The sequence below is a fragment of the Homalodisca vitripennis genome, chromosome 2 (assembly GCF_021130785.1).
Source record: "Homalodisca vitripennis isolate AUS2020 chromosome 2, UT_GWSS_2.1, whole genome shotgun sequence".
Classification (NCBI taxonomy): Eukaryota; Metazoa; Arthropoda; class Insecta; order Hemiptera; family Cicadellidae; genus Homalodisca; species Homalodisca vitripennis.
Genome location: NC_060208.1, coordinates 42,076,174 through 42,220,352, shown reverse-complemented (window position 1 = coordinate 42,220,352; position 144,179 = coordinate 42,076,174). Strand labels below are relative to the sequence as shown.

At 31.9% G+C, this 144,179-nt stretch overlaps 2 protein-coding genes across 5 annotated transcripts; one reads left to right on the top strand and one right to left on the bottom strand.

Moving 5' to 3' along the window:
* Positions 1 to 60,993: 60,993 nt before the first annotated feature.
* Positions 60,994 to 71,735, bottom strand: LOC124353843. 3 transcript variants are annotated; one of them, XM_046803864.1, is made up of 5 exons: positions 71,606 to 71,735; positions 64,658 to 64,955; positions 64,053 to 64,450; positions 62,499 to 62,802; positions 60,994 to 61,496 (listed from the first exon to the last, which is right to left on the bottom strand). In XM_046803864.1, the coding sequence occupies exons 1-5, from the start codon at positions 71,687 to 71,689 to the stop codon at positions 61,069 to 61,071; spliced, it is 1,512 nt and encodes a 503-aa protein (XP_046659820.1). In that variant the 5' UTR covers positions 71,690 to 71,735; the 3' UTR covers positions 60,994 to 61,068. The 3 variants fall into 3 exon arrangements, with proteins under 3 accessions (XP_046659820.1, XP_046659822.1, XP_046659821.1); XM_046803866.1 differs by having other exon boundaries at positions 64,658 to 64,958; positions 71,606 to 71,656; XM_046803865.1 differs by lacking the exon at positions 71,606 to 71,735 and adding an exon at positions 69,097 to 69,221.
* Positions 71,736 to 83,044: 11,309 nt separating this feature from the next.
* LOC124356247 (retinol dehydrogenase 14-like) lies at positions 83,045 to 137,612 on the top strand. Of its 2 annotated transcripts, XM_046807432.1 has the most exons (9): positions 83,045 to 83,171; positions 117,576 to 117,706; positions 118,810 to 118,980; positions 119,793 to 119,885; positions 123,568 to 123,804; positions 130,540 to 130,725; positions 133,707 to 133,813; positions 136,206 to 136,295; positions 137,351 to 137,612. In XM_046807432.1, the coding sequence occupies exons 3-9, from the start codon at positions 118,824 to 118,826 to the stop codon at positions 137,453 to 137,455; spliced, it is 975 nt and encodes a 324-aa protein (XP_046663388.1). In that variant the 5' UTR covers positions 83,045 to 83,171; positions 117,576 to 117,706; positions 118,810 to 118,823; the 3' UTR covers positions 137,456 to 137,612. The 2 variants fall into 2 exon arrangements, with proteins under 2 accessions (XP_046663388.1, XP_046663387.1); XM_046807431.1 differs by lacking the exon at positions 83,045 to 83,171 and having other exon boundaries at positions 117,446 to 117,706.
* Positions 137,613 to 144,179: the final 6,567 nt, after the last annotated feature.

Genomic DNA, 144,179 nt, shown 5'->3' with positions numbered 1-144,179 from the left:
CTTTACTATCCTGGACTTGTATAGTTTACATCAATGAATGTTTTGTAGGTTTTAGTAGGGTGTAGTAAAAATTACGTAATTGAAACATTAAATTAATAGAGTGCTTTAAACACATTTGGAGGAAGCAGGAGTTTTCCTTCCATCTTACAAAAAACAACTTCAAACAAAGAATGAAATGTTTGTCTGATAAACTTATGAGGTATACTGTGCCTTTGACAATCCATGTCGACTAAATGTATAAGCGTTATTGAGGACAAGTAACAATATTTGGATCCTATCATGATGTGGCTGTAACACAAAGTGCTTCTACGTAACTAACCATCAATGTCAATATGCTCATCACTATCATCCCCCATAACTCATTAGTCCTGTAGTGAACTGTGACGCTGGATAATGCATAATATACGTTAGTGGTTGACGGTATATTTAATTTTGTGTAATATATGTTGATGAATATGGTATTTACGGTTATTAATCTTTTAAGATTGAAAGAAAGATTTATGCAAACCTGAAAACCTTTCTTTGTCGTAAATTGTGATTTTACGTACCTAATACGGGGAATTTAGCAATAACATTTGGAAAGTGACAAAATGTGTATGAACAGTCTAAGGTATTGTAAGGAATAAATACATTTTAAAGTTAATGCAAACTTTAATCGGCTTATGAAAAGCTTGAAAAGCTGAAAATGCAATAATAATAATGATTTGAACTAGATTCTGATTTCGTTTCTGTCTGTCAATAAATTTTCCCACTGGATATCTCGAAAACGAACAAACCTGCAGACTTAAAATTTTTCATTGAACGTCATTTATACACTAGAAGAAATAATAAGTTTGATGATGTTGTATGTCACTTAAGGGAATTCTGGAGTCATATTGGGCAAAAAAAAAACTACATTTCACTTTTTTATTATTTCTTTCCTGGAAATTTTTCTACAACAACAAAATTAATTTTCCATGCATTTGGCGTTTATTTCCCAAAGAAAATGAATATGTCAGAATACAAACTAAACAAGCCCAGTCTTAGGCTTTCATTGGCTAGAAAAAAAGGAAAACCGCCTACAGGAACAAATTGAGAAAGCTCAGGTGGAAGAAGAGGAGAAGCTGGAAGAAAAAGAAGGCCAGATGTATGAAGCTGGACAGTTTTGAGCATGTATGTTGTTTATTTTGTTCTAAAATGTTATTTTATGTTACATTATAACTATTAATAATTTGACTTAGGCCTGTATAAAGCAAATGGACATTGTAATTTATGTTTATGAGTAATTATTTTCAGTTTTTATAAAGCCTATGTTATAACCTTTTTATAATGATGGTAGCATTTTGTTTACTGAATAAAAATTGTGTATAGTTCAGGTTTAATTTGGAGTTTGTTTCTTTCAAAACCTAACAAATCTATAGATGCTGTTTTACACACTGAAATCACGTTTTACTCTAGTTTTCAAAGAATAAATGTTATTAACTCAGGTAATAGACAGCCTAGAAAGTTAAAACTTGTATCACATAGAAAGAAACTTTCGATGGATTTTAAAATAATTTTTTATAATATGTAGTTGAATATTTTTAAAAGCTATTTTTCATACATGTGTAGGAAAAAATATGTATGGTACGTGCAACAAATACCCAAAAATTAGCTACAACATGACACTAATTTTAAAGTGATTTCTTATATATTGATCAGTCAATATGAAAAAGAAGTAAGGTTTTTTAGCCTATATATCAATTTATAAAATGGTAAATGTGGTGTATATATTTTTCAGCCATATAAAATGTGGTTTTTAAATCCAATCAGTGTTTCTTTTATATATAATATTTCTTCAAATATATCCGCTTTATCGGATTTGGCTAAGCGTTAGTAATGTGGTTAACGACAATGGAAACTAGAAAATAACAAAATAAACTTCAGAACATCCTTAATACATTCAAACTGTGAGATATTAACACATAAATATGACGTAAATGATTTCGTATTTAGACTTTAAATTTGGAACTGAACTTCTTTTTTACACTAATTAGTATGCTGTGTCATTTTCCTGACAACTTCATTTATAGTGAGACGTCTACCTTGTTATAAAATATTAAAAAGAAATAGACTCGTAATAAAGCACAAACTAATAAAAGAATTTATAGAACTATTAGGTTAAACACAAAGAAATATACAATGGCCTTAGACAGAAGAGTAATTTGCAAAGGGTTTCAGTCAGTAACTATTACGTGGTAAAAGAATGAATAATATACATTTTTTAACTAGGTATGCCAAAATTGTCAAACCAAAATTAAATTTATAAATATCTTGGATTATATGTTTACGAAATATATTGCGTTATAAAATTACACCTTCAGCCTGATATAACACAACTGATTAGTTAAAATAATGATTGATAATAATATTGTATAAGCAGAATATTTTTACTGGCAAGACTTCTTTCCACATTATTAAAGGTTGCGTGAATCGTTACAATTGACGATTATATGCGGATGTCAGCAACCCAGAGAGGTGATTTAGTACGCCCTTTTTCCTACAAGGTAAAAGTAGAATCGAGTTGCTGATCCTTAAAAAACTGCAATATTCCAAGAGTTTTGTGGACCACGCTTATAAAGTATAGTCATGAAATAAATAAAGCAAAATTTGTCAGGCTTTTTAGTTTCCTGATGGTATGCCAGTAAATCCAATTTTTCTGATTTAATTTTCTAAAATATAAATCTTGGTGTTATGTTGCGCAGAAAATATCTAGTACCTGAAGCATTTGAGTATTTGCTCTTGAAATACTTTCAAAGGAAAGAATGTAATAAACCCAGCTATAGCAATTCTGGCTCTACCTCCTACATTGATTGATCGGACCTGGATGGATACTGGCTACAGATTTAATATTTGTCACCAATAGAAAGCTCAAATTGAAAATTGAAGAGAAATCTGAAATAAAGTCTAGTTGTCTACCATTTACGAGCCATAAACAAACTTTTTATTTTTGTATGTTCAACATTTTGAACACCATAACTTCAATCATTTGAAAAATTTAGAAACTTGTACTCCGCTATAAAGCATTAGTAAATAACAGACAAATGATAAAGCACGTATCAGTTAAAAAGTAAAGAATAAAGTTAACAAAGTAAAACAAGTTGTATATCGATTTGGTTATTTGTTATCTGATTTAATGTAGAATATTTTTTGTCCACATACAATGTAAAGTTATCCTCTGATTCTTTTTTTAAGAGGGGAAATAGTTTCTTAGCTTATAATAAATTAAAAACTAAAATTTTCGTGTGAGCATACAGTACATTCGTACATTATATTATCTTTGCTGTATAATGTAACCGATACGTGACATTTATTATTATTGACTGTTCAAATAGCACGTAAATTAAACATATCCAAATCATTAAATCAGGTATGGTTATTCCACAACCCGTGTAAACCAAGTGAGTCCCTTGATGAATATTCAAACTTTGCTAATAGCTACCATTGGAAGGTCACGCAGATTGGCTTATGTCGGCTAATTGCTAATCTACCCTAATTAGTAGTTGACTGACTTAACAGTAAACTTTGTACTATCTATTCCAATTTAATTTAGAACACATTACATTTTTTAACAGCACATGCTTTGTAACTATACCTAGAAAACGACGTGTCAGAATTTAAAAACCGTAAAATAAAGAATTTAATCTGTTTAGTTAGCTAGTTTAGCACCAAATATGTACAAACAAAGCCTTTTATCTTGTACCTTATAGTCTAACATGAATGTTCTATAAAAAAATAATATCAGTTTTAACTGGATTTATGCCCAAGGAGGTAAAGGTAAAAGATTAGTTTATGTAACTACTATAGCACTGCGGATAAATGTATTTGATCAACAATTATGTTATGTGAGCCTTTATTTTGACTGAAAAATGTATTTTTAGTTTTTCTTAAATATATACATTGATGTGAAGAGATGGGTTGTTCTAAACAGATAGTATACTATTATCCAAAAAAAGTATTACATAACAAAATTTTAAGTTTTATTACTATATTAAAAACATGAATTTATGTTGTTTCCCAATGAATATGTCGTATAATCCTTAAACAGATTAACCTACAACATTCCTTTAAATTTTAACGTTCTTTATTGTTTTTAGAAATGTTCTTAGAATAGATTCGTCTGTCTCCACAAAATAATGGTTGACTCCAGTGAACGCCCCTAGCTATACCTCATTTGTCTGTAAGTCCTTTATAGTCACGTTCTGCAGTAGAGGTTTTAAAAAATATGCTACAGCTAGAACTGTAAAATGTATTTTAGTTCATGGATCCCTCATGATTTCCGGGAGGATTCATCATCATGTCAATAAATAATACTATAGCAAAAGATTTAAATTTTTATTGCTTTAATACGACTTCATCAGAAAACTAAATTCTTCAACTTAGTTATTTGTCTTCTGGTGAACACAAATGTATAAGAGTGTCATCCAAACTTTCTTTAGGCATTTCTTTAGTACTCTGACTAGCTATTTGGGGGTACTATCACTTCAGAGGCATTATGAGACACATGTACATCGCCTCGGAACTGATAATCCAAATCACACTTGATAAAGACACATTTTAAAGAGCGGTTTTGATATTGAACGTGATAAAATTGATTTGAACATAGAAAACTATCTTCGAAAATTATATCGTTGAACTTTCCACTTTATATTTCTAGAAATAAATGTATTATGATTTGTTATTACATTGGTATTCATTCAACCTCTGGAATCTACTGATCATTGAAAGTCTTGGATTGACTCCTAAAACTAACAATTATGAATCATTTTCCTTTTGAATCAGGTAAGTCTAGCAACTCCTCAGAACACTAGTGTCTCCTATATATCTAGATATTATAGTTTTGAATTTTCTAATCATCTAGAATTTGGAATGTTGTCCTTCCTCCGATGACGTTTTTAGTTTATTGTATTTTCAACTCCATAAAGACAACCAAACTTAGAAAATATTAAGCGGCAGGAATATTCAGAATACAGCTTGTTTCAAATAAACTGACTCTGGTTGCTCCAACCGATTCCTGCAAGTGGACAAGAAACGTAGATCGTCGTATATTCTACGATTCATATAGGAATTACAAAGTCCAAGATCAGTATTTTAAGAGCTGTAATGTTCTGTTATCAAAACAAGAACCACAAAATCAAGAGGAAATGACTAGTGTACTGTATATATTAGTACAATATGTAGTTGACTGACATCAGGGAAATATTGTTTTTCCACGTCACCAATCACCTAAACCAAATAGGTATAGAATTATAAAGCAACTCCTATATTTCCTAAGACTAATATACCAAACATAACAATTGAGTTGAATACCAAGAAGGCTTCAACTCCTTGTTACCATTTTCTGTCCCGACGTGATCTTAAAATTCATATGCTGGTAATCCGAATTCACCAAGAATATTGTATTTAGTGTAAAAATACGCCTACATACCTTTGAATATTACATAGTAAATATTACTTCATAATATTCTTAACGTGACCACATATTCATTGTTTGAGGTTTGTTGTTGGTGATGGAAGTTTTGCAATGATAATAGGATTTCTAACATTTACCATCCTAATATATCACAAAATGTATAACACTACTAAAAAAGAAAAGACAGAAATTTTTACCATATCCGACAACTGCTTAAAGTCCAGACAGGATACAAATGAATGCAGGCGATGCCATTGTATTTACTCTCAATGAATTAATGCATTAATGGGAATGATAAATACAATGAGTACTAAGCAAAAAGTTTGCTTGGTGTATTTCTTCAAACGCAAACTTTACGAGGCTTCGTGCATATGATTAGGAGACCAACCGCTAAGTCAATATTCGGTGAAGGTTAGGCCACTTTGGGTACCTATGATAAAAAAATATTTAACTAGGAAGGGTAAAAAGATTTCAACAATGAAAAAATCTAACCAACTAAATATTCATGCACACGCCATGACATTAACTTGGAGGACCAAAACATAGGGCCAGAGTCGATTTCATTTACACTTACTACTCCTGATCATCATTTTTGCCTTTTATTCGTATTATTCCAAGGGAATCTTTCTTTAATTTAAAGAAAGAAGCCGTAGTGAAACATGTATTATCGTGATAGGTATGGAAATCAATATATTTAGAGTTATTTGTGTGATAATAGCTGGGCTTTTCCTCATTCCACTTTATTGAGAAAGGATGCTAGTGAAAATGTCAAGTATCTCATTCAAGGAGAACCAACCTCTTTCTGCGGAATTTGCCATATGTACCACACTCACAAGAACCTAATGGGCTTTTAAACCACAGATAACCTTAAAGGAAACTGTACTTTAATGATCTTGCTTGATTAGTGTGATTTCAATAAATAAGGTCCATATAAACATTTGTAATGTAAAGAAGAGTTGACACAATTCGGACAGGAGCGTTAAGTATATAAATTTATTAGTACTTACGTCCATATAAAATTGTTAATCACAAATATAATCGTGTTGGCATGTATACATGAGGTAAAGTTAAATTTGTCAAGTAAATAAGTATGATTTTAAAATCTTTTCATTTTTGATACTGAAATTAATTAGCTTAGTAATAATTAATAGCTTAAAAATGTAAGTCATTTTATTATTGACAATAATGCAGTATTTTCTGCTTTGTTCTTCTGCAAACTGAGGAAGAGGTATAGAGACATCCATGACAACACTGACAGAAGTGTTTGTTCAGAACTGATTGCGTGGGGCAGAGTGGAAAGTAGCAAGTTACGGGACCGAGGAGAGGTTTGTGCTGGGAAAGGAATTCCTTGAATGTCGAGCAAAAACATTTCTGCTGTCTATTTTCATTCCTTCTCATTTATCTTCAGTATAAAGTGTAAATTGGAATTCAAATAGTGGCGTACACCTTTTCACTCGTGGAATGAAATTAAATTATAAATATCATTACATATTATAAAGTAATAACGATACACGAACACCTTTAAAGATAGTAATAATGTAAACAGGAAGTACAGGAATTTAAAAGGATGTGTCAATGTGTCTGGTAGATTTAAATGAGATTGACTGAAGCAATCGAAAGAGATGAATTTTTTTTGAACCGCAAAAATGCATTCTATTCCGAAAATACCTTTGCTTCACATAATACGCACATAGCTATTGTGCGTAGGATTAATTTAATGTAAATGTTATATTTAGCTCCAGTTGACTTGCCTCCTAGTGCAGCGCCTGGAATCTTATGCTGTTACAGACTTGATTTCAGCGAGTCATTGTTGGCAGAGAGTACAGTTCGAGGGTTTTACCGGCGAGCGTAGCGTTAAGTGTATGGTGATATGTGGGAGGGGTAGCGGGGTAGCGTTATGCGCTACCGAAAACATTTCCTGTAATCCATCGACAACACCTTCCTATCTCGGAATCTTACTGACACAATAAACTCATCTCGCTTGCTAAAAATCAGGCTGTTTTGTGACGGTGCTGAGTGTGGGGGTTGGTGGAACTTTGTTTTTACTGATAATTTCTAATGAGTTAAAGTCGAAATTCAAATTTAGAATATAATTCCCGACATCGTGAGTAATTTTTATACATTTATGAAGGAAGAGACAGACCATCAAACCGTTAATATCCCGTTGTCGAAGGCTCGTCAAAGAACTGCTCCAACAACTGGTGTATCAGAGTGACTTTGGACTCAAATAAACGGTGACCGTAAAAATTGAAGGTTAGTAATTAGTGCTAAGGAAGTTTTACTACACAAGAAAGCCGACGACGGAGAACAGTTACTTATTTAGATAACTCGATAAGTGTGTAGTGAGAAGACTAGTGTAGAATTTCACATTCTAGAGCATCGGATACGAACTGCAAAACCTTTGAAGGAGGCGCTAAGGAAAAAAATAAACTTCCAGGGCTGTGAGAGAAGTTTGAGGTTGATATTAAAGGACCTGAGATTTATTTGGCGAAGGACAGCAAAGAAGAGGAAATTATTTATTGAAAAACCAGAAATCCGGAAGAAAAGAATAACACATTTCAGAGCATTAAAACATTACAGAAGCAAGGACGCCAAATATTTTGAGTTCTATATACCAACGTCTCACGTATTTAACCAAAATTGGTCTGATGGCTCAAATAGAGGGTTCAACGTTCTGATGTACAAGGAAAGACTGATGATTATTTATGTGGATGCAGGAAAAGGGTTCGTGCCTAATGATTTTACCTGTTGGAAGTAAGCAACCAAAGTGGGCACTATCACAACATCGTAAATAGGGAAATATTTGTGAAGTTGGTGAAGGAAAAAGTGTTGCCGAATTTAGAACCAAATTCACTACGAATCGTCGATACGATGCTTTACCACAAGAAACAAATTGATAGGGCTTCTACAAAAGTATGAAGCAATATATGAAGGCGTGGTTTTCAAAAAAGGGAATGCCATTCATTGACATGTTTTTACCTGAAATATACAAAATTGTGTAGTTATATAAACCAAGACATGTCCGTTACATCTTGGTCGAAACTGTTCCACGGGAGGGTCATGACAACTTACAACTTAGACGTAAGCACCCTACTAACTAGACCTTAATCCCATTGAAATAATTTGTGTCAAAGTCAAAGGTTATGTAGCTGAAAGGATTACATCATACCTTTGTCTCAAATTAAAGCTCTCTGAGAAGACAAGTACCAAGTATGGGCGCAGAAGGGATATTATTAATGTTATTTATTTAATGGTTAATGCACACTGATGATGGTTAAATACCTAAACACGTGTATGGCAATAAAATGTAAAACAGGGTTTTAGTAACATATTCATTACAATAATGTAAAGTTAACCCTGTAATGTGGAGTTAACTCATGTTCAATTGAATTGCTGTGTAAATTCAATAATGTTTAATTGTTGTAGCTTTGAGTTACAAACAAAAGATTGTATTGATTTTCAGCTCTGGTAGTGGAGAAACGCTAAAGCTACCAGCTATGATAGCGGTGTTTACTTTTGAGATATTTGTATGAAGTTATTTAATATTGAGAAACGGGGAGGTGGGTGTTTATACGCGGAGGAGGAAGAAGAACGTCAACAAAATCATACAAATATTGACTCTTTCATCATTGCCACATCAGTACTATATTCGTGAGCCACATTTAAGAACTAAATTGTTCTGTGTAAAATAACAATAAAGTCTTATAATGTCTCATAAATACATTTAAAAATTAGGAAAGGAATTCATGCAATGATAGACTATATATTTATATCTTTAAATTTTTTTAAAGTTTCAATGCAACTGATTAAAGAAGAAGTTTTACATGATTATAACGAACACTATACAAATCCATTTTTTAAATGCGTTTATTAAAAAATCAAGTAAAAAATTTAAATTTTCTGAATTGAATACTCTTTTGCAGGCGAATGCATTTCTTGCCATGTAAGGATGATACATTATTGTCGATTCAGTTATAGTGTTAATTCCATTGCTCTTTTTCTGTTCACGAGTTTTGAAACAGGTCTATTTTGTTCACAGCCATATCAAATACTTCAATTCCAAGTTGTGAAAAAGTATAACGAGTTGCAGTAATATGGAATTCAAGGATTTCTTGCTGTATGTACGCAGTTGGGCTGAGGAAATCCCATAGGAGAAGCCTAGTGATGAATGGAACTTATCACAAGAGCCCTGCATGTAACCATGAGTTAACGGACAATAAAGCGCGGGAGTCAGTTTATAGCAAGGTTACCTAGCAACGAGACGGCCTGTCTCACAGACAACTCCGTTGCTATAGGTGAGCGAATTAATGGACAGATATAATGTCAAAGTCACGATATTATAGAATAATTATATCACTGTAGACAACACTTAGGCATATACATTTCACGACTTAATTTTGAAATTCTCTTATCTCACTTTCTCATAACAGTAAATACGGATACTCTGTCAGCTCAGCATGATATTTTCTCTCACTTATTCGTTAGTTGAGTATAGCTTCCATTTTTAAGTTGTCAAAGCGTATTAAATGACTTACTTTTTAGACACTCTGCAGATTGATTGTTAAAGAGCAGTTAAAGAGCACACGAAGAACATATTTCGTTAGAACAACAATTCTCAGAAGTATTTCACTATATAATATACGCATATCAAGTATATATGGCTGCACGGTTTTATGAAACAGTAAAATTTCATAAAAAGAACGCTTAAAAAATAATGTATACTATACAGAGTGGCGTATATGTCAGTTTTCCCTGAAGAAAAATTTAAATACGTTAGAGATTATTTGAATAAAACGCTTTTAGGCAAGAAAACAAATTCATTATAAGAAATTAATCAAAAAATTTCCATACAATGTTATAGCAGTTCGAAATTTCCACCTTGATTTTGAATACACTTCATACGACTGAAAACAGAATCATAAATTTTTAGCACTAAAAGTTAATCGTTATTAACAAGTTCAAATGCATTTATAATTAGGTTTCTGAGTTCCTCAAGATTTTGCATTTTTGAAGCGCACACAGTCTCCTCTATAATACTCTACAGTGAAAAATCACATGGGGTCAGGTCTGGCGAGCGCAGGCCAATCGATTGTACCACGATAACTAATCCATTCAATAAATTTTTTATTTAAAACATCTCGGACTTGGATACCGAGATGTGTTGGGGCACCATCTTGGTGCCAGAAAAGCGAAAGAATATTGAAAATAGGATTGTTTCTGAGCTCGAGAACTACTACTTCTTGCAGCAACCGTGAGTAACTTTCTAAGTTAAAATTGTATTGAAAAAAATAAGGACCAATCAGTGCAGTACTCGAAATGTTTCCCCATCCCATGACACCAGGCACATTGAGATCTGCTTGGATTACGTTATGAGGATTTACATCCGACCAGTACATACAGTTAATGCCTCCATTATTAAATGTGTGTAAACCATTTTATTGCGTGTAATCTTTTAGTCATCCCGTAGGTAAAGTAATGCCGCAATCTTCATTCTTGAAAAATTAAGTTTGAAAAATATTACAAAAAGAAAGAAGTAAGTTTTCAAAACGTAACTAAAAAGAAAAACTTGTTTTCCGGATATAAAACTAGCAAGAATCCTTTCAACTAAACCGTAATCTCTTCATTGAATCCAATAAACACTTTTGGGGTTACGATTAAGTGCTTCACTAAGATTTTAAAAAAATACCCTAACAAATTGTGTAATGAATATTTTGAGTTGCCATAGGAATTACATATATATTTATTTAAATATACATTTAAAGAGAAAATCAACATAGCAGTAAAACCCACACCCAGGACCTGCATACGGCACATACCACTGTTCATTAGGCACCGTAGTGAAAGTGTAAGCACTAAGCAAAGTAGATAAGCACGCCGTTATTTTATTACTTATATTTCCTTTATAAACAGCAGACTCTAAATTACACTAAAATTATCATCATAGACTTGTCAGATCTAATTAAAACATTACCTAGTATTATGTGCAGAGTCAAACGTTGAATTTTAATTTGATTTTCCAATGACGACGGCTTTTCATTATAATATAAAGTGATACAAAAGCGTGATTAATTATTAAGTATAATGAATACGTAGGAAGTGGATTGTTTTTAATTTATGAACGACATTATAAAATATGAAAACTGTTTTAATGAAAGAAATATGTTTTATATTATGTTTAAGAAAATGCTGAACATCTATTACTCCCTATGACTAGATCAGGGTAAAGTACATGCCAAGAGACAATAACATATTACTGTACTTTGCTTAGCCACAGTTTCTATAGTAACAGAGTCTTGCGAGACATTCTCCCCGCCACTCCGCCAATTAGCAGACATAGTAATCCGTGCAATAACGTATTATTGACGGTTTTTTGCATGTAATGAGACTAGCCAAGGTTCAATTAAATTTCTAATGTGTTTTAGGTGAGTATCTTTATATACTTTTTAAGAGACAACGCAAGGCTTCAATTTGTTTTTGTATAAAAAGATATCATCCATTACGGCTCAAGCAAACTACATATTAACGTATAAACTGAGATACGTGGATCTGGTTGAAGTTTATGATGACTTCCTTGAAACTTTCGTGAATTAAAGTCCATTCTTGATATAAAATCAAACTCAGAGACAATAACTTTTAGAGTTTTACAGTCTATTTACAAAGCTTCATCCCATAGCATACTATAACAAGTGGAAACATGTGGACACTTTATCGCTTGAGAACAATTCAAAACTCCTTCACGGGAAGACAAAACATTGCTAATTACCCACTTAGGGAGCTCCACTATTTTCAAAAATTATCTACACCTATCGATCTACAGGTACAACACACTCAAAAATCATAATATTTTTATTCACACACACAAAACAATAACATATACACTTCCATAATTTCAACGAATAATTCCCCATATAGACTATAGGGCTGTGTAAGGGGAAGAGTCCATCAATCAGTCTTTTCTTAATTTACATTTGTGTACCATAGTTTAACATAAAGATTTACAAAAGATTGGCTTAAGATTGTACAAAATACATTATTGTAAAAATTATATATATATATATATATATATATATATATCCATATACTTACATACATGATACGCATACACACACACACACACACACACACACACACACACACACACACACACACACACACACACACACACACAAAAACAAACAAACAAACACACAACAAACTGAACTCATTTAGAGCCGACTGCTAGAATAGAGTTTAATATATAACTGCTTGACACCCTGTTATAATTATTTAGTTTAAATATATTCAGTATTAATACTTGACAGCATGAAATAATTTAAAGCGAGCAGTCTAGTGATTTGTGTACATTACCAACTGCCCTCCCGCACGCTCTGTTAGGTGCATTGGGAGGATTATATCTGTAAAAAGATTGTATTGTTTTCTGAATAAAGTATTTTTGAACTTGAACTAGAACTTGAACTTGAACACACACACATACACACACCCATCTCTATACAGTTTAGGCACCGCTTAACCACCATATTACTATTAGATGGGTGAAAACAATCCAACAGCACCACCAAACCACATCCCACAATAATAATTCCTACTTACACAAAATTCCCAAATAATTTGCTATTAACATGCTTCTTCGTAATTTATTGGTAACTCGAACGAATCAGTGCCTCTGCAGCAGCATCACCCAGGCTGAGCAACCACCGACCCACCCTACGCTTGTACTCGGCTACACTTCCACCCTCTGCCTCCAATATGTGCTCTGGTAGATTTTTATAAAGCACATGAGCTATGTAAAAAGAGTTACATGTTTCTATGGAACAATTTTATCTTGGTATCTGATATCCAAACTATATTCTATTTCTGGTAGTATAGTTGTGGTAAAGCGCTATAAACATAAAATCTTTGTATTTTTGTATATGCAGTAAAAGAGATTTTATATATAATTGCCTTACACTTAAAACAAGACACTCATTATATAACAGATTAGAAGGATATCTGCGGCTTCTCCTCAAAATGATCCTTATTATACTTCTTTGTGTGACCGCAAGTGGTTCCAGTACAGCAGACGATACTCCTCCCCACGCGAGAATACCATACTGCAGAACCGACTGCACATAGGCAAAATAAACTGACCTAATGCGATCCCCACTCAATACTCCGCTGAGCTGATTAAATGTAAATAACAATTTTCTAACTTTTTTCTTCACGTACTGGATTTGAGGTACCCAATTCAATGTAGTGTCAAAAATTACTCCCAAATTGTTGTATTGGTCCACACGACCAATGATATTACAACCGCAAGACTCGGAGTAAGGATCACCACAGGAGTGCAGTCTGAGGCATCTCTGACCCGGATTAAAATCTATTCTAGAAACAAATGGTAAATATTTTGTTTTTGTTAAGTTAATAGTCAGAGTATTGTGATCACACCAATTTTTTATTTTTGACAGATCAAAGGAAGCTTGTTCAAATGCCTCCTCCCACGTACTGCCAGATGACACCACAGCCGTGTCATCAGCAAAGAGAAACAACTTACTATTTATGTCAATGTTCATTATATTATTTATATAGACTAAGAAAAACAATGGCCCAAGGGTACTTTCCTGCACCACACCGTAGTCCACATTTGTTTGGTTACTCTTCACTCCATTAATTGAAACAAATTGCTGACGATTATTAAAATAACTGACAAACCAATTGAGCGTAATGTTTTTTACTCCAGCACATTGTAATTTTGATAGTAGTTTCCGCTATCTAAAGAGTCAAAAGCTTTAGCAAGATCAAGAAAGGTGACTAGGACTCGCTTTTTAGAACCAATTTCTGACGATATGAGCATCATAGAGAGCATCTGATGTACTTTTACCACTCCTAAAGCCATATTTATTATTTGAAAGTAATAAATTCATCTCTAAATAATATATCAATTGGACTTTGATACATTTTTCTAGTAGCTTTGATACAACAGCAAGCAAAGAGATCGGCCAAAATTATTCATTGCTGATTTAACACCTGACTTATAAATGGGAACGACTTTGGCAACTTTAAACGCATTAGGGGAATTCTCCTGTTCTGATACTACAGTTAATGATATGATAAAGGGGTTCCGACAGTGCTTGAATATTATCTTTAATTAATTTTGTAGAAATGTTATCCCATCCTGGTGAAGAGCTTCCTCTTAGACCAGCCACTATATTAAAAATTTCCTGCCGAGTAAACGGGCGGAAATCAAACACAGCACTCGCGGCGTGGTCCGCGTCGTTCACCACCGCGGGATCGCTGGGGTGCAAAGCTCCCGCCAGCCTCGGTCCCACAGAGGCAAAAAAGTTATTAAATGAATCGCATTTTCCACAGATGGTGATGTATCAGAGCTTTCCGGATCACAGAATGCCTCAACAGGAAATCGCTCCTTATCAGATGTCCTACCAGCCACCTCATTAACCACGGACCAGAACTTTTTCATGTTATCTGCAGTTTCAGCAATTTTACTATCGTATTAAACAAATTTTGCTCGCTTTATGGTCGAGTGTAACGTGTTACGGTACCGAATAAATTTATTTCGCAGTTGAGTATTAAACGGCTCTTTTGTTAACGATTTACTGAGTTTATCCCTATATCGAATAGAATTTAACAAACCAATAGTTATCCATGGTTTTAATTTTTTATTTTTTGCCTTTACAGATATCTTTACTCTTCTAGTATTACAATTAATCACCGAGCGCAAAATATCAATAAATGTATCAACAGAAGCAATAACATAAGTGCTCTCTAAAACAGGTTCCCAATTCATGTCTAAAAGGTCTTTGCCAATATTTGCCCAGTCATACTTATTATAAAACGATTCAGGCATTGAGTAGTGTATGATTTTCTAAATAGAGCGGGGCCAATACTGGATAGTGATCAGTCACTGTAGTTTCTAGAATTATAGAATTAATTTGACTCAAATCACTTCACTTTCGTTATCGAGCCATGCTTCTGTTAAAACTATGCAGTTGATTTTAATTTTTAAACTATCCAAAAAAATTAAAAATTCACCTATATTTTTATTGTAACTTCGAATATTTTGGTGTAATATATTGAATGTGGTTCCTCAGTTACTAGTGGACCGCTTGAAATATGTCGAATTTTTAAAATTGTTGATATCCGAACAAGTTTCAATTTTAATTATCGGCTCGTCGAGGGGATCGTCTTCTAGAATCATTCTGCGATTTCGATGCCGCCGTCCGGTGTTAGGATTATATTAGATAATCATTTTGGCGATTAAAATATTAATCTCTAGTTAATTGTCAATTTATGTATCTAACAATGGTATATATAGACTGAAATCACATAAGGGTATTTAAATTTTTAAGTATATAGCATTTTTTGAACACGTCTATAAGAAAAAAGCTTGTATATAAATTGTAATTTTAATACAAAAATTACTCTTTGGATTTAGATTAGATCCTAGAATTTCGGTACCTACGTGGTTAAATGATGCCATTTAACAATTGTCTTTTTTGTACATCTAGTACATAACACTTTGTATAATTAATTATATAACTAGAAACATTCCAGTAAAGGGGGCAAATAGTACATATGAGAACTTAATGACAAAACATGTGGGAATTATCATGAGAAATACCATTCTATCTCAGTCCGTTTATCAAACGTATGATAAGCAACAGAAATATAATTAACAGGCTAATTTGGATCATTATCATTCTATGCCTACATACATACGATCGTGGGATATAATTTGAGAGCAACATAGATGATTAAAAACATGCATATCGGTAATCAATTTACTTTTAATTTAAAATGATAAGAAAATAACAGTACTTACCTCAGTTTATTATTCCTTATAAATAATGACTTTTAACTATTAAGACAAGCAAATTATTTAAAAAGGAAAGTATGACTTGCAGAACTTTACACAGAGGTTGGATTGTATACATGCATGCGCTCGCGTGGACACACACTCACACGCGCGCACACACGCACACACGCACGCACAATCACATACTCACACTCATTCACACTCGCGGGCGCTCGCACACATACGAACTGGCAATTAAAATATTAAAACTAATTAAGTTGATTAGTCCATAAAAACCAACTTTATATTTGAATTGTCTTGTAGAACATTAATGTTTACTACAATTCCTATCCAAATTAGAAAACTGGTTTCTCTAGATATCTGATCAATAAATACGAAATAGTTCCATAATGTTTCTTGTGTTTATCTCATACTATAATTATTTTACTATGCTTTTGTAGAAACAAAAATCTCTCACATGAGATATGAAAATAAAACTAAAAACCAACTGAACTTCTACAAATTTTACTTCTAGAATATTTTCACAACAATACATCCCAGATAACATAGACACAACCGCGCCTATTTCACAAAATAATTAAACATTCGATATAATAGATGTCTCTACATACTAACAAAATAAATACTTGACTTGTATTAAGCTTAAACAGAAACACATTTTTCTGACTTTGCAACTGTATCTACTTAAGCATACTTTTTGAGAGCTACTCCCTTCAATAATGTAAACAAAACGCAAATGTACGCTTTTATAGGCGTATTGTTAAATGCAACAGAAGAATATTACCTTATAAATAGAAGTTACTTATATTGTTACTTACTTCTAATAATCAAAAATCAAATATTAGCTCATACAGTTTTTATTGAAAGGATATATAGCAAAAGTTTATACTTCAGTTTAAAAGAAACTCATTGTATAATTTCAGTAAAAAAACAGATAAATAAAATTCTACTTATAGAAAATCACCCCAAATTAATGTAATTCCTATGGATTAATTAAGGTCTACAATTTTAACAAGTGTCACTTAGCATATAGTAGGTTAAGCTCGTCTTACATTAGACTGGTAGGGGGTTAGCGGGTTTCGGTACGGATTTGGCAGCTGCTGAGTAGGATGCTGCTCTCAATTCATCCAGATGTTGTTGATGTAGGATGCGAAAGGGTTTCCCCCCTTTATGTTTCTTCGCGAGAATTCGTCCGTCACTGGTCCACACTGATGACAACTTGCCTGATTTCATGAGTTCACGCGCCCCATTAAATATGGCTCTGGTGTGAGACGTTAGATGGTCGTTCATATATACCTGGTGGTCAGGAAACGATGGATGCAGGTCCCTGGCAGACAGTTTCTTCACTCTTCTTCTCGCCTCCAGCCACACAGCCTTGACAGCCCGTGACACGAAGCTGACCACTATGACAGGCGGTCTTGAGTCGCCTTCCCTTGAGGGTAGACGAAGCGCTACAGAGATATCTGGGATGCGGAACGGTATGTCCAGAGCTCGTGCCATAGAGTCCAAGATCGCCAAACAGTCCTCCCGAGGCGTCACCGGTACGCCCGTGATCAATATATTATTCTTGCGAGTATGCTGTTGGATATCGCACATTTGTAGGTTTAGGGCGGCTAATTGGTCTTTTAGTTCCTTGTTTTCGGTTTCCAGCTTATTTATTACTAAACACATTTGGTCTGTCTTTACAGTCGCTTCATCTAGTTGCGTTTTAAGCAAGGACACTTTAGCCTTTACCTCTTTCACATCAGTTTGGACCGTGGATAACTGCGACTAAACTCGGCTCCATTGTTCTTGTGTTTCCTTCCTGAAGGCGGCGATGGCACCCATTACTAAAGTCAAATTAAGCTCACGATCGTCACGCACCTGACTAGCGGTCGATGATGTGTCGGATAAACAACCGTCACATTTAGCATTTTTACGCGTAACCTTCTTTCCCGATTCTGCGTAGCCGGGATTTAGACATTTCAAGTGAAACATAATATTACAGTCTGGGCACTTCGAACCATCTTTGGTTTGTGATATTTCTAGATCGCACTTCCCGCACTTATCAGACATGTCTTTGACGTGAACCAGACAACAAATACGCTAATAGACAAATTTCACTAACAAGTTTTCCCAGAGTAATTTAACGTGAAAGCAGTAGTATAAGTTATAATTATTAATTATCTGATTAAATGTTAACACATACTTTCATGCACACCGGACGGCAAGCCACGACATGCACCGCACTATAGACTCTTGATAAGATAAGCCATCCGCACTAGTCGACTGATCGAGTGGAACTGGGCGGGCCACTGAGAGTGGAACTGGGAGTCGACTGATCTTGAAGTTAGTAATATGCCGCTCCTGGATAATCATAACGTTGGCCAGATTTAAGTGAAACTTAGATTTTTGCTATTACCAGTGTAGGTTCTACCGGAAGATATAAACCAACCAGAAGTGAATCCCCCCTCCCGAGAAATTAATGAATATTATAATAAATTATATTAACTTAATCGACATTATTTATCATTGGAAACTCCCTGATCTGTATTTTATCACTAAACTCCTAGTGTTCTCCTTTTTATTAGGTTTAAACTCAACATAATTTTATAATTTTTTTCAAAATTCAGTCTTACTGGATTTCCCAGTTTAAATTACGTCTAATTTATCAATTTATTCTCCTTTATAAGAAAGTATAAATAAACTTGCGTATAGCTATTGAATTAAGAATACAAAGATAGTATGGTATAATATGTGCTGTGTGTATTTTAATTTACAATAAGGCTGAACGACACTTACCACATATAGTTGAAAGCCCAATGATGATTGAAAGCCCAAACTAATACTGCTATTACCACATATGCACAAAACAAAAAATCAAATTATATTAACAAACGCCAAATAATATCCTGGAAAATATTCGTGGAAAAAAGAGAAATAAGCGTTTATTTTACGTCTGTGTAATTGAAAAATGGGTTTGTTAACGAGAGTTTAATTCCCAGGCAGGGTAAACAATGGTGGAGCAACAATAGCCTTTGTTACACTACAGAAAAGCTTACCGCCTGTGGTGTAATAATGTCACCGGTATTGTCACATTACAATATCAAAAGAATAGTAATACAAATTACATAAAAAATTATGTTGTGAAGAAGCTGGAAATGAGTAATCGATATCACATCCATAGCTCATAGTACTTTTGACAATATAAATATTTTCTCGTTATTAAAGTAAGTAGTTTTATTTGTTAGCAGACCATTTTCTGAAAAAAAAATCCTCTACGGTATAGAAATAAATCTATTATAAATGGGATATTCGTGAACAGTCAGTGAATTAAATATTGACAGTTTATTCTTTGTTACCATAGGAGAATCCCTAGGTTAGTTAATAAAGTAATTTTCTTTTCCTATACCTCCCAATTTGACCAAACTGATAAAAAACAACTATATTAATCTCTGAAAGATGCTCCGTACTGACCCAATTTTTAAAAACTCTTTAAATGTACATATGGCCCAAAGAGATACATATTTTAAGAGTGTGAATTTACCTATAATTTAGACAAAAATAAAAGTTAATTGTCTAAATCTGTTGTAAGTGAGTTCCAAATCTGTTTCAAAACGCATTTAAGGGAAATGGGTTGTGAAAAAGAATATTACATGGTTTTTTTAACAAACTTAAATAATTTGTATCGAGTATTTGAGGTTTGTGACAGCTGATTTATTTATAAAAGTAGAACAGTTATGAAGAGCTGGAGCATTGCGTAGTCAAATAGACTATAGGAAATCTCTGGAACGTTCCAGTTGTTAGAAGTAGCTCATAGAGAATACACTTTTCAAAAGCTATTTTATGGGCAAAAATCTAGAATATGAAAGCTCTTAAGACGGAAGCAGTAGAAAAACGGTCAGAAATCCAATATATCAAAAGAATTTTTTCAACTGACTGTAATTTTTCAAATGCCAGAAAATAAAAGAATAAGTACTTTTCGATCGTAGTGAACGAAAGATCCAGAAGTCAGAGTTCCGAAGCTCAGAAGAACTAGAATTTAAAAGTATTCCACAATGCTTTACTTTCCCACTATTCGATACTGCAAACGTCTGTATGAGCCACCATAAATCGGAATGTTTTAGAGAGTGAAGTTTCAGGAAATATTAATTGTCTGAGGTCAGCGATTCCTTAAGATAGTATCTTTAAGGTTGCTTCCACAGATAAAATTCTTCAAGAACCTTGAAAAGTTCAGAAACCAGGTGCCTATATATTTTACAGATTTCAAGTTATCGCATTTACTTGCACCCCAAAAACTTGAAAGGACCGAACATTGTGATAGAGTTACAGACTAAAAACTCTTATTGGGCTTATGGAAAGATCTACATACTTCCCTGGCCTAGTTTTATAAACACTGGGTTTAGGTGAATTCAAACACTAACAGTGATTTAGTCACCTATCTTTTTAATGCAAAGCAATAAAATGGCTGCAAAATACTCGAGCAGTTCGCACGATGGTGGTACATATGAATTCCACTATATAACCTGTGTAAAACACTGTTGCCAGTTCTACGACTATGGAAAATGTCTGATACGTCTCAACATATGTTGCAAACAAATATCATCAGCTGTTTCTACCAACAAATATACGTACATTTGATTTCAACTATCTACTTTGCAGACAGCATGTATCGCAAGCAAACAGTATATGCTTATTCCCACTTTATAGCGGGGACGGCAAGTGGTCAGCAACGATATGACAATACGGCATCGCGTCTATATCATTGGGCTATATTCATGCGGATTACATTAGTAACGTCAGTTCATGTAGGCAGCTGAATTTTAGAGGTTCGTTTGTTTTGAGACGTCTTAGACTGTACATTCAAGAATTATGTATATTTTCATGAGGTATTTGGTTCATTGCCTAGACGTTTTAAAATGACAGGTCCCTAACTACAGCGGAAATGTATTTTTATCTGGTCTTGTAAGCCAAAATAATATGTTTCTATAATGTATTGCCTTATTACATTCCTCATCAGTTTCTAGTAACTATTCATGTACCATGTAATATAAAAACTATTTAATACCAACTAGTTTACCTCTGTAAATATGTTTAATAATTTCAGAAAAATACATTCCGAGTCCAAGTATAAATCTCATAACGAAAGACAGGGATGTTTTATCTAGCCACATAACCGTCATGGTCGACAGAGATACACATTTTACGAATCATAACCATCGTATCATTACGTAGAGCAAGCAACTTTCTTGTTATATAGCGGATAAATAGAAAGGGTCTTAGAACTGTAGAGCAACAAAGATTGCTATTCGTGATTAAAATTCTTTTACGGAAAGCAGGTTATGCTGTAAACATCCATTAGAATTTAAGTCAGAATTTACTGTATTGGCTTCTAAAAATTGTATATAAACTATGGTTTTATAAAGTTAAAAGCTTAAAATAATTTTAGGAGTACACAGCTTTTACAAGCTACAAGTTAGTAATTTCTTTTCTTATACCTCCCAATTTGACCAAACGGATAAAGAACAACTATATTAATCTCTGAAAGATGCTCCGTACTTACCCAATTTTTAAAAACTCTTTAAATTTACATATGGCCAATGAGATACATATTTTAAGAGTGTTAATACACCTATAATTTGGACAAAAGTAAAAGTTACAAGCTTTTGTCATCAACTACGGCGTGTTTTAGTGACAGGGTAGAAGTAATCAATTTACTGCATTGAAAGTAAGTTATAGTAAAGAGGAACAGTTGTCTTTTAATGGATATTGGTTTGGGAGCAGTTATCGATTGCGAATGAATGAAGTAAATTGTTTGGGTTTCCTTGACAATATTGTTTATTGAGTTGAAGTTAACATCTTTTGACGAATGTAAAAGGTTACGGGCACTCTCGGAAGACCACAATTGATAATAACCTCAAATGAGTAACAATAACATACAGTGAAACCTTGCATGTAACTTCCAAGCTGAAGATCATGGGAGAGAAAAACAATATAATGATTGGTCGACTTTAACTCCCGACTTTCAGTTCTTCAAAGAAACTGAGAAAGCTAACTGAAAGTGTCAGATGATATATCTAACTCAGCAGGGAAAAGGGATTGTGAATACAACTATGATATACCACATCGTCACCGAGCTACTAAAACTTAGTTGTTTACATCTGATATCTACACTGAACAGTCCAGTTTCCTGGCAAAAGGCCATGTGAATTGTTTCGAAGAATTTGAAAATATTTGTTCAGAGATTAAACCATAGTTAACCTTTCTCAGATAACAACTACACAGAAGCCAGGTTGTGTACTCATTATCAGACACCCGTATATATACAATATAAACGCTAGCTGTAACTAATTAAAGCTAATTATCAGAATAAAGTTTCTAAGCTCTGTAAAAAGTTTAGAGTTTCGGGATTTAGTAAGAACATGTGAGTTATGAGCGTTATTGAACATTTCTCTGTAGGGAACATCCACGGTAAAAAAGCATATAAAAGCAGCTTACCATATATGTGAGTTCACCTATAAATTACCCCGGTCACTAGGCGTAACTGAAACGAGTAATGCAATTCTGATCAAAATTACATAAACCATAGTTTTACGAGTATCAAGGGACTTTTCGAGACCCTAAAAATCTAAATCTTTCGATTAAACAACACACTTTACCGAAATTAAGATTATTGCTAAATCGAAATCCTCAATAAGTGTATTAAAAAGTTCTAGAGGAACTGGTAATATTATAAAACATACAACAAAAGATAACGTGTAAATCCCTGATTATTGTTGAAAGATTAAACCTTTTATATTTTGCAATTTCAGAATAATGGTATTCAATCTCGTTGTTAAATCCCTTTACAGTCTTTAAAATTGCGTTTCGTGTTTTATTTCTGAGCTTATTCTATTCACCGACTTTACGCAGCTATAAAGTTTAACATAAAGCTTACACCTGTTACTGATGTTAGTTTTAATTAATGCATCATTTTCTTGTTTATGGATAAATATATAAAGTTGTATGATATGATACGTCTTGGTTATTGGTTATTGACATAAATAAAACATTTAGTATGTTTTAAATTAATGCAATATGTATTCAATGTTTGAAATACAATGAGAAACACGTGTACTTTTCTAACTTCAAGACAAAAGTATTTATGCATATGATTTTTCGGTTATGTAATAAACACATTGTTATATAAAAACTGACAGTCCATTAGTTTTACATATATCATTTATTCATTGTTGAAATCGTTGAGATCTTTTACAACATTTGTAATACGACTTGTTTAAACTAAGTGAGAAGATAGAGAAAATCTCTCCCATCCTTCAAAGTGATGCAATCTATTTTTGGTTAGCAAATATTTTTATTTTATATTTATAGTCCTTTTGGTTTGTCACAACTTTCATGAAGAGTAAACAACGTTTTTATAAACCATGAAGAATAAAACACATTTAACGTTAGAAATGTAGTCACATTTTTTATTAGGCCTGTATATAAATGCAGCTAGAGTTCTTGCAGTATATAGATAAACAATAAAACTGGTAAGATGTTTTGTAAAAAGGTTTATATCCTTTACTTGAATTGCTGTTCATAGGTGCTAAATGTAGAATGTCCCAAAGTTCTGCTTCAAATTTCTACTACTCCTCCTCATATAGTTGGTCTAATAACAGTCCTTTTTATTTTAATGCATACAGAAAAGGGACCTCAGACATTGTCTTTGAAAATAACAAAATCACCTTAACAGTCTAAGTGAGCACCCTAGAAAATAAGACAAAAACTATATAATATTTTTTGCATTGTCTATTACGGTTTGTACACTATTAATATTAGATATGTACGCTAATTAATACGAACAAAATACAATACTCTTTGAGGTCAGGTCACTACAATAAATTTGGCCATTCTCCGAGGTGTCTAGAATTATATTAAACTTCACAATCAGAATTAACTTTTAGAAACAAAAACTACAGATTTACTATCTTTATGGCCTTACATAGTATACTTTACTTTATTAGTATTCTTCACTTTACATAGTACTTTACATAATATACTTTAATTTATATATCATACTACTATGTTTATGACCTTAATAGTCCTAGTAAACTTCTAATCGGGTTTACTCCTCGTGGGATGGAGAACACAACCTATTGGTAAAAGGTACTCTGGAACAGTTTATTGGTGACTGAATAAACTAAACAACCGCACTACGAACCTGTGGTAACTTTATAACAGGATTGTATCAGATCCTGCACCTGCGCCACTGTCAAATGAGAGGAAGATATCGGCTCGCCTTGTTTAGCAAAGGGATTACCATATGATTACTGACAATTATATACTTTTATCGAGATATTTCAACCACAAATGCGTAGTATACAACCACCATTATATCAAGTAGAGCTTACATGTACACATAATGTATTCAGTGTTAAAACAATAAATCTTTATCGTTATGTTGTGTAGGATAAATTACAAAAGCTTTAAGTATAAGTATAAGTTAATTTATAAATTATCTTCATTTATTCAATAACAATGTACAAATAATATAAATCTCCAGTAAAGAATACTTATAGTAAATGAATCCCAATTCCCCTCTTGGATATATCTAAAATAAGAAAATATATGATAAAATATTATTATAATCTATGATTTCCTCATACGTATCTTCAGGTTGGGACTGAGATCCTTAATTAATGTATCATTTATTACAATATGAGCATTAGTGAAGCCTATCACACAAGTAATTGGAAAAAATTTCATTTATGTCTCTCAGTCCATGTGATACCTTGAGAATGGATCGGACCAGACGAATTTTTGCGTGAAGGTTCATATCTTCATACGGAACACCAACCAAAAAAGATGGTGAATGTCACTCTAAAAGACATTTAGCTGAGTGTTAGCCATAGGTCTTACGTGTAACCATCATGGCTGCGAGAAAGTCTTTTTTTTAAATGACATTTAATTAAGTTGGTAATAATTTTGTTTCATTTTATATTCTATGTATGATGGCTTTTAAGTCCAGTATATCTTTAGAATGAAATACGCTGAAGACTTAGTACGTAGTGTGACATACTCATAACTTGTATCAGTGAGTTTTATAGCGGATGGTGAACCAAAGAGAAATGTTTATTGCTATCAGTACCTCACAACACATTTCAAAGGAGGTTTGTTGCATTTCAACCTCAGCTATTAGAAAGATATTATTTATACACAATGTTATTAATCTAAATATTGGATTCCAAGAAAGTCGTAACGACATCAGAGCTCTCGGAAGAAATGTCTGCCAATACCTATAATTACATTGAGTACAGATGAAGTTTATTTTTAGAGACACTGATGATGATGATAAGCATTCAAAGATTTATATAAAAAGCGTTCAATTCCTTTTTGTGTTATTTGCGTACTTGATTTAAAATTTAGCTAAAACGTACGAAGTAAAAGGTTTTTGAAAGCTTTAACCTGTTTTTATTAGTCAAAAGATTAAAATCCTACATTCATTTAGTTTTATTTTACTCATTCGCACAGCACACTAAGTACACCCAATTTATAAAGATTATTTCATATACTCGCCAATACATTGAATATCTAACTAGTTTAAATATGGCTTAATAGGTTTAATGATCCAGTCCATTATGTAAAATCTTGTTTTAATTTTAATATTGTATATGAAGAATATGTTTTTTCTTTTTCACCTTGCAGATCTAAACAGGAAGCTTTGTTTCAAGGTGTAAAACAAATTGGTCATCATCTTAATTTAAGAGATTAAATGTTTGAAATTATGCTTGATAAATAATAAATGACAGATGTACAGTAGATTTATGGATTTAAAGAATTCTGGCATTATTGACTACAGCTAAATATTAATTAAGGACAACGTTGTACAAAATTACGTCTAAAATCTGGTTGCTTTACAGTGAACGTTGACTTTACCAAGGACCTAACGATGTTAAAGCTGCTTTGTACCTGACTGCCCTTTATACATAAAAATGATATAAGCTATTGCAATTAATGTAATAACCTAATCTGTGAAACTATAACTCATAAATGTCATATTTGAGGTCCAAAATAAGATTTTATAAGATTAAGATCAGTTTTTATAATATAAAACTATCATTTTTAAGTTTCGATTTGGACTTTACTTGATTTACATCTTACATTATACTTTAAAACGGTGTACACTTTCATTTATGCTTAAGTTATATTTTTTTTTCTTAACTCCTTGTAGACCATTCTCCATTGGATGTGAAAATTCACTAACTATCTTAAAAACTATTTTTTAAGTCCAGTATTCATTTTTATAAGTTTAACTTTCACAAATTGAGCCAACGCAAGAATATTAAACCATCTAGAACATGTCCTACATTGTAAATGTTTCAAACTTTAAACCAGCGAAACTTTTTAAAGAGTGAACATTTTTCGAGATCGGATATACGGCATTGTACTACTACTAATAAAGACTTATTTATTTTATGTACTACTCGACCTATGCTCTTATTTGAGATTTCCTTCTGACCCTTTCAGGTCACTCCCCTGATATGACAAATATAATAGGTACTTCAAAAAGTAGATTTATATGTGCAGTGATAGTGGCCCAACTTTTATCGCTTTGCCTGTAATCGTTCGGTAATTATCGTAATTATCAATTCCGTGCGGGACTTTAAAAAAAACCCCCTGTATATTGAAAACTAATGTGTACACTTTTTTTATTAAATTCACAATTTTGGGGTAAACTCCTTAAAATATAGTAGAAAGAAATCACATGTAACTTTATATTCACGATTTGTTTGCTTGGAAACCAACGATTCCTGCAAAACCCTACAAAAAGAAACGTTTTTGCAAAATCTTTACTTAGGTAGTTTTCCGTACTAAATATTAGTAGAGATAAAAAAAGTTATATTGTTAATTTCCATCACTCGTAGAAGCTAAATTCAAAGGTTTTAATTAAACCATGACGGAACTTGTTTCCATCATTAATTAAATAACTTGTAAAGTTAGAAAAATAATGAAATTTCTATCAAATAGAGTAAGAAATCACAGTATAATTACCTTAGACAGATATAATAATTGTTCTATATGGGATAAACAATTTTTTAAAGCTGTAGGAACTGCCTGGTATAATGAATCCACTGGTCCTACTGCATTATAAAATCTTTTACATCACACTTTTTCTTCCTATTACCATTACTTTCGCTTTTTTCACGCCATGTTATTTGGAAATCAAAGTAAATAAACAACCTTGTAAATTAGTGGACATCACCTGAAAATAATAAAATATTGAGATTAGTTGCCATGGCCATTCCTGAAATTGTGTTAGACAGCAAATATTTGCAATTACCACCAAACCCAATACTAGCAGTTTCAAGTTTTTTAAATCAGTCATATACTGCTTTTATTAATCCCCAAGTCCATTCCCTCACAAGGTCTCAAGTATTTTTTACGGCATTCAATCAATTATTGAAAGCGTAATTACTGCAGTAGTTTAAGTGGTGTGATATCATTTAGACTATGTAACCCGTTTAGAAGTACAAATTTTTTTTTATGTACAGTTCTTAATATCTCTGCCAAAAGGCAGGAAGCGTCAATAAAGTTAACTATGACATTGTCGTATTCGAGCCAAAGAAAGAGTAATTGTGCCAAGTTAACCGAGAAGTGTGATTATATTCAGCTTATGCTTGTACGATTTTCAGGGCTATTTGGATATATATTTAACTTTTGAGAACCTTCAGATTGTAAACACGTCATTATGTAAAACCTCATTCTAGCTCTACAACATTGCATATTGTTTCTGATGTATTTTATTCGTTAAGCTAAGCGAAGCCTATCACTCGATAGGCTGATAATATTACATTTCTGTTTGTCTAGCGGGCCTTTTACTTAATTAATAATGTTTTAAAACCACTGAGGGTTACCTGCTAGAAATAATAGTTCCCCTTTCATACCTAATAAATAATAATTAATTCCTAGGAGGTTGTTATTTATAACTTGATTTTAAATTATGTGAATACAGTTATATTGCTATAAGTGAAGTTAGAAAATTAATGATTTTAAACGTAAATAATGACAATAAAAGTTGCGAAGTGTCTGTAACAGATGCTTGCCACAACTTGGCACATTTACTTTTAATGGGTTGAGTGCTAGCTAAGCCAATCTCTCTATATTTAGACAAATTTTATTTCTGTCGGTTAGTGTACACGTTCGTCAGATATATCTAAAACGAAATTACTATAGACTGCCTCGAAAATTTTAAAGGAAATTTCATTCATATCACTAACACTTGAGGTTGATAATGGTTTATGTAAGTAAATATTATTAGAACAATGATTTAATTGTACTTAGAGGTAGGATTTTCTTCTCACTCTCAAATTCACGAATCCAGCGGATGTTTTGTTTTGAATAGTTTGAAATTTGAACATCTGCAAAGATATCCAAGAAATATTTTATACTTAGACTATAAAACTTTGCGTGCAACTTCATTTATACACAGACACGTTCTATAATGTCTAACCATGGGATGTTTCTGAGCTCATTTTTTGTAAAATAACTTTTCTGCATGATTGGTTTTCTGTCTATATTTCCACAGGACATCTCGATAACTAAATGAGCTTTTATTTGAAAATTTTGCAATAGAGACTTCATCGAAGCCTGCTACGCGACACTACGTTTTAGCGTATTTTCTACCTTGTATCCTCAACGAACTTTATTTTTTATGTTCGGGTACTTATCTAACAAATTACTTGATTTTATGCACTATACTAATAATCTAGTTTCTCCACAGGGCTTTTCTCATAGTTTGCTCTCTTTGTTACTATTATTTATGTTATTAATATTTGAACATATAAATTCATTATGGTTATCTACTCAATTAATATGTCGAACACTGTCCCTAGGCAATTTGCATGAGGTCTTCTTTTAGTTACTATACCTATATATTTAACACCATGTCTCAGAACTCATTTAAGAAAATATTATGTAACTTTACACAATTTTCTCGATTTTGAACTTGATTATGAAATCAAATGCAACGGAAAATTAATTTACATTGATTAATATGTGTTTAAAGGAAGAAATTTAATAAAAACAAAATATGAATCTGATATGTGTTTTATGTTTAAATAGCTATAAACGTTTAATTTTGGTCATATTAGCTGCTGGAATATGCACTTATTGCCCAGTGCAAAATAAATAGAACGTGAAGTGTCGTAAACAAGTGTGGTGTGGTTGTAGTCCATTATCATATATTTTTTTATAAGAGCTATCAACAAGTGTGCACCTGGTCACCGTATTTAGGAGTGAGTGGGGTAGAGGAGGTGTTCTTGGAAATCTCACCATCATTGCATGTGAGTCTATTTTATTTAGGATGTACATCAAAATGTCAATAATCATACGATCGTATGTTACTTTGCCTAATTATAAACTACAAGAGTCGACCACGGGCTGGTACTCCCTACCAGACTTTTTACAGAAATAAACGTGAACCTCATGACAATCATTCTACAAACTCACTAATCTTTCAGTTATTGATTGCTAAAAATGTCTTTGAGTTATCTTTGTAAGTAAATAAAAGAAAATACTTCCCTTAAATGCAGACCCTGATTTTGAGGAATAAATCATGTTTTGCTATCTTAAAACATATTATTATTGTGTAAGTATTATTCTGTATAAAACTTCTTAGTCCATATTTACTGAATAAATATTACATCGGTTTAATGGGACGCTTCACGTAACTTTCGGCCCTAAAAGAATTGTTTTATTTTTGTAACTCTTCATCATATGGGTATATATTCATTTCAGTAGCTGGTTAAAATTTTTAAAATTGGAAAAAATAACAAAACATGTCTACTAAAGCAGTTTAGTTTCTACTCGACAAATTCTAGTTTCAATTATTTCTGGAAGAATACTAAAAAACTTGGCTTCTAAAATGAGTTACAAGGTTTTAGATTTTACTAATTAATTATGTGCAGTTTTAAAGCCGTATATTTCAAAGCCGCATCAACCATTTTCTATTGTAAGCTCTTTTTGTTAAATCTAAAGTTTTAATCCTATATTTAGTGTTGCATGAAATACAGTGCAATGTTGTATATTTTATAGTGTCAAAATAACAAGTATTGAACGGTTTATGTCTCACAATTAATGTGTTTATTTAGAACGAAATATGAAGCAAATACATAAAATACCGTAGAACTCAAATAATTTTTTGTTTTGTGACAGTAGATTTATCTATAATATCTGTAATTTCTTGTGAATAATTTCTTTGTCTTAGATACAATTTTAGTTGTATATAGTGTTAATAATGTAATTTAAATAAGATTAATCACATCTTCATCAGACAAGGAAAACCCATTGCAAACTTTATGGAACATTATCGGATTACCGCTACCGTTCAGAATACTGTCTGTTCCGTTGGTAATATTCTTAATTTATACCTATTTCTAATTATTACTTAAATATTTATTAATTTAATACTTAAACAATTATATTAGACTTAGTATAAGCTTAGAGAGTAAATTTAAGTTTTGACCCAAATATATTAAAAAACTTTAAGTATTTTAAAATTTTACTTAGTTATTTTCAGATATTTTATAACACTTGTTATTTTGGAGAAGGAATGACTGTCTTTATCAAAATTTAGAGTTAGGGAAATGTCCCTCTTCCGAAGATAATCAAAATAATGCTGGGCACGTCCAATCTAAAGATCAGTGCTATTGATTTAAAATAATAATAATAATATTTAACTCAATATATTCTTATTCCAGTACGTATATAGATTTCATTATATTTGTAATAAATACACACCAAGTGATAATACTGAAAAACCCATGTCACTACGAAGTAAGACTGTACGAAATTAAGAGGAAACCAGATTAAACCCATCTTCATCAGGACCTTCCTCCCACATTGCAAACTTTGCCGTGGGTTCTCTATTGTTGTTGGAGAACAGTGAAACAACATGTATTCACAACTGTTGCTATAAGTAGAATATTTTACAAATAGCTCATAGAAACATCTTTAAACAGTGTTATATTCGTTAAAACAAGGTAACTTTAAAAATAAAACATATAAGTTGGTAGCATAAATGAATAAAATGACAGTACTGACATTTTTTGATTAAAATCCTATTTAAATAATTGAATATATCATCTTTAAGTATTTATGATACAGTTTAATACATTTTATGCATGTAAACAATCTATCTACCACAGTACATTATACACAAACATGATCAAAATTAGTTTCTTGTGCGCTATTCACAAAAAAGGAAAAAGTTTACTGTTACTGTGTAGTTTTAAACTACAAGTTTTATAAAATTGTCGTTCTAGCTCGTCTTTATTCCTATACCAACTATCAACCAGAATATCTTATATGAATTAGTTATCATCTATTATCTGTTTTATGCTGCATACTTACTCAACTGTATAGCAATTAACGAATATGATTCCCTTCAGGATCAGGAAAGCTACCAGGAGAACTACTACTATATAAACTTTATGATTTTTGAGTTGTGAAAGACGTTTCAAGTAATACATGATCAGTAATTCTTGTTTGTTTCTTGATGTACATCTTACATTACTCTTTAATAAGACGTACATCGTCAACTACACTAACGTTATATTTTTTTGATTAACTCCTTTTATACCATTCACCATTGGATGTAGATAGTGACTAACTACCTTAAAAGCTATTTCTTGAGTCCATTATTTATTTACTAAGTTTAAATTAAACAAATGGAGGCAAGGCAACAATATTAAACCATCTAGAACATGCCCTACATTGTAAATGTTTCAAACTGTAAACCAGCGAAACAATATTAAACCATCTAGAACATGCCCTAAATTGTAAATGTTTCAAACTGTAAACCAGCGAAACAATATTAAACCATCTAGAACATGCCCTACATTGTAAATGTTTCAAACTGTAAACCAGCGAAACAATATTAAACCATCTAGAACATGCCCTACATTGTAAATGTTTCAAACTGTAAACCAGCGAAACAATATTAAACCATCTAGAACATGCCCTACATTGTAAATGTTTCAAACTGTAAACCAGCAAAACAATATTAAACCATCTAGAACATGCCCTACATTGTAAATGTTTCAAACTGTAAACCAGCGAAACTTTTTAAAGAGTAAACCTTTTGAGGTCGGATAGTAATACATAGTCCTTTTCTTGTTTGTTTATGGGTTTCCTTGAAATATCTATATCTTGGTTATGGATGATGATATTAAGTTGCAACTTTGCACGAATTTGTGTACTGTTGTGAATTAGCGGCCCTTTATAGTATTTATGGAAAATTGTATTAGAAATTATCTAATAAAATAATTTAGAAGCCATATATTTTAGCTATCAAAGATAAGAACTTATATTACCTCGTTGTATCACATCAGATTGTAAATAACTAAGAATTATTTTAAGTAAACTAACTTAAAATAATGTATTACAAATAAATTTTATAACGACTACAACTACTACTACAACAATAAATTATGTTTCACTAACCCAACACTTACACTGAAATAATATTCTGTTACGGGTTACAGGGTTTAGATTTTTGTATTAACTGTTTCCATTTCAAATACTTTCCTAGCTTGTAACTTGAACATTTAAACTAACTCCTTGTGTAGCCTTATAATATATTTTTAATCTGGTAACAATCGAATATGGTAAATACTTTTTTTTCCTTAAAAAAAGGAGAAGCCGATCTCCTTTTATGCCTTATTCTGTCCGTCCTCATGGGCCACTGGCCTGTGCGAGGATCTTATCAAGCAGAAAAAGGGGGAGAGTCGATACAGTACAAGGTCGATGGTACTGATAAAAAGTGCAACGGTCACAGACAGGATTCGAACCTGCGCTATCTCTAACTCAGAGTCAAAGTCTAACGTCTTAGACCGCTCGGCCATCGGCACTCCCAATACTAGTGTAACTATGTTTTACAAGTTTAAGATACTGCTGGCTGCGTTTTAGTTACTAGAAGAAACGTCGTCATTTGGATACAATTATTTTCCATAATATGTAAAGAAATTGTTTTACTTATCATTTGTGGAAGAAAATAACGTCATAAATGCATGCGATTTTGTATGGAAAAAACTCATTTTGATGCGACATGCTCGTCACTGCTAACCACGCTCGGTTCTGATCCTCAAATGTACACAGCAAAATACGGAAATGTATTCGGATAAGCTGACTTGTTTACAGTCAAGCTCTCACAGTGATAAATCCTATCTGTGTGGGATGAATGTAGTGACTAATATTTAGTTAGGAATTTTTAAAATTCTTTAAAATTGTTTTATTTTTTTATTTTGGGTTATCTTCATGTTAAATATAAATATACATCCCTGGATGTTTTAAATGTTCGTCTAAGGCATTAAGAATCGAGAGGGCTATCTCAAAACATTGATAGTTGTGTGTTTAAAAGCCACATCCTTACTTGCAGACTGCACATGTAGGTCAACTGTCCGCAGAGTATCCGCTGATTGTTTGCCTACACAGTTTCCGATAAATGCACCCTACTTGTTTTGAGTCCGTACTAGACAGTCAGTGTTTATCAAAATGGTGACTTAAAAGGACGTGGCTTTAGCTTGCGCTTTAATTTTAAATCATGTAGTTAGCCTTGTGATAAAGAGGTGACGTGGACCCGATAATTTCTTGAAGTTGGCTCTCAATGGTTGAAATTTACTACCGGACTTCAGATTAAGATGGTTCAGGGGTATGCAATTTGACTAGTGTGACTCCTATACATTTCATTTGAGATTCTATTAGGTTTTGTTGGGTCAAAAAAATAAAGAAAATGTACACACTAAACTGCTTCTGTTTCAGCTACAATTTGACTTGTTGCGCCCTTGATGTGCCTGGTAATTGGTCTTAAAACAGTTTGCAATTCACCTTAAAAATATCCTAACAGATGATTTGATGGATTCAAAAAAAGTGTGTGAAAAAGGACGAAATAAAAAGGGTTGTTACTGTCTAGCATACTCTATGCTTTCAAACTGTGGTTATGCTAAACAAATTCAAGATAGTGGTTAAATTAATAGGACCATATGGTTGAGCTGTCAAAAAACAGTTTGTGTTCTTGTATGTTTACACCAACACTTGATTACATTAAACTGGCTCTTTCAATTCATGTTTCGAAAATGTATAGACTAAGGGATTTTCACTGCCTAAGTCATCAGTGAAACGTAGCCCAGAGGGATTTTCTAAATAAGAAGAGGCTTATATTCATCCTATGGATGCTAGGTATATCCATGAAAAATGTCAGTAAAATCTATCGAATATTTTACTCGTGAAAGGAAAAAACAAAACAAATGCACTCTCGCATTATTAATATTATTAAGATATGGGAATATTTTTACTGAAACCTTTGTTTAACAGTGTTTAAGAAAGTAAAGAAGCAGTTGTAAAACATAACATGTAGTTATGATTTTGTATTATTAATTTAAAATCACTCCAAATAATTAAATGAACACATTATAAAGAATAATAAATCGGAAAAGATTTCCCATTGGTAAGCTTTAAAGATAGTTAAGTAATTATTTAGAAAACAAACTAAGTCACTAAGTAAAATAAGTTATTTATTAAATCATGTTGACTGGTTTTCACAATTTTAGAAACTTCATGAGTAGGCCAACTACGGAATGAACTTGAATTTTAGAGGATGAATATTCGAATAAATAAACTGCCCGAACCTTTACACTGTAGCCTACAACCATTTTAGTTGATAACTTCGAGATGATTCGTTATAACTCATCTAGACCAATAATATATTTGTATTTTTTTGTTTTATTTTACTCAAATTACTATTTTTGCGTTTATGGCCCTTACTAATGCATCTGCAAAATATATTATCCGGATCAAAATAAATGCTTTTGTAGCTAATCAGCACTAAGGGAACAAGTGTAGGGTGGGAAGTAAGGAAGTGAAAAACTGTCAGCTGTAAAAAAACCTCATTTCGCTATTGTCAGCCTAGAGGGAAGTCAACTAGAAACAGATCTGCTCCGTGAAACTGCACAAAGGCGGCGATTTGCATACCTTGTGCAGCGCTTTGAAGGCTGCTTGTTTATTTATCATGTGTTACTTGCGTTATTATATTATTCATTATTTGATTAAAATAAAAAGTACAAAGCTCATCATATTTGACATTTATTCACTACACTGAGAACACACCAACCAATACAAATAACTTTTAATTTTTGTGAGGCCTTTCACAAGACTATCTTCATTACACACATAACAAAAGTAAATATAAAAAGTAAATTGCTGTTTAATATTAGTTAGACATGTGTGATTTTAATATTAATTTGTCCTGTGTGGAGTATAATGTAAAACAAAACAAAGATATTACTGAATTTTACTATATAAATTTTGATAGTTATTTTTGTAATCTTCGTGAAAGTAATATTAAATTTATGATTTCCTTGCATTTAAATATTTAGGTGTGTTAACGAGCTTTAATAATTTTAGATTTTATTGCATAGGCTGCAATAAAATGGAGGTGAACTGGAGTTAAACTCAAAATTCTATTGAATCAACCCTTCCTACCATAGCTACGTTATGTGTAGAAAACTCAGTTGCTCCACCGTTCTTAGAGATCATGACTATCACATCGTAGTGCACTTAATTGTGTACCTGATGAGACAATGAGACTACCACTTCACCTATTTATAGGCGTCTCTGATGTCGAAACTATGATGTAAATGTTTCGTTTTGAGCTTCTTCGTCGTCGTCTTTCTTTGGGTCTTTTCAGACGAACATGACTCTAGATTCCAGGAGTCAAGTCTGAGACAGTGACAGATACCAGGCACTGCAATAAAAAAAGGTGAACTGTAGCTAAGCTCAGATTCTATTAAAATTATAATAGTATTATTATTGTACATTATTGGGCTGCATTTACTGTAAGAATTATTATTTTAGGTCATTCGTAGACTACTGTAATAAATAACAGTGAATAAATCATCTAATGACATTAGATATGGCTATGTTTCGGATCAGTGGCTGTATAACAATAAAAGAAACGAGCATTTTCCATATTAAAAAAAACAGTTAGCCGTCATACATAACTCTGTCCATGTTTTAAAGACGATAAATATGCTTGATGCAATTAGAATATAATATAATATATTAAACTATATTTATATTATACACATATTACAAACCATTTACTTATTTTTTTACTGAAGAATATTCTCTACTATTTCATCGTTGTGTAAATATAAATAAATTAAGTAACGTTTTTAATACTTCTATTTTACACAGTTATAAATTATTAAAGTAGCTAGACAACTGTGCAGGTAAAAACTCTACTCAAAACTTTCATACGCGCAACACATGCCTCTGAGCTGTGATTTCGCAACAGATAATCCTCCAGAGCCAAAGTTAAAGCCGACTACTGTAACAAGTCCGTGTAATCCCCAGTTATTCGTGTGTATAACGACTTCCAGCCTCGCTGTTACGACCGTGTTATACCTTTCCAGTATGCAATATAACAAAGTTGTAAACAAAGGAAAGGCGACCTATACTGTAAGTGCCATGTTTTTATCACAGCACAAAATATATAAACATGCTAAATTTAAGAATAAGTGAACATTTTTAATAATTATTAAGCAATCCAATTGTGCCATTAAGTATAAAAATAGATAAGATCATTTAACTTCATATCATAAGGCGGACATTGAGCTGTAATACTTTGTCAAAACTAAGATGAGCTACGAGACAATCCTAGATTAAATAAACCTGTGAAAAAAGTAAAAATAGTAAGCAATGTTTGATTTCGTAAAACAAACCAAATATTCCTGGAGAAATAAAACCAGCATCTAAAGCGTTTAAAACGCTCTCGTTGAGTTGATAATACACAATTAAAGTATGTTCTAAGGAAGTGTTTTATCCATTCCAATCGCCTGGAATAGTGCGGTTAAATAAATAACACGAATTAAAAAGTAAAGTTTAATGTATAAACAGTTTTATTTAACAAGCGGAAAAGGAATGTATGTTTGTTTTACAAATGAAGTTTAACGAATATATGAAAAACATGTTGGTATTTAATCCAATGAAGGAAGTAACTACTTAATTGAGTTCTATAATAACGAGATTTTTAATTTTAATATTCACTATCTGTTCCCATTACGAATGCATATAGAAATTTGCTATTAAAACATTGAGTATGACGTAAATACAGTGATATTTGTAAACATCACAACCAATATACATTTTTATGTACATGTCCACAATGTATATTTAAACTATTTAAATAAAACTGTTTTAAAGTAAGTAAAGAGAAAGAAAAATTAACTTTCTGAGTGTTAGCAAAGCTTATCTTATTTTTTTTTTTACATTACAATTTAACATTGCTGTCGCGCTGTGGAACGAACTGACGTATAAACATAATATTTGAAACGAAGCTCCATTTGTATATAAACAAAATCTAGTTCAATGATAATGCATGTCACTCCATAGATTTGGCTGAGCGTTAGCGTTCATTAATACCTTGGTCTTATGTTTTAACTATAATGGCAAAGAAAACGCTAATAATATAAACCTGTATTTTAACACGTGATAGTAAGGTATATGGCTTAATAGAATGGTGACCTGTCTTCAACTTTACATTTTATGAACTATTTTAAAAATAATAACCTCTTTAAAAAATGAAGCAACTACATATTCAGTGTGTAAAAACTCAACTCTGTCTGTTAAAAAAAAAAAAAAAAAAAAACAGTATTAAAAGAAACATGTCAATGAAATTAAATTATTTACACATCTATACATTTTCCCTCTTTGACCACAAAGCCAACATTTTCAATCACGTGTTTTCTCTGGCTCTCTCCTTACGTTATTCACCGAAGTGTCCTTACTCAACTGCTAATGCACTAACTCAGCTTGATATACCTTTTCATCCACTTGACATATAACTAAATCTTCCTTATTTTGCATTTCCTCTGAGAGTGTGATATCCTGAATTCCTTGAATATTTTTGTCATGATCAGTTCTTTTTGTAAATGAACAAATTCTCAAGTTATGGATGTTCTCTGTAAATCATTTATGAGCTTTAATCAGTTCACGTTTTATTTTATTTATTGTGAAAAATCCTCACCGCTCATATAAAAAATTCATTTTCCTATAAAATGAATTTTAATGCATTTTATTACCATAGTTGAACCCTTCCGTATAGACCTTGTTAAAATATCTTCAGTTTCATCTCCAAGTGTGTAAAATTAGTGTGTTTACTTGATAACTTCAGGGTTTTTGCTTGACTAGGTGACCGTCCTGTACCTCTCCCTCCTCCTGTGCCAAAGTTCTCAAAAATACTGTTCTTTATTTGTATCTGACACCGTGGTCATCTCCTAGGCATTATATTAACTATCTTAAAAAGAATATTTTATTTTATAGATTAAAGTCACTATATATCCTGTATGTTAACATTCAACTGTTAGTCTAAAATAATCTGTTTAAAATAAATATGTGATTGAAATAAAACTATTTACTTATCTGTACTGCAATATACTTGAAACGTGGCAAGTAGTGTAACGTAACAAGCCATTTATGTAAAATGTTGTAACAGACGTAACGTTCGTAGTTAAATCGTTAAATAAAACGTTTCACGTTGTTTCAACGTTACAAAATTTGTTGATTTTTAATTATTTTTAAACAGTACATGGTACATGGGTTGCCGTCTTAAGTATTTTATATGCTAAATCTAAGCTGATTGGTTTTTTTGTTTTTGTTTTTAACAAGCATCTATGAATCCATATTTGGATCTTAAATAATATAAAAATATATACAAGACTATAAAAGAAATGTAGCTTTCTAAAGACGATTTAACTGCGAATCAAAAACATACTTATGTAAACAAAATTCCCAACACATTGAAAACCACCAGTACTATTGTTTTGAATTCCGAAATATCTACTAACAGAGCCAGTTAAGGGTTAACTCTTTTGCAGACCTACATTTTATCGTTTTGGAGATTAGTTTATGCGTATGAAGGTATACCTACAGGAATATTAACCACCAATCGCTGATTTTGTGAATAAAATAATAATCAGTCGGTTTTTATTTGTAAGAACTTTTATTTCACTCTACTAGAACCACTGATCTGGAAGATATTGAATCGCAGTGTTCACTACACTCAGTGACCAACTATCACGATCATCTATTTATAATATGACGAATTTATAATCATGCATATATTATAATGTATGAATTTTAGCTGAAATTGTGAAACACTTTTCCGAAAGTTAGAAGGTTACTACATAGCCTAAAAGCTTCTAAAAATGGAGACTTTCTGAATGCGGATGGGTACTCCTAGAGTGCACGAAATTCTAAATATCGAAACAATAGTGGAGAAATTGTTTCAAATGGCTCGAGTTTAAGAGTATATTGGCCAGGATCACAATGGTTAGGGAAAGTTGGAAGTTTCTAATGGCAGTTAACCTTTCAAGGTTAGGTGCTCTAAGGTCCGTCAACAATAGAGCCGTGAAGCTGCTAATTTTAGAGCTGGGAATATCTCAGACACTTGATCCTTTCAGAGGTACGAGGATCTCATAAGCTGGGAGCTTTCCTATACTGCAAGTTACAATTCAAGTAAATTTGTCTAAAACTACTCGGCACTGAGGGGTCTAATCTACACAATTACTTAACCACTGCCCCGACTCTAGGCTAACCCATTTAAAGGACAAGCACATTAAGTAATATGAACTACACTTCAGATTTAAATTTTTTACACAATGTTTTTTTTATAATTTTTAAAATACATATACTCAATTACTACTCCAATGTTGCAATTCGAATACATTAAATATAGAACTAACAAGCTATTGCATAATCATAAAAGCTATTGAAATAATTTAGTTAAAAAGAATGTTCTTAAGATAAGTTGTGGAATAAGAAGTATTTTTTCTCACTACATATTTGTGGAATACATTTCTGGCAAAATCTGAGTAATCTAAGAAAAGGACGAAACAAGGTCGGACACAGGACGCTAAAGAAAGGAACTGCACGACATCTTGCGTTTCTTGGTGGTTTCCCTTTTTTTGTTTCCTTTGTTACAAAATATCCTTGATGTCGGTAACGCAAAAGGGTACTTAGGTCTACCCCGCATTGTCATTTCTCACATTTTAATATATCCCCCCCCCCCCCGTAACTCGTTATGGTGTCCCGTAACTCTCTGCACAAAGGTATACGATGTTATTGCTTAGGTCAAAATAAACATACTTCACCATATGAACATGGGTCTTTGATGCTTAGTTTCTCATCTGTCTGTCTGTATGTGTTTTTAAGGAAAAAAAATATCTTAAAAACTAATAAGTGTAATTATACTAAATTTGGTTCAATATTTTTGATAACAAGGATAATTACGAAAATATTATCATGAAATTATATTCGGTATTTTAGAAATGGCGACCATTACAACTTTTAAACTTTGTATATCTTAAAAATCGGCAGTTTTCTCAATAATTACATGAATAACAGTTTTACACGATATTATCATAAATCTAATGACAACATTATTAAATCGAATAATAAATAACCGTTTTGCTATCTAATGTATTGTGACAAGACATGACCCTCATTGAGATTTTCAGAACGATACAAAACTGAATAAACAGCAGCTCTCAATGTGAGCCATATCTTGTCACAGTAAATTTGCTCTAAAAGTTTTAATGTTTTGAAAATACAAATGATAATTTCATGAAAAACTTTTCGCTAATTGGCATTGTCATCATAAAATTTGAATAACATTTGCTATAACTAAACTTGTTAGTTTTTAAGACATTAATATTTTTATAAAAAAACACGTACACTCAGACAGAGTTTTAAGATATTCAAATTTTAAAACTTCTTATCGCCACCATTTTGAAAATACTAACGATAATTTCATCATTCTTTCAGTAACTAGCCTTATTAACATAAATACATGAGCCAAACTTTTAATAATTTAATTTATTGGTTTTTGAGATATTAATTCTTTAACAAAAACGCATACAAACAAAAAGATGGGAAACTAAGCATTGTTCAAACGGTAAAATATGTTTGTCTTGACCTGAGCACTATAATAGTATATCTTTTTCAGAGAGTTACGGGACACTCTGTATAGCATGCAATAATCCAATAAACCATGCTTGAACGTGATTATTTGTGTACCAAACTAGGCATTAAATGACGTTTTGTTATTTCATACTTAATACAAAAATGTGATCCTGTACTTAATAATGTATGCAAGTAGATACCAAGTAGATCAAAGTAGATTGTTTTAGTATTCTTTATTCTTTAAAACTAACACTACTCCTCTATTTTAATTCAGTTTTCTAACACACGGCAATATATAACACGTAATTTTCGATCAACAAATCTCATAAATATAAGATACAGTATTAATACAATAACAATAGGAGTATTCACATAGTTAGGAATTTTTTATGTTTTAAAGATAGAGTAAATTCGGATATAAACAATGTGTAACTATTATACCAACAATAGTAAGACATTTCACAACAATATTTTCTGTTATATCATGTATGTTAATGAGACTATTTAGTAAAATGCAATTTTAAAATATATCTAAGTATTTCTCAACTAACTTATATTCTTAAACAATAACGATATTTTGTATACATATTAAACACTGAATGTCCAAATTGAAGAGAGTGTTGTTCTTTGTTTAAAGTTTTTACAGACAATGGAAGGTTTGATAGGATAGAAAGATCATATTTCACAATAGAATTTTAAAAGTGAGAATAAACATAAAATATGTTAATATCAGACATAAAGAGTGGAAGAACGTGTGTATCTATGATAAATGACCACCCGTCACCCCCTATCTGTACAACCAGGTATGGTGGCGCTACCTCACTAGCATTAGGTTGCTATAAACCTTCCCGAGCGTCTGTTGCTTCTTAAATAAATGATACCACGTCACCTCAGCCCTATCTGTACAACCAGGTATGGTGGCGCTACTCACTGGCATTAGGTCGTTGTAAACCTTCCCGAGCGTCTGTTGCTTCTTAAATAAATGATACCACGTCGCTGACACAGCCTTCTACAATCTGCAACATTTTATACCCATCAGGAAGTTAATACCAAGTGACCGCTGTAGTTCTTAAGAGGTAACAGTATATATTTTACACATACCAATTATGTAGCCAGAGCTGATGTTTTGGAACCCTTAAATTCTTATTATATCTGAATTTCTTATATTCACATTGTAACTATTAAACAAAATATATTGAATAAAAAACAACTATATGATAAAGTTGTAAGTCGACATTGATCATTCCAGTTAAAATAAGCCTAGTATAAAACTAATAAAGTCAATACCTAATTTAAAAGCTATAGTTACTAGTAAATCAGTGTGTAAAATTATTTTAGACATACAGTACTGTATTAAAAAAACTTAATTAAACTAGCACTGGCTAGTCTATGACATGATAATAGCATTAATATCTTACAATAACTTAAATTTTTTATGTAATCCGAATGCTCACATGTGTCTATAAAAATTCATTATGGGGAATAAAACGGAGTTTTGACTAGCCAACTATACATATTTAATTTAAAACTGTTAGGCTTCGTTTAATAAAAAATGTATCGTAGTAAATTTCAAAATACATCGGTTTTTTCCAATGGATGCTGAGGGATGACAAGCTAAGTTTTGTATCTTGTATTGTAACCGTTTATATAATTCCCAGTAATAAATTTTATTATGAATAATAAATTTAATATCATGTTTATACCAATTAGTTATTGGATTAGATTTATATGATTATTAGGTAATTGCCTAATATATACCTTGCTTTACGAAATAAATAATGTGCAGTTGAAATAATTTTTACACGATGTGAATTAAGATACGGTTTCGTGAGTAAAATATATGGATTTTTTTTTTTGTAACAGAGGGCCCGGTTTCCTAGGCCTGGTAGTTGCCTCTCAGCCATCCGGCTTATTGTGCACCCTCTCCCAGGTTTAAGCTGTATAAAATCCCAGGCCTTTACAAAACCATGAGATCTTCTGAAAAATGCTTTCCTGTTCCAACCCCTCTTCCGTATGCATAAGAAGACCTAGGGATCTTGAGCGTTTGCTCTGTAATGCCGGACATTCAAATATGACGTGCTTGGCTGTTTCGTCAGCCTCGCCACATTTCCTGTACAGTGTTTCCTGAACTGGAATACCTATTCTGTTCAGGTGACTTCGGATATCCGATAATATCAATGACCTGTAATAAAACCAGTCACCTTTCGGATCTCCGTTGAAATATATGGAATAGTAAAATATGAATTTCAATATTAAACTATTCATTTTATTTCTAAACATTATAATCTTTTCTCTTCATTACTTTAGGTACAATTGCCTTGGAATTGTAATTGAGACGTATTAAGATTGATTAATGAACCCTGATATATAATACTACGTTCCTAATATTAAATACAAGATTTTCTTAACTTAAATTTTTGTTTCCACTTGACACTATTACGCCTAAAAGATTTGTCCCCGCACACAAACACAAGCACTGGCACTCCCGAACTTGGCTTTTCGAATCAACTCCTCGACTTCTTACCTCTCCCCCGTTGTTTCTGATTTTTTTATGTTGCACCGGCAGCTATCTTGACCACGCCTATGCCAAATCTCTCCATCATAATTGTTGAGTACCAATTTTTCATATCAGCATGGCTGTCCCTTACATCGTCGCATGATTTTTAGAAATAAGCATTTCCGCAGCTTAAAGAAGCATTTCCTGTTTGTTCATCATCGGTGTCTGGGTGGATGTGCGTATCCACTTACATCCGGAGGATGTTTGTTTCGAATTGTAATACAAGACTTTAAGACCTTTTCAGGAACTATCTGTACATTGATTCTATGAATTTTGTTATACTAATAATTAGGTATGTCCTACAAGTGTTTAATCAAATTTCATTGTAAACTTTTATAAATCATACCAAGGGACATATCATAATTATCTTTGCAGTAGCGTAGGGGTTATACTTTGGCTCTCCAATCGAGAGGTCATGGGTTCGATTCACGGAAAAGATAATAACTTAGTTGAATGGAAGAATGGGTTTAAAACAGTCCCCCAGGATTTTACTACGTGACTTTAGCAAATATATCCCCTTTAGTGAGTATAATCACTTATATTAAATGTATTTATAGTAATGAATAATAATAATAATTTTATAACATCGTTGTTTTTAACGAGCATGGCTTGTTTTGGTATTATTATATAGTTGTTTTATTATAGTATATTAAGTTTTATAATCCTCTAATTAAAAAGGACACTACCACTTCACTTTAAGGGTAAAAAATTAGAGCATGTGCTTGTAATGTAAAATATGAAACTATTAGGTTTCCATAAGTGTGATTTTTATATTTTCATCTATGATGCAGACCATTTCCTGCATTGGTTTATAATTTACAATTTTCAAAAGAAAGACGTCGATATTTCTATAACGTAATGTTTATAACAGTATTTTCTTAGAAAATATCCGGTACCTGAAACACTTGAATATTTTCTCTTGAAACACTTTCAAAAGAAAGAATGAACCGAGCGATAACAACTGTGACTTTTACTTCCTATATTGATTGATCGGACCTGGATGAAGATAGACTACAGATTCAATGTTTGTCGTCAATAAGTTCATATCGAGAATTCGCGAACCATTTTCAATAAATTGCAGTTTTCTTCATTTTACAACCCATAAACAATTTCTTTGATTAGTAAAATCTTTTATCATCATATCAAACCCCGCAACAGCAATTAATTCTGAAAGACTTGGAGACCTTTACCCTCCTATAAAGTATAAGTAAACAACAAACAAATAATAAAATAAAGATTAGTAAAATGTCAAAATAAATATAAAGATTAAAACATAACAAACGTTTATTATAGATTTAGTTGTTTGTTTACTTTCTTTATTCTAGAAGACCTTTATTCTACATATAATGTAAAATAATCCTTTGGTTTTGGATACAAATAGGTTGTTTGCTTACATAAAATGAAAAAAAAAAAATATTTGTTTGTGCATACAGTACATACATACATCTTTGATATATATAATATTACCCTTACATTTCGGTTATTAACACTTATTTGTACGTTAAATTGACATTTTTTAATTATGAATACTATATAATCATTCAACAAGCATGTACATAAAATTTATGCAAACAAGGAAAGTAAATCAATGTATAGCTATTCAACAACCATTGTAAAGCATGTCATTCACTTGATGAATATTCAAACGTCCCTAATACCTACCGCTGGAAGGTCACGCAAATTAGCCTTTGTTGGCTAACTGCTAATCTATCATAATTAGTCGTTGGCTGACTTTGTACTAGTAAACCACTGTCTATCGCAATGTAATTTAGAAAAATAATATTTTTAAACAAAACATACTTTGTAACTACATCTAGAAAACAACGTATCAGAGATTTATAAACTAAACAACAAAATATAATATAATATAAGTAGTTTAGTTAGATAGATTTACTATCATGACAAATACTATCAAACTGACAAAAGGTGAAACTCACTAATATAGAGACCATGTTTTTGTAAATATCGTATCATACTCAATAACCACTCTTGTTTACTAAAGATGGAAATAAAATCATCATCGAATCTTTAAGTGTTTAAACACAAAGTTGAACGTTTACGTGCAAAATCAAATAGCATTGAAGCGACTAATACAAATATTAGTTTTCAAATATGCTTATTTTGTTCTACTTCTCAAACTGAGTAAATAGAAGGTATTTAAATAGTGATACTCTTTCTGCCACGAATTACACTAAAGAAAAAAGAGAGAAACTATAATTAATAAATATAAATTGTCTCTATTATGTTTCATACCAAAGAGGATTTAGGTTTATTCTGTTAAAAATGTGATCGAATAAATATTGTTATAATGTGCAAAAAATAATTACCTAAATCTTGCAAAACGTAAGGATATTACGATCACAATCCAAAAATATATTATTATAACGTATAACATAGCTGATAATAGTAGCTAAAATTAGCTGATTGTTGTGGTTATCAAAGAGTCTCATATCAAAGTTGATATTCGGCTTTTAAAAATAAAATGATGTCTCTTATTTCTTAAACCGGTTACCGGGACCGATAAATGATACCATTCTATTTTAATTTAATAGTCAAATGACAATGCAATGTCTGTGACTTATTGTAACATATGCCGTTTTTTTAGATATGGTTTTTAGTAAGGTGCCACTTAAAAAATAAAACTTGTAAACATTTGTTTTTGTAAACAGGGTATTAGGTTATAATATAAAGCTGTATACAAAATGTCAACTTACTACAACAAGCAGTTGTCGACTGCTGGTGGTGCAGGCATCCTGGGATCGTTTCGTCTTGAATAATATAATTCCGTACTGTAGAGAAAATTATTTGAATAGTGCAGTAAATAGAAACCAGTTGCATCATAATATATATATATATATATATATATATATATATCATTATATACGGCATATGTTACAATATATATATATATATATATATATATATATATATATATATATATATATATATATCTGCCTCCTGTATAATCATGATCGTAATATAAAGTGCTACAATCAAGCCTCTTTAGAATTTTCAGAAACAGAAACGTCCTAATGTTTCATAACATTTTTCACTCAGACATGTTTTATATTTCATGATCTGTTTTTATAGGTGATTGACTATGCTAGTGGCAATTCAAAATATAGAACATCCTGGTCATATGAGGATGCAACAAGCACTCATTAAACTTGAACTTGCCAAACTAAAAGTTATGTTTCATGTAAAATTTGAAATAAAAAGAATAATACGTTATTAAGATATCCCCTGAGTTATAGGCCAATTATTAATACACGACGTATAATTATTTACGTTGCTTCTAATCAAAGTAGAAATATTTATGTTCATAACATAAATGTGATAAGTTCAGAAGAATCCAAAGAACTCCACGTTTCTATTTGTTGTTAATAGATGTTTTATTTGTATAAAAACACAATGAATATGAAATTAAAGTACCATACAATTCAAACATAAAAATAACAAGAAGATGTTCTTATGAAATTTATTGTTGCTTGCAAAACAAAAGAAAAGTAGCATTAAAATAAAACTACAATAAATCGCCGGGATAGGAGTTATTTACAAAAGTAGTTAGAGTTTTGTAAAAAACAATATGCCCGTATATATATTAAAATTCATTAAACTCAAAGCATTTATAAATATATATTTTTCATTTACATATGTTATACTTCAATATACGAATCACTTTATTATATCTTGATGTAAAGTCTCTTTTTTACTGTTAAGAGAATTTATTTTGGATTTAGTGTGGCTATGGAGGCCTTATTGTTTTTACCTCACAGTCTGCTATGAGAGTTCTATAGAAATAAATTAACCGAGGTTAGCTGGATATGGAGCCAAGGAGATGATAACGACCAAGCCTAAATCGCATTATATGTAACTAATATAGACGACTATAACGAATAACGTATTTTATCCAAAATTTGCAAGAACGTTCTACATGATAAGTGTAAACCATGGATAGGTTTTAACTGCCCTCTAAGAGATTGGGACGAATCCTAGGACCAAAAGTATCATGTACAGTTACTCTAAACACCTAGGGGCTGCATATATTTTAGACAATGTTTGCATGAATAAATGACTTCATAACTATCTTTGGAGCCAAGAAGGTGGAGTTCCCAGTCCTAAACCCTTTTATACAAAATTACTATAGATACAGGAATTTACCAGAGGTCTGAATTCCTCTAGGAGCTCTATTAGGGTATAACTGCTATCAGTGGAAAGGACCTGCAAAGGCTGAAAAGCCCAAAGATCAAGAACTGCCAGAAGCAGAAGCTGCCTGAGATCTGGACGAGCCAAAGCCCGGGATCTGCTAGGGCCTAGGCTGTTCTAGAGGTAAAGAGCTCGCAGAAACCACAAACTATTAGTGGACGTTATCTCCAAGAGGGTGGGGTATCCCAAAGTCTCTAAAAACCGGGACTTTGGCCGGTAGCTAAATTTAGAGAGCTCCCAGAGGTCGCTAATTTGTGTGTAATTTGTGAATTAACTATATTTTTGACTTTTATAAGTATTTTAGAATCAAAAATATTTTAAATTGTTGGTAACGCTTCTTTAATAAAAACACAACCTCTGGTTCTGCTATCAAAGGAGATTAATTTAATAAAGCAGAAAAATTACGATGATTGCTCTTTTGCTGTTTCTCTATCTTTGGTTTTGTATTAATTGATCATTTTGTTTCAATTACTTTTCTCTAAATTCATTTAATTGTGTTTACAAACTTAAGTTAAAAGTAGCTTAACATATTCATTTTTAACATATTTATAAGTTTACGAAGGTTTGTTCACACACTATCTTGAAAGCAGTTTGACATACAGTACAGAGATTTAGCACCAATATATGCCTATTGAAAAATAAGACAAAAAGGAGTTAGTTTTTTCAGTTACTCCTCTTATGAGAAGGGGAATAAAAGCATAGAAGTATACACTTTTAAACTGCAGTGGACTTTTCAGTCCAAGGTATGTTCTATGTATGTACCCATACAGTTGGCCTAGAGATTATTTTCTTTATTTTAAGAATAATCATTGATTCAAATCGTTTACCTAAATTCTGAGAGACTAATGTCTGCACGGACAATTGAATACAACCTAAATTATTTCGGAATAACCACAGCAAAAACAGGTTTTTCCAATTAATTTAACTTAAATATAGTAAATTTAGACTGCCGTAATCGTAAATAAGCTAATTTTAAAACCTATTCCACACTTATTCCATTATATCCAGGAAGATGAGTAGAGTCACGAAATTCATAAAATAACCTATCTTGTCAAGGAGAATCAACCTCTTCCTGAGATATTTGCCATATCTATCACACTCACATGTGAACTTTTATGTTGCAAATAAGAAACCATACCTTAATGATCTTGTATGACGATATGTTCTTGCATGTGAGACCAATGTTCATATGACGATTTTGAAGGAAGAGTGGGAGTAATTCAGACAGCGAGTGATAAGTATATAAAAAAGGTTTTATTATTATTCAAGTTCATATAAATATTAATATAAGAATAATTGATCAATCACAAATTTAATCGTGTTGGCTCACATAAATTGGGAATAGGTCGATTTTAAAGTTGGTAAGTACAATTTTGAAAGCATTACATTTTGATACTGAAGAATAATTAGAGAATATTTTACAGTAGTTTGAAGATATAAATAGCATTTTTATTGGTCAATAATGCAGTATTGCCTATTTTTTCCAGCAAACTGGGAAAGTGCTTCAGACAGATCCACGATAGTATTGACAGAAATGTTTTGTTCAGAATTGTTTGCGTGTGACAGATTGAAAAGTATAAGGGGTGGAGGAGAGGTTAGTTTCCGGAAAAGGAATTCCTTGAGTGTCAAGTAAAAACATTACTGCCGACACTTTACATTCATCTTCAGTGTAAATTGGAAATCAAAAAGTGACGTTTACTTTTCCAATCATAGAGTGAAATTAAGTTGTAAGTCAATTACTAATTACAACTTTCAAAGTGATAACGAAACACGAGTACCTTTCAAGTTATATTTAATGTAAACAGAAAGACAACTGTTTTAAATTGCAAATCTTGTGTCAATATTTCGTGTGTATTTAAATGAGTTTGTCTGAAGCTTCTGACATGTCAAAAGAAATGGTTTAGAAACGCATTAAATGCACTCTCTTTATAAAATAGTCTGATGCTGGCACAGACTTGACTTCTGTGTATCGTTATTTGCGGAGGGAAGCCTATCACTATATGGTAAAAATTCATTTTAACTGTTTGTCTATAATATATCCTAAAAAGGAACATATTTAAAGAATTTAAAATTTGCACGAAGCTTCATGTATACATGAGTAACACTGACTTCGATTATGGTACGTGTCACTCCATGAGATTTAGCTAAAGCTTAGCAAATATTTTTACAAAACTTCAGTCTTATTGGTAGCCATGATGTTTCAAAATGTGAAATGTTTACTCATAGAGTAAATATAAAAAATAAAATATTGCAAAAATTTTATTTCAGCGCACTCTAACAATGTAGAACCGTCCCTAGCTAACCTATAACTTGTATTATTTAAACACTTATATGAAACCTAAGTTAACTAAACAATGAAAGTGTATCATTTGGCGAAATATATTGAAATAATTCATAAGGATAATACATTTTGCATGAAACTTCATTTCTAAATATACAAGAATGAGTTCTACAGTGGTGTGTGGTGTCTAAGCATATATTTTTGGCGAGTGTCAATAAATTATTTTACGTATGTTATATCTGTCCACAGAATGTTTCCTGAACGAAACGTGCTTTATATTTTTATTTTCTTCTGTTAATCCCAGCGATGTCTGTTTCGTGAGACGTGGTGTGGCGTAACCCCTCTTGTATTAGGAAACTAGTTATACAGCAAAGTACTATTTATTTAGAAACATGTCCGAGTGAGTTATATTTTCGACACCTATTTTGAGTTTGACTTCTTCACATGATCTAGGAAATATGTTATAAAGTGTATATTTATTTTAATTTACTACAGTCTTATTTGTTTTGTTCGAAAGCTGATTTTCCCTCTCTCCCGATCAAGAAAATATAAACATACACAGTTCTCAGAGGGCTACTCTTGTTAAAAAAAAAAACAACTTATATAAGTTTCATAACAATATTTAAATGTATAGTACAAGTTAGACTACATTTTCTCTTATATCTGCACTGCTAGCAGTTCCCCGCCACTTTGAAATTTAGTAGGCGTTGCACGTTTTTGACCACTGCTGGTTCGAGTGAATCGTATTTCCGACGCTAATGTTGTTTTCCTTGTCACAATCGATGCAATATGTAAAACAATATAATTATGGCCATTGTAACTTACTTTGTTATCAGTATGTATTGTTCCATAGTTGATTGAGTTTTGCTTCCCCATGAAGAAAATAGCTAATAAAACACCGATCACAGAAGCCTAATTCTGTCAAAATAAAACTAAGACGGGTTTTATATCAGTATTTAAATGTATTCTAAAAGTTTTTAAATATTTTAGAACATTTAGAACTGGAATTGGTACATTATTTCAAAAGAAGAGTCCAGAAAAGTTCCATTTATTATAATTCTTGTCAACTGCTTCAAAGTGAGTCTTCAGATTCAAATTCTGATTTCCGTACGTTTTAGGGCATTTTCTAAGGTAGATTAGTACCTTCCTAATCACTGAAATCTATATCGGTGTAAAACTTTTGGTTACTTCTTAGTAAATTTGTAAATGTAAAAAATATTAAAATAATAAACAATATATACACAGAACAGTTGATTACGTTTTACACTCTATTTCAATTAATATTACACAAATTTAAAGACCAAGATGGCATTTTCGTTACCTTAAAGATCAGTAGAGCGTTGGCCGGAGGGATTTTCGAAATAATAATACGCCTAAATTCATCCCAGGAACAGCAACAATGTCCATTTAAATTTCAGTACATTCGTTTGAGTATTTAACGCCTGAAAACAAAACAAAAAAGCCACTTTCACATGCATTATATTATTATTATATTGATTAAAAATATTGCGTACAAAATAAAAGTGATATATTACTTACTATCCGAATATTCTGTAAACGAGTAGGTCGGAAAAAACTACATTGAACGGAAATTGAGCTTAATCTTCCGGAAGTGATAGAGTTTTCTTCGTTTGTCGATCGGTAAACGATATCGTTAATAGTTAGGTACCCTTTCTTCCCCTGCTTCACACTTTTAGTATAAAGTCTCATACTGTTAGGTTTTTTTTTTCAATTTTAGTACATTTATTAGAATTTTGATTACAAACGAATAACAAAAAGTGTGACGAATTTAGCTTTTTACTAAACACGTATTCAAGTGTAGTACGAAATAAGAGCATATCCTAAAGTAACAAATCTAAATATCTTTCTTATAAATAACCTCCCTTTCGCCCACAAATAAAGTTTCTATAGGCTGAGGGTGTGTGTTAAAAAAACATGTGTGAAATTCTGCAAATATAATGTTAGTTAATTAATTCTCATTAATTATTTATCTATAAGGCAGGATTGAGTAAAATTAATTTAAATATGAGAAACTTTACGGGATATCTTACGGATACTTAGACTGCATGTGTTACTGTGTCATGCGTTGTATGGTTTAACTCATTTTATTATACAAATTTGATTGTCTTGCAATTTTCTCATTATCGTAATAGTTATCTATAAAAAAAATATTAAACTTTTCCAACCGCTCAGCTAAACTCTAGGATGTGATATGTGCAATAATTTAAACAAAATATGAAATGTAGGTTTGTGGGAAATTTTAAGTCTGCTCATCGTAGATTTATCATCCGGACAGTCAGAGAGACAAAAATGAAGTGTACCAACCTCGCTAACGCTCAGCCAATTACGTATATACTATGTAATTAAAATACCTCCGAAACTATGAATTAAAGTTTTATTTTCCTATTAATTGTCACGATAAACGTGATAATATAACATACGTAAGGAGTGTATTTGTATTGTGTATACATGTTTGTATACATTTATACTTTCATAATTGTGTTTATTCAATAGTAAAAAATATTACATATTCAGTTTTTCAATCGCTGTTAGTTTAATTTAAGGGTTTATATTTCAAGCAATTTGTCATTCAACATCTGCAAATAAAGAGGAATAATATGATTTCCAGGGTGTCACGTAAAAACCAATGCTTTTGATATAAATAATATTTAACAGAATTAATTCGTATATATATATATATATATATATATATATATATATATATATATATATATATATATATATATATACATATACGAGGGTCTTCCAGAAAGTAAAGAACGTTTTGTTATAAGTCAATAAAAACAAAAGATAAGAGCATGAAAATTTATTTATAAATACTTATAAACTTACTCTATTTTTCTACAAAATCGCCGGAACTGTCAAGGCACTTGTTGTAGCGTGGCACCAGTTTTTCTATACCGACGTTATACTGTTCTGCCGCCAAGGAATGAAGCCACGTTTTTTACTCCTTCTTTGAGGTCTTCGTCACCCAAAAAGTTTTTTCCGCCTAAAAACACTTTCAACTTTGGAAACAAGTGATAGTCACTCGGAGCCAGATCTGGACTATACGGAGGGTGTCCGAAGATTTGCCATTTGAAAGAATTGAGTTCTGACTTATGTATATATATATATATATATATGTGTGTGTGTGTGTGTGTGTGTGTGTGTGTGTGTGTGTGTGTGTGTGTGTGTACATAAGTCATACACAACACGTGCATATTATCCTAATGATTTTATTAATAAACTGAAATATATCATCCACTGGCTAAATAATGTAGGACGCCTAGCTGTCACTAAATGGAAATATATGGGACAATCCCTTTACTACGGTCTCCTAATTTATTGCTACTATACGGTCCTAAGATATATGGTTGCAGTGACTAGAAAAGGGATCTTTTATACACTTAGAGTGACACGTATTTCAACTATGTGTTTGTTGCAAGCAATAAAGTTTAGATATAAATATTTGTGATTGCAGCATTAAAGACTTTTTTGTATTGTACCATATTTCAAAGTGCATTCATTTATTCTGCTATTTCCTCATTTCCAGCTTATGTATCAGTAATCCTTTAATCTTTAAGTGAAGAAATCGTTGCAATTCGTCCTTTTGCCTTTTTAAATAAAAAAACCAAAAGAAGCGTATGTGCCAATTTTATAGTCTCTACGGCTACTCTAACCAAGAGTTACCGCACAAACGGACAGACGAACAAGGGCACTGTCCTTGAAGAATTTGTCACAATTTATTATGAGCTTTCCGGTTCAACAGAACGTAATAATGAGCTCCGTATTTTTTAATTTTTTTTGCCTGAAATAGGCTTTCATTACTGTACTTAGTGTATTGCATATAAACTAGAGGCATAGCCCTTTGAACCTTTCAGTGAAGACTGGTGTCCTTTAACCTTTTGACCCTATCATCAGTAGAGTTCTTCCTTGGACCAAAAGTAACCTAAGTATCAAGTTTCAAGTCTGTAACATCTTACTATCAAGTGTTATTACACGTATAGGCAAATGGACGAACAAAAATTCACGAACAAAATTTTAAGAGGAACCTGTAAAGAAAATATTTTCATTAATGATTGTTAAAATACCTGTGAAACACACCGATACACATATATTTATATTTATTTATTTATAACATGGTGGTATAAGCGTCAGTGTTCCAGCACTGACACACAAGTCGGAGGCTCTTTTATAGAAAACGAATTTACGGCACGTTGTTATTCTTCACAGTTATGAGAAGATATGCTTAGTACTCGTGAGGAAATATTCTGCACCTCCTCACTGTTTACTTTCTGAATTGAGGACTTTGATAATCTTTGTATGTGCTAAAATGCTTTATGGACGTAAGTTACGGAACTCGTTTTACGTTCAGTGTAATCTTTTCTGTAGCGCATTCAATAATAGGTTCTGCACGGCTCAATGCTAAAGGGTATGACTATAAAAGGTAGTCACCAGTATGACATCGTAAACATAATTTAAAACTATACTCCCTCGTAAAATATTATTATTAAGTGCATTTGGACATTGAAACACGGTCTATAAATTTAACATATTATTTTACATTTTATTGAGCTATTTTAAAATAATTTCAAGATTATTTTATATTTCTCGTTTTTATCGTAATAGTTATTTATTTCAATTATATATATATATAAATGGCAATTGCATTATTTAATTTCAATAAACATTGAATCGCAAAAAGTACTTGCTCCGCCGGGAGTCGAACCCGGATCTCTCACTTGCGATTCAATGTTTATTGAAATTAAATAAGGCAATTTCCATTTATACAATTTAATGTAAACTGTGGTGTAATGGTAGCACATTCACCCGGCAAGTGAGAGATCCGGGTTCGACTCTCGGCGGAGCAAGTACTTTTTGCGATTCAATGTTTATTGAAATTATATATATATATATATATATATAAGCTTATATTTCATAAAGTACTAAAATTTTTGTTTTCATTTATCCCCTATAAGTATTTATTATATTATAATTAAATAGTGTTATTACGTTTTAAAAAAGAACGTCTTAATAAATCTCTAAATTTTCATATTAATGCAGTGAACGATTATTTCACTTCTCATGTAAATCTTACTGGCCTTTAAATTTGATTTGTTATTTTACTAACAATGCACACATCTTAGCCAATAAATTTATTGCTAGTAATAGTAAGACTCACGCTATGACTTAATATTTGCAAATATCGTACATTCAGTTGAATTGCTGTGTGAATTCAATAATGTTTGATCGTTGTAGCTTTGAATCACAAACAGAAGTTGGGATTGATTTTCAGCTCTGGTGGTGGAGAAACGTTGAAGCCCCTAAGCTATGATAGCGGTGTTTGCTTTAGAGATATTTATATGGAGTTATTTAACATTGAAGGAAAGGGGATGTGGGTGTTTATACGCGGAGGAGGAGGAAGTTAACGTCAATAACATCACACAAATATTAACACGAGACTTTCATCATTCCCACGTAAATATTTCTTTAGAGAGCAAGATTTAACAAGTATGTTTTCCATGTACAACATCGGTATTGTCTTATAAGAAACTGCTGAAAAGAATTTATTTAACGATAGACTATATATTTAAACTATATATTATAAAACACTAAGGGTATTTTAGAAATTTTAATTCCGCTTACTAAATAAAGGATGGTCATGTTTTATAAAAACACCGTATAATTTATGTTGCTATAAGTCCATTATTCAACTGCGTTGCTGAACAGTTTGTAATACTAATGTTATTATGATTATAGATTTTTTTTTAAATATTTTATCATCTCCAATAATTTATATTACATTTATCCTACAACTATATGTAGTAGAAATATATTTTAATTTCAAAGATTCGTAAGGGTTTGTTAAAATATTTAACTTAAACAATAATGTTTACGTCCATGAATAAAATGGACATATACATAATTTGACAACAAATTAGTTTTATATTATATACCATTAATTTATCTTAATCATGTTTTATAAAAGCAGTGTTTACTCATAAAATGCCTATGTTTGTTATACTAAATAATTTAATTCCTAATTTGAAAGGTTACTTCTTTACTGAATAATTAATTATAAGTGAAGAATTATAATTTTACATAGCTTGTTTATAATGTTTTATTACGTATAAGTTAGGTTTAAATCAATTTAAATACATGAAAAGAATAAAAATTAATTCAGCAAAATACATTTTTGCCAACCTTTTGTAAGGAATTGAATAATTTAAAGAATTAAATTTAAATAGAATGAGAATTTGTTCTACAAATCTGGCACTACAAAATGTATATTATAAATAAAGTTATATATGTAATAACCTACGGTAGATACTGTTGTCTTAGATCTTTTATTTTCTTCTATTTCTAATATTTCCTTTTTACAGATACAATCATAACACCTTACCGCCATAACCATAAGCCTTAATATAATCATAACATATAAATCTAAACACAAGACCCTTTTGTAACATTCATGAACACTGAATCATATATACTCCAAAAGGTATAAAAAAAATTAACAACAGTAGTTATAGATATAGATTTTCACTCAATATGACTCAATTAAGAAGGTCATACTCGTATTTTCTCGTACTACAGACACGTTAACTATTGTTCTAAATTGCTGAATAAGTATACCAAGTAAGCGTACTGTGAAGTTCAAGGTTTTCATGTTATCTATAAACGGTTTGGCTAAGAGCACCTCATAGAAGAATCATAGTGATTGATATAATGCGTCATAAGAGCTTTGCTTATTACTGAGATTTAACAGACAATAAATCGCGGGATACAGTTTAAAACAATTTTGCCTACCAACAAGACGGTCATGTCTCCACTATAGACGCAACATCTACATCCGTTGTTCTAGGTAAGCAAATAAATTGACAGATATAAAGTCAATGTAATTATACCTAGTAAAATAATCATAACAGTGTAGACGACACTTAGGCATATACATTTCACGACGTAATTTTCTAAATTCTCTTATCTCACTTTCTCATTACAGGCAATACGGATACGCTGTCATCTGATCAAAATATTTTGACTCACTTATTTATTGGTTGAGTATAGCTTCCATTGTTAAGTTGTCAAACCGGATTGCACGACTTAACTTTTAGATACTCAACATATCTATTATGTACTCGTACTTAATAAACATACGAAGCGAACTAAAACATATTTCGTTTGAACAATCATCTTCAGAAAGTATTTTTCACTACACGATATAACTATATCTAAAATATTTTGATGCAATTTTTAGGAAACAATTGAATTTCGTAAAAAGAAAATTGAAAATCTTTATTACATCAATTGTATAATCACAGTTAATAATGTTTCATTTCTGACTTACATAGCTTATTTAGTATCACCCTGAGTTACCTTCTGGATAACCTTTATAGTCCAGGATATTACATTTTTGGAAAATCAGCAATTAAAGATTATTATATTGGGTTAAAAACAAAACATCAATTCGTAAATCAAATAGAAAAGAAGATTGTTTTATTTGTATTGAAAGTGTTCGATAGATACTTTTCATTTGTAATTAGTGGAAAATTAAACAACTTTTATTTAAAAATTTTACAACCCTAACAACCTCTAAAGAAAATCTTTGATTACAATGTTACTTATTTGATGGGGTATTCATAGCTTTTTAGTCGTGAATGCCTTAATCTTTATTATTTATCAAGGAAGATTAAAAATATTATAATAAGAAAGAAGTAAGTTTTCAACGCGTAACATAGACGTAAAACTTGTTTTCCGGGTATAAAACTCGTATTCACACTTCTAACGAAACCGTCATCACTTCATTGCATCCAATCAACACCTGTGGAATTACGATTAAGTGCTTCGCTTAAAATTGTTTAATTGTTTACTACTAATGGCCTTTTATAGTTTATTATGGCGCCATTTTAGTGAATATAATTTCGTTAACCCTTTACATAATGTTGTTACCGTCTGTGTTATATTATTATATAAATGTATAACATTTTCACATTAATAAGTTTTAAACCGTTAAGTCCCAAAATATTGTGTAATGAATATTTAGAGTTACTATAGAGACTAAATATGTATTTATTTAAAAATGAACTTTCATGATAAAATATCAATATAATAGTACAAATTGCACACTAGCCAATAGTACATACAGTTAATCATTAAGCGCCGCAGTGGAAGTGTACGTACTGAGCAGAGTTCACAAGAACACCGTTATTTTATTGCTTGATATTTTAGAATGACAGCAGATTCTAAAGTAAACTATAAAATGCTCTTTTTTAGACTCGACTGATTTAATTAAAACATTATACCTATATTTCATTTAAGGAGGAGGAGCTCTTCTTATTGGATATATACATTTCTATTATTTTATAAAAGAAAGTCACAATTCTCCAATAATTTCTATATTTTAACACGAAGCCTTTCGACATCGAAATAAATATAGAAGCCTCGTGTTAAAATACATAAATTATTGGTGAATTGTGACTTTCTTTTATAAAATAATAGAAAATTGTACCTATAGTATTATGTGCAGTATGAAACTTTGTATTTTTATTTTATTTCAAAATTTGCATCGGCTTTTCATTATAATATAAAGCGTTACTCTTTTGTGATTTATTAGCTCATAAATTAGGAATACCGTACAGATAAAGTGGGTGGTTTTTTATTTATGAAAGATATTTTAAAATATCCAAATTGCTTGAGTTAAAGAAATGTGTTTTACATGATGTTTAATAAAATGCTCAACAATGATCTATAATTCCCTACGGCTAGATCAGGGTAAACCACGTGCTAGGAGACAATGACAGATTGTTGTACTTTGTTTACACTCAGTTACTATGGTAACAGAGCCTTACGTAAACACTCCCCCTGCTTCCCGCCACTAAATCTGCAGACACAGCAATCCCTGCAATCACGTATTACGGACGGTTGTTTGCATGTAATCAGATTAGCCTAGGTTCCGTACCATTTCAGAGTTACAGTTACACAGACAACACAAGGCTCCAATCTGTTCGTTTATTAAAAAAGGTTAAAAATTATCAACCATTATGTTTTAAGCCAACTATATATTGAAGTTTAAATTGAGCTACTTAGATATCGTTTAAGTTTAGAATGTCTTTCTTGAAACCCTTGTAAAATAAAGTACAGTCGTTAATTGAAACCAAATTCAGAAGTAACATATTTAAGCGTTTTACAGTTTATTTATAAAATTACTTTCCATAACATAATATTCAAGAGGAAAACATGCAGACACTATACCGTTTGAGATCAATTCAAAACACCTTAATCTGCAGACAATAGATTATTTAGCCTGATATAAATATCTAGTAGAATCAAAATTATTTGGCAGTGAGACAAAATAGGGTTAGCTCAATTGATAAAAATCAAGAATTAACAAAATGTTTAAATTATTATATATATAAGGTTTTATATGCATTTAAAGTGCATCATTTTTTTAACTCCATGCTATTTATAAACAAAGTTAAATTAAATTAGACTTTGAAGCAAATAATTAGTTATTAACTTGTATTTTATATGCAAGGCTGAACAAAGAGAGACATAAAAATTAAGCTTGCTTGTAGAGCCGGAAGTTTGGAGTTTAAAATCAAAGGAAGCGGTGGATCCTCCTCTTTCAGTTGAAAAGTGTTCTACCAGTCGTCTATTTGTATGTTTTCAATTATGTTTCCATTACATTATTAAACATATTAAGCTAAACATTATTAAAACTGTAAGTACAGTACACTAGTACACATTGTTATTTTGGCTTTTCTAAAACTTATTTTGGAATTATGATTGGTTATGTTACTCTTACTATAACACGGTTTTCTGTTATTTGATAATATCCAGTGTAGAGCCTTAAAAGTGAGTCTTGAATTTGTAATTTTCAGTACTCATTCGACAAATTTTATGTACCTATTTCTTAAGAACTAACATTGATATACATTTGCAATATTCACCCTGCTATCTTGATGTGGTTTTGTAAAATGCGTACAACTTTTGTTATTTTTAGAATGAGACGCTGTATTATTTTCATATAATGTTTTTAATAATATAATTTTTCAATATACTGCTTATTACAGTATTTGTGTATAATTTTATTGAAATGGACATATATTTATACATCTATATTGTCTATGTGATGTATAACTTCAGCTCTTTATATTGCATACTTTCTGAGAAAAGGTTATATAATTACTTGTATTAACAAATCAAAGTTACTCGAAAAACGCTATAAATAAAATTACGTCACTTTATCTCACTAATACCTTCATTAATAGTGTTGTGGTGCATATAGTTCGATCTCAGGGTCTTCCTCCAACTCAAACAACAAGTTTCCTTTTGGCTTTAATTTTGAACACTTGCACTTGAGTGAATTTCTTGAACATACTTTTCTATGTGTTAACACACTCACTATGAATTTTTCAATAATCTACTACTATACTCGTATATAAATCGTCTATTACCAAACACTTTGTAACATTTTTTCGTTACATTTTGCCATAGCAGAGTATCGAGTTCCATTGTTTTTAAATGTAAAAATAAATAATTTTTTGTAACCTGTTGAATAATTCTGGATCAGCACGATCTCAGAGTACTGGTTCCAACCACAACAAAAAACCGTGAAAAACAGATATGCATTTATGAAAGCGTCAGCGAAATATCAACTTAACTTAAATCACGAAATTATGGGTTTCTAAAAGTTTACAATTCATATAATTATAAAACATACGAAGTAGAATAAGTGAAGTTTTTATTACATAAGTCTATTTAATTTAACACATATGTGTTGTCAACAATTGTTCCAGAAACTATGATGGCACTGGGGCCGGAGTAGTGACGGCGTATTTAGTACCAGAATCTTTATATAGACAGCGCTGCAGGTCGTACAGGACCTTCTCTGCTTCCGAGTAGGCTCTCCTGAGTACAGAGTCGCCGCAAGGAAGAGAATTGTTCCCGAAGAAGCTGCTCTCATACCCCAGAAGTGTCGCTACGTCCTTCACAACACTGTCGTACACGTCCTTGTAATTTACACTGAAATGTGAAGAGGCAACCTTGTAGCAGTTAAGGATGGTTTTCTCCGCGAAGATATATCCTTCACTGAAACAAGAGAGGATTGCCACATTTCCGGTTGCAGGCAAGAGACTGTTCACTGCGGCAAATTCGTTGTTAACTTTGGAGAGACGATATTTGGTGTCCTCGACGATATTCCGGTCGCACGCTAAGGCTGCTGATGAACCTGTAAAAATTGAAAGCTTTTATGAGGTTGCTTGTTCTATATTTTTTTGTCCAGAAAATATTTTTTTACAAGGATAATAATCCATATATAGTATAATAATTGGTGTGAATATCTCCATAATCAGGAAAATATAGAAAGAAAAATATATCGCGTATTGGTTGATCCGATTGCATATAGTAGATATATTTTATAAAACTATCGGATTTAGACAATTCACACCGACAGAACTTTTTATTAACACGCCAATACACAAATAGTATGTAAAACTTTATAAATGAGACTTTATAACGTGTATAAAATAAGTGGATTAAAACTTTTACTGTCAAATTCAAAGTATATACAAATATATGAATTACCTTATTAAAAAGTTTATTAAAAATTGAAATGCATGTGAGTTATGATGAAATATGTAACTACATTTATAGCGTATAGTTTTGTATTGCATAGTAGATTGCCATGTCATTAAACGTGTTTGACACATTATTGCATCATGCAATCAGTCAGTATTGCACTCTGCATTGAACTGCGATATTAAAAGGCCTTAAAATAATATTAAATGCTCTTTTAGAAGTAAACGTGATTTTTTAATACATTAAATTTTATATATTTAATATTATATTTATACACAGAAAAGATAAAAAATTATTTATAAAAAGAACTAATCATTTTTTTTTATTTGAGGTTGGAATGTAAAAATAGCGCCATTGTTTAAGTGAGGAAAAAAGCACTTTCCAAGCATGAGGAATAGAACCTAACCCGTTACTAACGTAGAACATTATTGTTTAATGACGTTTTCAGTAGATTCTATTAGTTATTTAATATTGGTTTATAAGACGTAAAATTAGAGTGAAAATTATAACTTATATTGAATATGGACCAGCATATATGAACATTTAACTGTAATACTATATACTGAATGCACTATTACCTATAACAAGTAACCGGATATGCGTGCATATAAATGTTTATTAAGGCTCTATGATATTAGGCCTTCAACATTACCAGTATTTGCAACGGCACTAAGAGCCGAGTAAGCTGAGGTGGAACAGTGAACCTCGCCCGGGTTGTCACTGGATGTGGCCGCGATGGTGGAGTAGTATCCGGAGAGATAACCGACAACTTGAGACAAGTAGTGGCCGGATCCTCTGGACTCTATGACGTAACTCTCCAGGGCTCTCTTCTGCAGATCGTAGTAGAACAACATCTTCTCTTCTATCTGGCTGACTTGTTGGCTGTTGAGGGCCTGAGCTAGCTGGACCTGAGAGGTGAGGTCGTTCTGGGTCAAGTAGTTGGAGTATCCTGTGGACTGGAAACGTGACCAAATGTCAAATAAAAATAAAAATATTTTAGGAAACTGAGCTTAACTGAATTTTACTGCTAATATTTGGAGTCCACCATAGATATTCAGGCAGTGAGATTAGACAGCAATATGCTCAATTAGACCATACTTCCTTCAATCGTTCTCAAACAACATTGGATTTTCACGAAAATGTGATACCTACGTTGGCAAAGAGGCATAATTTAGCTTCTGACATTATGAATTACTGAGTTTGGTATTGGTGATAATTTATTTCATCATTTATAAGAGTAGTCATGTGTAATAATTAAAAATATTGGTCAATGACACTTGTTTAATGGTCGGTTTTCTTTCCCTGCTATTGATACATATAATTGTAATTTTATTTCATTTCTTTCCTCAGTATAAAATGTTATTTAGTTACTCAGGAATAATAAAATCCAAACTTTATTCGTCCTAATATTTTATACAACACACATTATACATATCTTTCATTTCTAAAACCATGATAAAAAAATTATAATATAATTAGTTATATATCGAACAATTCATAACTGAAGCCACTCTTCTTTGTTTTAATATATTTATCATCAAAAAATCATACCTCAAACAATAAGCCTAAAATTACTCTAGTAAACTTTAACAATGTTTACTATTAATGATAATATAGAAGTACCCTACACCACGTGTCGTGTAACGGACTTAGCTGAGGTTCAATGCAAAATTGTATGTTCATAGATTCAATATTGACAGACAGAAAAGAAAACAACCATAAGAAAAGCAATTGTTGAGTCCCACAGCAAAAAAAAGAAAAATTAATTGTGCCAGCCTACTGAGAGATAAAATTCCATGAATCTCAGGCAAATTCTATAGTTGGACATTCACACCATTATAGACATAGATACATTCACATGTTTTCATTAAATTTGTGTTTAAATAGAAGTTTGCACAACACGTCACTATCAAATGATATTTTATGTGCTGGGATAATTTGCCTACATGTTTTAATATGCCACATGTTAAAATGCATTCTGACAAATTCATTTATTGTAATATTGTCTCGTGGTTTCCATCATTGTCATCCATAAGATCAAATATATACATACATACATACAAATATACATACAAATATATATATATATGTGTGTGTGTGTGTGAATGTATGTATCATGAAACATTTGCATTCTATAGTTCATTTTATACAATTATTTCATTCCCTGTAGTGATAATCCAAACCTAGTCCGCTGCAGATAACTTACCACCTGTTCCTCATACGCCTGCGCGTCTATATTTTCGCTCAGCTTCGCACAGTGCACTAGCTTCTGCAAGAACTCCCATCCCTTGGCGACCACATTTTTTGCAGCAGTTTGAGCGCACTCTGCTGCTGTAGTGAAGGTCGTCATGGCCGGACTGACGAAGGCGTTGTAGCTCCTGGTATTGTTTGCCACAGTGAAGTAGTTCTTGTTCCACGCTTCCACACAAGTCTTCAGCCTACTAAGAGAGTCCTTGTTGGGGTAGGTCCTGACGCAGCTGTCGATGCCTGTTAGAGCCCTGTGGTAAGCGTTCTGGTAGTTGGTAGTTATCCTTGTTAGATTGGCGGCTGCACGACGCAGTCTGGGTATAACGTCAGCCGCACAATCCTGGTAGGAGGATACCTCTGTGTAAACAGAAATACTGAGCAAAATATTCGTAAATACAATTAATAATTAAACTATGGCTTTACTAAAGTTTGAATCGTACTTTAATAACAGGTCTTGACGTTGACTTTTGTCATAGGCACTCTTGTTATATAGAGAGTTTGAAAAATAAAATACCATTAGAAGACTTATAAAACTTCAAACTATAAAAATCTATTGTAAAATACCATTATCTATAGCTTTAGTCATGAAAGTAGAGATGCCTTCGACACAGCCCTGTGCGCTTGTCCCCTCCATCATCAACTGCGCAGTCGACAGCTCCTGCGCCTGGTACCATGCGACTCTGCGCAGACTCTCCTCCAGACCCTGCTCCACGCTCTGTGCAGCATTTACTGCGCCGATATTAGTCAAGTTCTCTTCCTGCAGCGCACGACTAGGGAAATATTGGTGCCAGGCCGTTATGTCTGCTTTCTTCCAAGAGACATAGTCACTCACTTTGATGTCCGCAACGGCCAAGGACAATATCTGCTTAAAATAGTTATAAGCGTTATGAAAAAAACACTATCACACTAGACCAATACAAAATTATATTTTGATGGATTTTTTAATCATGAGTAAAGTAAAAGTCTGATTTACGTGAGTTGTTGAAGTCCAACTTCCCTTAAACAAAAAGTTCAAAACATTCCACACACTTTGACATTCTCATTGATCAAATTAACTTACTATTTCGATATAGGCTATGTCTCCAGGGTGTGATGCAGTGTAAATAGTTCTAGGTTAAACTCTTGCTTATCAAGCAAGGTGAAATCGAGCTAGATTATCGTATTTCATATGAAAATAGGCCAAAACACTTTTTTACAATTTATTTACAGGGAGATTTTCTCCAAAATATTTTTAGTATTTTACAGTCCCCATCTGAGGAATAAATGATGCTTCTCCATTTAATATTGTCTCAATCATCGATAGTCCATTCTCCTGTGTCCATGATTTAAACGAGCTAAGTACATTTGTATATATTTACTTAGGTTGAAATTATATAGTCATTATATTCAATACTCGTAATACAGTTTCAACGCCGATTATCAGTCTTATTAACTCGTTCTCTGGCTTTGTTACTAATTACGCGTCTAACGAATTGCAGAGCTCATCATGTAAAAACAATATTTTTTGTTTTATATGTTAGAGATTGGAAGTTTTAATAAATACATTTCATAATGTGTAATGTTAATTTTTTGTTTCTAAAATGTTTATATTAACAGAAGTGAAGTGTTTCACTAAATATTAAAGTCATTTCTAATTTCATATGTCACTTAAAATAAAGATAAATTAAGTACTTAAGAGATCAAATTAATGTTCTAACCTAAAACGTAAGATACTGGCTGGTAATGTTTCTCTTGCTGTGTTTTCCCTAATATTTCCATATACTACTGAATCATCCAACACTGCCAAATTTTCAAAGTTGCTTACTCAATATATACACATCAGATGCACTAGATATACAATAAGTCTGCTGAAACTATACGAATATATTCTATTATGTGTACAAGCTATTGTTAGAGTCAGGATTCTGAAGCTAGAGGTATGTGATAATATTCTACTTATAATCTAGTGTTGAAAAATATTCAGATCCTTCTAACTGCCCTATATATCATCTGCAGATGAAAGAATAAGTCTCTCAGGTTATATATATATTTACTTATGTTTTTGTAATCTGCACAAATCCTTACTTCCCCGTTTAACTTTGAAACAATCGCCAAACCCGCAAATCTATATATTTTTCTACTTTGGATATTACAAATTTTTTTTTCAAATTATTTATTTCTTTTTCTGTGTTATACCTCATCCAAAATAATACTCGCCTTGGTTCACCAATAGCATATGGATACATTTCGTCTCTAATTTCAATTCTGTATTAATCTGTATTTATGGTACCTATGGTCTCCTTAGGAAGGGCTTTTGTTCTCCTTAAACATCATATACGTCTTATAAACAATATTTTTTCTGATTTCTGATTTATAAATTAACTCAGGTCAAAATTTACCATGAATGTTTTTAGTACATTTACCCTGTCTAAAAAGTTTCATATCACGTCACGAAGTTTACATTTAACTATGAACAATCTGTAATACGTAGAACTCCAAATTACTGTTACATCGGCTACACTATCCAAACAAAATGTTATAGAAGAGTTCCTATCGCCATGTCAACTGCCTATGATTTAGATCAAATAGAGTTTATCTGTTCTGAAAAGCACCTCAAAGGGACATTATTTCTTGACTAGAAAATGAGTTTTGTTTTAAAAGACAAATTAATTTATTAGGCCTACTAGTCCTAATACTCATTTTATCAAAGTTCCACACTTGGGAAATATTAAATTTAGCCCCTTGAGCAGACCATAGGACTTTGTTGTGGGGATAGGCTTTACCACATTGCCAATATTTTCGAACTTGTTTTTTCTACGAATCTTTATTCTTATCTGCAGCATCAATACGTGACTAGCCTATTTGTTGTCACACTAATAACTGTTGCTGGTGGACTAAATCAGCATCATCATCTTTCCTTCACTTGCTTTAGAGTAAAATCTTCCTCTAAAGATTTTCAGGAGATCATCGGAGAGTTTGGTGTCCTGAAGTCCTTGAATATTTTTTTATAATAAGTATTTAATGTAGATGACAACATTATAATTAATTGACATTCTGTATAGATAATTTATAAACGCTTCCACCTGTTCACCCTTCATTTAGATTTTTTTTTTCTTTTTTTGTGAAAAATCTAGTCGGTTCATACACAATATTTAGTTTTCGTTAAAATGACTAATCAATCATTATATTAATTTATCGTAGTTTTTCAGATCACTTCGAGAAAGACGATACTTTGTTAAAATACCTTCAGCTTCATCTCCAAACGTATATAATCAAAGTTTTTAATTAATATTTTTCAACTGTTTCGCTTCACTTTGTAACCATCCTGTACCTCTCCCATATCTTGTTCAAAACTTCCAAGTTATATTACGGGAGCTAGCAACGTTTCTAAAACAAGAATTTCAGGTCAGCTGAAATTTTGATATGCTGTCTTTCTTGCTCTTTCGGTTGGAGTCCGGGCTATCTGGCTGGCGGTAGTGGTTGCGTTTATTAATGCGCATCTTACCTGCACAGGTAAAAATCCTGGAGCGCTTCGACAAATGGACAACATGGCGTCAGTCTAAAGTCATATGTTTGTTTTGTGTTTGTGTTATTTGTGATGTTTATTTATTACTTTCGCAACAATCGCCAGTGGTAAAATGATATGTGTTTTCTAATTAAAAAAACACTCTTCTCTCACAAACCACCTGTCTCATTTATTTCAGTAGGCATTCAATGTCTTCAGTTTATATTTTAAACAACCATCATGAAAATGAATAATGATTTTATCTTTATGTCCTTTACAGATTCACATTTCATTTTACCACTGGCGATTGTAGCGAAATTAATAAATAAACATCACAAATAACACAAAAACAAAACAAACATGTGATTTTAGACTGACGCCATGTTGTCCATTTGCCGAAGCGCTCTAGGATTTTTACCTGTGCAGGTAAGATGCGCATTAATAAACGCAACCACTACCGCCAGCCAGATAGCCCGGACTCAAACCGAAAGAGCAAGAAAGACAGCATATCAAAATTTCAGCTGACCTGAAATTCTCTCTCGAAAACGTTGCTAGCTCCTATACTATTATTTTTTTTCCTAATCTAACTTGCTGGATGTGTTATAGAAGTCAATTCGAATTTTCCTTGTTCTTCATTGTTCCTGACACCCCTTGGTTTTTTTTATCTCCTAGACATGGTATTGACTATCTTAAAATGGTCACGCTGTTAGATATAGCAACTATATATTCAGTATGTAAACATTTAACTGTCAGTCTAAACAAAAATAAACCCACAGTTAAAAATAAACGTAACATTTAAAACTAAATATTTGCAAAGCTGCACAGATACTCAATAACTATGTTATACCAATAAATGGTAGAATACAAAGATGAGTTGAAGAAAATTGATATTTAAATTATTAAGCGATATTTTTAATTCCAATTTAAATGATGTGGTGCTTCCCATCATCAGATTTACACTTAATAAACATTTACTGTATTTGCGATAAATTCTGAAAACAGTAAACGTAGGTTTAATTTTTAGAACTGTGGTTAAACTTTCAATATGTAGTTATTTTAACAATGGAATCATTCTCAGCCTCTGGGATCATTAAATATTTTTATATTCCTTATCAAAGTTAAGAATAAAATTTAAATCAAAACAAAAGATTCATGAGATGATCCTATCATAAAATCAAATACTACCTACGAATACTCCTTCTATAACACCCGTTAAAATACGTATACTCTTATGAACATAAAGCAGACACTCAAACAAATATATCATACATCCATAATACTTATTAGAACTTGTACTCTAACCTATTTTAGTTGATGACTCTCTTTAAAAAAAAGAATATAAAAATACATAACATTTTATTGTATATACGAATGTATATATTATACATATGCAAGTACTTTATGTAAACTGAAAGCAAATATTTTGAAATATTAAAGCACTATATAGGTTTAAAAATTATTTTATTCAAATAAATTCATAAAAAAATAATCCATAATCACTGATCGAAGTAAAGCTTACCGTAATGAGTAATGTAACAAACAATAATGTTGCCATTGCCATTGTAACACATGTACAAAGGAAATATTTTTGGACTGAAGTAATACATGACCAGTTTCTCTATATATACAGGAAGGGGAAATTAGTTACTTTCCTTGTTCGTAAATAATCCAAATAAACGTTTTTTACTGTAGCTTAAGCTGATTAAACTGAACAAACACTGTAAAAGTTACAGTTTGTTAACATACAGCACAGTAGTTCTGCGCTTTCCTCGTTTTAAGAATCTTATCAGTGTCGTAAAGCGCTCGGGATTTTCGTGAATTTACAATAGCGGTTCTCTAAACAGTTGAGCTCGCTTATTATTTTGTCACTACATAGATAAACATATATCGAGTATAGATTTATCCTCGTTTAGATGTGATGCTGGCATATGCAGAGTTTCAAAATTATGTTATACAACTTTAGGAAATGATAAGTCATGCCAAAACATAGGAAAATTTCGTATAAACACATTTTATAAAAAATATTATTTTTCAATCCGTATGTCTCTTTGTGATTTTTACGTAAAAACGTATGATTCAAAAGTACTTTTATCGACATAACTTTTAATTGTGCGTGACTATATTTCTATGTTACATGTAACACTTTGCGAAATATTAATACAATATATTTACTAGTACTAATATGGCAATCGTTTAAAACTTCTGATGTTAAATTTCATTAAATCTATAGTACAGACGACAAAACTATGAGAAACCGCTTTTTATGCAATAAAAGTTTGGCTTTTCAATATAAAAGTTCAGAATTAAAGCAAAGATTTTCTTTTTTAGCAACAATATCATATTAAAATTATTACAACTAATATCAATACCCGATTTATAAAAATAATTGGATCAATTAACGGCTGTTCCTAAAACAGATGATTTCTTTCTTCTAAAGTAATTCATTAATGAGTAAATAAATAGTAATAATAGTCCTGGGAATGAATGTTTTACTTAATTGCACTGTTTTCGAAATAATCTAGTTTAAGTTACTTTTTTGGGTGTTAGTTATTTATTTATTCTTAATCGATTTTTGAAAATGGTAGTTAATAATAACGTTTATTCATAGTATAATTATCTGAACTATCGCACACGTGAAATCAGCTGATCATAAGGGGTTCACACATTAGCTGTGGCCTTAATCGAGGAGGTTATACAGTATTTAAAATCTTTGGGTCAAAGTCTTATAAATTAAATACAGAATAAAAAATTAAAAACACAAATTTAGCCACTAAGGTATTTAAAAAAATTTGGGTGAAATTATTTATTTACTTCATTTACCTTACCTACACAAGTACCTAATAATGAATTCGTTGAGTTCCAAATTTTGTGTAAATAAATTCTATAAAAAGTGTTGAAAGGCTTATTATTGTATATTTATATTTACATCAAACACATTTCGTGGCTACATTTCTAATATAAATACAGTATAAATTATATCTAAAAGAGACGGTTCTTTGAAAACAATGGCCCTAATAAGTTTGAAAATATAGGCCACACAAGCCAAGCAATCGCACATATATCATATAAATTATAGCATAAAAATTACAAGAAATTTAATTTAATTTAATTTAATTTCAAATTTTACCGTATGAAATTCAAACTATGACTAATAATAATTTTGTTAAAGGACTTCTTTTAGGTCTAGTTTTATAAATAATCTTTTGTTCAGTTCAATATTTTAACTATTACCTTTTTTCAATTCAATTTTAACTTAATCATAAGGTAAATGCTCGGAACTAGAAACTGCACAAAGCAGACCAAGTCCTTTTAAATCTCTTTTTCATAACGTACAATATTTTGCATGTAAACAGGGAAGATTTGCTCCATATTTTGGGATATTTCATATATTATGATCTAATAGAAAAAGTTATTAAAATTTGGTTACAGGTAAAAAAATTCACTATTAATACACGTCTAGTTAAAGGTAAAACTAAATACAGAAATTTATATTTAAAAATTAATGTAACAGACTTGGTTTACATGTAATAATAAAAAGTTATTATTATAGGTGAAAGGAATAAAGTAACACTTGTGCTCCAGTGTCTATGTTACTCTTTAATAAGTGTGAACATTATAATCATGATACTTCACGTGGGGCTGAGAGTGTTAGCAAATAAAAATTTGTAAGGATAAGTTAATTTTCAGGAGCATATCCGACTTTTACGTGTTAGAAAGGTTAAGAGATTTTTAAAGAATGATACATTTTATAAATACTGCAAATTAAATTAAATACCCATAAGGTGTTTAAATTTTTTTTATTCCCTGTATATAAAAATAAATTAGTTTTATACAGTCACATGTATAAAGAAATCGAATTATTTGTGATAAATATTTCAAAATCCTTATATCATTAGTTGTGTGGTAAATATAATGGCTACAATACTTACGAGAATGGTGAGAATTATATTTTAATATTACCTAACAAGAGATTTTACCATATGTTTGTTATACGGTACAACGAAAAATTGGAAGAAACACTTACTTACCACCGAGATTAAGAGGATACGTGAATCACCCATTGTTCTCTTACACAGTAATGTTTCATACTCTGTGGATCCACCAGAACACATGAACTTATAAATGAAACAGTCGACAGTTTGAAGAGCAGAGCGAATGTGTAAACGAATATGTTTTATTTATAAAGTTCTGGGTGTGTCTAATTTGAGGAAAGTACATTTACAACAGCTGATTTATTTCCATAAATGTGCATATATCTTTGTTTAACTGCAAATCAGGAAATTCAACACTTGTGTTATTGGGATGCCACCTATATATTATCACCGAAAAAACTTTAATTTATTTCAAAGTGTGTTTATACTTGTTTCCGTTATGATAAATAATTAAGATAAAAAGCTAAACTTTGCGTTCAATAATTTTCTGTAAATTATGACACCCTTAACATATAGAGCAAGAATATTTAATTATATTAAAAGCCGAAACATTCAACCGAAAAGTGGTTTTAGAGCCTTGGAACATAAAGTTTGTAATAATTTGCAGAATCAATTAATTGAAAGAGTCAAGTAAGACATTGGTATAGATTTGGAATGATCTTTGATGAATAAAAATATTTTTTTCCTGACAATATAATCGTAATTTAAAAACCAAAATCACCTGGCTTTGTTAAAAACTAAAAAATAGTTTGTTCTAAGAAAGAAACTAATATAATAATAAAAAGAACAAACAGCTGTTAGAACAAGAGAGTTAATGCGAGAGCATTAATGGAGAATAACACTGTCGTCGAAGCTGTGATGCCGATATATAATGGTAGACTATGTAGCTATTGAGGGGTCAGGGAATAAATGTATATATATATATATATATATATATATATATATATATATATATATATTCCCTGAACATATGAAGAATGGATGCAGAGAGAGTACTAAGGCTATTTGGCTATTTGATATAACTCTCTTAGTGTGATGGCCGATGCATACAATGTTACTTCCTGTAGCCTTCCTCCTTCTTATATACTTGTGGCAATGAATTCATACCTTATCGCAGTTATGTGAAAGTACAAGTTATGGGAAGCTGAGTCAGCCAGTAAAAATCGATTAAAAAGAGCATTTTCAAAATTTAAGAACTTACGTAAAATGACACGTTAATGTATCGTGCTTTCAAATTCAATTAAACAATGAGAACCAACACCTCTGCTGTAATCATAAATAAAATTTTTTTTAATTTTGTACTCCTTGCTCTCTAAAATACATGAAAGAAGCAGTTAAATTGCTTGCCCTCATACTCAATCAAGCTATAACCAACACATCGTTTCTTCCGTAGAACCTACTAAAGTATGTGAAGCAATATAAGACGAATAAGGAAACGAAACCAATTATTCAGATCAAGTAAAAAATCGTGAACTTTCAGAAAATACATAAGGAATGGAAACCCTTAAAGCTCAACAAATCCGTAAAAAACTTAAGGTATATGATAATGCGCTACCATATAATAAAGGCCACTTCACCATCGTTCAAAAAACCACTGCCGGATGTTTGAGTTAAAACCACAACTAAGCCAAACCCAATATGGGAGATCTTTACTGTTAACAGGTAGATTTAGAAACTTTTTCTTGCATATACTGAAATGTAAGTTGGCTATTTGTTTGTTTTCCATTAATTTTTTCCAAATTATCGAGGATTATATTTTATACTGAGATGTCAGATCTCGTTGTTTCCACATTCAACAAAAACTAAAAAAAAACTAACTAGTAACTAAACAGTAGTTTTTAAAATCGGGATAGTATTTAATATTATAAATAGGTTGAACTAAATATTCCTTGTAAAAAAATTAATAAAAAAATATGTGTTTGTAACATTTGTAAAGATTAAATCCCCTATTATAGTAAATTTGAACAATTATAATCTTTTTTTAATAATATACAAATTCAGGGCTATCAGTAGGTTGCTTGAATATACTAATAATAACAATACATATGCTTAAATTTAATATAAACTAATAATAAAACTAAAGTCTTAATATTTTATAAAACACTTTTAATATTTTAAAACAATGTTGCAGGATGTTGTCGAAGTATTATAGTACAAATAGTAAATTCCGTTGATAAAATTACAATATTAATCTCATTGTTTATCTTAAAATTAGTATTAAGTGTACTAATGCCCACAGAGATTAGAATTTCAGACGATAATTGTATCGTGCATCCCATTAAAAGCTGAATAATTATCTAGAATATAATGAAAATAAACCATCTTTTGCATTTTGTAAAATAAAGTGAACGAAGGTGTTTTACGTGATCTCTCATCTATTATTCTTGCAATATCCTGTTTTCGGTTTCTTATTCGTTGTTATCACTTGTTTATATCACAACCTTATCGTAGAGAATAAATTAATAGCACAAATAAATAAAGGTACTCCTAGTCTAGGCAATTCTTTAACAGCGAGAAGCTGCATTAAGACACATTAAATTAAAACTAATTAGAACAAAAATTGGCATAAGATTCTGCTAAATCTACTTAATATTTAAATTATCATTCGAATTATCGTTTGAATTGGGTACAACAAAATACCTTGTCAAACTCAAACCGAATAAAACGAAAAGATATTGAACATGCATATATAAACAAATAATCGATAAACTCAGCTTTGGGCCAACTTTGTAGACAACATCTACTGCACAATTTCCTGTTCTGTTAATATCTTAGTTTATCTCACTCAACATTATCAAAACTTTGATTGTCTGTTTGACAGCCAGATTATTGTTGTGCTCTCCTAGCTTCCAGCTACTCCGATGTCACGCCTCACTTGTTTGACTTAATCGTCTAGTACTTAAGACATTGACATAATATTTAACATAACTCATCGCCCAAAGGATAGCAACACTTTTTATTATGTTTCATTAAATATAAGTAACTGTACACTAAAGTACCATGCAATGGACAAATAGTTAAATGTTGTAAATTATGAGCATATTTTGAGAGCTGTTCAACAGTTTACAGTTTATTCTCTTTTGTGTAACGTGAAAATCACCGGGTCAAAACCTCATAAGCTTAACAAAACCTTTACAATAAAACAGTAAAATAAAAACTTGTGTTTAGAATTGGATGTTCGCTTAACATTATACTTTAATTGGTTAATATTATCTTACTAATAATCTAATAATAGTACTGGTTAATCTAATCTCAGTGTACTTACCAATACTTTGTTTAGCTGACACTATTGCCTTAGCAAGATCGATAAAAATATTTTTAAATGACGTTATTTAAATTAAGTCTCATCCACGTAGTTTTATTTACCCAAACGAACCAAGAGGAAAATAGCAGGTTTTCAATTGGATATAGCAGTTGGTGGCCGGGTTTCTCGTTGGAAAAGCTGTCGATAATATCATGTTAATTGCTCTGGTAATCTAATATTGACTGCAGCTAGTAATTTCATTTTGGATGCTGCCTGTAACATGGCCACATCTGCTAGTTTATATATGTATTTAGGTTTTCAAGTTATTAGCATTAAAATTATTTAGTGCAAACAGATTGTTTCAATTTTACGTGACTGACATGTTGTATTAGAACTCAAGTAAATTAAAAATATCATGCACCAAACAAAAACGTATACATTATTATGATACAAATATCGCTCGTGAATTGGCATACATGAAAAATTCTAAAAAAAGTTCAGAATTTATCATAATAGTCTCTTAGTACCTGTGGGTTAGCAGTTCTAAAACAAACCTCATCCAAAATTATTTAAAATTCAGTCTTACTGAGTAATGAATAAGAGAACTTGCTTATGGCTATGGAATTAGGAATATACAGATAGTATTTTATAATATAAGTGTAATGCGTGTATTATAACAATAAGGCTTTATGACACTTACCAAAGAGAAACGTGAAATGGTATTAACATATATACACAAAACACAAAATAAAATTATATTAAGAAACGAAAAATAATATCCTCACTATAGCAGTGGACCTAAATGGGGGAAAGATAGAAATAAAAATTTTTGTGTCTGTGTAATTGTACAATGGGTTTGTTAACGAGAGTTTAATTCCCAGGCAGCGTAAACAATGGTGGAGCAACAATAGCCTTTGTTACACTACAGAAAAGCTTACCGCCTGTGGTGTAATAATGTCGCCGGTATTGTCACTTTAAATAGGGATAAAACAAGTTTGAAAAGTTGATAATTTTAAATAGTGCAATAATAAAAACTACATGAAAAATGTGTTAATAAAGAAGCTGGAAATTATAATTAATAATAAATCCACAGCTCATCGTACTGTAATTGAAGTAAATGTTTATATTTGTGAGTGTATCATCTTCTACAGACAAATTCTATACGCGATATAAATACTTGTATTGCATAAGTTAAATATGCACAGACATTCAGTGGGGTAAATATTGACAGTGAATTCTTTGTCACCTCCAGGTCCAGAAATCCGTTTCCAGACCACTCATCCCCACTATATTGTAATGTACAGGTGAGCTTGACCACCCCAGCAGCATATATTTAGTGGTCAGACTGAGTTGGTGCAGCAATTTTCTCTTCTTATAGCTCGTAATTTGTCCAAACGGATGACAATACAATTATATTCAATTTAAAAAAAATATAGAAATTCTACACCGATAATTCGGGCGAAAATAAAAGTAAATAAATTATATTAAAAGTTTTACCGTGTGAAAAAATGTTGAAAATCTTTTAGGAAAGTGGCAGCTCAAAAACAAAATTAAAATGTTCATTAACAAACCTAAATAATTTCCACCCATTATATAAGCTTTCTAACAACTCTTTTCCTCAAAGTTGAAGGATGAAGTATTACATACCGAAATAGACAATAGCGAATCTCTCGAACCTTCCAGTTGTCACGTCTAACTCATAGAGCATTTTAACGCTTGTCAGAAGCTAATTTAAGGCCTAAACTAGTAGAATCACAAAAATCTAGAAAACGGATAAAATATTGTAATGGTCAGAGAACCATACACTAAAATATTACTTCAACGAATTCCAATTTTTTAATATTGAAGAGTTGAAAGATCAAGTGTTCTGAAGAATTCCGAAGTCCTGAAGAACTAGAGATTTAGAAGCATTCTAGAACGACGTAATTCTCCACTATTCTAAACCACAAAAGTTTAATACTATGAACTTCACTAATAAAAATATTTTAGAGAGAGTGAAATTTCAGGAAATAGGAATTACCTGAGTTGGCGATTCACATTATCTGTAAGGAAGTTTCTACATGGAAAAATATTCAAGAGGCTAGAAACTTTCAGAGACAATCAGTATTGTTAACTTCACTACCAATTCAAACCAATCTAGTTATATCAAAACATTCACTTAGGGTACAGTACTCTTCTTCTAGTTATGCTGCACATATTTTTGTACTCCCTAAGGTTAAATTAAAACTTTAAAATCCCAGCATTAATTAGTTTATTCTCTAGAAACATTGTTTGTGTTGGTCTAAGTTCCACCTGACGCATAATTACTAATAAATGTTTATCTATCATCTCGGATTGCTTAGTAATATAATGAATAGTGTAATTCAGAGAAGGAACTGTTTATTTATTTTGAGTCGATAAAGTCATTAGAGTAGTGACAGTTTGATTGGGAAAATACAGGTAAATGATAAAGAGTCATATAGAAAAATAGGGTTTATTTGTATGATAAAATTCAGTGAATCAAACTGAAACTTGTCACTGGCAGGATACAAAAATAGAGAATATCCTCAAATGAGAAGTACAAACCTACACTGAATCCTTGTATGTAGCTTCCAAGCTAAAATTCAAGGGAAAGAAAAATAATATGAGTGGTTATCTCCGATTTTCAGTTCTTCAAAGAAACTGAAACAGCTAAAAAAAGTTAGATAATATATCTAACACAGCAGTTAAAATTTGTTGTGAATACGAACAGATATACGAAATCTTCACCCAGCTTCCAATCTTAGTTGATTACATCTGGTATCTACAGTAAACAGTTATGTTTCCTCGCAGAAAAGGCCATATGAATTATCTCTAGGTTTTGGAAAATATTTGTTCGCGGATCAAATTAAAGTTAATCATTCTTAGATACCAATTACACAGAAATGTATTAGATAGCCAGGTTGAATATCCATTATTAAATATCTAATTTTGCAAAAAAAAAACGCTAGCTGTAGGTAATTTGGTCTAATAACAAGAATAATTTTCTTAGTTCTGTAAAAATTTCGAGTTTTGGTATTTGGTAATGATATATGGGTTTTTAGCGGTACGGAAAATTTTCGCCGACGAGAACATCTTCTATAAATAAAAAACAACTTGGCATATATCTTTGCATGCCTGTAAATTGCCCAGGTCACTAGGTGTAACTGAAACGGGTGGAATTAAAAAATGTATCTGTGGATTAAGTAACACGTTTTAACGATATTACGATCACTGATGAATCCAAATCATCAATATTGTATTAAAACAATTCTTGAGTGATTGGTAATATCACAAAATAGACTACAAAAGATATCGTATAAATTCATGATTATTTTTGAAAGATTAAACCTTTTATATTTTGCAATTTTAGTATAATGGTATTCAATCTCGTTGTTAAATCCCTTTACAGTCTTTAAAATTGCTTTTCGTGTTTTATTTCTGAGCTTATTCTATTCACCGACTTTACGCAGCTATAAAGTTCGACATAAAGCTTACACCTGTTACTGATGTTAGTTTTAATAATTGCATCATTTTCTTTGTCTATGGATAAATATAACGCTGTATGATATGATAATATTGGTTGTCAACAGTAACAAAACATTTAATAATATTACAATTTATGCAATATGTTTAACATACGAGTACAATTAGAAACACGCGTACTTTTCTAACGCTAAGACAAAAGTATTTATGGAGAGAATTTTCAGTGTAATGGACACGTTTTTATAAATGCTGACAGTCCATTAGTTTTTGGATATTTTCTTATTCTTAATTCTTCAAATCTTGATATCTTTTATAAAATTTGTACCACGACTGTTTTAAACTAACTGAGGAGATAGAGATCACCTCACCCATCCAGAGTGGTGCAATCTACTTTTGGTAGGCAAAATATTTTCATTTAAAATGTATAGTCCTTTTATTTAACTTTTTAAAGACAGAAATAGAAAACAACGTTTTTTAAACATTTAAAGTTGGTAATTTAGTGAAATTTTAATTATGTCGTATAAAAATTCAGATGGAGTTTCACTATATACATAAAACTGGGCACTACTGATCAAGAACTAAACAATAAATGTTTTATAAAATGTTAATGTGAACTGATATTTTAGCCTTTTTTTCGAACTAAACCTGGAAGTTTCAACAGCAATTTATAGTCATTTAGGATTTTTCCGAACATCGTTAAGTACTACAACACAATCAGTAACACTACGTTTAGAGATCTGCAGTCTGACCTATTCTTGAAGTAAATGACTAAACTAATGCATGACTACAACCTAGGTTAAAGTAAATAAAACATAGCAGAGCGTTGTGAGACGCATAAGTCAGGAACCACAACGGCCATGTTTGTGTGTCCATTCCATGCACATTAACTCTAAAACATGCACTTAATAAAAACTAAAAAATAATTATTAAAACTACACAATACAGATCACAATACGTCTTTACTCACCGGTCAACCAAATATATCTGACCAGAGGCTTAATAGTGACGGTAGAAACTAGATGGCGGAAAAAAGGAGTGACGAACTTTTGTATTATTGGTTCATGGTAGACGAAGTTCTTAAAAAAATAATGTGACTGAGCATTGTCTTACTACAGATTTTTAATCTATTTGATGCTGTGTGTTCGATTAGTTCATCTTTCTGAATTGGCAATTACAGCGGACTAATTACAACTGATGGTTGACCAATCGGTTGGTTTGCCAGTTTAATGTATGAAGCCTCAATTAATTTCCTTTTGGAAAAAATGAAGTAAATGGTCTTTGGACCACAAATGATGTGCAATTTCGGACTTTATTGTTAGCTCTTTTGTCGTGTTTTCTTTGTGTTCTTTTATCCTTACGTTTAATGGTATTTTTGTCTCGCCTATGTATTACCTATTGCACTGCATTTTACAGAAACAAAGGTTTTCGAATCCTGTATTCTATTTTTTTTGTTTTACGGGACTTTTTGTGTTTTTTAAACGTTCTAATGTTGTACTTACTACCTACTCTTCTAACTTTCTCCAATAATCCCGGAACGTAAGGGATTGACATAAACGCAAATTTATCACTATTATAGTTGATTGAATGGTTCTTCTCGTTTGTTTGCATTTGTTTATTGAGGGTATCCATTGCGACTAAAATCCGATTCAACTTTCTTAAATTCCTCTTTTAGTCCATCTTTATCTGAGCATAATCTCTTTGTTCTATCAAATAACGAGTATGCCACTTCTTCTTTGACAGATTATTGGTTGTTTGACTGATAATTTAAATATTTTTCTGTATGAATTTTCTTCCAAGAAACCGTTATGTTAAGAACATCTCTATCTCTTAACACGCAAAAATCAAAAAAGTAAACTTTTGGACTTCCACTTCTTTTTTGAGGCGGATATAATGAGAAATACTATAAGTATAAGTGATTTAAAACCTTATTCAATTCAACGCCTCGATGAGAAAAACAACAAAGATGTCATCCACATACATCCATCAAATCTTCGGTTTGAGCTTAGCTAAAGCCAAGGAGTTTTGCTTACATTACTCCAAAAAAATATAGAGGCGAAAATAGGAGAAAATGGAGAACCCATTGCCATGCCTTAATCTTGACGGTATAAATTGTACCCTCTAACTTAAACTATTGCATTGAATGCATAATTTATTCTAACAGTTCCATAATCACTAGCATGAAAAGTTTAGTGCTTTTACTTAATGTTTTGTCTTCTTTAAGACGTGATTTAATGAGTTTCTGGAAGTGGTACATTTGTGAATAGACTTTCAACGTTAAAACTAGTGAGTTTTAGTCACCTTAAGGGATTTTGTGTTCTATATAAAATTACCTAGAATTTATAAAAAATGAGTTGGTTTTTCTATCGACGGCCTTAAATATCCAAAATGACTTTAGCCAATTAACTGCAAGGTGAATCACGAGAACTAATTATAGGGTGGAGAGGGATGGTATGTTTTTGGATTTTGGGAAATCCATACATATTGGGGATTTAGGGATTGTGAGGGGTTAATTTAGATTTTAATGTATGTAAAATTTTGCCTTGTGTTTTCTTAAGGCGTTAATTTCGTTCAAATGAATCATTTTGGTCTTTGTTTAAAACTATATACTTTCCAGTGTCTTAATCTTTACTTAATCTTTCATTTGTATGTTACTGAAAACAACAGTAGCGTTGCCTTTATCGGCTGGTAAGATTTTGACAGTGTCATCTTTCCTAAGTATATAAATAACCTTTTTCTCCTCTATTGTCAAACTGGACTTTGTAGGAGGAATTTTTATGAGTCAAAGTCTTGCCTAGCAACGAAACCGGTTACGCTGTTCCTCAGCTAAATGTGCAACAGTCGAATCTATTCCAATCACGAAATTGAGTGCCTTTACCAATTTTTGTGCCACATAAGAATGTAAAACCTTCCATAAAACTGATATCCCCTCTTTAGTGAGAATTTTAGAAGAGAGAATGATTGCACTTGTATTATTTGCATCCGTATTCGCTTTGACATCTTTAGTCAAACACTAGTTTTACTGATTGTGTTGTATCACTGAACGATGGCAAATATGAGGAATATCCTGTTTCCTACACAATCCTTCCATCGTCAGAAATAAATGTCAAACAGAGTTAAATATTTTAATGATACATGAGTACTACAATTTTATTAATTCAAAAGTATTAAGCAGGTAAATTTTCTTACCGTTCTCTTCTAATGTACCGTCCTCGGATTCCAACGAATATTTTACAAAAATAACTAACCAAACTAGTCCAGTCATTCTCGAGATTAGCACTAAGCAATACATCTTGCGATTAATTTTTATTTATAAGATTTTCGGGGATGTAACAATTTAAAATCCTTGTTTAGAGGGATTAACTAGTATTTACTCACCATGTTAATGAATTAAACAACAAATATGTGTTGTTATACAAAACTTTTATTTTAATTCCTAAACGTGGTACGCACAAATTAGTTTTCTAAAATATAAATATTTTAATGAAAATTTGCCAATAAACTAAACTTGGAACGAAGATATTTGTAATAATGGGTTAAAATATAAGTCAATCAGTAACTTAGATAACTGTTTTACTAAATATGAGTGTTTAACATGTGGTAGTGTATTAAAGAACTAACAAGCTCGGTTTATCAGATAGAGAGTAACCTTTCTTAAGCTCTTGACTGAAGATGCTGTTAGTGAGGAACTTTGTGCAAGTCTTTAATCTACCGAGAGACACTTACATGAAGTATCTGATGACCTAATAATAGGCGGATAAAATGAGGTTTAAACCTTTAGACTAATGGTTACTCTATTGAAATACAAACTCCACGATTGAATCTCGCAGTTCAGTAAGTAATTCGTGTGGAATGTCTTTTCAAACAAAATTTAACTAAAAGTGAAGTAAATACATATAATCCTACCAAAATACAACCTAACTGTAATATTCATATGTTAATTTTTTTTATATGTACATTGACAAATTTTAGCAACTTCTAGAAGAGCGTATATTTTTAGGTTTGTTTCGTCTTTATATGATACCTTATCTCACATTGCATTAATATCAGTTTTCTAAACAAATTGATTAAACGAATTTTCCAAGATAACTTAAAAATACACAAATATCATAAATGAAAATAGTATAAATTTAAAGATTGGAAACCAAATAATTTTTTTTTTAATAGTGGTCTCAATGAAAAGTGAATAATAACTATACGTAAGGTAGTAAAAAATAAGAAAATATAAGAAACAGATTTAATTGGCTTAATTGAGCATTTCACTTAAGAAATTTTAAGTTTATTTTAGAAAGTCATTTTGAAAGGATTTTATTACTTTTCAAATTTTATTAACAAAAATTTTAAAGTAATATTTTTATGTTACTATCTTATTTAGAAATGAAGCCATTTTGGGTTAAGTTTTCTGCTAGTATTCAATATTCTTACCAATGTATAAAACCGGTAATAAAGCACATAGTCTTGTTTATTATAGTGGGAAATATGTTAATAGAAGCCTAGGAAGAATAACCATTGATGGGATAATTGACTGAACTCAACAATTCATTACTACTCTTCTTTACTTCTCATTTGTCTTCTTAAATCTTTGCCATTACATAAATTAACCGTTTTTACACTACGAAACAGAAAACGAGTAAAAAATAAATAAAATTAAAATATGCAAAATAATCGAAAGCCGAAGATCAAAATGGATGTAAACAACCTGTAAAAAGCGATACATCGACGTGTAGTTTCATACCGAAAATCAGCTGACATGGCAATGTATGGAGTGTGGGGAAGTGGGGTGAGGTAACAGCTCTTTCAACTTACAATGATGTGTCTCGTATTATAACCAATATTAATTACAGTAAGAAGCAGTGAATTTTCATTTATTTTCTAAAATGGTAGTTTCTTTTTTTTTAATTTTAAATGAGTGCAACAACATGGATCGGACAACCTTTTGTGAGTATACTGTAATCGTTTTAAGTAAAATTATAGACATAACCAAATCTATAGAATAACAACCATGTTATATTTGCCATTGTTATATGTTAAAAAACATTTTAATTGCACTTCAAGCAATCGTACCAACTACACGGATATATTTTGGCTTATCGGTGTAAAGGTTAGAATAGACAGAGTTAAAGTGATAACTGACATTTTAAAATTTAAGGACGTTAAGCTGCTTGGTCATTGAAGAGATTGGGCTTGTTGGGGTTTTTATTATTACGAAATAAAAGAAATAACTTTACAAGTCTATGATCACCTAATATTAAGTTTTCGTTTTACTGTAAGGTATATACTTTTCTTACTTTATGTTACAGAAAAATTAAACATTGTTTTATGCACGGATATCAGAAAAGGTTTTCGAGCCCAGTAAGATATGGGCTATCTGGCATTAAATTAATGTTTAATAATTAAAATGTAAACGAAAATTATAATTTTATTTACGAAGGTTTTTGACTTAACATAAATGAAAAGACTCTTTGAACGTTTTTAAGTTAATCTTAAAGTGAGGTACCGTAAAAAACTAATCTTTATATTAATCAGTGTCTTATGCATTCTTCCAGATTGTCTGCGTTTATTTTCACATGAGTACAGACAAAATTACTTTTTCCTCTTTTAACGTGAATGAATAAATAAAAATGTAAGCACATTTTGTTTAAAAAATACTTAATATGATAAAATGTATAAAACCGTTCTTTTATTCAAAGTAAGTCTTGCAAACTCTGCTCAGCTGAGAGCTAAGCAAAGATCAAAATACATTCATCAGTGAAAAGTTATATAGTGCTAATATTGCAGTTTATTCCCATAACGTTGTGAAATAATCACACGAACCTGACGTGAAAGTTCCAAACCAGGCAACCCCAAACATAATACAAAATCAAACTTGCTTTGAATCTTGAAATAACACCTTTAAGGGATAAACGAGGTATTACATATTGGTTATTAAGTTTAAGATCCTGTTATTTGGTTTAAAATACAATTCAAAATAGTATTTTGTTTATATTCCTATTCATCGCCATTTCAAGATACTTCAAAATTAATTCCTTCCTGTTGCTAATTTTTTGCATTCAATAATATTGTAATTAATAAGTTAAAAACACATGTAAAGTTAAACAAATCGTAATACAGTATTATCCGTTGGTTAAAATTATCGAAACATGCAATAAAACAAACTAATAATGGATTATACCCATTATATCTAATAATGGGTATGGGTAATGATGCTTGCTATCATTTACTTACATTATTAATAAATAATTTAATATAGAAAGCCAAAGACAGACCTACGCATCTGTTTCAGAGAAAATTTAAAGCCATCGGTTTGTTCTGAACTGAATGCAATCTGCCAGGGCGGAATTCAGAGCTGGAAGTATTAAAGCCCACTCAGAGCCTGGTTAATATTTATGAATGAAAGCACAACTGTTCCTGCTACAACCTATTCATGGGACCTTCCAATGTTTCAACGTGGCATTATCGAGTTTTTATATTCCGTAAACTTACGTGTATACGTAAGATTTAACAACTATTTACTGTATTTACATGATTATAAATAATTTGACGTCAATCACAACCGGGTATTACTACCTTATCATTATATTTAACAAAGAGAATAACATTTTTATCAGCAGAAATCCGATTAGGGTTTTCTTGTAAATTTGACCTTTGGACTCAACAAATTACATGAACTGGATCTATTGGTTTATATATAGTTATATCTATATCTATTGGTTTTATATATATATATATATATATATATATATATATATATATATATATATCAGTTGACAGGTATTTGGTCTTCCGATCATAATATGTTAGTTTGTTTGTTTAAACACATATGTGAAAGAAACGGCCAAATACAAAATAATTGAATCGTAAAAAGTGAGGGCTCTGTGGTGTAATGGTAGCACATTCATCCGGCAAGTAAGAGATCCGGGTTCGGGTCCCGGCGGAGTATCTACTTTTTGTCATTCAATTTTTATTGAAATTAAATTAGGCTATTGCTAATTATACAAATTTAATGGTATATATTTGCACATTTTGGAGGTCATGTTTTATTACGTTATGTAGAAATTTTCCTTAATTGCTACTATAAGGACATTTAAAATGTGCTACTTTTGTGTACCTTAGAACTGCTTTAAACCACATAGTTTTACGCTTAGGGTTGTAATTTTTGTGATTCCAACCTTATAGAGCACTACATGGGAATCTATTATATTTTATATATAGCTTTCACTATTATACGATCGTATGCTACTTTGCATAATTATGAACTCTTAAAGTGACCAGTTGAATAAAGTAAAACTTTGTTTTGCGGATATTTAGATCCGGAATCCGATGTCCGAGAAAACTATAGGTATAAAAATGTTGAAACAGACTAATTATAGTAATAGAGGATAAAACAATGTAGGTTGCGTGTTTTAACGATATTTTTACTAAACAGTTGGTTACTGAGTGTAAAATGGAGATATGGTGAAATGATTAACAAAATTAACAGTGGACAACACATCACTTTGTCTTTTACATACAATCTGGGACACGGTGTTGTATTGAGCGTAAACACTAACGTCCAACATTTGTCTTCATTTATAAAACAGTATAGGTGGTGAATTGTTAATATCACTGAGTCAGTGAGTTGTGAGTTAATTTTGTTTAGTGTCATATAAATCAGTAGTGTATAACTAATCTCTTTATCTTCTCCAAGCGAATGAATACAAATGTTAGCCAGATAGTGTTTACAGTCGATACAACATCGTGACCCAGATTGCATGTGACAGGTGAAGCGATCAATTGCTTACTGTTGCTTTTGTTAATTAAGCCACAACGACACTATTATAGAACAACTCACGGGCTCAGTGATTGACATTACCGTTATACCGGCTACAATGGTTTAGAAATTAATACAATTGTCAGCCAGGCAGTGTTTACGGTCAATAAAACACTCTATCAAGAAACTGTATGTAGGTTAATTGATCTGGTTTTGTAATTTTAGTTTAGATGATGATGTCATGATATCGCTACTACTCACACAATATACTTGCTCTATATCGTTACCGAAACGCTGTTCCGGATGTCTTCTTTGGCCTTTAAATTAAGACAAATGTTAGCTCATAGGTATTAAATACAGATTATTTTAAGGTACTTAATATTTTAGAACTTTACTTTCAGATTTTTAAACGTGAGCATAGTAAGCTATTTTTATCTAATCCTAATCTTAATCGTTCTGACTCGAAAACCATGTTAACACGACAACGGTGTATACGATCATTGGAATGGGAATAGAAAGAAGTTAGTTGAATATTCTGTTGATATGGTTACCGTGTACACATATTATAGTAATCAATCACTTTACGTTGGCCGCACTGTTGGTTTAATCTAATTGTAAACTTAATCTTTTTTAAACGACCATCTAACATCATCTGTACACGTGTATGATGTCACGATCATTGGAGTGGTTATAGGAGGAAGTTGAATACTCTGTTGCTATGGTAACTGTGTACACAGATTATGTTAATCAGTTTTAAGTCGGTCTCACTGATGATGGCATCTAAAGATGTTAGTTGAATACTCTGTTGCTAAGGTAACTGTGTACTCAGATTATACTAATCAGTTTTAAGTCGGTCTCACTGATGATGGCATCTAAGGATGTTAGTTGAATACTCTGTTGCTAAGGTAACTGTGTACTCAGATTATATGAATCAAATTTAAGTCGGTCTCACTGATGATGGCATCTAAGGATGTTAGTTGAATACTCTGTTGATATGGTAACTGTGTACTCAGATTATATTAATCAGTTTTAAGTCGGTCTCACTGATGATGGCATCTAAGGATGTTAGTTGAATACTCTGTTGCTAAGGTAACTGTGTACACAGATTATACTAATCAGTTTTAAGTCGGTCTCACTGATGATGGCATCTAAGGATGTTAGTTGAATACTCTGTTGCTAAGATAACTGTGTACACAGATTACATTAATCAGTTTTAAGTAGGTCTCACTGATGATGGCATCTAAGGATGTTAGTTGAATACTCTGTTGCTAAGGTAACTGTGTACACAGATTATACTAATCAGTTTTAAGTCGGTCTCACTGATAATGGCATCTAAGGATGTTAGTTGAATACTCTGTTGTTAAGGTAACTGTGTACTCAGATTATACTAATCAGTTTTAAGTCGGTCTCACTGATGATGGCATCTAAGGATGTTAGTTGAATACTCTGTTGTTAAGGTAACTGTGTACTCAGATTATACTAATCAGTTTTAAGTCGGTCTCACTGATGATGGCATCTAAGGATGTTAGTTGAATACTCTGTTGCTAAGTTAACTGTGTACTCAGATTATATTAATCAGTTTTAAGTCGGTCTCACTGATGATGGCATCTAAGGATGTTAGTTGAATACTCTGTTGCTAAGTTAACTGTGTACTCAGATTATATTAATCAGTTTTAAGTCGGTCTCACTGATGATGGCATCTAAGGATGTTAGTTGAATACTCTGTTGCTAAGGTAACTGTGTACTCAGATTATATTAATCAGTTTTAAGTCGGTCTCACTGATGATGGTATTTAAGGATGTTAGTTGAATACTCTGTTGATATGGTAACTGTGTACACAGATTACATTAATCAGTTTTAAGTAGGTCTCACTGATGATGGCATCTAAGGATGTTAGTTGAATACTCTGTTGCTAAGGTAACTGTGTACACAGATTATACTAATCAGTTTTAAGTCGGTCTCACTGATAATGGCATCTAAGGATGTTAGTTGAATACTCTGTTGTTAAGGTAACTGTGTACTCAGATTATACTAATCAGTTTTAAGTCAGTCTCACTGATGATGGCATCTAAGGATGTTAGTTGAATACTCTGTTGCTAAAGTAACTGTGTACTCAGATTATATTAATCAAATTTAAGTCGGTCTCACTGATGATGGCATCTAAGGATGTTAGTTGAATACTCTGTTGCTAAGGTAACTGTGTACTCAGATTATACTAATCAGTTTTAAGTCGGTCTCACTGATGATGGCATCTAAAGATGTTAGTTGAATACTCTGTTGCTAAGGTAACTGTGTACTCAGATTATATTAATCAGTTTTAAGTCGATCTCACTGATGATGGCATTTAAGGATGTTAGTTGAATACTCTGTTCCTATGGTAACTGTGTACTCAGATTATATTAATCAGTTTTAAGTCGATCTCACTGATGATGGCATCTAAGGATGTTAGTTGAATACTCTGTTGCTAAGGTAACTGTGTACTCAGATTATATTAATCGTTTTAAGTCGGTCTCACTGATGATGGCATCTAAGGATGTTAGTTGAATACTCTGTTGCTAAGGTAACTGTGTACTCAGATTATACTAATCAGTTTTAAGTCGGTCTCACTGATGATGGCATCTAAAGATGTTAGTTGAATACTCTGTTCCTATGGTAACTGTGTACTCAGATTATATTAATCAGTTTTAAGTCGGTCTCACTGATGATGGTATTTAAGGATGTTAGTTGAATACTCTGTTGATATGGTAACTGTGTATTCAGATTATATTAAGCAGTTTTAAGTCGGTCTCACTGATGATGGCATCTAAGGATGTTAGTTGAACACTCTGTTGCTAAGGTAACTGTGTACACAGATTATATTAGTCAGTTTTAAGTTGGTCTCACTGATGATGGCATCTAATCGTAAACTTAATCATTTTAATACGAATATCGAACATCATGTTAGCACGGCAATGGTGTAAGGTGTCACGATCATTGGAGTGGCAAAAGGTGGATGTTAGTTGAATACTCTGTTGATATGGTAACTATGTACAGAGAGTATATTTATTAGCCTGCATAATGTTTACACAACAATGGTGTATAATTACTCGATACACGGAGTAGTAATAAGATATTTGCTCAATACTATGTTGATATGGAACCGTGTACACTGACTGTAGTAATCAGTCTACATTATGGTAATACTGTAATGGTGTATAATTGCAAGAGCAATGGTGTAGTAATTGCTCAATACTATGTTGATATAGGAACATTGTATAAATAGTATTTTAATCATCCACACTGGTGGCCTAATCTACCGTATTCATTTATTCATATGGAAAGAAACGTGTAACATAGCAATTGCATGGCCATTAGTGTAAAGGTAGTATATGTCTGCACAGTTTTTGTTACTCATTTGATATGGCAATCGCTTATACATAGCGTACAGACACATTTCATGTCTGGTGGCATGTCTTTAATCTCGAAGAGATATGTACAGTGAGAAAGAAGGGCTATATTGGGCTGAGCTAAAGCGAATCCTATCACTCGAAGGGCTGGAAAAATCTAATTTTTCTCTGTATGTCTACCAGAGATCTCGAAAACTAAATTACGTAAACACTTTTGCATTAAGCTTCATTTCTATATGAGGAACATCTAGTTCAATGATGGTCTATGTTTCTCCATGGGATATTTCTGAGTGTTAAGCAAAGGTTTTTACACTTGTCTTATGTGTAACTACAATGGCAACGAGAAAACTATAGATTTAACAAGTCTTGAAACAGACTGATTACATAATATATTTTAACACGGTGGGTTGATTGGTACGACCGTTACATTCTATTGGGCCTTCCATACTCCATTGTAATAGTTGTTTGTATATACAAGATGAAATTGGATGTCTCTATATGGGATTTGTCTGAGCGTTAGCATAACATTTCACTCAAGGCGATATTTAAAGAATAAAGTCATGTATAAACCTGAACATTTAGTTATTTTTCTAAGCTATCTCTAAGGGTTCTGGAAACATCCCTGTCATGTCTTTGTCTCTCTATCTGCCTGTGTGTCTGCTTTCCTTTAGATTTACCATTCCTTCACTACAAAGGTTAAGCACGTGAAACGGCCCCACTGAAATAAGGTTTCAATCATAAAATAAGGAAAAGATAAGAAGTGAATTACTTTTATCTTTTACGGTACAATACGATAATATTAACATTTACGAGAATGACTTATCTTGTACATTATTGCACGCAAAATTAATACTTACGGCCACAGCTAACCGAAATTTGGTTTCTTGGGTGAGGCAGGACAATTTTTCTAAAGGATATCACCAAACTTATACCGGAAGCAGTGTCTAACTCAGCCGCATAAAAAGTATTCATGACAATAGATTATCGTAATATCAAATATTATGAGGATTCCGAACGGTACAAAATTTCCCCAGCAATTTATCCGATAAATAATTGTTGCATACATCTAACAATAATACATTCAACAAAACAACATAAAAACTAATACATTTTGCTTAAGACTTAGATGATCAGTGAGTTGCTACTGTCCAAGTTTGAAACGCCCGCCAAAGAACGTAACACAGAGTGCAATTATATAATTAATTACCAAAGTACTTCATTATCGCATGTCCTCTCCACTACCGCCTAAAGCTTGATGCAATATTACTACCGGTCTCTTGTGGCTTTGTCAGCAGCTTGCTAATAGATAACTGAACGTTTTGTGGAAGGTAATTGGCTAAACTAATTACCGATGTTATGTAGTGTCGTTTGAAAATAAGGAGATTTAACCTTATTATAAATCTCGTAAAAATAATTCGCTAAATGTGTTCTTAAGCACTAATCTGGAGAACGGCTGCACGAATTCTGCTAATTCTTTTTTGTAATATTTGTAGAAATTTAGTAAGATTTATACAAAAAGATATAAAATATGTTTACGTGTTCCTTTTTGAGTTATAAAATCTTGAAACATAAATGTATATTTGATGTCTGAATCTACAAGAAGCACTTCTGTTGCGATACTGTGTAATATTGATTTTTAAATAAGAAATCCCCTTTTTTAGAGTTTATAGTAAAACACAGCAGGCTATTCTTTTAATTTCAAGTATTGTTACTTATGAATTAAACACTAACTTTCAGTTTTTGTACAATTTTCGTAAACCTTTATTCTACTCATGATATCTTAAATAAAATTATACACATACTCTGACTTGCATATTTATTAATAACTAGCCATAACTGTTAGCTCCAATAGAACTGTCCCAAATTATGGTAATGGATTATAAAAACGATGCTTCCAACCCCTTCCTCCCTCTTCTGGAAATAATTTCCATTGATATTTCTGCCCTAAACGAAACGAAATGTTAAATATTAAATATTGATATGATTTTCATTGAGCTGTTATATGCTGGTGAATAATGTAATATCGATATTGACATTTGTCAATAATGAATGACCTGCAGTGTGTATTCAGTGTACTGTCAAATCATCTATATATGATCACTCGTACGGTTTAAATAATCGTATATTAAACAATAATTTTCATTGAACTGTCATGAGCCCGTCAATAATGTAATATCAATGCTAACATTTGTCAATACAGAGTGATCTGCTGTGTGTACATAGCATACTGTCAAATTATATATATATATATATATATGTTCACTTATACGGTTTACATAATCGTATATTAAACAATAATTTTCATTTGGCAGTCATGAGCCCGTCAATAATGTAATATCAATGCTAACATTTGTCAATACAGAGTGATCTGCTGTGTGTACATAGCATACTGTCAAATTATATATATATATATATGTTCACTTATACGGTTTACATAATCGTATATTAAACAATAATTTTCATTTGGCAGTCATGAGCCCGTGAATAATGTAATATCAATGCTATCATTAGTCAATACTGAGTGGTCTGCTGTGTGTATTCGGTACACTGTTAAATTATCTATACAGTTTCACTTATACGGTTTAAATAATCGTATATTAAACAATAATTTTCATTTGGCAGTCATGAGCCCGTGAATAATGTAATATCAATGCTAACATTAGTCAATACTGAGTGGTCTGCTGTGTGTATTCGGTACACTGTCAAATTATCTATACAGTTTCACTTATACGGTTTAAATAATCGTATATTAAACAATAATTTTCATTTGGCAGTCATGAGCCCGTGAATAATGTAATATGAATGCTAACATTACTCAATACTGAGTGGTCTGCTGTGTGTATTCGGTACACTGTGAAATTATCTATACAGTTTCACTTATACGGTTTAAATAATCGTATATTAAACAATAATTTTCATTGAGCAGTCATGAGCCCGTGAATAATGTAATATGAATGCTAACATTTGTCAATACTGAGTGGTCTGCTGTGTGTATTCGGTATACTGTCAAATCATCTATACAGTTTCACTTATACGGTTTAAATAATCGTATATTAAACAATAATTTTCATTTGGCAGTCATGAGCCCGTGAATAATGTAATATCAATGCTATCATTAGTCAATACTGAGTGGTCTGCTGTGTGTATTCGGTACACTGTCAAATTATCTATACAGTTTCACTTATACGGTTTAAATAATCGTATATTAAACAATAATTTTCATTTGGCAGTCATGAGCCCGTGAATAATGTAATATCAATGCTATCATTAGTCAATACTGAGTGGTCTGCTGTGTGTATTCGGTACACTGTCAAATTATCTATACAGTTTCACTTATACGGTTTAAATAATCGTATATTAAACAATAATTTTCATTTGGCAGTCATGAGCCCGTGAATAATGTAATATGAATGCTAACATTTGTCAATACTGAGTGGTCTGCTGTGTGTATTCGGTACACTGTGAAATTATCTATACAGTTTCACTTATACGGTTTAAATAATCGTATATTAAACAATAATTTTCATTTGGCAGTCATGAGCCCGTGAATAATGTAATATCAATGCTATCATTAGTCAATACTGAGTGGTCTGCTGTGTGTATTCGGTACACTGTCAAATTATCTATACAGTTTCACTTATACGGTTTAAATAATCGTATATTAAACAATAATTTTCATTTGGCAGTCATGAGCCCGTGAATAATGTAATATCAATGCTATCATTAGTCAATACTGAGTGGTCTGCTGTGTGTATTCGGTACACTGTGAAATCTTCTATATAGGTTCACTTATATGGTTTAAATAATCGTATATTAAACAATAATTTTCATTTGGCAGTCATGAGCCCGTGAATAATGTAATATCAATGCTATCATTAGTCAATACTGAGTGGTCTGCTGTGTGTATTCGGTACACTGTCAAATTATCTATACAGTTTCACTTATACGGTTTAAATAATCGTATATTAAACAATAATTTTCATTTGGCAGTCATGAGCCCGTGAATAATGTAATATCAATGCTATCATTAGTCAATACTGAGTGGTCTGCTGTGTGTATTCGGTACACTGTCAAATTATCTATACAGTTTCACTTATACGGTTTAAATAATCGTATATTAAACAATAATTTTCATTTGGCAGTCATGAGCCCGTGAATAATGTAATATCAATGCTATCATTAGTCAATACTGAGTGGTCTGCTGTGTGTATTCGGTACACTGTCAAATTATCTATACAGTTTCACTTATACGGTTTAAATAATCGTATATTAAACAATAATTTTCATTTGGCAGTCATGAGCCCGTGAATAATGTAATATCAATGCTATCATTAGTCAATACTGAGTGGTCTGCTGTGTGTATTCGGTACACTGTCAAATTATCTATACAGTTTCACTTATACGGTTTAAATAATCGTATATTAAACAATAATTTTCATTGAGCAGTCATGAGCCCGTGAATAATGTAATATCAATGCTAACATTTGTCAATACTGAGTGATCTGCTGCGTGTATTCGGTGTACTGTCAAATCATCTATATAGGTTCACTTATACGGTTTAAATGATTTTATATATAAACAAATAATTTTCATTGAACTGTCATGAACCCGTGAAAATGTAATATGAATGCAAAATCTCTAAGTACTCGCGATCTGCTGCATTTAATCAGTGTACGGTCAAAACATCTATAAATATATTACATATTATATTAAATTTCAAGCATTAATGCTCAAAAATAGCTATTTTAAAAATGCTGTGCTTGATAAAGTTAATTGCATTGGTTATAAAAGTTGTAATAATTGACGCCACAGGATAACAATAGGCATATTCATGTTTACTACCATTATATCTCCTAACCAACAAATCTAAGTGGATTATTCAAGTGGTCAAACATTTTTCTTTTGTACAAAATAGTTTTGTATGAACGAATTAATGCATTTTTATATTAAAATTTATGTCAATATAAATAACACATATCTTAAAAAAGTAAGTAAGAACACGAGAAAGTATAATAATTGTATACTCACAAAAGATTATTATTAATTTATATTCAAATATCGCAATTTATGATTATCAAATAAAAATATTTTTTATATAAACATAGCTGTGAAAAAGAGTACACCAAGTTAAATAATTAGTTTCAAAAATTAGTTTTAAAAAATTGTAGTTTTACATTATTGTTCTCTCTTCATAATATTAATGTTTATCCTAGGAGGAATCGTTGGGAAAATTTTAAAATAAATTGATTGTAAAGCTGCCTATAAGTTTTATTAAACCACTTTTTAACGTAAAATCTCGTATTTTACTGTATGTATTCAATGAAAATTTTTTATTTCTCGTGGTACCAAAAGTAGCGTTTTATGTCCTATATATATACAGATAGACTTTTATAGCATAACACGTTTAGAAGATTACTGTCACTATAGCATTGTGGTATTTTCAGACCCCCATATAGTGATATAATTATATTTTATTTTATTAAGTTTTTGGCTATTTTCATCGCCGCTCACAGTCAAGAATATATTTCCGTATTTGATTCATGACAGTATTATGTTTAATGGTAGTGACTACAGCATGAAAATGTTTATACATCAAGTCTAGTACAAAGCTTGAATATAACTCTTGAATTTAAGCCATGAACCGATGTAAAATAAATAAATCTTATCATTGGTACTGATGTAAAAATGTAGTTGCCTCGCTGTCCCAACTTACCACTCTAGGCGCCTGGGTTCTAATCCGTTATGGGCATATTAGTATATTAACATATAATCATCCGAACATGAAAGAATATGGTAAACGGTACTAGACTTGATTGAACTGTATTTAATCGAAAAATATATAATTTAAACTCGATAAGTTTTCTAGTTATTTTGAACCCCTTGTTCTTGAAAACGATGTCGTTTTCCTGCCTCATACATTCACAATTTAAAATATATATAACAACCCACGGGATCAAAAATAGCTAATTTTCTACTTAACTTCCAAAACCATTCCACCGCAATAGAAACTACGTTACTGGTTCAAATATATCAATATATTTATAATGTTTGTTTTTCTTGTTTGAGTTCTTACCTAATTTTTTGTCACAATTTGTGTAAATATTTATACATGTATATTTATCTGAAGAAGTGTACCTAGATACACGAAAATTTATAAATGTTTCAAACCAATATACCCTGGTTTATTTGTTAAGAATAGAATAACCTGTTTCTGTATATATACATACTCGCCTTCGGCTCGCTGGGGGCTACGCCCCCAGGCCCCCATTTGGGTGTTGGCTAAATTCGGGGATAAGCGTAGTTCGGTGATTGGTTAAATTCAGACGTGAAGTTTCCAAACTTTATGTATCCGTTCTCGAGAATCTTAAGGGTCGTAATGCTTCGCTAACGCTCAGCCAAAAGATGTTTGGTGTATAATATTAATCAATTGATGTGGTAGAATAGTTAAGTTATGTGTTCGTGAAATTTGGAGACAAGAAGAATTTGGTTTAAACCAAAGTCAGAGGACGTATGTATACCATAGTTTAATTTTCCGGATTTACCCAAACTTTTGACTTTGAGGGCATTTTGCGGTTAAACCGTTAGAGATACGACAAAAAGTGACTGGACCTTTCTTGTCGGAAATTTAATTCTGTTTTTCGATTGTGCCCTCAGATTTGATCTACGACCTATGGTTTAGCCAGGAATGAGCTCGGGAGAAAAGTCTGCACGGGTCAGCTATCTTGAATTGTTTAGTATAAACATAATAAAAACCGACCTTAAGGCAGTATTTTAAGTGGAACAGGGGGTTTAATATCACCAGGAGACTATCTAGTCAAGGCGAGAAATTCCCTGGGTGGGTGATTAATGTTAAGGAGGTTAAGACAAGAGGGGGTTTAATTTCGTCAGGATATTGTCTGGTCATATGAACAAATTCCCAGGGGGGGTTAACGTTACCGGGGGATAAGTCTCCAGGGGGTTATCTGTTTATACCAGGATCTTCCCAGGGGGGGGGGTTAAGAGATTTGGTGACTGGTAAAATTCGGACATGAGGTCATGCCAGGAAATTCCCTGGGGGGGTTTAATGTTACCAGGGGGGTTAACACATCAGGGGGTTGAATGTACAGGAGGTTATCAGGTCATACCAGGAAATCCCCGGGGGGGGGGTTAATATTACCGGGGGTTAATGACACACTTGGGCCTTTTTTAGAGGGTATTGTGTCTGTGAACATAATAAATATTCCTCTGTCCCTATCTACTATTGACGCTTAGCTAACGCTCAGCCAACTCCCGAAGTCACTGAACCTTTTCTGTAGATCACGTGATTTCCTAAATCCCGTTTAAAATTTGTTTTGAGTTACGACCAACCGTTTAGCCGCTATCAAGCCCGGAATGTAAATTTTTAGGCGAAAATGTCCAATATTTTCACTTAATCGCGTTTTGCGGTCAAACTAAGGGAAATATAGTAAAAAGTCACTGGACCTTTTTTGTAGGTCATCTTATTTCCTAAATAAAACGTTAGTCTTATTTTGACCTCCGACCAATGGTTTCGCCGCTATCGACCCCAAAAACAAAAGTTTCGCGTAAAAGTTACAACAAAATTGTACATAATCACGTTTTTCGGCCAAACCAATCGAGATAGGGCAAAAGATTACTGGACCTTTTCTGTAGATCGCGCAATTTGCTAATTTGATGGGTCAATCAGATTTGAGCTACGACCAACGGTTCGGCCGCTATCGGGCTTGAAACATTATTTTTATCGAAAAAATCTCTGGAATTTCAAATGTTCGAGCGTTTTGTCGCTTAACCATGGAAGATAGAGCAAAAAGTCATTAGACCTTTTTTGTAGTTCACTTCATTCCTGACCATGAATTTTCCGTCAGATCCGAGCTAGCTCCAACGGTTCGCCCGCTATCGGGCTTACAAAAAATGCCTGCAGGGGTGAAGAATGCGCGATTTTTTGGGAATTTTTTTGAGGGGTTGAAAATGAAAAATTCTCACTTTTCGGGATTTTCCTGGTGGTTACACGTGGAAAGCTATCTGTGTACCAAATTTCAAGTCTCTAACTCATCTGGAAGTAGGTTAGAATTAGTATACGTGAATGAGTCAGTCAGTCAGTTACACATGCGGTTGTATATATATTAGACTCGCCTTCGGCTCGCTGGGGGCTACGCCCCCAGGCCCCCAAGGTAGATGCTTAAAATTCGGGGATAAGCGGAATTCGGTGACTGGTTAAGTCCGGACATTAGGTAAATGACAAGGGATTTAAAAATTGACCTTTTTATTGATTTTTTTCCGGATTCGTCCAAACTTTTGACTTTGAGGGCATTTTGCGGCTAAACCGTTAGAGATACGACAAAAAGTGACCGGACCTTTCTTGTCGGAAATTTAATTTTGTGTTTCGATTATGCCATCAGATTTGAGCTACGAGCTCTGGTTTAGGAAGTACAGAGTGTGGTAGTAAAGTCTGCACCTGTCAACTATTGTAAATTGTTGAGTGGAAATATAGTAAAACACCTACCCTAAGTCAACATTTTTAAGTTGCTTAGGGGGTTTTATTTGCTCAGGAGTGTATATAGCCATGCCAGGAAATTCCCAGGGGGAAGTTAATCTTACCGAGGTTAAGCCATCAGGGGGTTTAATTTACTCAGGAGGTTATCTAGTCATAACAGGAAATTCCCGGGGGTGGTTAAAGGATTTGGTGATTGGTAGATCTGATGTACGCTAGCAAAATCGGGGATGAGAGGGATTTGGTGATTGGTAAAATTCGGACATGAGGTCATGCCGAGAAATTCCCTGGGGGGGTTTAATGTTATCGGGGGTTAAGACATCAGGGGGTTTATTTTACTCAGGAGGTTATCTGGTCTTACCAGTAAATTCCCGGGGGGGGGGTTAATGTTACCGGGGGGTAAATGACACACTGGGGTCTATTTTTGAGGGTGTTGTGTCTGTGAACAAAACAAAACTTCACTCTGTCCATATCTACTACTGACGCTTAGCTAACGCTCAGCTAATTTCTAATGTGGGGTTGTATTCACTCGTTAACCTAGCAAAGCAAGTGCAGTCTGAATCTGGAATGAATTACACAAATATTTATCGCACATAAATTTAAAACTCAAAAAATTGCCAATCCCACGACAAATATTTTACCATTTATAGAGTTTTCCAGGCTTATTAAAGGATGTAAAACTAGGGTGTTTGCCTAATTAAGGGATAAGAGTGGTTTATTGATAGGTAAAAATTCGGACATGAGGTCATACAAGGAATTCCCAGGGGGGGAGGGGTTAACGTTACCAAGGGTTAAGACATCAGGGGGTTATCTGGTCATCCTGGGAACTTCCCAAAGGGGGGTTAAGAGATTTGGTGATTGGTAAAATTCTGTCTAGTTATTGAACATTTAGGATTTAAGTTATGACCAATGGTTCGGCTGCTACTGCCTCCAGAAACAAAATGTTCATCTAAAAATAATAAAACATTTCCTTTTAAACAGGTTTTTAGGCCAGACCACTTAGGATAAGGCAAAAAGTTACTGGACTTTTTTTATAGAACACGTCGTTTACTAAAAGTTGTTAAATGACGTGTTTTGAGCTACGACCAACCGTTTAGCCGCTATCAAGGCTGGAATGAAAATTTGTAGGCGAAAATTTCCAAATATTTTCACTTAATCGCGTTTTGCGGTCAAAATAATGGAGATATAGTAAAAAGTAACTGAACCTTTTTTGTAGATCATATTATTTACTAAATCTAACCTTTGTTTTATTTTGACCTCCGACCAATTGTTTCGCCGCTATCGACCCCAAAAACAAAGTTTTCACGTAAAAATTACATAAATTTTGCACATAATCGCGTATTGCGGTCAAACCGATGGAGATAGGGCAAAAAAGTCACTAGACCATTTCTGTAGATCACGTAATTTGCTAATTTGATGGGTCAATCAGATTTGAGCTACGACCAACGGTTCGGCCGCTATCGGGCTCGAAACATTATTTTTATCAAAAAAATCTCTGGAATGTCAAATGTTCGAGCGTTTTGTCGCTTAACCATGGAAGATAGAGCAAAAAGTCACTGGACCTTTTTTGTTGTTCACTTCATTCCTGACTAACGATTTTTCGTCAGATCGAAGCTAGCTCCAACGGTTCGCCCGCTATCGGGCTTACAAGAAAGGCTTGCAAGGGTGAAGAATGCGCGATTTTTCGGGAATTTTTTTGAGGGTTTAAAAGTAAAAATTCCCGGTTTTCAGACTTTTCCTGTTGGTTATACGGCAAAAGGTACCTGCGTGCAAAATTTCAAGTTTCTAGCACTTCTAGAAGTAGGTTAGAATTTGTATACATATATCAGTCAGTCAGTTTCACATGCGGCTGTATATATAATTAGATATATATATATATATATATATATATATATATATATATATATATATAAGTTGACAGTTACATTACCTGAAGCAAGCTTTGTAATAGAAGGTTTGATCTCCAAACTCAAGAGTTCCGCCACCTGCAATTACATGAACGACGGAAACTGTTTACTATTATTTATGTTATCATATTCGTATCATTTTAAGGAACGCTTTTGCTAGGACCGAGAAACGGGAAATGTATTCAAAACATGTTTAACTGTTAATACTTAATTATTGTTTTATTACTTTGTAATCTTTTGAATAAAATAGCAGATAGCTAATTTCTGATTACTAATTTCAAAACCTTGCTCAGTGACAATATTTTTTATGTCAAAGAGATCCTAACCACGGCAACTGTTAACTGGTTTCCTGTGTAAATTTGTATTTTTAAATCATTGAAGATTTTTGGCATATTTCCCTAATTGCCGAATACTTTGGCTAATTAATGTGTCATGTCGTATTTTAATTTTTTAGTAGGAGTTGATAGGTTCCGCTGATGGTGTAATTCTCCATCATGGTATAATCCATGGTATAATTAAATAATTATTTAATTTTTTAGTTAATTGTTACATTGAAAACACACGTTTATAATGCAATACTCATCAATCACTTACAATTATACATACTGTCGAACACAAATCTACATCGCGCATTATTCTGTCGCTGTTCATTACAGACTAATAAGTTATAGACCGTGATTGCGATGAGCATATTGAAATTAACGGTTAGTCGTGTGCAAGCAGTATTTCGATACATTGTGATACAGTATGATACAGCTCAGTATTGATGTTTATCGCCAGGTCCTTTATAGACTCAGTCAAATGGATGATGTCATCAACACGCGTCATCTATGCACTGTGATGCTATTTGCCCTAGAATTGCAATCTGGGAATTCTGACTCGTCCTTTGATCACCAATTCAGTCACTATCGCTATCGAGGCAAGTTTTGAAACCGAACTTTAAAGCTGTTCATAATTTTATCTTGTACGATACAAGAGTAAATATGTTTATTCCCTGTGTCTTCATCTCGTTGGATACGTTGATATAAATATTATTTACTTGTCTGAGTGTTTTATGTTTAAAAAAATGATGAGTGAATCAGTTTACCACTTGGTGTATTTATTATTTCTCTGGACTAAGATTTGTTCCCAAGTAAAACACGCAGATAAGGATCGGAACCTTTTTTCAGAGAATTGTTCTATTATTTATACGAAAAATAAAGTTGTATTCTTGAATATTAACTGGATTTTACACTGTTACTTAAAGCCTATCCTTCTTAAGTTTGGAGCGTTACTTAGCTTTGTAATATTTTTTTACTCAAACAATTTTTAGTCTCTATTAGAGTAATTAATCATAACTCGAAGGATCATTAATCATTATTCGAAGGAAATCTATCTATATATATAAAAATGAATGTTTGTATGTTTGTCCTTTATGGAATCGTGAACTATTGGACCGATCATGATGAAAATTTGTACGTATATGTATTTTTCCACGGAGAAGGTTTATAAGCTATGCCCATCCCTTTCCCGATTCAGGATTCCGCCCCACTGGTTACAGAAATACCCATAAGAAATGCATTGCAGCAAACATATGTTAACGTCTTTTCAAATTTTTAATCAGCTGTTCTTTGTAAACATATATTACACTTATAGTTTTAAAGCATAGAGTAAGCTTAAGAGAAACGACAAATTTTGTTTAAACTGTTTCTGCAATCACTGTTAAACATAGACTTTACTATCCAGATAATACAATTCAAATTTGACGTAAAAATTCACCTTTAACTGCAATATTTATTTAATATAAACCATGCTCATGCTTGATCAGAAGAGCAATGCAGATATCATAATTACTATCTTACGTTGGCTACAAATATAAAGAATGTTATAAAATCAACCTTAGTTGTTTTTTTTGACGGAAGTATGGTTCTCAAAACTCCGTGTGTACATATTCTCTCGATCGAGACAACAAAGCAAGCTCAATCGTGGCATCGGAGATATAACTAATTTAATCTAAAATTTATTATAGTAAAAAAAAAAATTTACTAAGTAATATAAGGACTTCGGTTCTTAAGATTTGCGTGCGAAGCCGTGGGTAACAGCTAGATAGAGGCAGGAATATGGTACATACCTTCATAATACGCCCAAGAGGCTCACGATGGAACGACTATCAATTATCTCAGCAATGTTTAGAATGTGATAGAAAAAGAATAAGTGAATATAGTGTACTGTTTTCAACGGGAAATTGCGTGCGAAGCCGCGGGCAACTTTTGCAAAAAATTATTGAAATGCGCAGCAAAGCGCGCCGGGCCCGCTAGTCAGCTATAAACATTAGCCTCCCAGTGCTATGAATACAATTTTCTCCTTATTGTTATAAGTATTTAAGGTCACACCCAGCCTCTCCAACACGACGGCTTAACAGGACCATTAGGTGTTTTCCAAAATTGAAAATTCCTCTTGTATTATTCTTTGAAGTCTGGTACAAATATGTCTGTAGGAGCTCGAAAAATAAGCTGACTGAAATACCCTAAAATAATGACGCACATTTTGGTTGCTAAATTTAATACCTACTTGATATATTTTATCTGTATTATCGTCTCGTTATAAAGTTTGTATCTAGTAAGTCACTCAAATCAATAGCTTATTATGAAAATACGAAAACGAGAAGTTTTATTGGACGTTATTTACAATTATAATACACTCCTACAATGCTAACGAGGCAAGCAATCATTGCGACATCAAACACTACTCTCACTTTCATCATTCCACACACCACATCATCATAGTAGATATTTTAATCATGTTTCCTCGTATAGTTAAGTTTCTCAATGTCTGAATCCTGACATAGCCAATGAAATATTTAATTGTTAGTCGTATAAATATTAATGTTGCCATTCTCCGGTTTTATATAGTCGTAATATGTGATTTAGTACTTTCTGTTTTTCTCAATCAAATATATATATTTGATATATATATATATATATATATATATATATATATATATATATATATATATATACGACCCTGTACTTGTCGTAACATAGTAGGTCGCTTATATTCCAAAAAATGTTTAGCACAGTTGTACTCAGATTCTTTAATACATAACGAGAGGGCGTACATCAAAACATAAATCTAAGCATTTCAAGACTATAAATAATAACAGTAACTTATTGTAAAATTCTGATATCCGATACAGGCACTTTGTTTCGGACGAATATAACTGACCTACTGATAGACCTTTATAAGCAACACAGTCCAAATCCTTCACACTTTCTTTCTGACTTAGCAAACCTTGCCAAATTTTCCAAATAGAACTACTAGTCACCTTGACTTCATGAATAATGACTTACCACGATGTATTTTACTCCATGTACAATGATTAAGTAAAGCTGATGATCTCGTATACCTTGACTTCATGAATAATGATTACGAATTCTGATGTCCTCAAAGTCCTTGACTCCATGCATAATAATTAATAATCCTGATTACCTTGAAGTCCATGACTCCATGCATAAAGATTAATAATCCTGATTACCTTGAAGTCCTTGACTCCACGAATAATGGCTTTGAAATCTAATGACCATGATGTCCTTGACTCCATGTATAACGACTGTGAATACGTCGTCACTATTACTTTTAAATATAAAAACTTAAAGATGAGAAAAGAATATCTGCTATCATACTGTGTATTATCCAGTAAGGTTACAATTCACAATAGATTCTATGGTTTATAACTATTTTGTAATACAAAATTAAATATTTATGGTCAGAGCATTCCAGAATTTAGATTAGGGGCTGAGATGTACCGCTGTAATCTCACTAAATTCGTAACACTTATTCTGGAACTTGTAGTATATAATATCATATGTAATCTATTACAATCGGTAAAATCGACTTCCGGTTACAGAGAAGATAAATCGGTGACCGGAAATATGAGCTTTTAGTCTATCGATTCAATGGCTCGCAACAATGATCAATAATAATGATAATGAAGAATTGTTGTTGTGCTTTTAATTTTTTTGCATCATTTAATACATTTTCACCATTATGTGGTGGTATTTAGAATATGTTTATAACAATAGTGGCAGTACTAATAAACTTTATCTTTAAGAAGTCAGAATATTTGTAATGATAACCACTTTTTATACAATCCATCATAAGAGAATAATAATATACGTACTTTCTTAGATGAAGAATCAGATTGATTTTACTTTTCAATTGAATACAAAGATTACTTTATGGCGATAAAATGTTTATATTATAATTACATACCAATATTTAATCTCCAAATGTACATCAATGTTAAAAGGTATTCTCTAGTGCTAAGAATCGAATTCTTGTGGTGATATAAATGTGACAGTTTATGTTTTCTTTTTCTTCACTTTTTCACTAAAGCGTAATTTAAAATTTCCAAATATGTTATGTGAATATTTAGTTAGAATGAGTATTTATTGTTATAATTACAAGTAGGTATTACTTTTATAAATTAAACTTGATATTCAATATTTTGGTTCTCCAAATTTTTATCATTACACATTTATCATTGCAATCAAAAGGTATATAATGCAAACATCTTCCGATCAAAGAGCGTAAGTAAATATAACTTTGCGCATTGGAATGAGTAAAAATTAAATATTGAAATTTCAGACCAAGATATTTATTCTTGTATTCGTCAAACGTTTTGCAGAAAGTAAACACTTGTTTTTCTTCAGTAGATTAAATAAGACGGTTAAAGATATATAATGCAAACATCTTCTGATCAAAGAACGTAAGTAAATAAAACTTTGCTCATTGGAATGAGTATAAATTAAACATTTAAATGTATTTGAAAACGTTTTTCGGAAAGCAAACACACATTTCTCTTCAGTAAATTAAATAAAACTGTTATCCAACGAGAACGTTTTATGTACGTCATATGTGGTTGTATTCATAAGTGTTTCTCAAAGGTTATTCGTTTATGAAAGAACTGCACTTTATTATGGAATTTTGATAAATTATATATGTACTTATATCATTCTTTGAGTGTTTTTTAAGAACCATTGTTCGTACGTGGCTGGTTCTAAATGATTTCTCAGAATATACCATAAAAGACTGGTTCAAACCAGGAAAACTATTTTAAATGCATTTGATAACTCACTATAATAATTTTTAATAATCACATATAATAATAAGAGAGATTAAAGTAGTTAATAAGTGTGAAATAAATGTTTCTGTTTTTAGTGACATACATTTTTAAATTGTCTTTATGATAATAATAACTAGTAAATTAATATATTTTATAATACAAAAATTAGGTACATTTATGCGTGGATTTATGAGAAATTAGGTCATGAAGTTGAGAGGCAGCATGAAAGTCATGTTTCCTGACTTATACGAGTCACAATAGTAGTTATTTATTTGTGTTATTCAAGATTTCGAATTTTTTTATGAACTACAGACGTAGAATCATAAAATATGTAAATTTTATCAGAATCAACAGAAACGCTAGGGGAAATAGATTTCATACCATCAATTCTAAATTTTTCTCTTCCTATAGTTTGGAACGTTTGAACAATTCTTAATGCACTTTAAAACGTTGGTTAATATTCATAATCGAATTTCTTTAGCCAATCAAGTTGCAGTTATATTCTTGGGCTAGATTTCTTTCAATTTCATACCTGTAACCGACCTTTTCTAAAGATAGGAAGTATATAATCAAAATAAAAAAAATAAAAATCTTTTTTATTGCAGCGGCATTGTATATACATTGTATGGCAAACGTCAATACGGGGTTTCTAAAATTCCAGGCATTCATACACACAATACACATTCATACTTACAATTTTACAATCACGCCTCTTTCATTTTTCGCCAATGCAGACCACTTAGTACAGCAGAGTCAAGTCCATTCTAATTGGGCGGTCTACTAGTCGAATGCTAAAAACTCACCCGCATTATAGAATGCCTGAGACACCAAGAAGCGTTTGAGGCGAGTCTTTAACGCCTTAGACGTTGGGGCATTTTTAATTGAATTCTGCAGTCTGTTGAGGAAATGCACACCCGCTTGCGAGGGTAGGCGTTCATAAACTACCGTTCTGTGTCTCCCAGTCCGGTAGTTTGCTCTGCCACGGGTCTCATACATGTGTATGTCTTGGCCTCTGGTTAAGGCACATTTACTCATACAAAACAAAGTTGTTTCCAACATGTAGAGGCACGGCAGAGTCAACAGCTGCAATGTCTTGCAAGTTTCCCTGCACGATTCTCTAAATTTGATTTTGGCGATTACTCTAATTGCTTTTTTTGGAGTCTGAATGCTCTTTTAAACAGTATTTGGCTAAAGATCTCAAAACAAAAATGCCTGAGCAGATTTTTGCGCAAACATGGTCAATGTGCTCATTCCAAGTCAGCCCTCGATCAAGGTGCATTCCTAGGAATATTGAAGAGCAGACTTTCCAGTGTGGATTCATCTAACAAAATGACCGGCTCACACTGGTTGCCCGCAGTGCGCAAGGCAAAATTCAAAACGTTAGTGTTTGAAGAGTTTGTTGTTAGATTGAGGCTGTGGAAGTATTGGACACAGTTGTTGATGTCAACAAAAGCCTGTTGTTCCAAAACTTCGCTTGACATTGCATTGAAAAAGAGAGTCGTATCATCGGCAAACTGCACCAATTTTCCATGCAGAAGCGATGATTTTATATCGTTCACGTAAAGCAGGAAAAGCACAGGACTGAGGATAGACCCTTGAGGGTCTCCATATCTCAGGTCTATTGGTTTGGATGATTTATTTGCTATTTGGACAACTTGGGATCTCTGACTTAGGAACGAGCTAAGCCATTTAAGAGGCACGCCTCGAATGCCGTGGGACTCAAGTTTGTCGAGCAGTGTACCGTGATCTTCGCAGTCGAATGTTTTGGACAGGTCTAAAAACACACTCATTGTGTGGTTTCGACATTCAATTCCCTCTACAATCATATCGACAAGACTCACAACTGCGTCTGTTGTCGATTTGCCCTTCTGAAACCAAATTTTTCACTTGAGAGCTGATTGTATTTGTCCAAAAAGTGAAGCATTCTTATAAGAAATAGCTTTTAAAAAATGTTGCTTGTCACTGGCAAAATTGAGACAGGCCCATAGTTAGTAATTGAAGCTGGGTCGTCTTTCTTAAAATAGGAATAACTTTAGCAATTTTCAGAGAGAGGGAAACACTCCTTTTTGGAATGAATAATTTACTAATTGGGTTAAGGGTCTCACTAAATGCTTGAAGTCGTTTGATTTTTTGGCTGGGAGCTGCTGAATAATTCGGTGAAGCTCATCCTCAACGACGGGCGCCAACACCATTGACGATGTGGGGCTCTGTGTTTGCAAGGGGCTTACTTGAGGTTCAGATGGCCGAGGACCCAGCCCATCAGCAACAGATGCAAAAAAGTTATTAAACTGATCGGCAATCTCCGTTTCATCTTCCACAAGCCTAGACCCAATTTTAATTTTGACTGATTTGTGAGTTTTCGTTTTATTATTAATGATACCCAAAGTTGTTTTTGAAACATTTTTTGAAGACAGAATAGATTTTGAGACATCATATGCTTTTGCAGCTTGCATCACTTTCCTGTATGTTTTTTTGTAATTCTTGAAAAAAGTTTTAAATTGTTCGTTTGAAGTGTTTTTGTAAATTTCGGAGAAAAAATTTAGTTTTTCTCTAGAAACTAAAATACCCGGTGTGATCCAGTTATTTTTGGAAATTTTTTCGCAAACATTGATAATTTTTGTAGGGCAGCAAATGTTAATGTGGAAATTTAGAGTGTCGTTAAACAATCTAAACTGCTGCTCTACAGGTTGAAATGAATTTAGAAAATCCCATCTTTCTTTGGAAAGAGAAGTGTTGAGGTGAGCGATGTTTTCTGGCCTTATGTCTCTTACTGTTTGTTTAATTTTGGGCTCCCTTTTGAGTTGAACCCCACTAATGACGGCTTCTTGGCCATAGTGGTCTGAGACAGCTGTATTCACTACAGACACCGCGACACTTGAGTGGTTGGTGATGATATTGTCGATAGCAGATTGTGTTGTAGCCGTCACTCTCGTCGGAGTTCTGACTATCAACTCCAGGTCAAATGGCCTAAGTAAATCGACTAATCGAGTTGTGGAATGGTGAGTGTTGTCCAACGCGTCAATGTTCTTTGTTTGAAGGTTATTTTTGACGATGGAAGGATTGTGAAGGAAACAGGATTTTTCCGGACATTTGCCATCTTAACGATGAATGGTGAACGGTGAAACAAGTAAGATTTGTTTATTTTAACCTAGTTTGTAATATGTATTAGGTTAGTTCTTTACCTGAAGAAGAGATCAGATTGCAGATCTCGAAACGTAGTGTTACTGTTTTCTTGTTTCACTTAACGATGGCAAATGTCCGGAAAAATCCTGTTTCCTTCACAATCCTTCCATCGTCAAAAATAACCTTCAAACAAAGAATTGATTCTCGGTACGGACCCGGAACCAGTAAACAAATCAAAGACCTTGAGAGCTTGCATCTTAAATTAACTAAACACATTAATCATTTAACTTTCTTGCATAAATGTAAGGTTGAAGACCTTATGCCTATAGGGTTAACTCTAAAAACTCCTTTTCATAGTAGGAAAGCCAGTAAAATTTTGTCTTCTGCTTCTAAATCTTTACTTAAAGAAAGAATTGCATATCATCATCGTGAAAGATACCTCCTCCAAAATAGTATTGAGTGTAAAAAAACTGAATTAAAAACACTGATCGGTACAGAATTCAACAACATTCTCGAAAGCATCCAAAATAGATGTATAAAAGTTTCTGAAACAGATAAGAAAAAGAAAATCTCCAAACTGGAAAAAATTAGGCCTAAAAAATGTGATTTGCCTAAGGATGGCAACGTGAATACGGATGCAAATAATAAAAATGTAATCAATCTCTCTTCAAAAATCCTGAATGAAGCGGAAATATCAGTATTATCCAAGGGTTTAAACTTTTCTGTGGCTCAAAAATCGGTAAAGGCACTGGATTTCGTAGCTGGAATTGAGTCGGCTGTTTCACAGTTACCTGAGGAACAGGGTGACCGGTTTCGCTGTGAGGCCAGTCTTTTACTCAGAAAAATTCCTCCCATAAAACCCAATTTGACAATAGAGGAGAAAAAGGCCAGGTCGATCCTTGGGAAAGACGACACGGTCAAAATCTTACCTGCCGACAAAGGCAACGCTACTGTGGTACTTGACTCGGTAGCGTATAAAGAAAAGATTGCGGAAACTTTAAATACTGGCAAATATACAGTTTTAAATAAAGACCCGACTGATTCATTTGAACGTAAAGTAGCAAACACCTTAAGAAAACATAAAGAATTTTTTTCAGATAAATTTAGATCTAAATTAACTCCTCACCACTCCAAAATCCCCCATATGTATGGCCTTCCCAAAATCCACAAACCTACCATCCCTCTCCGGCCCATCATTAGTTCTCGTGATTCACCTTGCAGGGAATTGTCTAAAGTCCTCTTGGACATCTTAACACCATTGGTAGGAAAAACTGGCTCTTTCATCAAAAATTCCAGGGATTTCGTAGAGAAGTCAAAATCCCTAAAGTTGACTGAAACTGACAAACTGGTAAGTTTTGATGTCGAAAGTCTATTTACAAATGTACCAGTTCCAGAAACTCTCGGAATTATTAAATCACGTCTCAAAGAAGACCAAACATTAAAGGATAGAACTAAACTTCCCGTGCCAGTAATTATGGAACTGTTAGAACTATGCACTCAATGCAATTATTTTGAGTTAGAGGGTAAAATTTACCGTCAAGATGAGGGGATGGCAATGGGTTCTCCACTGTCTCCTATTTTCGCCAATATCTTTATGGAGGAATTTGAGCGAAAAGCTTTGGCTTCAGCTCAGTTCAAACCGAAGATTTGGTGGAGGTATGTGGATGATACCTTTGTTATTTTTTCTCATGGAGACATTAAATTAAATAATTTTTTGAATCACATTAATAGTATTTCTCCTTTCATCCGCCTCACAATGGAAGTGGAAGTCCAAAACAAGCTTCCCTTTTTGGATGTGTGTGTATTAAGAGATAGGGATGTCCTTAAGACAACTGTTTTTCGAAAGATAACACACACAGGAAAATATTTAAATTATCAATCCAACCATCAAAAATCTGTCAAAGAAGGAGTAGCCTACTCGTTGTTTGATAGAGCAAAGAGCTTGTGCTCAGATAAAGATGGACTAAAAGAAGAATTTAAGAAAATTGAATCGGATCTCAGAAGCAATGGATATCCTCAATTAGTAATTAATAAGTGCAAACGAACCAGAAGAATCATTCCTGAGTCAGAAAAACAGAATTGTGATAAATTTGCGTTTATGTCAATCCCTTATGTGCCGGGATTATCGGAGAAAATTAGAAGAGTAGGTAGAAAGTACAACATTAGAACCGCGTTTAAAACACACAACACTCTTAGACAAAGTCTCGTAAAAACTAAACCAAAAAATGGCACACAGGATTCCAAAAACTGTGTTTACAGTATAAAATGTAGCTGCAATAGGGAATACATAGGCGAGACAAAAAGACCACTAAACATAAGGATAAAAGAACACAAAGAAAACACGAGAAAGGGTTTCACAGAAAAGTCAAAAATTGCACACCATTGTTGGTCCGAAGACCATCATATGAATTGGGATGAAGCCCACATAATACATCGGGAACCACATTTCTTCAAAAGGAAATTAATTGAGGCAACATACATTAAATTGGCAGACCAACCAATCAGTCAACCATCAGTCGAGATTAGGCCGCTTTGGTTGCCAATTCTAAAAAATGAACTAAAGAGAAAACCAAAAGTATCAAACGGATCGGATATTTGTAATAAACCACTGCGGAGTCACAATATGGTTTTAAGAAGTTCATCTCGCATGAACCAATAATAACGAAAGGGCCCATTCCTGTTCCCCTTCCCAAGTATTTCCGCCATCTTGTTTTAGCCAGCCGTCACGAGTACCATTGGCTAGTCCCTCTGGTCAGTCGTAGATGGTTAGTAGACGAGTGAAGACGTATTGTGACCTGTATTCCGTAGTTTAGTTTTAATGATTAGTGTTTTGTATAGTTTTGTATTAAGTGCATGTCTTTAGTGTTAGTGAAGTTGACATACAACATGTAGGTTGTGATTCCTGACTTAGGCGTGCCACAACGCTTTAGTAAGATTTGTTTATTTTAACCTAGTTTGTAATATGTATTAGGTTAGTTCTTTACCTGAAGAAGAGATCAGATTGCAGATCTCGAAACGTAGTGTTAATGTTTTCTTGTTTCACTTAACGATGGCAAATGTCCGGAAAAATCCTGTTTCCTGCGTCAATGTTAACATCTCCCATCACGACAAATTCCTGACGTTGGTTAGTCAAGAATGTCAATAATTTTTCGAATTTATAAAAAAAAGTGTCTACATTTCCACTAGGAGACCTATAAATTCCGATCACGACTAATTTTGATTGATGCGTTTGAAGTTTGATCCCGACTACTTCAAAATCTTTTTCGATTAATTCTTGGATCGGAAAGGGGGTAAACAAGAAATTTTGATTAAAAAAATGCTTACGCCTCCTCCTTTGGAGTGAGTTCGACAAAACACGGAAGCCAATTTGTAATTTGGAATTTTGCAGAGTGCGACGTTCTCCATGTTGAAACCGCTTTCGGTTAATACAAGGAGATCGGTTTTCAGATCCTCGCACATAAGTTGGATTTGATCCAGTTTGTTGGTTTCAAATTGAGAATTTTGATGAAGCAGTCTTACTTCAGTTTGTTTTTTTAGTGTTTGTTAGTTTTAATTGGGGTTTGTCTGTCAATTTTGTCCGCTGTTTCCAAGTGGGGTCCCTAAAAAAGCAGAGTTTATTTATATATAATTATATACAACAATTATAATTATATATAAATTATATAACAATTTAATTAGAACATAGGTAATTAGGATAATACAGGTATTTAAGATGGTCCATTTAGCAGCTTTATAATGAGGGTCAAAAGAAAAGGCCTTAGATGAGGATATATTTTCATACACTATTTATATAAATTATTAGTTATCGGAGTAACATCTTTTTTAATGCAAATATAAACTTAATGTAATAAACTCTAGGAAAGTACATGACCAGAAACCAGGATATTGCTTTGTATAGTAGAGTGCAGTACCGTACTGACACAGGAGGTTTCAGCTCCCATCCATATCACACCTCTGGCAACTGCTAAGTTTAATTAACTCTGTGACAACTGTGGCCAATGGTGGAACTCCATATGGCTCATTCCGGTTGACTTCCTCAATCGTCATGTCATGTTTTGCAGAGTAGAGTGCAGTAACATATCGAGGATGTCTCAGCTCCAGCCCTGTCACCCCTCTGGCAACTGCTAAGTTTAATTAACTCTGTGATAACTGTGGCCAATGGTGGAACTCCATCTGGCTTATTCCGGTTGACTTCCTCAACCGTCATGTCATGTTTTGCAGAGTAGAGTTCGGAAACATATTGAGGATGTCTCAGCTCCAGCCCAGTCACACGTCTGGCAACTGCTAAGTTTAATTAACTCTGTGACAACTGTAGAACTCCATCTGGCTCATTCCGGTTGACTTCCTCAATCGTCATGTCATGTTTTGCAGAGTAGAGTGCAGTAACACATTTAGGATGTCTCAGCTCCAGCCCCGCCACACCTCTGGCGATTGCTAAGTTTAATTACCTCGTTGACAACTGTGGCCAATCGTGAAACTCTATCTGGTTCATTCCGTGTGGCTTCGTCAGACTAGATTTCATGTTTTGTTCAGTTTAAATTACCTTCTGTACTTTTTGCCCGTAGATTAGTTTATATTATAACAGATATGAGGTGAACTAATACGATCTTGTATGTCTTAGATTAAATTGATTGAGAACATTTCTTTACACAATTAATCAACGTCCAAACACAATGCACTAATATCACTGCTAAGGAAAAAATACTAAGTTATATTTATCACATTCCTAAATCTCCCTTTTTGTAGCTCCTCATTCACTTCACCATACTTCAGTGGCATTAAAACTATGTAATATTGTATTTTACTTACTAGGGTTTCGCTTTAGACTCCCTGGGAGGATAGTTGAATTTGGGGCTCAAGTTTTTTAGGGTGTTAAATTGACTGGGTTGCACAGGACTGTAATTTAACCTAAATGTTTGTGAATTGTAAAAATTATAAAATAAATTTAAATTAATTTTGATTGATCACGCTTAGATATATGGTATAGAAGATACGATTAAGACAGTAGTTTTTCAAGGGTTGGTACAGTTTTATGTGTTATTTTAGTCATAAACTGTTTTTAGAATAAAAAAAACCATTAAAAAACTCTTTTTAGGTGATATCTTATTGTGTGTATTAATTCTTTTAAATTGAGTTAAATAAATCTTGATTAAATACATTCTACAAAATATCGGTGAGTTTAATTTCTCAACCTTTTGGACCATTAGTAAACATTTAAATTCGAGTGTTCGGCGTCTCTGGGTAACTGTAAGGTACTTTGTGACAAATTACGATGTTTCAGTTTCAGCGCAGAGGTTTTGCTCTATAAGCCCTATACCTAATAGCCCAATGTTATTCCTTTATTTATATTTTATTGATGAAATTAAATATAAAACTATCAATATATTCTGTAAAGTTACTCACATATGGATTTTAAATACTTTATTCATCATGCTTTTAAAACTTTTAAAATTATTACACCTTCAAGAGCTTACACAAATTTCAAGTTGAGTCTTAATTAAGGCAGTTCTCAATATTCCTTTGCTTAGAGTAAATCTCAACACATTAAGCAACAGAAATTAACTAAGTATGTTTGACCTTCATTAGCCTTTTCGATTTCTTCTATTTTATTCTTTACTAAGAAGTCCAATTTTGGTTTTCTCTTATATTTATAGTATTTGTAATTTATACTTCAGCATTCTTTAAGAAAACACCAATAATCAGACCTAGTAAACAGTAAAAGATTATTTTCTCTTCCTCCGACTATACCTCACTGTGAATGCAAATCATTAACTTTACATCAATTTTGATTTTGTCTTTACCGATGTAACTGTTTACGTTATTTCATGAGGGCGCAGAATATTTCAAAGACGTTGAGAGAGAAGAGAAACATATTGTATCAGAACTACGCATCGGGTAGCTCTAAGTTCATCTGGGAACATTACAAACATCATCACGTCTTCGCGACATGACTTTTAGAACCTTTGGGACGTTTCCTTTTGAGTCCCTACATTTCTCGTATCGTTCGTGCCACGAATGTCTTGGTAGTGCTATGTGACCAAATACTGTATCTGTTCAGTCCTAGAACACATGTGATGCTATATTACTGAAAGTCATAAGAGTTTTTATAATTCAATTTAAAAAATTTTCTAAATCACTTTTACAAAACCAATTCATATTTTGATATTTAATACACAAGCTCACTAAAATTTTAACAAGATATTTTAAAATTGCATTTTTATATGTTATCAGTTTTTATTCGTTGCATTTATTAAAAGGTTTAATTTTAATTTGAAAGAAAATCACTACAAATAATTGTTGTATTTTTATATTTGAATAAGTAATTATTTATTCTTTACACGTTATTCTTTGTGAACCAATACTGATTTAGTGATAACTAATTATTTGTGGCCTTTATCTGTCAGTTGAGATTAAGCGTAACTCAGTCGCTAACTCTTAAAATTTACCAATAATTATAATTAGGGTTTATTGGTGAATATTTGGTCACCTTGATTAGAATCGCATATCCAGATACAATGTATCAATCGGATCTAATTACCAGATCGTCCTAATCTGGCAAGGCTTTGCTTCCTAATAAGAGGCGCAGACCTGTCGCTTTATTCATCGCTTTTTCTTAGGGCTTCGCTCTCTGTAACCATTTTAAAATTTAAATTGCGTTTTAAGCTTCGGATTAAACCAATAACTCTCAGCGATATTCATCTTTCAGGAAGATTTCAATGTATACTGCTTATAAAAGTGTTGCTTTTCAAGAAGAAGGCTTTTTATCAAATCATAAAAACACCGAACCGCACATACTTTAGAAAGCCGTGGACTTACATAAAATGAACTGTATCAATGAATGCTGAGGGCTTGAGTTTTTCACTTCGTACAATTAATAAGGTATAACATGTAAAGTAATCTGTATAATCAGCAGTGCTATACAGATAATATTATAATTACAAATTTATTTTTAAGAATTATTGCATTTTTCAAACTAATTATTGACAAACATTGAACAACAATGAATGGAAGAGTACAGACCAGAGTGACATGATCCCAGTGACGAAGTATGCTGAGGATATCAACTGCACAGACCAAGAATCGATGTACTGATCCAAAACGCAAGGGTCATTCTCAAAGATTGGCCAGAACCTCGATATGACTTTCGAAATCAACCTCTTCGGCCTCTTCTGATCACTCATCTCCTCAAGGTTGCTGAGGATATTAACTGCATACAGTCAAGCCTCGATGTGCTGATCCATAACTCAGGATTCCTCCATGGGAGATTAACCAGAGCCTCGATATTACTTTCGAAATCATCCTCTTCGGCCTCTTCTGATCACTCATCTCCTCAAGTTTGCTGAGGATATTAACTGCATACAGTCAAGCCTCGATGTTCTGATCCACAACTCAGGATTCCTCCATGGAAGATTGTCCAGAACCTCGATATAACTTTCGAAATCAACATCTTCAACCTCTTCCGATCACTCATCTCCTCAAGTTTGCTGAGGATATTAACTGCATACAGTCAAGCCTCGATGTGCTGATCCACAACTCAGGATTCCTCCATGGGAGATTGACCAGAACCTCGATATGACTTTCGAAATCATCCTCTTCGGCCTCTTCTGATCACTCACCTCCTCAATTTTGCTGAGGATATTAACTGCATACAGTCAAGCCTCGATGTGCTGATCCATAACTCAGGATTCCTCCATGGAAGATTCACCGGAACCTCGATATGACTTTCGAAATCAACCTCTTCGGCCTCTTCTGATCACTCACCTCCTCAAGTTTGCTGAGGATATTAACTGCATACAGTCAAGCCTCGATGTGCTAATCCACAACTCAGAATTCCTCCATGGAAGATTGACTAGAACCTCTATATGACTTTCGAAATCATCCTCTTCGGCCTCTTCTGATCACTCACCTCCTCAAGTTTGCTGAGGATATTAACTGCATAGAGTCAAGCCTCGATGTGTTGATCCATAACTCAGGATTCCTCCATGGGAGATTGACCAAAGACTCAATATGACTTTCGAAATCATCCTCTTCGGCCTCTTCTGATCACTCACCTCCTCAAGTTTGCTGAGGATATTAACTGCATACAGTCAAGCCTCGATGTGCTGATCCACAACTCAGGATTCCTCCATGGAAGATTGTCCAGAACCTCGATATGACTTTCGAAATCATCCTCTTCGGCCTCTTCTGATCACTCACCTCCTCAAGTTTGCTGAGGATATTAACTGCATACAGTCAAGCCTCGATGTGCTGATCCATAACTCAGGATTCCTCCATGGAAGATTCACCGGAACCTCGATATGACTTTCGAAATCAACCTCTTCGGCCTCTTCTGATCACTCACCTCCTCAAGTTTGCTGAGGATATTAACTGCATACAGTCAAGCCTCGATGTGCTGATCCACAACTCAGAATTCCTCCATGGAAGATTGACCAGAACCTCGATATGACTTTCGAAATCAACCTCTTCGGCCCTTTCTTCTCACTCATCTCCTGAAGTTTGTTGAGGATATTAACTGCATACAGTCAAGCCTCGATGTGCTGATCCAGAACTCAGGATTCCTCCATGGAAGGTTAACCAGAACATCGATATTACTTTCAACACCAACCTCTTTGGCCTCTTCTGATCCATCATCTCCTCATGGGTAAGTTAAAACAAACTTTGGGGTAAGAATGTATGATGATTGCGGCCCAACTACTCAAGAGTAAGTAAAGGATCACGTAGCGAGGGAGTGAGTGGTTTATCAAGCCTTTATGATGTGTCATTCCATAGATAGACCTCATACTAACTTTCTTTTAATTAATATGTAAATATAATTTAAATCTTTAAGTGAATCAATTTTAGCTGTTCCCACTGGTTGCATTTCCGTCTTTGCACATGTATTCTATATCAGGTTAACCTATTTATACATAATATACAAAGTACCTTTTGGTCCATGGTCAATATTCTAGAGGCAAATTCCTTATCAGAACATTAATACATACTAGTTTTCCACGCGAGAATATTGTGTAACTATTTAGATATTGTGTCATGTTAGACTGGTTTCGAGTAAATGTTCCTTTTCTGGAATTACGTGAGCACACGTATTAAAAGGCTCAAATTTGACAGAAATCATTGCGAAATCGGTTTATTCGACCTTTCCTACTATTAAAAGTTCAGATCGTCAATTCCATATCTTATATTTCAATTATAAATTAGTTTTAAAATTTTGATTTGTTCATTACGTTTTATTAAATTATATACCAGCTGAGTCCAAAGTTGAAAAAAACATTATTCATGAAACTGTTATGAACGATATCTTAAAGAGTGATTTTGTTTTTAAAATGCTATACAATTGAACTGTGTGAAATCACTTGAAATGTTACTAGTAACTGAGTCAAACTGTGTTATCAGTTACATAAATCACTATACCGCTATTTACGTGCGTACTTGGTTATCAGCATGCGAGGTAGGTGTAGCAGAGTGACTCTAAAAGTCTCAATTGTTCATAATGTAATACGTGTTTTTTTTCAATAATAAGTATATAACAACATTACAGTATTCTTGCAAACAAAATAGTCTCCAAATGATAGTACTTTTTGTTACAGATTCCTGGTGTTGTACTTGAACAAATATTTCTGAGTTTGTGTGTAATTATAGAGCCAAGTGGAATGAGTTATCCTAACAAGACTATCCCCTTATAATTGCGTCGGCTACTCTTAGGTAGAAAGTATAATCTGTAAGTATCCCTAAGCCTATTTATCTCCATTATGGCCAAGTTTTTGGAATATTTTTAATGTAAGAGCAATCTTGATCTCAACATATTTTTACTTTTTTTAAATTGGTATATATTTTGCTCAAAACTTTATGAACGGTGTTAACTATATCAATTAGAATTCTAGATGACAGTACAACATATTGTATACTTGCAACACCCGATTTAGCTAAATCGTCTAGCTGAAAAGTTATTAAAAAATTCAAATTTGGGTTACGTTAAAACGTGGCACATAGGTTTAACGTAACTTATAGGTTTATAACATAACGAAAGTGGCAAGTGATAAACTGACTTTGTTGAAAATTGCTCCATATGATTAATTTGAAGATAATTTTACAGGACGCGAATATTTAAAAGTTTTGTGCTTCAAGGTTTATTTAAACACACACGAACAGATTTTTATTAAAACATTTTATTGAACAATTAACTCTCAAATCTTTTACTAATATTCCACAGTTCACAGCCGTGTTCGTACGTGTTTAAAAACTTGCTATAATACTGTTAGAGAATAGGCAAAAGAAAAAAATGTGATTTGCATATTTAGAAATTATTTTTTTGGAAATTAAATATGTTCATACTATATATCGCTATGTTTATACTCTTATATTAGTTAGGAGAAACCCCAATCTTATGGTTATATAATTTTAAGCTTTGGTAAACAATAATTTCTCTATTGATTTAAAGTTTACAAAAAGTAGAAAGAGGAAATCAACTTCAGGATATCGCTCCATGGGAAGTTTGAATTTTTTTTAAATGTAAGTTTACAGTTATTGTAATAATTTGTCAAAATAAAATAATATGTATGCTTTCATTGTGGTTTTCAGATGTGGTTTTATAAAGTAGTTGTAAGAACATAATATGTTGCTCTCCGTTTCTCGTTATTTCATTCATAAATATTATACATACTAGTGTTAATTAAGTTCAGCATTAGGGCAGTAGAACCTTATTAGAACGTCCTCTACATATATAATATATCAAAATTTCCTTTTAAAAGGAATAAAATCATTAAGGTCCCAATTATTTTTAGATTATTTGAAATTGTGATAAAGACTTTTATCATTTTACAGATTGGAGGCATAAAATGGAGATTTTGGATATTGCTTTACATTACCCGGTGCTATCAAGTGTAACATTGATTTGTACTGCTGCATGGCTTTACTCATATTTTACTTGCGGAGTCTGTAAAACCAAAGCAAGAATGGATGGAAAAACGGTAATCATAACAGGATGTAATGCAGGTACGAAAATGTATTTGTCATATGGGGCCTGTTATCATTGATATATACTACTGTATTGTATAAAAATCTATAGATATATGTCTGTGTTCATATGTGTGTTACTCAATCACAAAAAATCGACTGGACCGGTTGTACTAAATTTTACAGGGACATTCATAGTGTTACAATTCAGGCCTATTCTTATTTTGAAAATTCCTCCGAGTTCCTCTGGTCTCTCAGGTTGCGGAAAATCCCATCTTTGTCTCTAGAGTTCAATTAAAGACCAATCAGAAATATCCTGTTTAATAATTGTTTTTATAACACAAGGATGAGTAAACTCGATGATAACAATTTACCTCTCATTTCAAACGTTTCTGAACTACTGCTGAGAACGGAGTAAGAAAATATCCAGATAAGATAGTTAAAATGTTTATTAAAAATAAACTTCACATTTGAGCAAATATTAATTATACAGTGGTCAGTACTGTAATGCAGATATAAAAGATAAAGTGACTATCTAATTTTTGAAATAAGGTTAAAGGCTGTGAAAACCCTCCATCTTACTCGTAATTGTCTTTTGAGAAAATTAGATTTCTCAGACATGTGTATGTATATAAATAAATAAATATATATGTAACCTCATCATATTTATATACACATACGCACGTGCAAAGCTTATGAATTGCTTACGAAGCCATGGCTAACTGCTAGTAGTTAATAAAGTGAACTTGTTAGGTATATGACCATGGTCATGGTATTTTTAAATTTAAAATATTATTTTTAATTATTAGAATATTTTTGCTTGTTGAATAATATTTTATCTTTCCTTATAGGAATTGGTAAAGCAGCAGCTTACGATCTTGCGAGAAGAGGGGCCAGAGTAATAATGGCTTGTCGGAACATGGAAAAGGCTAATTTAGTAAGAGGTTTGTAAAACATCTATCTACTCGTAATAAACCAAGGGTCTGTTTACAAAGAGACTGATACGTCATGAAACTATTATTAGACTAAAGTCAAACTTATAGTGAGTTTTGTACGGAATCTAACTGATATTCCTCAGGCTAATTCAGTAAGATGTTGGTACAAATAACTAATAAACTAAAGGCTTATTTCTAAATGGTTTGTACGATATCTACAAAATTAAAACATATAATAACTCAAGGTAATTTAATAAGGTATTGCCAAACTCATTATTACAACAGAGTTGATTTTTTTTACACCAAGTTTATCAATAATTATATTTGGGCGTAATATAAAATCAAAAGGATTTTTTTTATCTATCAAAAAAATAATTTGAACAAATATGCCTAATATAATTAAATCACTACACTAAATTATAAAAATAAAAGTTGTAAAATAAATTACATACATAGGCTTGTAAAATATGTGTGAGAATGCGTTATAGTTTTAAAACCATTTCAAATGATGCATTTATTCTTAACACATAAATTCTATGCCTGAAAGTTAAAATATTATGTATAGGTCGTATGGTAAACATTTATACAACTAGGAAAACATAAAGCTACAGAGGACCTGAAACAGGTAACTTTATACGGAATGGAGGAAGATTAAAATTAAATTGGAAATTGTAGTCAGTTTTGTTATTAGTTTAAATAGTGAAACCCCGAAAATTTCATTCAAATTTTAAAGAACAGATATTTGCCAGTATTGTTTCTGTATGACTTTTCGATCGTACTGGACTTTTACTTCAACTGGAAACGATGTTGGAGGTGATGTGAAGAAAACGTTTAATGTGGGCCTAGACCAAACGGTACTTAATATTAATGTGATTTTGGAGTCAAATTTTACCATAAATTTTCATAGTTTTGCATACACATGGAAACGCGGTTTGCATCTGTTTGTAAAATTTCTCTGCAATCTTTGAACACATGATGTATTTACATTTTGTTCTTTTAGTTGGGTTTCATAGCAGTTTTTAAATAATTAAAGTTTACACATGAGGTCAACACAAGATAATATTGTATGTATAGATTAATATAGGCTACATGTATGACTGAACCCAATGATCTTATACAGAAATGAAGTATCGTGCAAGATTTTAAGTCTATGTGTCAGTTCATTAACGAGATATCGTTCGGACAAATATCTCGAATATCATAGTACTAAATACGATACAAACAAATATATAAAAACACTGACAGTCATACAGACATAAATTTACATTTTCCAGCCTACGAGTGATAGGGTTTCATAATGTAATTAATACTTTCAGATTCAAATTATTCCATTTTTTGCGTTTAATTTATTCTAATATTTACTTGAAACTAAACATTTTTAAGTGGAATTAATTACTGCTGCACACACTGCACAAATCTGGAAACACACATCCCCAACTGATAAAGGTAAGTCTGTCTGAGATATTTAGTACATAAATTGAGTGTTGGTAGCCAATGTCGATGTAATTTATTTTCCTATAGGTCTAAAAATTGTATAAAACGGCATAATCTGATGGTTAGTGAACATTTTAAAGTCAAATTAAAATTCTCTTCATTGTGAATTATAGTTTTATACACTACTTTTTTGTACTGTGTATAATATCTTCCTCCTAAGGATTGGGTTTTGACGTTTAAGGTAAATGAAACAATAAGAATAAAAAATCTTAATGTTGAGATGAGAGAGAAGCACCAAAATAACAAAGAGAAAAGTGTTGGAAACATATCTTATTCACTGACCCAATGTGACACAAATCTGCCTGTAAACCAGATATAATTAAATAACAGAATACACACATCATATGACCAAATCAAAAATATTTGCTGCAAATCAAACATTGAGGCCAGTGAGAGACAGTAATGCATAGGAAAGCAGATATGTGTTGTCAAAGGAGTCCATTTAACCGACCAGACTTTCAAGTGACCAAATCTATTTTTAGACTATATTACTCCATAATTATTTTGCCCTTATATTTTCAAATAAAACCATTGTATCTAACCAATCTTAAATGATTGGAAGGAGTTTAGGAAATTAGTGTAATATAAAATATATTAGGGCACCTTATACCTGTAAAAAAGTGACGAAACAATGACAATTATCAACTAATGTTGGAAATTCAGAAGCAAATAGGACGATTACCTTCTCTTCACGCTCCTACTAACCTCTGCTAACTTACAACTGTTTTCCTTTAGGTTAGTTCCGCCTTTTTATTATTTAAATGGAGTTTTCGAATTTTCGCGCGGTTTATTAGTACCAAAATTACGAAAATATAATTTCTCCTACTCTTGCTGCACTGTTAGAAATCGAAATCTGATAACGTCATATATCAAATTTACAATGTAGATAATAATAGCATACAATATTATCTATACATTTATTATTAATAACATATAATAATGATATTACTCACTATTGTTATTGTGGTTTTCCCATGCACCACAGTCGTTCTAATTTTCTACTCTTTTTTGAAGAATAAGACATAATCAAATAAGGTCATTGTTTTTAAGAAATGTATTTTCGTATATCGAAAAATTTTAGACCAGTATTTTTTATTTTAATAAACTAGTATTTACTTGTCTACGGGATGTTTTTTAAATACGCTTTAAATACACTTTTAAATATTTATAACATCGGTTTTATTAAATATACCAAGAATGTTTTTAAAAGGCCAATATTCAAGAATTCTTAATTTTTAATTTTACCTCCAAGTTAGAATACTGTATGATAATTTTCCCACCAAAACTAATAAAGGTTTTGGTATTTTATATCCACCAGTTCAAAAATCAATAAAGTTCAATCTTATACAGGTTATAGAAACGAAAAAGTTCAGTGAAAAAACAAATTAACAAAGAAATTAAGCATTTTATGAAGCATTATGAAATGAAGTAACAATATCTTAAGTATGGCAATGTATTTTAGGGACACTCGCTGAACTCAGTTTATCCTAAAATTAACTGGAACATTAACTGACAATATTTAAACTTTTAAAAATAGCCTGTCATGACGGGCTGTTCCAATAAATTGTTTTGAACAGTTAGGGATGTGTTTACGTCTGTGTAACTTCTCTTTTTAAGACCATCTACCAAATGTTACTTATTACTTATTCAGTTTTATTTTATTTTTTAACCAAAATCTTTTAGGTTTTTGGAATCTAACATCTTAATGAAAATAGCTGCTTTTTCCAAAACTCCCCAAATTTCTATTTTATGGCATTTTTGTCTTATTTATCCCTTAATGCAAGATTGCTGTAATACAAATTTTCTTTGAAAAATTCAATTTCAATATTTTACTTTTTGATATGACACTTCTTGTGACATACAAACACATGAAGCCTACCGAAATGAGCTATTTGCTTGAAATTTTGCATGCAACTTCAGAGAAGCCAGCTACGCGACATGTAGTGTGTAATTCTCCTGCCTTGTATTATTATATAATTCTATGATGGATCCTGAAGAATAATTTTTGGGGTTGTATAGGAAAATTTTTATACCGTGCATTATCTAATAGCAAGGGAAACGTTGAAATGATTTTTTTAATGTTCTTTTGCATGGGAATAATTGAAGAAATGCATGAACCTAAATTTTGAGTCTTCTATAAATTCACCTGAGCTACTTGAACCTGATTAATTAATGTTAAAGAAATGTTTGATTGCAGACAGCATCATTGAGAGCACAAAGAACACAAATGTTGTAGTGAGACTCTTAGACGTGAGTTTGCTGAGTTCTGTCCGCAAGTTTGCTGAAGAGATCAACCGCACAGAGAGGAGACTAGACGTGCTGATACATAATGCTGGAATGTCTATCTCGGGCAGAAACGTTACTGAGGAGGGCCTTCAACTCGTCTGGGCCACCAACCACTATGGACCCTTCCTGCTCACTCACCTGTTAATAAGTAAGTAATATAAACATGTAAGTTTTCATATTTACATATCACTACAAATGGTATTTAGATAAAATCCTGTTTACAAGTATCGCACTACATATTTACACAAAATATTTGTTTAAGCACAATAAATAGTGATAACTTTACCAAACACTTATATATACATAATATTTAAAAATTATTAACAAAATTCAGAATCCCCATAAACTTAAATGAATTATTTAGAAATAGCTCATCAGAGGGCCCTACAGACTAAACATCCAGATGGTCTAAATTTAAAGTATGGACAGTTGTAGATATAAATGATTCTTTACGATTTTAATTTGTTTTATATTATGAAATTACACTTTTAACAACAAATTGAAATTCATTCATTTATATTCTTTGTATTATGCAAAATTATTTACTCTTTGTACCTAATTCAAAATTAGTTTTATTAACATATGATGTTTTTTTTTTGTTTTTATTATTTTTTTGTTAATATGTCTTACATCCTATTTATATCTCTTAAAAATGTCTTTTTTTAGAGGAAATATGACAATTTTTGTGTTAAATTTTTCTGTTTTTGTTTTTAAATATATATATATATATATATATATATATATATATATATATATATACAAACTCTGCTCCCTCTCTCTCTCTCTCACACACACACACACACACACACACAGTCAGTGCTATATTATTTTTAACTATCATATCATTATTCATTTATAGAGTATTCATGCTAACGACTTATACAAATGACAGATAATCAGTTATAAACCTTCAAGGAGAAAACATTGTTAAGGTAATACGTACTATCAACTACTGCTATGTTGATGAAGCTAGGCCCACTTGAATGATTTTATTAAACTTATCACATTTTTACTCTAACTTTGTATTATTGTCGTTATATTTATATTTACGCACACTACGTATTTCCGAGAAAACAAGTTATTAAATAGCAAACTGGTGTACCTGTTCTACAAAATTTAGCAATTTTACAACTTTGTTTCTATTAGATGCTCCTAAAAATTTACATTAAATCTGAAAATAGATTGTCACCAATCTATTTCCATATCCGTATATAAGAGGAGGTTTCATACGCAATTTAATGGTATACAAATATAATAGTATACAGCATTCTGTTATCAGCCCATAAAATAAACCTGTTAAAAAATTAGTAATACTTTTCAACAAACCTTAGAGAAGCGAATTCGGAGTGTTTTACAACCACGAACACGTCCTGGTGCGTACCATAGTGACAGTACCTTTTGTGTGACAACTCAGCCCTTTTCTCATCCCTCACTTCTGCCATGTCCCAATATCACAGATGTCAATTTCGAGCGCTTGACGAGCACATATAAACAGATTTTAAAAAATTTGATTGAATGTAATATTTAAATTTCATTCTAACTATATTACATGATTTGATCACTGTCAGTCTTCACGGCCTCAAATGGATTAAAAATGGGAGTGATGCAATGAATGGTAAAAACGTATATACTTTTATTGACATATCTTTGATATATCTTTGTATGTTACAACGTTTCGTAAAGATTTGCATCAGTTTTAGGAAGCTTGGAAGTAACGGCATCACAAACAGCACTGCACATTACACAGTAGTGCATATAAACTCATAATTACTCTTTGTTGTTGTTTAGTTGGCCTTAAAAATATTTATACTTGGTTTTAGTAGTCCCTATGTTATGAAAATGTTATTGCTTACTTTACCATACATTAAATTTAAACCATCTGAGAATATAAACTTGTATGAAGCCCATTTTTGATTACATCAGAGATCGAATATCCAATGGTGTGGAACCCTGATGTTAACCTTGGTTTAATAATAATAATTTCTTTTAATATTAATAACTTTTTTATAATAACAAAAGGTAGTCTTCATAGTGAGCTTTTTAAACAACACATCCAATATTTAAATCAGTTATGGTGTCATATAGTAATTACCTGCACAGAATCCACTATTCTTGTTAATGTATAATATGTATTTTACGATATATTCCATGCTATCGGGAAATCTGAACATGTATAAACCTCCACATAAATAATATAAAAAATCCAAAAATCGATGGTATGGAGTCCTGATGCTAACTATTGTTGAAAATAACAAAAGACATCCTTTCATATTCAGACGTTATAAGTAATGTCCAAATGTTTATCTCTTAACCGGTGTTTATTATGATTAGTCTTTAATTGAAACACTTTGGTAATTTTGAAATTAGATTTATATGGAAATGACACCTACTACCAATTTATTTATTTGTTCATTTTATTTACAACGGACATATTTCTCCATTTTATACTCAAGATTCATATAATTAACTTATAAACAACTTAACCTAAACAAGAATTTCTACAAACAAAACATGTGGATGGGTGAAAAATAATACTAAAATAATAAACTATGGCAGGGCATAATATAACAAGAATATATATAAATGTTTTAGACAGTAACAATACTAAAAGGAAAACAGTAACAATAAATAAACTATAACAATAGAAATAACATAAAAACTATAATATAATATAACAAGTATATATATATATATATATATATATATATATATATATATATATAGTATAGTATATATTGATATATATGTATATATATATATATATATATATCAATGTTTCAAAACAGAAACTATAACAGTGAAGGAGTAGTTATAGCAATAATAACATGGTACAGTATGACATAAAATAACAAAGAATATAGATATTACATATACGAGTAGATAACAAATTAGCAGCAAAGATAACAAAAACTGATGGTGGTATAATATGTAAGAAATAAAGTGGAAGCATTTAAGTTGGTAGCACTGCACGTTTCACTTTCCACTTCAATTTTCTCACACTATCGTGGAACAGGTCGGCAGTCGAAAGCAGGTTGTTGCCGGCTTTCTGTAAGCGTGCCACCGTGCTGTTTGCTGCATAGTTTGTCCCATAGTGTTGCCTGATGAAGAGGTCATTGGAACATAACCAATGAAACATAACTAATAATAAAGTTGACTGTATCGCAATTTAAAGTATTACTAAAGTGATATGACATACAAGGAGTTGCTGCCATCTTTCCTAAACTATTTCAAATATAAAGAGTTGTTCCGAGCTCTATCCTAGCGAGTTCCCAACTGGACTCATTCGAGGAGAGTAGCTCTGGGACCTTGTCCTGAAGTGAAACTTTCCACGAGGCGTGCTATCCAGCCCTTCACACGCCAAGGCGACCCTACATCCCTTGCGGATGACATCCTTAGGTTCGTGGAACGATACTTCTATTCTTGTCTGGGTGGGAAAGCACTGTTGCTCCCCACGCTCTAAGAAGTAGCACCTGTAGGCGAACCTGTTATAAACATTAAATATGTCACCCGTAATATTTAAAACTGAACCAATTCTCCTCGCTGATAATAAAATAATGTCTACGTTGTCTTAAAACAAGGATAATAAGCCAATTACGATATATTTTTATGTGACTGATATTAACTATGATTCATAGACAAAAAATACAAAGAACCCAGGCTGAGCCGTAACACAGCGTTTAGGGTATTTATAACATCTTTATAAGTAAACTTTATAGTAATGTACCATTCCATGTTGCACTGTTGCCTAGTTTCTTGCCCATATCTGGCTAGAATTTATTTTGAAACTGTGTAAAACTAGTAGATATAATTCAGCTAGAGAAATTGTATGTAGTGTGCAGTGAAATGCAGGGTGAATAAAAATACTACCACAACTTTTAAAATATGCTAAAATGAAAGAAACATGAGTCAACCTTTCATTGATTAATTAATCTGAAAATTCACAATTAATTCGTTAATAATGTATACTAATATTATTTTCTTAAATAATAAATTACAAAAATTATTAAGATTCACGGAATACCCGTCGTGTCAATAGAGTCGTCGGGGTATATCACCAGACTGACAGACTGGCCCAAGTGTCAGTGATGTCAGAAATCAATACACCTGTAAACGGGCTGACTACAACGGTCTTAACCCTCGTAAAATATCAGCCGACTACAGCCTTCACTCTGATCAACCTGAACACAGTGACGAGCACTCATCAACAGTTCCTCAATGTTAGCCGGTAAAGGTGTTCGAAACAACATATCTTTAACGTACCCCATGGAAAAATTAGGAGGCGAATCAGAGCTTCTTGGAGGCCAGTGATGAAGTGCTCTGTGACGAGCTGGCTGACGAACAATCTTGGATAGTCTGAGAAACCTTTAGTTCAAATAGGCACGGACAGATAAATGTCAATGGGGTGCTGCCTCATCCTGCTGTAATAAGAATTGATGCGCTTCTTATTCGAGTGTATAGAATAGTCGCCAATTTTGCAACATTTCCGGATGTCGTAGCAATGGTAGGAAGAGTTAATTCAATTAGAATTTTGAATCTGGCACCAGTTCCCTTATTTGTATTGCAGCATCTGGTATTGGCGAATATTTCGTAGTTCTAGCTTTCCTGCAGTGTATCATGTTTTTGACACCTCAAAAAGATTATATATTCCAATATTCGAAACATATTGTTCTATTTCGTAACAATTAACAAATTATCTAAATCCTGCCCTTTTTAATATACTACATTCTCTCAGCACTTTACTTCTTGTTTATATCTGGTTGAAACATGACAGTCAATCGTCACATTGATGTTCTTTTAAAGATTCGATCAAAGATTTAGAGTCTTCTTTTAAAAATTACTATTCAATCAATAACCGTCAGGAAAAGTCTTTGGTTAAGTTCGTTTTAAATCATCTTGATAGAAACAAAATTCCTTAAAAATATAACCCTCATTGTTTTTTTTTTTTTTTTTTTTTTTTTTTTTTTTTTTTTTTTTTTTTTTTTTTACTGGTTTTGAACTAAATAATCAATTCAGTTCACAAAAACGAAGAATCTTTGGATGGTTTCAAGTAGATGATGAAGCAGACCTATCACGAATAAGTAGGTTTATAGCTCGTAGGGTAGACTATTTGTGTACTTAATCCGCCTTGGGCAAAATAATAATAATATTAAAACTCCTTAACTTCACTACTAACTGTTACTCTCGTTTTAAGATACGATTGTTTAAGTTTTCTAAGTTTGGGTGCCTTTTTAATTAGTTATTTTTTTCCTTTTTCAATTGCTATTTTACAGCAAGCTGCTCCACTATGCATTATTCTACATCAATATTTCGATAACGTATTGCTGCGTAAACAAAACAAGAGATGAAAACATTTGAAAATGATTCTAGTTTTTTGTAAACACCTTGCACAAACCCCTCATTTTCTAATAGGTCCCAATATATGAACAATCATTCCTGAAGAATCCATAAAATCGAAACAGCAAGTGCCATTGAAGGGAGTCGGAGGGCTTACAAATCTGGAGCACAACAAAAACTGTGCTGAATTTGTTGGAAACGTGAAACGTGTTAACGTAAAATTGTTGCAGAAATCATAGATTAAAAGATTGCAATAGAAATGTAGTACAAACAATTATTAGCAAAATTTCGATTTTCTTAATTTACATTGCACACACGTTCTTTGGAAACCAATATTTCACAATATCTTCTATTTGTATGTGCAATTTGCAAACATTTATATTTAAAAGTCTTCATAACTTCGTTTTATATCATCCACACACCAAGAATTATAACTTTAAAAAATTAATAAATTAATCTTAAAGCAATACATAATCTTATATGATTAACCTGGAATGTTATATATAACACAAAATCCATAGAGACACTCTTCTGCATTCAAAAATAACAGTTGGTTTATAACATGTTACTGATTAAACCTTTCATATCTAGAAACACTGAAACTAAATCACATGTAGTTACACTTATAATTTGATAAAAAAATTATTACACTGAGTCCCATTCCCTGGAATTTTTAATTGAATGTAGCTTGACAGACAGGCGATACGATTTCTTGAGTTACTATGTAATTAGTATACTGTTTTTTCATTTATAAAGTTATAAAAAGTATAAGATATACGTCCGGTATAAAATTCCTAAATCTTACACCTAGATGAAAACTCTGTATTTAATAATAACTTTGTATGCAGTTTGCAAGGGTTTTATAAAATAATGAATGGGAGTTTTCAATATTAAAAGAGGCTTTAGTAATGTTTGAGGAGCACCCAATCCTCTGCAACTACAGAGAATTGTTTAATCATCGTCTGCTGATACGATTTTTTAAATTATTTTTATATTCTGAGAGGAACATTGAGTATTGTCTATGGTGGAAAGACGAACGCTTAGTTGATTTGTACATCGAAAGGAAAGTAATGAGAACCGTAAAAACATGAGCATTTTGTATCCTTTTGAGCAAATATTATTTTAACATGTGCCTCGCTATGCAAATGCACATGCGCAAATACTTCCCACTTTCTGGGATTTTCCACATACGCCTCCTTCGAAATAATTTCTCATATATGCCGCTGATCAGCATATAACACATACCTTGCCTACAGCTTTTACAGTTCAGTGGTGCTAACAATATTAAATCACACCTTAAATATATACCCTTCGTTAATTCAGAATAGCTATAGGTTTAAGGTAATTTTTACAGCAATTGTTGTATCGTCTAATAGAGAAATTTCATCTAGATTTATTAAAGGATAACAATTTAGATTATTTTGTATTTTTTTCTGGATAAATAACTAAGTTTAAATTCCTCGATAAGTAATGGAAATAAAGAATTACATTACTATTTCACATGTTTAGCTTAAATACTCATAAATCAACTTACGAACTCTTTTTTTAGATCTACTAAAGAAAACTGGAAACAGTAGAGTTGTAGTTGTCTCGTCAATTCTACATAAGCAGGGATGTGTTGACCCAAGAAATCCTAATCCAGTGGAGGAGACAAGTATGTCAAAACTGTATAAAACAACAAAGTTTGCTAACGTGATATTCGCAAATGAGCTAGCTCGGCGACTAGAGGGAACAGGTAACAAAAATTTGTGTACATCTTATCGTAATAATAGTAGTTCATATTCACATTGTTTCTGTCACAATTTACTATGTTTAATAACCAAAACCATGTTTTGTACAACATTACTTTTTATAACCACATTTTTATGTATACTTTTATATTGCGTATTGTAGTACGTATGTCAAAAATATGCAAATTTAATTTTCTATATAATCTGTTTTTAAATTTTATATCTGTAATATATTCGAACTTAATAATATAAACCTTAATAACTTGGATTCTTAATAAGTCTAAATTTTCAAATCTTCTTGACATTTTAAAATTTGCGTTTCTCATACTTAAAAAATTAAACTTAGTGTATTTCAATTATTTTATAGCTTGAATTTTATCTATAGTCTTCAGATTCTAGTTATCGGCTCTAGTTCCACTGTAATTTTAATTAAACAACGTACAACAAAATAGTATGACGTGGTGAAATATACAAGGTACCTTAGGAATCAGAACCAGAAGTCATTTAACTATAAAATAACAAATTTTAAATTAAATTAAATAACAACAGTAAAATAAGGACACTAATTTTATTTTACATATTTGTACTATCTGACAAGAATCTTGCACAGAAAAATGACATCGTTCTAGCAAAATAGTTTTACCTTTTATCAAAAACTGCATGATCTGGATGGGAATTTCAGGTCCTAAGGCAGAATTTCATTATATTCTGATATAATATGAAATCTTCAGGAGTCAAAAATACTCTTAAAATGTAACTATATGATCCTCAAACTCCATTGTATATTTTATCCTACTGTACACGTTGCACTGTACATCTTATGGATAGTTTCTTTACCTACTACAGCAACTAAGTAGTAAGAGGTATTTAAAGATAGCTTTATGCATAGAGTATCAATATGTTTAAACCAGTTGAGTTTACCATCCAAAATAACACTAAAAATAGAAGCAGACAAATTGTTCGGCACATCATTATCTTACTTCAGTTTTCTCTTCATTTAAGCGAAAACCATTTTACTTATACCATCTATTCAAGCGAAAATTTGGCGGGTCATTTCTAGGCTGTGGACATCTCGGTAACTAACAAGGCGTAAATAAAACTATTCCAGCCCCTCGAGTAAAAGGTTTCGATTAGGAAAGACTCATAGATATCTGTTCAGGATATTTGTTTTATTTATAATGTCGGAGTACGCCACACCACCTGTTGCGTAATAGGCTTTCTAAAGGCCACCTGTTGAATGTTAAGTCTATACATGCAAGTGTTAGTATGTCACCTGTTAATTGTCGAAAAAATCTATGTTGCCCACATCAAAATAAAGCTTAATGTAAAAATTAAAGTTTATTAGGTCGTTTTGGAGATAACGGTGCGTACAGACAGCGAGGTAAGCAAGCACAGAGATAGAAACGAAAATTGTCATGTCTGTAATGATTACTTAACAGATGATCAGCCAATTAAATTAAAGTATTATTACTTCTTCATTTCCCTAGTTGTGGGTCCCAACTAAAGATGTCTGGTACATTTACCTAAACGTACAATTTTCAAGAGTTTCTCTTTCCAGCTGCAGTAAATACAGTAAAAAGATTGTATAAAGATCAGACACACTTATTCAGTATAATTCATTCACTTATGCGTTTTATTTATCCTCCAAGACTAAGTTATCTTTAAATAATCTGAAATATACACTTACAGAATACATCTTTACCTACTCCGGTTTTTATGTGGTATTGTAGAATCTCAGATCTTATATCGTTTGGAATATCGACAAAAATGTGAACCTTCAAAAATTTGAAATAGATTAACACATAAACCTACAACATAGACACAAGAATGAAAAACAATACTTTCATAATTCAGATCAAAGATTGAAAATTTTGCTTATCTTATGAGAACTAAAAAAATATTAATATTGTGATTACAGAAAAATCACTTTGTTATATTAAATAAGATTTGTTAATAAAAGGTATGGCCTATACTTTTTCGTTATTTGAATACAAAATTTGATTTTGGTATTAAACTCGATAAATGTAACAACTTTATAGTACAATTAGAACAAAGAAATGAACACACCTAGTATAAAACGTTCTGCATTTTATTATTTAATTCTTTAATTTTTATTCAAATTTCGACTTTTATTTGAGATTTTTGTGTTTTCCTAAGTAAATGGACTTATAAAAGTTAAGATTAAGAGAATAAAACGTTAAATGAATTATAAAAAATAAGAAGTCTGAATTTAAACAAATTTTCTTTAACAGTTACTCGAGAATTAGATGATTATAGTGAATACAATACATTTTTAGGCAATACAAATATTAAAGAAATTAATAACAAAGATAATTTACATTTCACTATTGCTATAAAAGTATAATTACTAACAACATTATAGGTAAACAATATTTTAATATTAATTTTATATAATAATACAAATTAATATTAATTATTTATAATAATTAATTTTTAATTACATTTTTTTCAATTTTTACACTTCATACATTCTCAACAGGACTTTGGTTCAATTTCAGATAAAAAAACAATAAAAAACTGTTTTTTTTTTGTTTTTTTCTTTTCAGAAATTTTAATTCATCTAAAAAAAGCTTTTATTCATTTTAAACAGAGTTTAGATTTCTTGTTTGGAATAATGTTGTTTAACAATATACTTTTTAATATTTTCCTGCAGAATCAATTTATAAAGAATTTTATTTTAATTATGTACACAATAAAAGAGTTGAGGTTTTCTTTTTCTATCAATAAATTTATTTATTTACGGTATATATTTTACGGTATTTTGCACAGTAATTTTGTGAAGCTTTTTGCTTTATCTAATAATATTTTCTGTTTGTTTCCATAGATTCCTTTATGATTAGATTTAATGGAGATTAACCAGAGATTTTTATGAATTTTTATTGTCTAGGAGCATCTACTAATAGCTATATGTTGCATTTAGCTTATTTTCGTAGAATTATTTACTACAATTATTTATATTTTCCAGGAGTCACTGTCAACTCTCTACATCCAGGGATCATATACACAAACATTTTCAACCCAGCTAAATTCTGGATTCACTTACTAATGATACTTTATAGGCCTTATACAAAGGTAAAACTTAATACTTTTTAAGTTTTTAAATTATAAAATTTATTGTGACGTTTTTTATGTAATTTGCAGTAATATTAATAAAAACTAATAAGCCTCTATTATTTAATTTATTTTTAGTTTTGTAAACGCTTAATTTTTCTAAGCTGCAGTAGTTTTCCACCAACATTGTTAAAAACCAACGTTCGCATTCTTTGTATTTAATAAGTGTATTTACTTTAATTTTATAAACCTTTTTTTATGAATTAAGATCTATTTGATAGTAATAAATTTTAAAAAATCAACCATTACAATTCTTTAGAATCTCATTCCGAGTGGAGTTTAAATAAAACAGTTATGATGTGTCACCATAGCAGAGAAAACTCTCTCTAAGACTACAGTGTAACATTATCATTTAATAATTAAAGTAATATACAATTTAACTTTACAATGACAAGAATTGTTGGGTTCTGATAAAAATATAATGGAGAAGAGAAAACTTAAGTATAAGTAATACTTCATTACGAAGTACCTTTTTTACATTTTTATATCATTGAAATAAAATCTGTGAACTTTCAACATATGTTCATCGCTTTACGACTTACTAAAGATGGTGTAAGTCATGAGAGTCACTTAACACATTGACTGCGACGCACACGTTACTACTATTCAAGCTGCCCTAAATTCAATACATAACCCGTGTCGCAATGAAGGTGTTAAGCTCGATATATATAGGGTGTTCTGTAGCTGGAAATTTACATTTTTACTTCGAAAATGTACTTTAAATGTAGTAAATTTTGTAAAAATAAATACGTGAATAGTAAGTATATGTAGGTACATCGATTATTAGTTAGGATTTTATGAATCTCATAGCTACTTTAAAACACTTTCTCTGTAAATATAGAAATCATAAAACTTGTTTCCAGGAGAAATTATAAGCATTTCAAATCGTCCCATTGAACAATGACGTAACCAAACTAATTGTTAGAAAAAGGCTTAATAAATTACATTTGATATTGTAATTGGTTTATGGTTTAGTAAGCGATGGAAATATGTTTTCATGTCACGTGACTTGGTAAATTGAATACTTCGTAATACAAACGTGTTATTCACTTCAGTACCGTCTTATGTTACTTGCACATATCCGGTTGTCTATGGGCCTTTCTATCGGTGATCAGTACGGACCAGATAAGCACATTAAATCGTCAAAATCCCTCATGGAACAACAAAGATTTTTTTATTTTCCCTGAAGTCTGAGAAGGTATCTTAAAGTGTTTTGAATCAAACATTTTAAAAAAATTTAGTAACATTTCCCTACCTAAAATTACGCAATTTTGGAAAATACGAATAGTAGGTTTGTTTTATCATTCCAACATCTTTGCACGGAATTCAATGAGCAAATATGAATTGATCCTTACTGTTTTCTACAGTATTATTCTATATAAGAGGATACTAAGTTACATTAGGTAATAGGTAAACTCACTGTTAGCTCGTCTCTTTAAAATGTGTAGAATAAGAACGCTCTCTACAACGTCTGGATGATTATCCATTACTAATTATAAATGTCCTACCCATTTGGTGGGTAAACTAATCATAAAATAGGCCAAAATAGGAAAACAATATAAATTTAAGAGGTGATGACGCATCCATCGATTTTTAATGGTTTCCTTATATATAAACAATGGTCCACAGGTGAACTGTAGCTGAAATGTAAATCGGCTATTCGATCAATAATAAAAGAGTCGGTGTTTTGGTACATCAGTTTTATAAATTATTTTTATTTTCTGTTATTGTTACTGTAATACCTTTGATTGTATTAGTTACTTCCGCAAGAGAAAATCATTTACACGGACGTTTTGTACTAAGGTCCGGCGGATTGTTTCATTCAGTTAGTTATCAGGGCCGACAGGCTGCGCCACGTTCCTTTGATTGATGCTGTTCAAATATTTTCTACCTGACCTCTCACTCAATACATGGTTCACTTTTTCTATTCCTCAATTTAAAGCATTGGATGAATTATCCTTTGTGTAACTAATACAATCAAAAGTTAAATTATGTTATTAAAAAAGTCTAAAAATGTAGAGTTTAACAAAACATATTTTGCGGTAAAATCTTTTTGCTGAATAATAGCAATTATTTTCACTATTTTATTTTTAAATGTGAATAGGAAATGAAGCTCAAAATAAGACACAAATTTAGGTAAATGAATTATTTTTGGAAAAAATAACTCCTGTTTAAATCTATTTTAAAAGTATTGAAATGATTGGTTTACAAAAAGTACCAACAAATTATTTCTTTGGATTAGGAGCAAGTATCTTATTATACGAAGTCTGGTTTTATGGAGTTGTATTTCATGTTACATTATGACTTTTAAAATCCGCAGATAATGCCATAGTAATAGTTTGAATGTGTTCAGAGTGAGGAGCAAGGGGCCCAGACCACTATATATCTCGCAGTGTCGGAAGAGGTACAGGGAGTCTCTGGAAAGTATTTTGTAGACTGTAAGGTACGTTGAACCCGATCAAACAGTAAGATACGAATATGATATTTCTTCACTTTTATCTAACGCTTATTATTTATAACAATTATATTTAGAAAAAGCCAAACAAAAAAACCGCGCTATTTAACTGTATTGTAAGACATTTAACGTCACATCCATTGGGACAACATTTTAGTTTAGTAAGCAATACTTTTATTGTAATACTATTCTGTATTATTGCTGGAAAGGAATCCATATATTATTATTTATCACTATTTTAAATGATCTGTCCTAATTTTAAAAACTGTTATTCAAAAATCAAAATATAATACTTACTCTTTTCACTTTTGTTTCTATTGCTTTCTTTCTGCTTAGTATTATAAATTTTATAAATATAGTAGGGAATATAGTAAAAAGTTTAAATTAAATGTTATTTTTCAATTTATTTGTTAAAATTAGTATTAAATTACATACAAAACTATACATAACATGAGCTATTGGCAAATGGGATGATTTGCTAAACTGAGTTTTAAAACTTAAGTGCTAAACTTAAAAATTGAGTAAATTAATAAAGATCTGGCCCATAAATTCTTATACTATAACTTATTTATCTATTAATACTAAATATATATATATATATATATATATATATATATGTATGTATGTATGTATGTATGTATGTATATATATATATATATATATATATATACGTGTGTATGTATGTATTATGTTCATTACTTTCTGGGAAAACAATAAATATATTGTTTATTTTTACCTTTTTAAGTTTCATCCTAAATTTTTAAAGAACTTTTTATTTGAAATCAAAATAGTATATAAAAGTACATATCAAAAGTAGAAAGTATTTTATGGTCTAGTTCATTGTTGGTTTACTCAATTGTTCCAAATCCTAGCATACACGCGAAATATAAAAATTAGATTTCCAATTGATTGCTCCCATTGGTTGGTTTTATTTTCATATATTGTATCATCACTTTTAATTTACAAATATTTGCATAGTTTAAATCTTCTATCAATTGTTTCAAATACAAAGTTTTACTTACCGAATGTGTTTGACATAATAGGAGGCTTCTCCAGCGAAGAAGACTTTAGATGTGGGATTGGCCAAGAAATTCTGGGAAGCGAGTGTAGACGTTGTCCAGTTAAAATCTTCTGACCCCCAGATATAACGGACACCGGCCGTCATTGTTAGTAAACTAATGTCTTAGACAGTAATACATGTTTGAATATTTCATTAGATTTATATTAACTGTAAATATGTTTTGAATATTTTGAATTCTAGTTTATATATAAATTAAAATATGTTTCCTATTACTAAATCTAACATTTATTGAAAATATGTCAATAAACATTTACATAAAGTACATATTAAAATGCATTATTAAATTGAAACTATTTATACGTATATAATATATACATATATGAAATATATATAATATTTTTCAAATTTTTCAATTTGATCTTCAAACCTTGAGTGAATGTTGAGTGATATATGAATATTTGAATAAAGAGGAAACAGAAAGTTTCATAGCCAAATAAGGGTTCGCCAGGAAAAAAGTAGGCTAATGTTTAGAGTGCAAATCATCTCAAAGTCCTTGTTTAATTGGTTGTAATACTGTAATTCTTAAGGTGTTATTCAGAAAGAAAGTAACAATATGAAGGAATTATAAACGTTTTACGAACATTTTAAATTCTTTGTAAAATATATTAATCCGTTGTTTGTAAGTATTTAATTGTTCAATAGGCCTGAAAATAGCACTATGTTTAGTTTTACTCATGTACTATATATATGACACTATGATGTACAATAAACTCATTAGAGCGATCCTGCTGGAAAATAATCGTTACATTAAATGTTCTTATAATAATATAGATCTGAAAAATCGTAAAAGGAAGGAAACACCTAATAGAAGAAGATAATCGTTTAGTGAAAATAAGGATCTCGACCTGTATGTGCACTCAAAGTTGTATGTTTCAAAGGAACTTAACAAATCTCGGCTCCAAATTAATACAGGGAAATTATAAAATATTTAGAAAAGGATAGAGGCGAGTAGGACTCGACCAGGATACAAAATAAAAATAAAAGTGACAATAATTTTGTTTCAATAAAGACGATGCGGCCTGTGTGGCACTGTAATTCTAGCACTCAATAAATTCGATTAGTTAGTTTAGGCAAAGACAGTATAAGAGAGCGTTACATTGCTGAGGATACACATTATTTAATAAATTAAAAATAAATAAATTACATAAGATATTTTAATTTTATTCAGTATTAGCGTTATCAATGTTAATAGAATACCGTACCTGTCAATAGCACTTGAATATATCTCTGAAATAGCCCTGCTAACACTCTCTGACTGAACTTCCATAAAACTAAAAAGTTGTTAGCTCTTATAATAAACTCTCTTGTGTCATTATATTAATGATTTAAATCACAATCAATAACACTGTGAACTCCACAGAGAAATTAATTTGTCAAAAACAGGATCACCCAATTTCTTTGATTCCTTGATGGTACTTTGATCTTTCACTGTTTTCCACAAAACCTTGTTATTTACATCTGTCTTTAAAAAATCATCAGTCTATGTGTTTCTGGCATATTTTATTTGTATTTTAATTTTTTATAATATTTAATTAAAATCAAGTTTTCTTTGTATATATATATATATATATATATATATATATATATATATACAAAGATATACAAAGATTTGTATATATATATATATACAAATTCTTTGTATATTAAGATGTTTTTTATGCATTATACCGCAAAACAATAAATAATTCTTGGGTAATTTATATTAATGTTTATTCAGTGTGTTTTTAACTCGAAAGATTTCCAAATAGTGAGCTGACATATTTGTAAATAGTACACAAAATTGCAGGAATGATAGTGAAGACGATAACGTCCGTAGTTTTTTAAAATATCCAGACTAAACTTGGTACAATGGCTGTACTTGCACATAACTTAAATGGGTTCGTTGGTCAGTCTTATAAAATAAATTAATTCAAGAAGAGAGCTATTCAAATTCGATCAAAATTCTTAACTAGACTAATTCCCGACATATACAAAAATGATACATTTAAAAAATAAACTACATATTATAAGCTTATTCACTTTTTCTATATCTCTTAAGATTTCAATACAGCGGCCATTACAAATTTAGAATGGGAATGGTTTTATATACAATATAAATAAATATATATATATATATATATATATATATAAAATAACTATATATATATATATATATATATATAACTATACTATATATATATATATATATAAAATAACTATATATATAAGTTATTATTCATTATAGTGTAAACAATAAAAGATTTTTACTATTATTGGGTATTTTTTACTTTAAGTGGTATAAAACATTGCCAGAATAATTTTGAACATGATAAATATGGTAGTTTTAAATCGACTAAGACTAAATCTGGTATAGAAGGAGTATTCACACACAGCTTTGTTGAGTTTTGTTTGCCAGTCCTTACTAAGCGAACTTTGTAACGATGACGGTCATCCACTTCTGGGTCAGATTTTTTATCTCGGGAATTTCAAAATTGAAACTTACAAAAGCAATATTCAAAGCAATATGTTTTGAGCCGGGGCTCAGTTTGGACAATTTATTTTTTGTCTATTATTTTCCCACCTCGGCCACTCTTGTCAGTCGGTGGGGGAGTCACTCCGTCAAGTATTGATTTTCTGCCTGGTTGGACTGATTTGGTTGAGTCAGCTGGTTGACCTTGACTAGTTTACCGACCAGCTGTTCACCGGCAACCGGCTACTGTTCGGAGCGGTCAGACTGTTCGGAGACACGTTCGGAGAAGCTACTGCGTTTTGCTGTCTGTTCGCTGCTCGTCCCGTTCCACATGGCTGGCTAATTCTCCGACTTTCGGCAGGTAAAATGTTCTTTTGCACTCTCTTAACTTATTTAGTTGGCGGTTTTTCTCTCTCACCCAGACACATATTTTCGTTGATTAGTTATAAGTAATTTATATATATTTTTGTAACTTGTGTTCCTCGTGTACGTGTTCGTGTCGCAAAGTGTTCGTTCCTGTCTTTCGTACATTTCTAAAATTTGTTAATTTATTTACTATGCAAGTTTAAGTTTTTTATTTTTGCTCTAGTGCTTTCTAACTGATCCGTTCGGCGAACGGAAAATTCTTTATTCCGTGTACACACTTTGTTTTTTTTAGTGTAAGCGAGACGGTACAGACTTTGCAAATTTTTGTTACCTCGTGTTTTGTGTTGCGTGCAAATTTGGGTGGCAACATCCATGATTTCAATTTTATTATTTAATTATTGCCTTTATAGTAGCGTTGCGTGAACTGATTAGAATTTAATTATTGTTATTTGGGAAATAATGTATTGTTATTATTTGTAAATTATATAATTATTATTTATGCCTACCTTACAATTAAATATTTAATAGCAAAATGTAAATTATTATAATATTATAATAGAATGATTAAAATCCAGCGAATTATAGTTACAAGTAATTGTTATTCACGCTTAATCATTTAGTATGGCTGTTCTAGCCTATAAGTAAATGTTTATATATTTGAAAATTTGTTTTGTTTGTAATATTTAATATTGTCACCAAGTAGTGTATCTTTTAATACTTGGTGTCTTGAGGTATTTTTGGGAAATAGTCTTCTGATACTTAAAAGGTACTGTTTGTTACAGATTGTTATTTTTTTCTTAATTGTTAAATTTAAATATTTTATTATACTTTGTGGCAAACATAATTAAGTTTTTATTATTTCTCGGGTTGTAGTAAAGTTGTTCTAAATTTCTACTGGTTATGTTGGGATTCTATAGGGTCCCCGTGAGTGCCGTCAGCGGGACTGGTGCGGCGAGTCTGCCCACAGCACTGAAGCCAACTGAATGCCCGCGCCCTGCCAGCGCTATTGGACCGGCATCCAACCGGAGTGTAGTGCTCCCATTAATTTCTTCTGGAACAAGGTTGGATCAGAAATGTTTTTTACTTCTTATACCACCATGAGAGGATTGGCTTGTATGGAGCGCTGCCAGATGTTAGATCTGGAGGAGGGCCAGTATATTCGCCAGTATTATTTAGTTTAGTTACATGAACTGAAGGGGAGGATTTCATCTTTAATTCGGATTCGTGGAGGCAACTAAGCCCCCGCCTCCTTCGAAAATTGGCTTTAAATATTTTTTTTTTAATTTTCGGCTACAAACTTGAAACCAAATTACTTTTTAAAATTAGTGGGCCTAGACATTCCACAACCTTTTCCCTCCCCTCAGTTCATAAAAAATTACCTGTTAAAATTTTTAGATTTACTACTGCCGTACCTGATATTATGTTATTTAGTATATTATATTATTTATTTTCTTATGTTATTGTTTCTATTTATTATGTTATTGTTCTTTATTGGAATTTCTATTGATTGTTGTTATTTAGTTATTAAGTTACGGCGGTGCACCGTGGTGCTGAAGTAAAATTGTATTTTGCATGGAAATGTTTGCAACACCTATTTAATTATATATCATTTACTCGAAATCTTGTCTCTCTTTGTCTCTCTTCCCACTAGTGGCATGTGATTATTTTTTTTTATGATTTGCTCCGAGTTTGGGAGGGCACGCTTCCGAGGCCTCCTGTCTTTTTCGCTAACTCGGAACAGTATTCTTAATTTTTTTTTATCTCTTTTGCGGGTTTTAGTAGTGACCGTTCAAAGTGAAAGAAGTATAGAACCCGACGTGAGTAAATATATATAAACATAATTGCTGAATTGTATCTAAATGTAATCAAACGCTTCGCTTTTACATAGAAATGTATATAACTATAACTTACTTATTATCTTTGTCTGGTGATGTGTAAGGATTATGAGGTTTCTAAAAGTTTTAAAATGTGTTTTAAAATCTAAGAAGGTTTGACATGACCATAACATCAAAGCTGGAAAGTCGTTATACCCACGGATAACTCAGGACTTAAATGGACTTACATTTACTTTGCGGGTTTAACTTCGCATCTGCAAGATTATCTAATACAAGATATGTGATACAACACATCATGAAAGTTGGACAAAATCTTTATATCGATGCAGAAAATGTGTCATACCCTACATTTCGTTGCATAATATTACGTTACTTTTTATAGAATTTTTCTATTAAGCGATATGAACAAATGATCGTCTATGAACAGGGAATGCCTGTAGATTACCTTAATTTTCACTTAATATTTACGAGTGCTTTAGTGTAAAGCGTTATAATTTTGTTTGGCTATTTTCTTCTTTATAGAAGTCCATTTTTTACATTACAAAAAAAACATATATATTTTCTATATTCTTTTAAGCGTGCGTTACTAAAGCAAAATAATAATAATGTAACTGTGTTCTTAAAATTTAAAAAAAATTATAAGCAATAATTTTAGCATATTCGATGGATTTTTGTAAATTACTGATCATTAAATCATATATCAATAAATACGAGTACTTGGCGAGTTTGTACAGTGATTGTAATGAAAATCACGTTTGTATCTGTAGCGAGACAGGAAAGAAGTGGAGACTCGTGCTCGACTGCTGCTTGGACTTGTAAATGAAGCTGATAGCAGGGTATTGGTCTGGATTGGCGTTTTACTGTCTCCCGCGGGAAAAGGGAAAAATAGACGAGAAACTCGTTTATTGCTTCGCCAAATTGTGTTCTGTATTGATGGATTGTTCCGTTGTTAACAGATTGCAAACATAGAATTATATTCTTTCTATTTTATTTTTTTATTAGTGGGATACTTGATTGATTAGTTCATATCTTACTACTTCCGTGTAGTGAAATAGAAGTGAGGAAAATGTAAGAAACTGTGGCAGAAAAATCGGTAATGGTATGATTTTATTTATTATTACAGGCATGTATTGATAGTATATTTTATTATATAATTTAGATTTATGCAAACATATTTCGATTAATATCCCATTTTGACTCAATATAACTTGAGGAACTTTGAATATCGTTAGAATGTTTATAGATACCAATTTCAAGTAATTTATTTTAATTCATTAACATTTTCCTCGTTGTAGGCCGTTAAATATAAAATCACCGATATCCCATTCCCTGTTGTTACATGCTAAGATGATAGTATATGATATTTTTCAATGTAGGAGTACGCCACCCCACCTGTCGCGTAATAATAAATAGGCTTTGCTTAGGCTGCAAGCAAATATATAAAGCATCATGTATCACGTATTAAAATGTCATATGACTGTACTCAGTTTGTTTCCAAATTTCCAATCCGAAAATATTCACTAACTTTGAGCCAATTTCCAGGAAGTGATTTGTCAAACTTGATGTACCTGGTCTATTATCCTATAACAACATTTCAAGTCCGTAGCGCAGTTTATTCTCGAGATATCTTGCGGATTTACAGATAGGAATAGAACTCGTCCATCATTTCAAGTGGTCGCCTGTGCTAATGTTCATTCAATAATTATCGTATACAGCAAAATTAAAAAATCCGTTTTATTTTCCTCATTTGAGAATCTTAAAAATTTATGAACGTGTTATGCAGAAGGCAGTGATTAAAGGACACCAATAAAGGCTCAGGAGAGTTACCAATATGAAGATTTATCAGATAATAAAGAGCCCAACTCTTTCAATAACTGTTGCCTAGCAACGCCTCCGATCCATCCTCGCAGGTTCTTGTTCGGTCAAAGTAATTTGATACGTCTTACCTGATACCATCTCGGTGACGGTCACTATATTTTTAAATTTCGCATGTAATGTTCGTGCATTAAAGATACTGGAATTCAAGCAAGTACTGAATCGAAATTATTTTGAATCCAATCTACTATTTTGGAAATTGTAAAGCTTTATTTTAGTGCAATTGAAATGTATTTTACACAAAGAAAGAATAAAATTGAATCAAA

Bases quoted from the DNA above. Each gene is read 5' to 3' on its own strand.
- LOC124356247 (XM_046807432.1), top strand. From the start codon at position 118,824: ATGGAGATTTTGGATATTGCTTTACATTACCCGGTGCTATCAAGTGTA. The intron at 118,981-119,792 runs GTACGAAAATGT...CTTTCCTTATAG, and splicing joins CATAACAGGATGTAATGCAG to GAATTGGTAAAGCAGCAGCT. The intron at 133,814-136,205 runs GTAAAACTTAAT...GAATGTGTTCAG, and splicing joins TTTATAGGCCTTATACAAAG to AGTGAGGAGCAAGGGGCCCA.
- LOC124353843 (XM_046803864.1), bottom strand. From the start codon at position 71,689: ATGTGTTCTGGTGGATCCACAGAGTATGAAACATTACTGTGTAAGAGA. The intron at 64,956-71,605 runs GTAAGTAAGTGT...TATTTTAAGCAG, and splicing joins GTATCCTCTTAATCTCGGTG to ATATTGTCCTTGGCCGTTGC. The intron at 61,497-62,498 runs GTAATGTTGAAG...CAATTTTTACAG, and splicing joins TAGTGCCGTTGCAAATACTG to GTTCATCAGCAGCCTTAGCG.